Consider the following 144,179-nt stretch of genomic DNA (forward strand, 5'->3'; position numbering starts at 1 on the left):
ACAAATCTCTTACAGGCTGCTTGTGTGGGTGACGACGACTATCAGTGTGCTAGGAAAAATATGAAAAATGCAAACGTTTTAAGTACCGAGATCTATTTTGGGTCGTTCAATTTCTGCCCAGAAGAACAGTGAAACTATTTTGCTACGTTCAGCACTTCACACCATGCACAAAGACCTCTCTGCTCCTGGGCAGACTTGTTTTCAAAAGGAGTATGGCTACCCTGGGAACAGAGGCCACGGCTAATATCTTCCATGACAACATCTACTTTGACTGAATAAGCTTTATAGTTCTTAAGCCAAATCAAGTCTTTGGATGAGAATCTCTTCCTAGAGCGCAATGTACCCTTGATCACTATTTTTGGTACATGACAGACCTTCTTGCTCCAAATTTGGGGAATGGATCAGAAGTTCCAAGATTCATTATTTAGAGAATACTTTATTAGTTTCTGTAATCAAACCCATGTAGATAAGACCTTACACATTTAATACAGTGCGTTACCCCTGTACAAATGGAAAAAATTGTGTTTAACATTTCTAGACCAATATGGCTGTTAATTTCTGTACAATGCCAACCCAACACGGTACGACTGGGGTAGTTTTTCCAAAGTTGACAGCACAGCTAAGGTTTCCAAAAATTCAAATTATTTATATATATATATGTATATGTATGTATATATATATATATATTTATTTATTTATTTATATAAAAAGACCAATAGCAGTATGTTATGCATCAATAGCAGCAACAGCCTTTCCAGGTTCTGCGGTCATCTGCACAAGATTATAGACACATCCAGCACGCTCCATTAATAAAAAAGAAAAAAAAAAACAGGTAAAAAAACAAACCCCCAGAAAACAGCAAAGTTCTGTTACTGTTGTGGTACCTGGCACCATTTTTTTTTTTTTTATTAGCTTCTCAATCATCATCTGGAAAGAAAACATTCTAGAATAACGTCATTAAAAACAGCTCTGAGAAAGCACGGTCACTGTTACGTATCATAAAGCAGGTACAAGGTATTTTACATTCACAGAGGTATGATACAGTACTGTCCTACATCTAGAATACTAGAGGATACAATTTAAAAAGGCATTATTTGAGACTTGATTCTACTTTTCCAGCAGAGGGCCCAAAGGGTGGTACAACACAGCTCTGGTAAAGAAATGCACCTTCTCAGACAGGATTTCCTGTCATTAAGGGCACGGTTCTAGGTATTCACTGCTCTTGATGAACATGAGCTAAAAAACCGTTAAAAAAAAAAAAAACAACACACCAAAACCCAACAAACCCCATTGGATTCATACAAAGATGATGGAGTGGAGGCAAGCCAGACTCAATCTAACTAGTATTTTACCCAATCTGTCGTGTTTGAACGGTAAGAACTCCGTGGGAGAAAGGAGACGCCAAGTAGCACTTCAAAGCTTCGGGCCACAACCAAAACAGCATCATTTCAAACAGAAGCGGTTAGCCAAACCCTGCCCTCTTGGGGACGTCCAAGGGTGTGGACGTCAACATTTCATCATCTACTCACTCATCCAGGAAGAAGGGGAGATCAGTTACTGTACTTTGATTGTGTTCAACTCAATCACAAGGTTACAAAAATAGCAAGCTGCCATAATAAAAAATAAGGCTCCTCTATCCAGCACCAGTTACCTTCAGTTCTTGACCACCAAGCCCACAAATGCTACAACCATACCCAAAGCACACAGGGAGCAAAGAGACCACACCTGACACATTAGCTGGAATCACTGTTGTTCGGCATCAGCTGTTCCTCTGCAGGGTTATTTTCCTCTACTTCTGGTGTTTCATCTAACCGTAAGGATTGCAGTTCTAAATTCTGTGCACTCACGGGATGCGTACGCATATCTGTACATAGATTCTGACCGAAGATGCACGGCCGTCAACCGAGTGTGCATCACATAGCAGGTGCGAGCCGGCAAAGCCTCACTTTACTGGTGCAGCAGCTGTGTGTCAGTGTAAATTGCTCCTGTGTCCCCTGTGCACCTGCAAGCTCTGGACAGGATAATGTCATAGACCATTTTACCCCTTTGGCTGCTGGCATTATCCGACTCAGTTCTCCCTCTTTCCCCGCTCCCCTCCCCCGGCCCCGGCAATAAACCACAGCCTTTAAGATTTTGTTTCTTCTGTTTTGATCGCCTGAGGCTTGATTGGTCCAGTTCTAACAGGTTTGGTGGCTATGGTGGGTGCAGGGGGTGGCTTTTCTTCTACTTTTTCCTGACAGACACCAGGTGGGTCGGCCAGTGTTTCAGGAGGTTTACTGGAATCACTGTCCACTTTCTGGGCTTTGCCTCCTATCTGTTTGCTCTGTTGTTGTTCAGAGAAGAACCGTTGCGTGGACTGAAGAACCTCTGCTCTCTGCTTTGCCTTAAAAAATAAGAAACAACAACTGAAAATGCTGCAGCGCCACCAAAGCCCATCCATCAGTCTCAGTTCACACTCTCGTACCGACCACAAATCAGTCTTCCCCTCGCTGGTCTGGCCCAAAACCAAAAGCACCTCAATGATCTTTCAGCTTTTAACTGATAGATTTCTTCCTATCTTTGCAATCATTCCATGTGATTTTTTTTTTTTTTTTTTTTTTTTTTTTAAGCATTTGGAAACAGGACCACCTCCCACCACCTTTTCAAAGTTTGCCCTCTTATAAGATAAGAAGACAGAAATTGCTGTTGCTCTGTATCTTTTCCGGAACAAAACTTATTGATATCAAATTCTGTTTAGGGAAGCTGCTTGCAAATTTGAAAACATATATATGTAACACTTAAAACTTCTAGTTATCAATATGTGGTCTACAATAAAACGAAAAGGAAGCACTTATATTGTGGCATTACCAACACCTAGGACCAAATGTCTTGTGGCTGAGTCCTCTTCCCACAGCTCTCTTCTGCAGGGGAAGAGCGTCAGAAATTAGTAACTACAACTTCACTTGATCACTAAGTTCTGATAGCTCCTACCACATCCTGAGCTGGTAAAATAATCTCCTACTTTTAATGGCTACGTGCCCCGGAGAATATACTTACGTCAGTCACTCTGTAAATTATACCACTGTAATGTACACAAATAAAATTTAAGTTTCTGTATCTCTTGCATACAACAAAAAAGCCCTTCGTGTTCTATAGGAAACCTGTACTATCCAAAGATCTAAAGCAATTCAAGAAATTTTTACCCCCCCTCCCCGTTATAAGCTCTACTGTCATTTCCAACATGGGCATTATATGAAAATCAAGTGCCAAGGAGACAGAAGCACAAGTGGAAACCATGGCCAAATAGTTTCCAAAGATTTCTACACTTGTATTAAATATACAAGTATATTTAATAGTTATGAACAGATGGAAATCCCTAGGCACACAGCCGTAATACAAGTAGATAATATTTAACAAGAGTTTCACCGCAGAGTAGTCTTTAAATTTGATTACTCAGGATGAGAAATGAGGGATATTAATGCAGAAAGAAACCAGCCAGTCAACCAAATTTTCTAAGCGACTGATCATGAACATGTTTCTAATTCAGAGTAGAGCATTACTTTGGACACTGCCCTATTTGAAAGCAATAAACGTTTCTTTGTTCTAGTCTGACATGATAAACACACACACACACGTAGTGACAAAATAGGCAGAATTACTAAGACCTCTAAAGTCAAGTCTAAGTAAATATAGAAATCAATGGACTCCGCTGGCTGTACAGGCAGACAGGTACAGTTTACGCTAGAAAAACTGTCCCCACACAGACTCCTAAAGGCACTCTTCTGCATCAGCAAACATCACGTTATCAGTGCCTTTTATCGTGAAGGATCCCAAAGTGCTTCTCCCAGTCCTTCATCTACAGCTGCACCATCTGCTGTGGGACGTGCCAACTCAGGTGGCGGGCAAAAAAACGGGCATGGAAACAGCTTGAGAAGAAAACTGTACATGGATGATTCATGAAGGAAGAAAAATCAAGATAGGTAAAAATCTCTTACCCACTCCAGAGTTTTCACATAACCATGATTTATATCTTAAGTTTGGGGAGGGGGAAAGGATAAAAAAGAAAACCAAACGGGGGGGGAGGGGGGAAGAAAATGGGGAAGCCTATAATAATCCGTATCACTTTTTTGCTCTTCCAAAAAATGGTACCAGCTAAACTCAGATCTCCCTCAAATATGTATTTTTAAAGTAATTCATTTTGCCAGAGTTTAAAATGTCAACTTGTTTGCTAACTAAAGTTGCAAAAAAAAAAAAAACAAATAAAAAAATAAAATAATAATAAAAAAATTAAAAAAAAAAACAAAAAAAAAAACCGAAAAAGTGGGGGGAATAGGGAGGGAAAAAAAGGAAAAAAAAAAACCAGGAGTGAATAAAAGCAGTTAGCTCGGTTAAGTCTGCTAAGACAATGAATGCCTGGGTATGTGGTTATGGTCCAGAGGCATCTTAAGACATGGTTCAGAGACAGATTCTTGCTCTGTTGGCTGTTAACACTGTACTAACCTTCATGTCTTGTTCAGCCTTCAACGCAGCCTGGGCCTGATTACCTCTGACTCCAGATAGTGATCCACAAGGACCCCTGGCTACATGTGGCAAACGAGCATGGCTCATGAGGCCTGTGGTCAGCGGAGGAGGCATCTGACTGGCCAGTGCCATTGGTGGCCTCTGAACAGGCGCTGGGAAGGTGTTAGTATGTGGGGCTCTTACCAATGGAGGGACCAGGTTAGGCTGAGAGAGAATCTGAGTGAAAAAAACAAAACATACAACATTGAACTGTTAAAAAAAAAAATTCTGCCAACTAGACCAAGGTTGGCTTATCTCAGAGTAAATCTGTGCCCATTCTGCCAGTGAAAGGAAGTGTATGGATTTGTGCCATTCTATTACAGGACCAAGAACAAACAGGCCATGCTTGGAGAATCTACAGAAAAATTAGGCAAAGCATGCTATGGCACTTCAGTGGACTCTAGCATTTCATTCAGCTACAAATTCTGAAGGGGAGATAGAAAAGCTATTAATTAGGATATTTTTTTAAAAAGATATAATTGCAGAAAAGGCACACACTTATACCAAACATAATCTGAAGATAAATAAAAATGATACCAATTCAACAAATAAAGTGTTTTTTCAGGAACAAATGCTAGTTTGTAAGAGTTACTATTAATTTTAGTCTTTCCATACGATTAGCAAAGGGAAGAGAAGCCAACGTTTTTACACATATATTAGAACATCTTTTGGAAATTTTACCTCAACTACACATAGTTATCTTAAAAAACAACAACAACACAACAACAAAAAATCTTTAAACCTAGAAAACTTTAAGCACTGGGACCCTTCTCTGAAAAGTCAACTTCTTCAAAAAAAGATAAAAGAAACAGGACTAAAATAAGTGATCAGAGCTGTGTGGGGAATCTTTTGACTACTTCTCTTGTCTGCTTTAGAACTCTACGGATACTACCTGTATCTAGCTAAAAATTGCAGAGAACACAGGTCACAAATTTACTGTTAAACAAGAAGCTGTTTCTCATTAAAAACTCTGTTTCTAAACTAGTTACAATATGGCAAGATTATGAAATCAGAGAATTAGCCAGATTAGCACTCATTTGCAAGGAAATAATACTCATTTCTCACTCGTATCTGCCCACCTGGGGTGCAAACTGTGTAGGAAATGGTTGTGTCATTCTCACAGTGGCAGGGGCTGACTGGAACTGCTTCTGATAGACAATGCTGTTCATTTTGCCGGACTGGCTGTTCGGACTTGTGGAAGTAGCCCTTGGAAAAAAGCCATCACTGGTCAGTACAGTAGTGCCAAATAAACAATGCTGTCAGACTTTTAGAGACGTTGCTCTTGGTAGATTCTTCCTGTGTGGTAGCTGATGAAAATTTACCACGGTGAGTTACCAAATATTATGGCAGTGGAGAGACACTGGAGGGGGCAGAGGTGAGAAAGAAAACTAGCTAGATATGCCCTGTATTTTAAAAAAAAAAACTTAAAAATACAGTATAGCAAACACATTCTTAAGAATTTAATAGCTTAACATCTCAGATACAACTATCGGAATGTCTTGTGCTTACCACAGACCTGGTGACATAGTAAGTAAGATCTAACAAACAAATCGTGCTTAAGTATCTGAAAATCCAAATGCCCATTTTACCGGAAGGGACTAGATGTTGGTGTGGTGCTTCTACCGCTGATCGGAGGTGTGCCTGGTTTTATATCAATGCCACTTCCAAAGGCTTTCAGTTCCATTTCAGACATCTGAAAAAAAAGCATACGATAAACTCAGCATTTCTGGAATCCCATAAGCTGAATGCTGTGTTTAGTGTTCTATATACGAAGACTTAATCCAGGAATGGTCAAAAACCTTTAGTACACAAATCCTATAATTAAGTTGCAAATACCATGGAATGATCCAGGCCAAATTTATGGATGGAAAGTCTTAAGGGATTGTGTAAACCCAATTCTTCCACAAAATTTGTGAATTGTTATTAGGCAAAAACCAGAGGAAGCCAAACACATTAAAAGTAAATAGATCTTTAAAAGTATATTGGGGTTTGAGGGGCACCTGTGTGGCTCAGTCGGTTAAGCATCCGGCCTCAGCTCAGGTCACGATCTCAGTTTGTGGGATTGAGCCTCGTGTTGGGCTCTGCACTGACAGCACAGAGCCTGCTTGGGATTCTCTTTCCTTTTTCCTCTCCCCCTGCACCTCCCCTGCTCATGCTCTCTCCTGATCTCTCAAAATAAATAAATAAACGTTAAAAAAGTATCCTGGGGTTTGAGACTTCCTGGAAGGTGGTAAAAACCGATGCATTTTGTTTATTTTTATAAACTACACAGATGCATACATCTAAACACATGGCCTTAAATTCTTAAAGAAACTGTCGGTTTCTCTTCACTTACTTTTCCCGTGGTTGCGATCATGCTATGCTGTGTTCCAGCAGGGATTAGTCCTCTAAAAGGCTGGCTTACTTGTGCAGGACGACTCAGGCTCTGGGCCTGGGCTTGCGGGGTGGTATGCTGTAATGGGGGCTGAAGAGTCTGAGGCAGAGCAATTAAAGGCTGCCCCGTAGATCCAAAATTAGGCAACGAAAGCTGAGATGCTGGTAAAGGTACTGTAACCTAGAAAATAAGCAAACAGTAACTGCAGCAATTTACTTATACCTACTGTATGTACATCCCTACAACTACATATACAACCCTTCATAAACTTTTGAATAACATTTTAAACAGACTACGTCAATCTGTTAATGTGTCTCACATATAATCTTTTGCTTAGTGCTATCTCCATTCTTTTATTAAAGGAGCAACACTAAGACAGATTAGTAGTACAGACGATATAACCAAAATAATTAGGACTATCTTTGAATTAATCCATGGTACATGTCTAACAACGACATAATACAATAAAATCATGGGGTATAACCTAAGAAAGCAGCGTTATTACCACTTCCCAAATAGACATTTCTATATTGTTTTCAGGTCTGGTCAAAATGACCTTTGACAATAAGAAACATAACCTTTCAGTTTTCATATAAATGGTATTTAATTTGAATGTCAATAAGGTAATAAATATATTTATGAATTTCTACCCTCCAAAGAGCCACCAAAATTAGTAATAAGAAAATGACTAATGGTCTGCCTCTCTCCTTCAGTCCGCTACGAACTTTTAAAGATTAGATTTGTGACACTGCTAAGAGACAGTACATGTCTGTCATTTACACTGTCATACTCTGCCACACTGTTCTAAGTATGACATTAACCAGGGTGATGTTCTTTAGAGCCTTCCTTCGCCTCTAGCATAAATGGTTAAAGCACCTCTCACGCTTTTATGTAACTGTATATCCTGAAAATGGTTTTCAAACTTTTATATTCATGGTATCCTTTGTTACAATAAATGAGTACATGGAAACTCTTTTAAAACAAACAGGCAAACAGCTGAACTGACTTTCATGTGGCCAAGGAAAGGGTGTTGTGGGACCGAGCAGGGTCTACTTCCAGTGACCCCATGGAATTCTAGGAAACCTCAGAGAAAAGTCTGACAACTATCGTACCATCTCCCCCATCCTGGTTCTATTTAAAAACTGCCAAGCAACAACAAAAGCAGTAAAAGTAATAAAATAATGAAGAAAATTGAGGAAATTTACCATGCCATAGTTTACCTGCTGGAGAGCACTTGGTGACTGGGCAGTGTTATAAAAATTTGTCTGACCAGGCGGTTGTACTTGTCCAGAATAAAGATTTGAAGCCTGGGTAAGATTTGCTCTAGCCTAGGAGAAATTTTGTAGGAAAACAGCAGTAAGATTGAAAAATTTCCAATTCAGACATCAAGTGTGTAACTTGAAAGCAATTTCTAAGAATTTTAGTATTAGGTAAAAAGAGCTTTCCCCTGCCATTAAGTCTTTTAACCTTTTTTCTTTAAAAACAGTTTCTTTAAGTAACCTGTTGCACAGGAATACAATGACAATGTAGGATCCTAGTTCATCTTACCTGGAGAAGATGTGTATCAATCAGCTGGGAACCTCCTAGTCCTGATGCCTGACCCAGCTGATGTTCATACAAGATAGGAATAGGTTGCGTATTTGAGGTCTGTTGAAAGGCAAGACCTGATTGTGCCTTTGCAAGTTCCTGGTGTTGCACAGCTGGAAAGTTATGGATGGCAGTACCAGAAAGGACCACAGACGGTTGTGACAGACTGCTTTGCATAAAGGCTGGCTGAGACCTACATAGGTATTGAAGAGAAAAGACTTGTGTTAGCGAGTGAATTCTATTTTGGAATCTGGGGGTCTTAAGAATGGGTATCCCAAATGACCAAGCACTCTCATTAGCACAATTAAGAAAAGAGAGAATGCAGATTGTGCCTAAGGCACTTGTGTCATGATTTAGAGCCCTGAACACAACAAAGTTCTAGGAAAAGGCTTGCTCTTCCTGAGAAACTAGTAAGATTTTTCTCCTCTTGAACAATGAGAATGATTCTCTTGTCATGTGTTCAATAGCAAGCTCATAACCAGATCTGGTTTTCTCTTTGGTATGGACATCCTTTTCAGATTGATAGCACTAATAGCTGACTTTTATTATTTATATTTCACTACTTCCTCTTATGTATATATTTCTTATAAAAGATCTCAACACTTCTATGGGATGAAGCAGAGTAGTTGTTCAGGATTACCCACAAAGTTTTGGTTTATTTTTATTGCGGTATAGTGGTCATATAACATTGTATTAGTTTCAGGTGTATTACATTATGATTCAGTATCTGGATTATGAAATGATCACCACAACAAGTCTATTTAACATCTGTCACCATACATGCACATAGTTACAAAAACACTTTTTTCTTCTGACGAGAACTTTTAAGATCTACTGTCTCAGCAGCTTTAGTGTTTAATGTTTGAGAGAGCATGTGTGTGCATGAGCAGGGGAAGGGCAAGAGAGACAGGGAAGGAGAATCCCAAGCAGGCTCCGCGCTCAGTGCAGAGCCCAAATAGGGGCTTGATCCCACAAACCGTGAGATCAAGACCTGAGCTGACATCAAGAGTCGGGCGCTTAACCGACTGAGCCACTCAGGCACCCCTCTCAGCAACTTTAAAATGCCCAACACAGTATTATGGCCAAAGGCTGCAAACTGCTACTTGTAAAGTAAGTCATGGCAGGAGAGGGGTGTGTCTGGGCGGCTCAGTCAGACATCCCATTTTGGTTCAGGTCATGATCTTGTGGTTTCTGAGTTCGAGTCCTGCACTGGACTCTGTGTTGATGGTTCAGGGCCTGGAGCCTGCTTCCAATTTTGTGTAACTATAGTTAATAATACTGTATTGTATATTCGAATGGTTAAAAAAAAAAATACAATGCTGAAATCTAACTTCAGACTACCCTCTTAACTCTGGGATAGGGGCCTTCAAGCTATATTTTTAAAAATGCTAAGATAAAAAGTAACTAGATCAAAGTAGTGGGTTAAAGACAATATTACCCATAAATAATATTACGCTTTGTTAAAGCTGACATATGTGGCAGAAACAAAAGCCATTAAGCAGGAATGCTAGCCTGGAGTCACGACCAATCTTTAGAAGGTCTATGTTTCAAATACAAAATGGGAAAACATAAGCATACTGTTATAAACTGCCCTGTCATGGCAGAAGTTAATTCAGGGATTCCATATTAATAAACATTATGCTGATTAGGTTGAGAGCAAGAAGTAGCAGAATGATGTAGGAATACAAACAGCTGCTTTCAAAGGCTAACCTGTGCCTTCTAATATGGCTGTCATTAGCCACAATCACATACACAGCATACATCATATTTCTATTGAACAGTCCTGGTCTTAAGAAGTACATCTTCCAAGACAGTCGTTAAGATGGGGATCAAGACACAGACCGTCAGTGCACAGCTACTCCAACTCCCACGGCTAAGGACAACATCGCTCATCACCGAACTCTTTTTTGCACAGCTGGAAAGTAGCCGCAAACTTTTCAACAATGTTTCGAGCAACTCATACCAATCAAAAGATTTCCTTGATCAAAAAAAGTTTCTTCTATATTTGTCACCATTCTCACCACCGCTTCTGTTCTTTGACACTCTGCTCTTCTCTTTAATCACACCCCATCCTAAACCCTGACCCCTTACATACTCCTGTCACCTGCCAGGTCTCGGCTCACACCCCACAGCAGGCGTAGATTTCTAGTTGTTGCAGCAAGATGGAAGGGAGCCTTTTTAGGTCCGTTAGCAGCTATTTTCTGTGATTTCTAATTGTTCTGGGATTGTTGTTATCCTCATCTTCAAGAAGGTTTGAGGTCTCATTTTGTTAGGTAAAGTCTTGACTGAAATTACCAGAGGCTGAGTCTCATGACATATAATCATTTAACGTACTTTGATAACAGGGTCATCCTAGCTTGGGCGGGGGGAGAAGGGGGGAGGAAGGAGCAGTAGGGATATGGCAAGAAGGCCCAGCGGTCACAAAAGCAGGTACCTGTACGGCTGAAGTGAGGAAGTGAACAGCTCCTGAGTCTGGGAAACGGCAGGTCCAGCACCGAGACCCAGCTGGGCCTGATGCTGCCCTTGCAGTGGCGCGTAAATAGGGATCGGAATCTGCTGAACTGAGGCTGGCTGCAATGCAATAAAAAACAATACGTGAGCACCATATACACAAATCACATCACTTGGGAAAATAAAAATTTGAGATATGAAAAGAATAAAAGAACAATGCCATGCATATCAGCTCCCTTTTCAAAGGGAACCAAATGTAAACATCTAAATTTTCCTTTCAATACATTACTTTTTCTACACTGCTAATCACTAAGGTTTGGCAAATTTGGGAAAAGTGTGAAAATTTGGCCAGTACGTATCAAAGTAATCGTGGATTGTCCCATGTTGTCAACAGAAGATTTTAACTTCAAAGAGGCTGTTATTTGTAGCCCAAGGTAACCATTACACCATTAGCATGCCAAGAAACAAACGTCTGTGGTATTTACCTGAGAAAGACCTGGCTGGAAGCCTTGTTGCTGAGCCAAGGATGGTGGGGCCAAGCGTGCATGTTGGGTGTTGAATAAATGACTCGTGTCCATATAGAAAGCAGGGATTTGAGCTACAGACCATCAGGAAAAACAAGCAGCAGTCAGTGTCTGAACTTCAGAATTTTCCAAATAGTAACTAAAAACCAAATCTTGAAGCAGATTTCAAATTAAATGAGCCTTCTGAAAATTACTACAGCCAAGGAAAAACTAGATATGTGGAAAGATGCAAAACTTCTGGCAGACAGGTATATGCAAATTAAAACAACAAAACTCTAGTACGGTTGACCCTTGAAAAACATGGGTTTGAACCATGCAGATTTTTTTCGAATAATTCCATATAGTACTGTAAATGCATTTTTCCTCTCCGTACAATTTTCTTAGTAACGCTTTTTCTCTAGTTTACTTTATTGTAAGAATACAGCATATAATACATATGACATACAAAAATATGTGTTAATCAACTGTTTATCAGTAAGGCTTCTGATCAATAGTAGGCTATTTGTAGTTACATGTGGGGGGGGAGGGGCTAAAACTTGTATGCGGATTTCTGACTGTGTAGGGCGTCAGCATCCCAACCCTTGCATCGTTCAAGGGGTCAACTGTACCTGTGATGATACAGGAAAACAGATATTCATATACTGCCAATGGGGTATAAACTAGTAAAATTTGACCTGATCTACTAACAGTGAAAATGAACCTACCTGCTTACTGGCAAACCTACTCTAATTTTATATCTAATTAAGGAATTTAATAGTTCAAAGAAAGTGATGTTTAATAACTGAAAGAATTTGGTATAGATTCTTAACAAATTTCTATATATTATATAAACTATTTTGTGATTTGCTGTTTTTATATAATAGTATGTTTTGGAGAAGTTCCCATATTGTTTTTAATTTGTCATCATTATAAACAATATTGCAATCAATAAAAACTCTCATACATGTATCTCTTATTAATAGAGAAATTTATTTATATAAGATTCCTAAGTGTGAAAACTCTCACTACAGTTAAGTACATACACATAGAATATTCTGAGATACTTTTCTAAAAGAATTAGGTTCAATTTATACACTCACCAGCAATGAATTAAGAAACTATTAATAATACCTGTGACCCTTAAAGAAATCAATCTTTATATCTTCCACATAGAAAATGCCTTTCTTTGAATAGAAAGAGAAGGAATAGACTGTGTTCATTTATTTTTTTCTTCTTTGCTAATCTTAGTTTACTCTTCCCCAGAAATTTCATTATCAATTTGTCAAGTTTCAGATAACAAACTTTTATAACTTGACTGGAATAACATCTAATGCAGAAGTTATTTTGCCAATTATTAGACACTAATTTGTCTAATAGATTTGTAACATATGTATAAGGAACTGCTAAGAGTCCCAGAATACTTACCAAGGAGAGATAACATTAAATTCAACGAGGAAACAAATTTGCAAAGCAGATCAAAAAAATATTTAAACTTGAGGGGTGCCTCGGTGGCTCAGCTGGCTAAGAGTTCGACTCTTGATTTCAGCTCAGGTCATGATCTCGTGTTTTGTGAGACTGAGCTCTGTGTCGGGCACTGACAGCGTGGAGCCTGCCTGGGATTCTGTCTCTCCCTGCCTTTCTGCCCCTCCCCACCCTGCTGACGTTCTCTCAAAATAAATAAAGCTCAAAAAAATTTTTTTAATTTGAAAAAGAGAAAATATAAGCATTTTAAAAAGTCTTCATTTTCTAAATTCCCTATACCCAAGCCCAAAAATCTTACCTGCTGCAGACTGAGACACATAGACTTGTGGACTCTGCTGTTGCTGGGCAATAAGGGAAGGCATACAGCTTAACTGTGAAAAGTGACTTGCAGAAGGTAGGCTGCTTGTCTGTAACTGCTGGGGTTTCACTTTACAAATATTAGGAGGGTCTGATGTGGTTGTAGATTTTGTACTCAAAGAAGAGGTAGTGTATGTACCAGCTCCTATACATGGGAGAGGGGGGAAAGTAGCATATTTTCAAGTGTCACTGTTGTTCACTGTAAAATAACTCAAGCACCAGCTGGAAACTGGCAAATTCATGTTTATGTTCCCCACATACTTAAGTAACAATCACCAAATGTAAACAAGACTATAAAATTTGGGGAAATATATACAATAAAAAAATACAAAGAGAAGACAATTTCAAAATAGTACTCATAAAATAAGGTGGCCAAGGGCCTACAGGGTTGTTACAGTTTGGTCTCCAACTAATAGTGTTTAATCATCATAAAGAAAAGGAAGGTCAAGAGCTTCATTCATTTATGGCTAGGCTAAATGTAACAAGACAGAAGGATGAAATGCTGCACCTTATGAATAATTAAGGATGTAAATGCATCTCAAGAGATCACAACTGCTCCTAAAAAGTCACGTAAACAAAGGTTAGAGTTTTTCTTCTTTCCAGCAAAATACCTTAAGGGTAATCTTAAGAGCCACATTCATTTATGAATATTTACAAACATCTACTAAGGTCAAGCATAGACATTAAGAATATAGAAGAACAAAGTGCTGCACCTTAAAAATCATTAATGTAAAAGGAGCCTTTAGAGATCACAAGTGCTCTTAAAAGTCATATAAACTTAAGGTTATAGTCAGTCCCCTCCCTCCTGGTATATATACCAGCAAAATACAGGTATGTGATGATACCTTAAAAACAAAGACAAATTATTAGTAAATAAGTAGAGTTATAAAACTTAAGATCTTGAAGGATCAATTAGTTCTGCAGATCAGTGAGCTTTAATGACTGTAACACTGGAGGAATGACAATACTGGCATTTGATTAAAAAGTGAGATGTAATCATCATTCTTTTCAGACTTCAAAAGATGTTCTAAGAGAGGACCAAGATCAAGGTACGTTTGTTCTTCCTTCCACTTGAGTTTCTAGCAGTAGATAATTGGGCAGGAAGTATAAAAATTTATCTTAATCGAGGAGAGTGTGGGGGAACCAGACCTGGAAGAAAGAAGTACACTTGACCCTTGAACAATACAGGTTTGAACAGTGTGGGGCGGTCCCTCCACTTAGACATAGACTTCCCCCCGCCCGCCCCGCAATTAAATACAGTACGGTACTGTAAATGTATTTTCTCTTATGATTTTTTTTTAAGTAACATTCTCTTTTCTCTTACTTTATTGCCAAGAATACAGTATATAACACATGTAACAAAGTATGTATTAATCGGCTACTTAGGGTATCAGTAAGGTTTCTGGTCAATAGTAGGCTATTAGTAGTTCATTTGGGTGGGGAGGGGAGGAGTCAAAAGTTATACCTAGGGAAAAGGTTATCCTGGGGTTTTGTTTTGTCTGTTTTTGTTTGTTTTTTGACTACGTGGGGGAGGGGAGGGTCAATGCCCCTAGCCCCTGCGTTGTTCAAGCTGGGTCCAAAGAAAGATGTAGGAACCTTCCCAGTCCCTTTATTTCCTAATCTCCCCACCACACTCCCCTCCTGGTTGCTTTACAGTCCCAACTCCTATCCACCCAAATGACTGGGTACAATGCTAAGTATAATGAAGATGTCTTACAAATTCATGGTAGGGAATGCTTGAAAGGGTCTTAAAGAGGGAAGAGAAATAGAATACTCTATGATTTGAATCTCTATGCTTGTCTTGATACATACTTTTGATTCATACTTTTGATAACACCAAAATAACTGCAGTATATTCTAAAGACCAATTCTTTTGGTATAGAATGCCAGAATATTGAATGGCAGTAGTGCAATCACTAAATGAGAACCAAAGAAAGTAAATTATGTGCTGGATTATTTTATATCTTTTGGAAAGCAGCTTCTGTTGCTTTGGAAAACATTACAGAATAGTGGGAAAGCTTGAAATGAAATTTGTTTTCAATATAAGAAACGTGGTTATACATATGGTAAAAGGGTGTACTTTCCTAGAGTCGAGCATTTTAGAAATGTAATTACTTAAGAAATGTAAAGTCCCCAAATGAGATATAGTTTAATGAAAGGATTACATACTAGCAAAAAATTTAAGGAAGAAAAACACTTTCTAACCTGGGGTGTTCATGGACTCTCCTTAAAAACAGATGAAACAAAAAACAAAACCCACTAGATATCATCTCGTCAAATAACAGACCGGAAATTCTTTACCCCTAATTCTTCACCAGAAAATACACATCATCACAATAGATTTAGGCCAACAATTCCTTCAAATTAGATACAGATCACAAAAATCTACAGCTCATGTGATTCTTTGTTATTTCTGAATTGGACTATTAGCTATATATATATAGGTTAAAAACTAAAAATCCAATTGTGTTGGGGCGCCTGGGTGGCTTGGTCGGTCGGGCGTCCGACTTCGGCTCAGGTCATGATCTCACGGTCCGTGAGTTCGAGCCCCACGTCGGGCTCTGTGCTGACAGCTCAGAGCCTGGAGCCTGCTTCCGATTCTGTGTCTCCCTCTCTCTCTGACCCTCCCCCATTCATGCTCTGTCTCTCTCTGTCTCAAAAATAAATAAACGTTAAAAAAAAAAATTAAAAAAAAAAAATCCAATTGTGAATTTTATAGAAAAATTTAGAGGAAAAAGATAAACATCTTTTCGCCAATTACTTATTAGTACCTATGGGGGGGTTGTTGCAAGCACACAGGAGGGCATGGGGGTGGGCAAGAAGAGTTTACAAAACAGCTAATGATCAGACCTTGTGCAGTCTTAAATATTTTAAAAATAGTAGGTTTTGGGGATAGTAAACAGGAAAAGATCATAGGAAATGTTAAATAATTAAGACATTTAAAGGAAAGGTATAAAACCTTCTACCTGATAGTGATGTTGTGGGAGTGACTGAAGCAACAGGAATCTGAGGCATTGATGCACTTGAGAATGAATTGTAATTAGCAGGGCTGGGCCCACTGGCACTACTGCTGACTCCACTTGCAATTGGAGGTGCTGTGGAAGTTACTGGAGACCCCTTTTCCCGTACATTTGGAGAATTCTCCCATGCCTTCCGTGCTGACTCCATCTGTAATAAAATGGACATTTTTTTTTAAAGGGGGAAAAAAAAGCGAATGCAGAATACACATACCAACATACACATGTATGCGTATATTTAAATTCCAAATATAAAAAATAAATAAATAAATAAATAAATAAATAAATTCCAAATATAATCCTTCAAAAAAAACTGCAAAAATTTAAAAGATTAAAATCCTAAGGTTTTCAAACCTTTCACTTTCCCCTTTATCTTTGTTCCCTTGCTCTAACTGGGAGGCAGTAGGCTGTAATTGTGTATCTAAAGAGAGCTTGTTGACAGCTTTGGCAAAGAAGTCAGTGAAATATAAAGTCAAAGCTCCTGTATCATGTCCATAGGAGTCCCCACCCCTCCAGATGAATAAAGAAACAGAAATGTCCTGCCCCTTAGGACTGACCTAAGGCTCTGACTCCAGTTGGAAAGGCACTGAAGGCCCTCCATAAATACCTATTCCTTCTGTATAAGGCAGTTGTCAAATGGCAGATGACAGGCACCTTTTGTTTGGCTGTTTTATGTTCAGCGTTTTAAAAGGCAAAGTAACCAGATAGGTTTTAGGCTTGGGTGCAGTAGAAATAGGTCTTGTTTTACACCCAGACCTCAACAAGCATTTCAGATACTGACTGCTGCCATTTGAATTTGTGACTACGGGCTTTACCTGTAGTCTCCTAGTTTCTTAAAATGTAAAAACAGGTTGCATTTTCATCTACCTAGACCAGTGCTACTGAACAGAAATGTAAATGCAAGCCATATATATAATCTTAAATTTTCTAACGTGTATTTATTTTTGATACAGGGAGAGACAGACCATGAACAGGGGAGGGTCAGAGAGAGGAAGACACAGAATCTGAAGCAGGCTCCAGGCTCTGAGTTGTCAGCACAGAGCCCGACACAGGGCTAGAACTCACGGACCGCAAGATCATGACCTGAGCTGAAGTCAGCCGCTTAACCGACTGAGCCACCCAGGCGACCCATAATCTTAAATTTTCTAATAGCCACATTTTGAAAAACTAAAGAGGTAATACTAATATCGATAACATCTTTTATTCAACCCAATGTATCCACAATGTAAATTAAAAACTACACATCAACACAAAAATTGACATGTTTTAATTTTTAAAAATATTAACATTTCAGATCCGGTGTCTATTTTACACTTACAGCACACACCTCAACTTGGACCAGCCCATTTAAGTGCTAACTAACTACATGTGGTGAGTGGATCCTGAACTGGATGGCACAGATGTAGATCTTCAATAGGAAGGAACAGATACACAGATTGTGGTGTTTTTAGACCTACTGGTCAAAATACTGGGCCAAGAAAAAATGCTGAAAGTAATCTATAAAATTTGGCTGTAAAAAATCAAGTAACAATTTTTAATGGCATAGTTAAGATGTTGTAGGTCTTTGAAATACCAACTTAAAAATACTAATTTTTCCCCTTGACAAAAACTATCAACAAAATCCATGTAATAGAACTTTTCTATACTCATATATTACCCAACTAAAGAGAGATGTCAGAAGAAGTAAAAGTAAAGAAACTAGAGATGTTTTAAGCTAATGACATTTAATTTAAATTCATTTGAATTTTAAATGTATATTTCTTCTTGGAATGTCAAAAACATTAAGTGAAAAGCAGTGTTGAATAGGTTCTCTGAAGAATTAACTGGCCTAAAGAATTTATGATGATATATTTGCCTATGTGAAATTAGACTAGCCTTGAATAGCATACAGTCAAAACCACACATTAAGACACAGTATAAAACACAGACTGAGATAGTCCTTCAAGTGGCAAAACAACGGCTGAGTAGGAACTGGTAATAAAGAGGAAGGACTGGGGAAAGATGGGGGCTAACACAAAGCAGAATGGTTACCCCATAAAATTTTAGTCTCAAACTTCCAGAAATGAACATTGGCCAACAGGTCTCCCCCTCTCCTGAAGACCACCAAAGATTCGCTGTCAACCAATGCAGCATTAGGAGGCCCCGCTATAGAGGTTATACTTGCCCAAATTACAAAACTGAACAAACAGCACCAATGGAATAAACATACACACTTTAAAAAACCTCCACTTTATTTCATGTCTGTGCTTTTTAAAAAAACCTGACTAATCTGGAGGTGAGTGGAAATTGATTTAAAATTCTCAACTCAACTGTAAAAAAGCGTCAGTGACACAGCTCAAAGTTATAAACACAAAAGAGTTTTAAAAACAACCCTAAATTTCTTGATATAAAAAAAGCGTGTTGTCTATTATCTTTTTTGCCCTCTCATTCAAAATTATCCAACAAAAATCAAATCAAAATCACTTGTAATTACCTCATCATAAAACATTCTACTTATTACAGTGCATTCATTCAATTCACATGATTTACAGGAAAGATAGAAAATTAACAGTCTTACCATTACTGGTACTTAGGATAAAACACCAAGCTAGTTGGTTTGTTTTGTACACAACTGATGTATCCAAAAACTATGGTCCCTGAGAGGGACTCAGTACAAACACGGAATATAAGTGCTCTCCTGTATTTTTAACACAAAATTCGTAACCGTAACAAGCCTCACTTTAAAGTGGATTTAGAAATTAATAAAATTTTAGGGTATAATTTGACATAACTATTTCCTCAGCTTAGTAGTGTTGCTTACCACACAAAACAAGTAAAAATACCAAAAGAGTATTTTTAACATATGTCCCCTTGCATGCACTCATCAAGGACCTTTAGAGAAGGACGTTGTACATACCTTGAAGGTGAGGCTGAAAGTAGTGGGAGGAGCTGAAGTGAGGCTGGAGCTCTGTTGGATAGTCTCCCTCTTAGGGAGGGGGAGGGTGTTGGGCAGGGGCACCTGAAAAGGTAGGCAACATATATCATCATCAAAGTTGCTGCAAAAACCCCATTACGGAGAATGCTAAAGTACTCTTTAAGGGTGTTTATTTTTCATCAGAGCCAACAGGAATATTTCATTACTTAGAGTTCCATTGTGTCTGCAGTAATTGATATTTTTGGACATCTTAGAGAAATGCAATCTGCTTTTTTAATGCATATTATTAAAGAAAAAGATCTGTCCCAAATATAAGGTATACACTCAAAGGCAGTTAAAATTTTTTAAAATTTATTTAGAGAGAGAGAATCCCAAGCAGGCTCCACACTGGCAGCACGTGGCCTGATGCAGGGCTTGATCCCATGACCAAGAAATCATGGCCTGAGCCGAAATCAAGAGTTGGATGCTTAACCAACTGAGCCACCCAGGTGTCCTGCCTCGCATATTCTAATGTGTATACTAATCACCAGGGGATGTTATTAAAATGCAGATTCTAGTCAGCTGGAGTGAGGTAAGGCCTAAAATCCTGCATCTCAAACAGGTACCCAAGTGGTGATGCTTCCTAGACCATACATTATTACATTACGTAGCAGAGCTCTAAGGAATATAATTTCCATTAAAATTTTCAGGGACCCATGGGTTCTATCAGAAGCATTTAACATGATAATGAAAATATTAAGAAATTAATCTCCTTCCTGCAATTTAGTCAATACTCTTATAACTGGATTCAAAAACAAAAGTCAAATTGGGAGGAAAGTACAGAATATTGCTACCACCCTGTTACACTGAGCAAGCTGGCTCGCTCTAGTTATAACATGATTATGGCAAATATTGTCAGAAACGTGAATATATTACAAACTCTCTACACATATCTTTTCCCCTCTTAAGTCTCTAGACCTTGAGATTTTATTAGGTACTACAGTATGATTGATTTTGATGGTTCACTTATTCAGATAAAATGAGATGCTTAGCGAGCATTTTAAGGTAATCATTTTAAGATCATCACTTTGTGTGTGGTAGTATGGAGTACTAACAAATTGAGAATACCATGGACTACTTAACAGAGATTACTTTATACATTTTTTAAATAGCTGTGCTAGGAATATTAATTAAAAAAAAAAAAACAACAAAACAGGGGCGCCTGGGTGGCTCAGTCGGTTGAGCGTCTGACTTCAGCTCAGGTCATGATCTCGCAGTCTGTGAGTTCGAGCCCCGTGTCGGGCTCTGTGCTGACAGTTTGGAGCCTGGAGCCTGCTTTGGATTCTGTGTCTCCCTCTCTCTCTGCCCCTCCCCCGCTCATGCTCTGTCTCTCTCTCTCTGTCAAAAAAATAAAATAAAAACATTAAAAAATAATAAAATAAAAACATTAAAAAAATAAAAAAAAAAACCCAACACCTGCATTTAAATCTTCAAGACATTCAAAGATTTCAAGATTCAAAATGATTGTAACATTAAGTAATACTATCCAATAAACACCAGCTAAATATCTTAAATAAGTAGATTAACCCTTATCAAGAATAATTTTTTCAAAACACAAAAGCTCTATGCATAAAACCCTCAAACACACTAATGAGTGAAAAAGGAACATTTCAAAAGGTCCTAACATTTTTCCCATGTAGGACATTTTTTTTTAAAGTATTTATTTTGAGAGAGTGCGTGAGCAGGGGAGGGGCAGAGAGAGAAGGAGAGAATCCCAAACAGGCCCTGCACCGTCAGTCAGCGCAGAGCCCAACGCGGGGCTCGAACCCAGGAACAGTGAGATTATGACCCGAGCCGAAACTAAGAGCGGGACACTCAACCGACTAAGCGCCCCAGGACCCCCTAGGACATTTGTTTTTAACGCTACGTTAGTTAAGTTCAGAATCACCGCTATACTTGGCACAAATAAGCACCACTGTGAAATGACTCCAAACTGATGACCACCTGTAATTCTCCCTGACCCAAGATGATCTTCCTGTTTTCACACATGCTGTGGATACACAGCTAAAAGGCAAATGTAGACGACTTGCTCAGACACAGGCTGGGTCTCCCTCTTTTAGTTACCCTGCATGCACAAGGCACTACACTTTGATCAGCACTGCAGATCACACGGAAACCATGAAAACACTCTCATGAATATTTTCAGTGACTTTTAAGGGTTCTGAGAACTTATTCATATTTCATGAACCATATTTTTAGAGGGTGGTCTGGGAGAAAGCATCATATACTTTCTTGAAAAAGTGTCATCTAAAAAATTTTTTTTAATGAGAGAAGACAAAGTATGATTCAACTTTATGTTGAGGCTCACTGATTCAGTATTTGATAATCAACATAGTGGTATCCACACTTACCTGACAGAAAGACAAGGAGTCTTTCTGTCCTTTCCAAATTTCCCATTACTTCTTACAGGAAATTAAAGAAATTTAAGACTATCTCCAAAAAGGTAAGGGAAAAGGGATTTGGTATATCAAGAGAGGCTCTATTACACGGAAAAGCTGGAGACATTACATTAATCAGCTCCTGAGGAGCTCTCCTATCACTAACAGAAAACATGCAACATACTCCTTTCTCTCTCTTTTCCTCAGTCCTATGGCCTGACCACTAAAGTTGGATTAAATGGTCCCTAATGCACTTTATGTCTCTAAAATTCTATATACTTGATGCCAGATGGAAAACTAGAAAGCACAGGGAAAAACATCTGTAAGACCTAAGATTTTTATTCTCAGAATGATAGAGTTAAAGCCCTTTGTGTGAAAGGTTTAAATATATCTGTGAAGGAGATTTTTGAAAAGAATGAGCCTTATTGTATATTTTAAAAAGAGAGCAACTGACCAAATTTCCACCACACCTGCCCTCCAGAACAAGGGCCGCATGTGTAACTCTAAAATGCTCTTCCACCGCAGAGGGTTACCTAACTTGTCTGGGCTTATAATTTTTCACCTGTCAATGAACTAGCCAAAATGAGGGACTGTAACGACTTAACATAATCTTGAATTATAACACGGCTGTTCTGGAAAACTACAGCCAAATTTACGTCACTTACTATCACTTAAAAAAAATGTTGTTTAATGTTTATTTTTTCAGAGACAGAGACAGACAGACCACAAACTGGAAGGGACAGAGAGAGAGAGAGAGAGAGAGAGAGAGAGAGGGAGACACAGAATTGGAAGCAGGCTCCAGGCTCTGAGCTGTCAGCACAGAGCCTGACGTGAGACTTGAACTCACGAACTGCGAGATCATGACCTGAGCCGAAGCCGGATGCTCAACCAGCTAAGTCACCCAGGTGCCCCAACTTACTATCACTTGTTAACAGAGCATTTGAGAGTTTCTGAAGTACAATACTTACACATATGTTACAGCTCAATCTTTACAACAGGAATGTTGCTAAGATACAATGTAATTTTTTTTAAGCTCAAAAAGAAACACAAGGAATCTTTGGCAACACTCTTTGTTTTAATTGAGTGAGCTTTCACTGCATTATGAAAGGTTTCATTTAAGAACAAAATTATCAACCAAATAAATTATTGAATCTGTAGAATGTGAAAGGAAAGAACAAAATTCTTAACCAAAACCAGGTTAACAGGATTGGTACTTACGAAACTAAGCCTAAGCTTTGACTATTTTTGGTACTTATTGTTATGAGTGCCCCAAAACACAAATTGACTAGGACCTTTCCCAGAGAGGAATTAAGTATCGGTCACACGGTATGTATCAGGTAACAACAGCAGGTCCCTGACCAAACCTGAGCGTCCGAAGTTGATTACTCACATCGTTAACCAAAGTGTCCTCCATCTTTGCATTATTAGTAGCCACAGTGTTAGGCAGAGAAGAAGAAGGTGTAGTATAGTCTGTCACAGACTCCTGTGGAGCAGTAATAGAAAAAAATACGCTGTAAACTAAATTAGTGACTCACCTTCTAATGACAGCCTAACAGATGTAAAGTTGTTTTGGAGAAAGCAGAAGAGATCTTAAGACTCAAATTACTCAGATCTTTAAAAGCAATAGTGTGATAAAACAAATGTGGACTCACCACTGAAGGGGTGACGTTTCAACTACTGCTGGGGTCCTGTACAGTTTTTTTTTTAATGCGTTGCTATACTGTACGTCAATTACACTCCAATTACAACTTAAAAAATTTACATGCATTGCACAGTAGGAGGCTGCCAACAGTACCATTTATTTCTGTGGATTACTAAAAGAACTCTATGTGGTTCTCATACTTAATCTATAGCTTACTTTCAACTACTGTTTTTTTTATTCTCTTCAAAATACAACACAGATAAGTGAGTGTCAAGATCTTAGTTGTTGCACTTAGGTTTTAGGATAAACCTGTTTATCTTCATGAATCTGTTCTTTAAATATGGTAGAGTTGGATCATCAGAGTTTTTTGTTTACATGTATTGACTTGTATAGCAATTAAAAGGAACGAAATATTCAAACATGAAAGTTTCCACCTACCTTTCTTCTCACTGAGTATATGAACCAGAGTGAACACAAAAGGGCAGGCATAAATTTTGCCATTCCCACAAGCATTGGTCCATATAAGTCACTCAGTGTATCTTGCCATAATGAGTATTTTTAAAGATCTGCACCTTTCATTCAATGAGGTCCCTAAACACTAGTCAATGATTTCCTCTGGTGCTCAAGCAATGGAAGTGATCTACTGCAACCCTGGAAGAAAACTGGCTATCCTGGAGTCACTAAAAATTTGATATGACCTACTTCCCAATTTCAGAATCTTACTAGTGGGCAAGGTAAGGCTCCACTGTAACCCCATTAACAAAAACATACAACAATCCTTTCAAAGCCTGTCAAAGCCCAATGAAAAGCATTCGAATCTTGTGTGCACATTTTTCACTTCAACTACTCAGTCCAGAATTAAGAATAAATTTCCACAGAAAGAAATAATTTATTATAAGGAATTTCTTTAGATCACAAATGCATACCATGCAATAAGAGTCTCTGCAGAATAACCCATTCGTTTATAGAATTATATGCCTCAAGCCAAAGAAGAGGAGGAGGAGGAGGAGGAGGAGGAGGAGGAGGAGGAGGAGGAAGAGGAGGAGGAGGAGGAAGAGGAGGAGGAGGAGGAGGAGGAGGAGGAGGAAGAGGAGGAGGAGGAGGAGGAGGAGGAGGAGGAGGAGGAGGAGGAGGAAGAGGAGGAGGAGGAGGAGGAGGAGGAGGAAGAGGAGGAGGAGGAGGAGGAGGAGGAGGAGGAAGAGGAAGAGGAGGAGGAAGAGGAGGAGGAGGAGGAGGAGGAGGAGGAAGAGGAAGAGGAAGAAGAAAGAAGAAGAAAGAAGAAAGAAGAAGCAGAAAGATGAAGGAAGAGAGAAGAGGAAGAGTATTATCGCTGTTTTCCCCACTCATTCAGACATGGTTTGCATCAACCGAGCCAGTCACCACTGCATGTTGCCTACCTTCACGTTAGTGCCATATTCTGTGGATGAGACTGAAATCATTGTTCCTATTTCAGTAGACATTTCAGAAACTGCTTTGGTTTCTTTTGTTGTTACAGGATCTGTATTTCTGACTGTAGCAGCGCTTGGTTTCTCTTGTCCTTCTGGCTCCACCTGTTGGGCATCTTTCACCTTTCTATTTTTTAACGATCGTTCTTTTCCAATAGGACCTGGTTTGTGTTCTTTGTTTTCTACTGGACTCAAATCTGGAAGCTAAAAATTCAATGTTTATGACAAAAAGGCATCACGACCAAAGACAATTCATTGAAAATTAATTCAACTTTAAAACTGTTAACCGTTCTCCTTTAAATGTTAGTGGCTTTCATATGAATTATATTTACCTTCTGGGCTTTGATAGGGCCTGCCCGAGGCTGCTTCTGCCGTTGTTCTTTCGGTTCAGGTATCTTGTCCGTGTTTTTTTCCGAAAGCACAGGCACAATTTCATTTTCATTCCCATTTGAAGCTGGAGCACCAAACTGAATTGTGTCAATGCCAATTTCAACTCCACTTTCTTGACCATTCTTTGTTCCCTAGGAAGAAAATATTTTAAAACTTGATTATTATCAAAGCAAACGGAGTTCAAAGATGACTTAATGATGTATGTAGCACATATTTCATAACAGGAGGTTTGAAGCGATCTATGCATTAACTGACACTGATCATGTTTTAAGAGAACTTTCCTTTAGCCACTACTGATCTGTATTAAAAAACGACTCATAAAATGAAAACCAGGACAAGACTTAACGTTTTCTAAAGTCCTGGCTTTAAGAGTTAGAAGTTTGAGTGTGGGCAAATCATAGCCTCAAGTTACTCACTCATTTATAACAAATGTAAAAGCGACAGACACACAAAGACAGCATCAGCAACAAATAAACGGATGAGGGAGAGAAGAAAGATAGGAACACGTGTCACATACTTAAGTTTCCTTTAAAAGAAAATGAAATAATGTCCATGAAAATACTCTGTGTTTGGTAATAGAGTGCACACAATTTAGGAATCAAATTAAACTGCTAACTTATGTGGCATCTTTGTGCAAGGCACTAATCCAGACACCAGGAATCTAACTTAGTCTAACTTGCAGAATTCGCATTACAGCATATGGAGAAAATGAACAACTTGAAAGGGATATGCAAAAATCAATACATGGTTAAGCCACTTCAGATTGGTGGACAAAAAAGGCCCTGAGGAGGTCACACCGAAACTTAATCTAAAAGACCAAATCAGGGGGAAGTGTTTCTAGCAGAGAAAACACCCGGTGTAAAGGTTAAGAATTAAAAAAAGGGTAGTGGAGGCTGGAACATAGCAGGTGTTAGCAGCTGTGGTAGAAGATGAACAAGTGGAAAGCTAGACAAAATAGGGTTTTCTAACCTAGAGAACATTTGTAACAATTACTTAATCTTTTCAGGAAGAACGAACAAACAAACAAAACTTGGGACAAGGTTCAACTTCAGGCCTTGGTCTTACAATCAAATCATTATGTCCTATCAGCGTAGGTATCCCTGAACTTAGCGTATCAGTCAATTTCTGTGTAAGGTTACTGTTACATTTATCACTGTAACAGTATCAACGGTATGAAAAGAACATGCCATTCAGATTTTATTTTATTTTGTTTACTGGGGAGAGGGGGCTGGAGGAGAATCTTAAGCAGGCCCCAAGCTCAGCGTGGAGCCTGACACGGAGCTAGATCCCACGACCCCTGGATCATGACCTGAGCCGAAATTAAGAGTCGGATGCTCAAGTGACGGAGCTACCCAGGTGCCGTCAGATTTACTTTTAATATGTGAATATTCTCTTTCAAATACAGGCAAACATTATTGATGTAACTTAGAATAAAAATCTCTATTTGCTTTAGTCAATGATGAAATTCTATAATCCAGTGTAAATGTACAATTAACATTAGAAAAGCAAAATAGTGCAGAAACTAATCACTGAAAGCTATTGATTTTATGTACAGAAACAATTAAGAACTTATACATAGTTTAATGAAATGCAAAAACAGATTGACAGTTAATAGCACTATTACAAAATGTGAGTTTTAGGAAGAATATCATATCCTTTGAAACAAAAAATATTTATAATGAAACTGAGATCATATTATATCACCAATCTTGATGGGTCTATTTGGTGTATCTAACATTCATAGCACTGAATGAAACTATCGTAAAGAACTGTACTTCGGGGTGCCTGGGTGGCTCAAACCGACGCCCAGGCTCCGTACTGACAGCGTACAACCTGCTTGGGATTCTTCTTCTCTCTCTCAAAACAAACAAACAAACAAACAAACAAACAAACAAACAAACAAACATTTAAAGGGAAAAAAGGAACTGTATTTCACTAGAGTCATTCAAGAAATCCCATCAAGGAACACCTTCCAACCACGAAATGAATTAAAAGTGAACTGTAACTTTGCTAGCTCAAAGTTCACCATGAGGCAATATTCCAAAATCATGTGCAATGAACATCAACCAAAAAATCACGTTCTATCCAGAAAACATAAAAAGGATAAAGAAAGACGTGAAAAAAATGAAATACCACCAAAGTATCTTCCTCTGCTACCTGTCTGAAGGCAGATGTGAGCATTCTTTCAAGTATGCTTTCTACTGCAGTACTGGAAACCCATAGGAGAACGTCTACAAGAAAAATCTTGCAGCTAAGAGTGCTGAAAAATCATTCCAGTACTTCAATGTCAATTTAAAAACTGGTAACAAACAGTTTAATAAACTCATTAAATCCAGTGTACCCATCCAAAACACAAGAAACACTTTCCACCCCGTCTTTCGTTATCAGTAGGAAATAGCTTGAACTTCCTATATAAAAAATGCTACGATTAATCCTAATGCCTATATCAACAGGAAAAAGAAAAATGATTAAACTGAGGATCTTAAATACTGAATGCAGTGACTCCAAATTATACTTTTCTCTACAGGCATTTTTTCCCTCCCACTTTCTCTTAAATTCACTCTAACCAGGCTTTCATGCCTACTGCTCCACTGACACTACCCTTGTCAAAGTCACCAGTGACCACCACATTATTTCATTAGTTTCGATTCTCAGGCCTATCTTACTTGACCTTTCAGCAGAATCTGATACATTCAATTTATCCCTCCTCTTTTCAACTCGTTGTTCACTTAGATCCTCCAGGGCACTTTTCCAATCACAGCTTTTTATGAGTTGGAAAGCCTGAGGACTCAGCTTCTGATTCTCTTCTCTTTTCTAACCACTCTTAGAATTCATTCTCCTCTGGTGGCCTCATCCAACCACATCACTTTAAGTGCCTACTAATGACTGAAATTCATGTCTCCAAACCAGATAATCTCCCGTGGACTACAGACTCTTCCATCCAACAACCTACCCAACGGCTCCACTTAGATGTGTAACAACCTAAATCTAACGTGCCCCAAACCAAATTCCCTCATCTTTTCCCCCAATGCTGATCCATTTTATAGCTTCCCAGTCAAAACCGATGGAAACTCTATTCCTCTCGTTCAAGTCAAAAACTTTGGAGATAAATCTCATTCTTTTTCACATACGATATTTAATCCATCAGCATGTCAGCTTTCTTTATCTTCAAATACCTAAAAACCAACCATTTCTCATCATCTTGAATGCCACTCCTTGGTTTAAGTTACCATAGTTTGGTTATTATGATAGCATCTTAACTTCTACTCTTTGCCCGCCCCCCCCCCCCCCCCCAGACTAGTCTTAACAAACTACTCAGAATAACCTTTTAAAAGTCAGGTGCTGTCATTCTCTTGCTTAAAACTATCTATTATCTTCCTGAGTCTCCCAAAGGCCCTGTAGGGGCTGTCTTCTGTTATGCTTCTAGCTTCATCTGTTCTCTCTCCATCCCTTAAGTTCACTACAGCCACAGAGACCTCCCTGATCTTCCTCAAACACATCAGCCATATCCCTCTCCCCCGGCTTTTGTATTTGCTGTTCTCTGAATCAGGAATTCACTTTTCCTCACAAATCTTAATAGCTTGCTCTTACCTCTTCTAAGTCTTTAACTCAAATGCTCACCTAAGGAGCATTTCTTAGCCAACCAATTTTAAATGATCTCCATATCTCTTGGGAAATTACTTACATACCTTCCCTACTTGGCTTTTCTCCTCAGCACTGATCACCATTTAACATACTATATGGTATATGTTAGTGGTCCCCTCCCAACCACAACGGAAGCCCCATGAATACAGGGCTTTTTGTCCATTTTTAATCACACTCTCTCCCTGTTTTGTAAACCCATGAGTTAGAACACAGCCTGGTATACCACAAGTGCTCAAGAAATGTTTGTTCAATGAATAAGTGAAAACCTGCTAACCTAAATAGTCATTTACCAATACTGCACATTTGAGAAATTATGGCAAAACTTCTGTAAACACTGCTTCTAAGTAATTATACTAATTAGTCGAGCAAAAACATGGTAGAAAAGTAAAAAAAACTAGTAACTGCACTTATATTCTTTGTATCACAAGCACTTTTATTAAGACTTGAATTAAAAAATGTTAACCTCAGGGCACCTGGGTGGCTCAGTGGGTCGAGCATCCACTCTTGATTTTGGCTCAGGTCATGATCTCGAGGTTTGTGGGCTGGAGCTCAAGTCGGGCTCCACACTGACTGCACAGAGCCTGCTTGGGATTCTCTCTCCCTCTCTCTCTGCCCCTCCCCACCTCACAGTCTCTGTCTTTCTCTCTCAAAATAAATATTTTTAACAAACCTAACTAAAAAAAAAAATGTTAACCTTATTAGGTCTAAAGATGAGAAATAGCTTATAAATGTAGAGATCCAGCAGCAATATTATCACTTAGGAACTTGTTAGAAACGTATCCAGGCCTGGGTGACTGGGTGCCTCAACTGGTTGAGGATCTGACTCTTGATTTTGGCTCAGGTCATAATCTCAGTCTCGGGATCAAGCCCATGTCGGGCTCCATGATGAGTGTGAAGCCTGCTTGAGATTCTCTCTCTCTGCCTCTCTCCCCTGCTTGAGGGGAAGGAAGGAGAGGGAGGGAGGGAGGGAGGGAGGGAGGGAGGGAGGGAGAGAGAGAGAGAGAGAGAGAGAGACACAGACAGACAGAGAGAAGGAGGGAGGGAGGAAGGAAGGAATGTATGTAGGTCTCAACCGACTTAATGAAGTGGAAAACTCTGGGCAGTGGTCTCAGCAATCTCTTTTAATAAGTTGTCCAGGTGACTGTGATGCACGCTCAAGTCTGAAAACTATTTTAAGGGAACTCCGGTACACTAACCCCAACTAAGGCCATTATTAAGTCTACTCCTACCTCTGATGAAGTAGCTGATCCAAACGATGTTAGGGGCTTATTCCACGCACTGACTGAAGGTGGCTGTGGTGGACTAATGGGACCTACTAAAAAGAAGAAGTCACGGGAAATGAGACCATTAAAATTTAGAGCTCAATAATCCCTAACCTATTTTACCTTTTCTTTCAACAGTAGCCTGACAATAAAACAGTGACTTTCACGATACACTTAAGAGAATTTTGTAGACCAAAATAAATAGATGTCCCCCCCAAACAGTGTACTTTTTTAATCAACACAAAATTGTGTCCATAAAATATGGCTGTTAAAAGTATAACACATTTGTTTTAGAAACAAAGCCTTCAAGAAAGGAAGCGAAGAAAAAATTACTATTACTGCTTCTTACTAAGAAAAAAATAAGGTGGCTAGGAAAATATACCAAGTGTATAAATGAAATTGAAAACAAACCTAATATTCTCATGCCATACCCCACCCGTCACTTCTCTGTTGAACTTACATTTCTTTGAGATGTCATTCAGCACAGCTGGTGGGGCCACCTTGTTATCCCATAATTCAGTTGTAAGTGTGCCATGTGACTGTGAGGTCTGGATGGATTTTCCCGTGGCTACGTAATCTGTGCCATTAGGTGTCTGAGCTGAAGGTAGTCTGATTGAAGGTGGTGGCTGTTTCGAAGACTGTGTCGTAGTTTGAAGTGGACTCTGGACTGGTTTATGAGTCTGGCCCTGAGTCTGGGCTGGTGCGGTGGGGGCTGGAGCAGAGATGGGGACGAGGGCTGGAGCTGAAGGTGGGGCGGTGACTAGGGTCGGGGCTGGGGCCGGGGTCGGGGTCGGGGTTGGAATCGGGGTTGGGCCGGCTGGGGCTGAGGCAGCTGGGGTTGAGGTTGAAGCCGGGGCTAGGGCAGAAGCAAGTATGGGAATGGAGGCTGAGGCGAGGATGGGCGCTGAGGCTGGGGCTGTGGCGAGGATGGGGACAGAGGCTGGGGCTGTGGAAGAGACGGTAGCTGCAGCTGAGGTGGAGGGTGGGACAGGAGCGGAGGCCGAGGCTGGGAGTGGAGACGAGACTGCAGTTAGGCCTGGGGCTGGGCCTGGGCCTGGGCCTGGGCCTGGGCCTGGGGCTGGGCCTGGGCCTGGGGCCGAGGCTGTAGCTGGAGCTGTAGCTGTAGCTGGAGACTGGGCCTGCTGGGGTCCTGTAGCTTGTTTTTTGGCAAATCTTGGAGGAAGCTTAGAAGTCTGACTTCTTCCCTTCTCATTTGCATTCTTTTTGTTCCAGACCTTAAAAAATTGTTAAGAAACATTTTTGTCAATAATGTAGCTGAAAGTTAATGGTCTATGAATATCTCTAACAAGATCTACTAATTTAGTCCCTTTAGTTTTCAAAATAGGTACTTGATAGAGCAAAAATATCAAAGCTGCAATGAGATTTTAAATTATGAAAAGCCAAGATGTTACTAGGGACAAAAGACAAATATGTATTATACATTCTTGATATATAGTTTCATAATCTCTTTCACAATTCTAAAAGTCAAAAAATTAAGGAATTTTTCAGTGAATTCAACTGGCAGCAAAGTCTGCCCTGATCTGGGGCACCTGGGTGGCTCAGTCGGTTAAGCGTCCAACTTTAGCTCAGGTCATGGTCTCGAGGTCAAGAGTTTGAGCCCCGCATCGGGCTCTGTGCTGACAGCTCAGAGCCTGGAGCCTGCTTCGGATTCTGTATTTTCCCCTCTTTCTATGCTCCTCCCGGGCTTGTGTGTTCTCTCATTCTCTCTCAAATTAAAAAAAAAAAAAAAAAAAAAAAATCTGACCTGATCTGACAAAAAACTACTTACTGGCTTCGCTCAACTTACATCTGCCACAGAAATATTAATCTGTGGGTGTGGCCGAGGTCTTATGCCATATAGGATACCATTTTTATCTTAAAAATTAATGAATGAATAGATAAATAGACAAATGAATGAATGACTTCTGAAAATACCTAGTCCCAAGGGCAATATTCAACTGAACTCAATATTACCATTCACATAGAATTTTTACAGTGTTTCTTGTTTTTGGGCCTTCTCATTTGTCAGAGCTTATTATCACTAAGATCTATATGTTTTATTTATTTTTATCCTGTGTCAGCATTTAGCAAAATGGGTGTCTGGGTTGATTTAAATGGGGTAACTTACCGTGATGCATACTGTGTGTTTAAATGAACTAGTTTAGATTATAATCAAAACTTTTACAGGTCAAGAATCTGCAATTTATTGTATCATGGCAGGTGTCTTCAAGAGATTCCTAAGATAATTTAAAATTAACTAGCTCTGCCATGAAGTAAGATGGGACAAATAAGATGACCAGTACTGAAACATGAAACATTCCTGAATGAAAGATGGTCTTCTCTACGGCAAACAGTGAGCTACGGTGATTACATTCTATTTAACATTTGCCTCAATTCTGGTTAAAAACAATTTAAAGTTGTGACAATCAAAGCCATTTAGAACACATGAATAAATGCAGCCTTGATATTATAGGTAGATAGAAACCTTTTGATTATTTGCTAATATATTTTGGGCAACAATCTAAGTATCTAGTAACAAACTGAAACACTAAACCTGTATGATTTGTTCTTCCTTCTTTCGACGTTCCTCATCCTGTAAACGTTTTTGTTGTTTTTTGGAAACCACTTCCGTAAAACCATCATCATTCAAATTTGACTGGGGGTCTTCAACTACTGTCACTTCAGGATGGTCGTCAATTATAACAACACCTATGGGTACGGAAAAAGATTTAAAATGATATTTTCTGTTTTTCAAATGAAAAGATAAACACATGTTTAATCCAATAGTGAAGAAAGAAAGAAAGAAAGAAAGAAAGAAAGAGAATAAAAGAAAGGCAAAGCAAAAATCTTGTTCTGATAATCCACAGTATAACCCAATTCCCAAACCATAAAGTAGCCATTTGTTACTAAGATTTGAAGAGACTTAATAGATACATGATTTCGTAAATAAGGTTAAATTTTTTTTTTTGACCTTTTGAAGTCCCTGAATGATATGCATCTTTTTTTTCCCCAGCAATACAGTGGTGTTATCTTTTAAAACACTCTACTATCTTAGTCAAATCATGTAACCTCTAATTCTCCCAGGATCCAATCTGTATCGCGCTATACGCATCTACATAGCACTTTACTTGTATCTAACCATTCTAAGAGGTGGATATTACTATTGTTTCTCCTTTTCAAAACACGAATAAACTCTCGACAAGCTGACATGCTAAAGGTGAGCTGGTGAATAGCCAAGCTGGTCTTATGACTCTTAATGCCTGTTTTATGCAGACCATTGTCTACAACATGTAGTTGGTTAAAAACAAACAAAATGTATGTGAAAGTTCTACGTGAATGTAAAGTAGCACAGATGTACGCCAAGTCATAATAACCTTGCAGATTAGTAATTCAAGATGTATCTTCAACTCATTGTCCAACTAACAATTATTTGGGCTATCTTCCTAAAACTATACATCCTAGAAAGTGTAAGAAATCTAGATCTCTTAAGTTTATTTACTTATTATTTGAGAGGGAAAGAGCACGAGTGGGGGAGAGGGGCAGAGAAAGAGAGAGGAAGAGAATCTCAAGCAGGCTCCAACATGGGGCTCAAGTAACCTTGAAATCACAACCTGAGGCGAAATCAAGAGTCGGATGCTCGACTGACTGAGCCAGCCAGGCGCCCCAAGATCCCTTAAATTTAATATTTAAAAGAAAACTTAAAATAGGTCAGGCAATGCAAACTGTGGTTGCAGGTATGTTTCCAAAATAAATATAAGAAAATGGTGAGGCTGGGAAGCCTGGGTGGCTCAGTCGGTTAAGCATTCGACTTCGGCTTAGGTCATGATCTCATGATTCAGGAGTTCAAGCCCCACATCAGGCTGACTGCTGTAAGCCCTGAACCCGCTTTTGGAGCCTCTGTCCCCATCCCCATCCCCGCTCTTCCCCCACTCATGTTCTCTCTCTCACAAAAATAAACATTTAAAAAAGGGGGAGGGTAAGGCAATTCAAGTAAGTTATGTTAATTTGTAAAACATATACATCTTAATTGGGGAACACAAAACAAAAATACGAATTTGCTTGGGAATGATACATATACAACTGTGAGGGATGGCAAGAGGGTATCATCCGGGAGTGGTTTGTAGGGAATCCACTTGCAAACAATTCTCTTTACATAGCTAAAAATTTCCACTTATGTGAATAGTGACAGGAAAACAAAAATACTAAGACCGGCTCCTACTTTTTAAAACCTATTACTGTTCTTGTTTTTCTGTTTTACAAAATTTTAAGTAATCTCAGGGACGCCTGGGTGGCTTAGTTAAGTGTGTGACTGACTCTTGATTTCGGCTCAGGTCATGATCTCATGGTTTGTGAGTTTGAGTCCTGTGTCGGGCTGTGTGCTGACAGTTCAGAGACTGGAGTGTGCTTTGAATTCTGTCTTTCCCTCTCTGTCTGCCCCTCCCCTGCACATGCTCACTTGCTCTCTCTCTCAAAAATAAACATTAAAAAAATAATAATACAATAATGTAAGTAATCTCTACATCCAACGAACGTGAGGTTTGAACCCACAACACCAAGGTCAAGAGTTGCACGCTCCACTGACTGAGCCAAACTGGCACCCCATGTTATTTTGCTTTTCTAATAAAACCTTGATTGGCTCTGATTTATCTATGATACTTCTACTATGTGGGGTTTTAAGTCCTTTACAAGATTAACTCTAAAATGGAACAGCACTCATTTCAATGAAAGGTCTTAGACAAGTCACTGGATGTCGTGCCGTCCATTACATCACAGCGGTAAAGAGACCTTCAATTGTAAGTTCATCTCAGTCTCCCACTTAGACTACATCGTGTGTGTGTAAAGCTTTTCTTCATAGCCATGCCATCACTCATTACTTTAATTTTCTTGCCAAAGACCTTTTTTAGAATCCTCTGAAGAGCTCGTTTGCCCAACTACAGGCAACCTCTATAGAAATCTGAATAATACTTTGTTTTCAACACCCTGTTCTTACCTGGTGCTTTGTAACATTTTGGGCTAAAGAGAAATTACTTAAATGTTATTAGGAAAACAACCTAAGGATGAGTGTATCTTAATGAGTTTTAAAGATGAACAGCCTGGGTGCCTGCGTGGCTTAGTCAGTTAAGCAGCCAACTCTTAACTTCAGCTCAAGTCATGATCTCACAATCGTGAGACAGAGTCTCACACTGGACTCTGTGTTGGGAGTGGAGGCTGCCTAAGAGTCTCTTCCTCTCCCCTCGATCATGTGTGCACTCTCTCTCGAAAAATAAAAATGAATAGCTCAATTTCCAACCACCAATTCAGAAATGCAATGGAGTTCTCACCTTTTTAAGTCTTAAGCCAATAATATAATAGTTCTCTGGAAGACGGAAAACTGGTAAACAAGTATTTGGGAAGATAAGTCTGCCATGTTTTGTGGACTTTTTATAATCTTCATTTGTCATTTTGCAAATACGGTGTTTAGGCTCTCCTCTCTCTTATGGACCACCACAAGGCTGGCATCCAAACTTCCTGCGGGTCTACTTTGTTCTCTCTGTATCAGTGCTTTTTAACTTGAGTGCTATCAGCATTTTGAGCTGCCCGTCCTGTGCACTCTGGGAAGTTTAGCAGCACCCTGGACCTATACCTACTAAGATGTCAGTAGCATGCAGCCCCCCTGCTATGACAAAACGTTCTCCAGAGATTGCCAGACATCCCCCGGGGTACAAAAATCACTGCTGTTGAGAACCACTGCTTTACATAATCTAACTAAAAAAAAATTTTTTAAATATAACTTATTGTCAAATTGGTTACCGTAATCTAACTAAAAATTCTTAAACACACGACTAAACCAAGTTTCTTTCTTTCCTACGTGAATCCTAAAATGGTACTCTAGAACAGTAATTCTCAAATATCTGCTTACATCAGAATCACCTGGAGAACTTGTTAAAACACAGACTGCTCCAAGAATTTCTGATTCAGTACATCTGAGGTAGATTTTGTATTTGTCACAAATTTCTAGGTGATGCTGGGACCACATGTGGAGAGCTATTGATTTAGAAACGATAATGCCAAGGGCCTGGGCCCAAAGAGTTTCACAGTTTAAATGACCATTAAATAGAAGAAAAGTCTAGTCTTTATTTTTAATACTGGAATAATAGTACCTAACTTTCCCATTATTACTATGTGGTCTTAGCAGATCTCAATTTTACACAATACTCCCTGCTTAAGTCTCATCTGAATGAATGGCAAATATGGTAAAAATACAGGCATATTCCTTGTTAACTTCCTCACCAAATATTTTCCTATTACTAGTGTTATTCTTCGCACTTGATATCCTTTTACTTTGTGGCTTTCTGAAAGTATTTACCCAGAGCAACACTGCCTCCCATCCTATTATTTATTCTGTATTCACCATATCTTAGAAACCAAATTTATAAAGCATACGGAACAGAATTAAGATCTTTGTTTTCTATGTTTTCCTATACCTGTTTGGCAAGGTAGAGTGGTTAATTTTCCCATTAACCTTTTTTATGAAGAATAGTGAAACCCTATGGATTATCTTTAACAAGAACTTTGTTAAGTATTCAAGGCTGTGCTAAAACCTGGTGTTACGTTAGTTCATTTTATCAATTAGTGATTCATAATCACCCTCTGTCTCCACCTTGTAGGCCCAATTCTGGCCTCCTTTAATTACAGTGTCCACTTAAACATAGCAGATGATATATAAATAAAAGGAACCTAAGACATACTTGCATAATTGTTGAGATCAAACTGTGACAGTGCATCTGCTTTCTCTTTGGGTTTTTTGGGGCCTGATTTGGGGTCTTCTCTTTTTTTCCCTGTCGAATCTTTGGAGTTCTTCTGTCCTGTACCATTTGGTGCTCCTTCCTGGTGGTGTGCAGAGCTGCCATTGACGGGATCAACAACAGTTGTGCCCGCAGACTGGTCATCAAATGGCCTATAAAACAGTAATTTGAGTTATTACCACCTCCACATAACCGAACAAATGAAAAACGATTACTGGCCGTTTATAAGTTTAACGTAAGAAGAAACAGTGGGACAGAAGACTCTAACTCTAAAACCAGCAAGACTTAGTGACTTTTCTTGAGTACAATGTCACTAAAACTGAGCTTCCCAATAAAGGAGATGGACTAGCTCCCATGAGTTCCTTCCAGGAATTAAACTCTAGAATCCCAATTGTGCCCTGAAGGTTCTTATTGTGTCTATCATGGTATAAATAAGCTAATCAATATTGTTTATAGCAGAAAATTTAAGATACAAACTAGTCCAAAGGATTCACTACTGGATCTTCTCCACAAGAGGGCAGCATATGAAAATTTTAAAAAGCGCTGCTTACGTGTATTTTTTTAAAAGTTCAATCAGACTTATACATTAATGTAAGTACATAAAAAAACCACTTTTAATTCGGAAATATTTCACAATCCAATGCATTTCTATAGTTTTTGTTTCCTATCAAATTTTATTCTTGGATTTGTTTAAATTTATGAAAATACACCACAGAAAATGGGTTCACTAATTCATCTTAGCCATTGGTATCACTTGAGATAAAAGCTTACCAAGTGCTTGGCACAAAGCATGACCTCAAATATTAGAAGAAAATCGTTTCTTATAAACAGGACTTGTTGAAAATATTGCCTTTAACTACAACCAACCAGTAACTGCTATATCGGCACATTCAAAGTTGTTACTATCTACACGGCACGAAAGTCTTAAGTTGTTGAGATCTGCATTACACAAAAACCAGATCAAGATTTCCCTTGAGTATTATTACTCAAAACTCTTAATAGTTTGGTTATAGTCAGTAACTTAACTGCAGCTACATATGTTATCCTAATTCTTTTGACCTTTTAAATAAAGGGAGGTTCAAATTCTGTGTTAAGAAAGTACTCAGGAAACACAGTTGGTCATACTATTTCCCTAAAATATTTCTAAGTTATCAGAAAGCAAAAATATTTTCATTGACGGATGCAGTAATCTGAAATGCTAAGCATATTGTAACTAACCAATGCAGATGACTATAGTAATTATCTGAATAAATTTCTTATCAGCTCAGGCTCCAAACCTAGGAATTTGGTCAAAAACCAGGACATACTATAATAATAGTTGGTTACTATATACCAGGTATGTTATGCAATTCACAAATGTCATGTCTGTAATGTTTACCAATGCTTGTAAGTACTATTACTTTCTCTCCATTTTAGTGGAGAGGAAGGAGAGTTTTATACAGAAAGTATCAAAACCTACATTTAAAACTAGGCAAATAAATGAAATCAATCACTCGATCAATAAAGGTAGGCATGCTGCTACTGTAATTTTTCCTAATATTAAATAAACTGATAATTTATTATAAACATTTTAATATTTAAAAGAACAGAAAAAGCTTAACACAGTTTAGGAAAACTGTTTTAAAATAAATCCAAAGATATTTATGTTACTGGTGGCCTTGGTGATTGGGCAGGACTTTGCTTTCTGGGCCTTTATCCAGCTGGATTATTTATTGTAGGTTTGCAACTCAAGAGGAAAATATAATTTATTCTTAAGGTTCGACATTCACTTCCTAGCAACCAGTACAGAGCGATAAAACACATGGTTAAAACGTATTCATTTAAATCGCAGAGGACACCTACAAGCACCAGAGTTTTGCAAAGAAAACCCCAAAAAGAAAGGAGGGCTGCTTGTCATCTAGAGGATGACTTACCAACAGGAAGACAATGTGCAGGCCCTTCTCTAAGTGTGAAGACTCTCCTCCTAAAGCTACAAAGTCCTAAGAGGACTCTTCTGGAAAATAACAACTTAGGAGGCAAAGACTCCGGAGACCATTTAACCTCTTTTGCTCAAGCACCCTTACGCTCTGAGAACAGACCAAAAAACTGGGGGAGAACAATGTCTGGGTCCTCTGTCTAGACTGGCTCCTTTGTTCAGTTCAACTTTCAGCTTCTTTAAAGGAACACAAGTTGATTACACTGAAGCCAAAGTACTCACCCTCGCTTCCCACTTTTTGATGGCGGCCCACTTCTCCTTTCATTTCTAGGACCTGAGAAATTCCTTCCAGATTTGGGTGGACCGCTGTTGCCGCGCCTATTCTGGCGATCTACGCCAGGTCTCTGGCTAGAAAAACTTCTCTTTGCTATTTCCCTTTTTGGAGGTAAAGCATTCTCTCCGCTCTTTACAACTGCTTGTGCATTCAAATCAGCATTTTTTTTTTCATCTCTTTCACGCCTCTCATTGAAATCACTGCTTTCAGAAGCTGTTTCCCATTCCTCATTTGCCTGATCTGAAGAGTTCTGATTAGATAAGTCTGGTGTCTTGTTTCCAGAAATCTCCCCAGCAGGATTAACTGGTTCTTGAACGACATTATTAACTGGGCCATTTGTGGGCACTGCCACCTCGTTGGTTTTTGAAGCAGCCTCCCTCTCTCTGAGACGTCTGAATCTAGGTGGCTTGTCTTGTCTCGGTGGCCGGGTAGGACGCTGTCTTCGGGGCCTCTCTCTAGCTGGGTCAAATTTTCGTTCAAATTTTGGAGGTCGTTTATCTGCTGGTATAGGAAGAAACTGCTCATGCCTTCTTGGTGGCTCTTCATCGTCTGGCTTAGGAGCTTCTACCTGCCTTGGGTTCCACTGATTGTCCCGATAAGCAGGTCTTCGGATGGTGGAAGGGCGTGATGGCCGACCTGCAGGATCCCTTCCACCGCGTCGGAATGTTCCCCCTCTGCCTCGCCGTGTAGGCTCTCCCTTAGGAAGGAAGCCTGGTTTCGATTTATCATCATCCCTCACATAAGGTTTTTCTAGAGGTCTATTATCTATTCGGATGTGATTTTCAGGTTTGAAAGAAGACTGAGGCTTCATGGGCTTTTTGTTTTCAGAACGCTCCTCTCTTTTGGGAAGTTTACCTTTGCTTAAACTATCCTTGTCACTTGCACTTTCATGAATTTCACTGTCTGTGTCAGTCTCTGAACCTCGCTGTCGTCTCCTTTTGGGAACGACTTCAAAATCGGAGCTCTCACTTCGTGTTTCACTTTCTTCTCGCTGTCTGAGAGGTCCTGAGGGCACATGCTCTGTCCGTGGCTTACTGTCTCTATACTGAGGATAATCTCGAGTGTGCCCTCTCCCACCACGGCCACGCCCTCCATAAGAACCTCTATAGCTCCGGCCCCTGGAATAGTATTCGCCTCGGCCTCGACCTCTGTACCCTTGATCTGGAAACCAATCTCTATCTCTCGCTTCTTTCCAATAGGTCCTAGGGGGTAAAGTGGATTCTTTTTTAACTGCTGGTCTTGAATCTGGTCGAGGCCTCTCTACAAGGTCTTTGCTACCAACTTTCTCAGGTTGTTTTTCTTCTTTGACTGTTGGTGCTGTGACAATCTGTGGGTTTACAGTTTTAGCCACAGGCTCTACCTCAACACTACTTACAGGTTCTGAGGGCTTCTCAGCATCTTGAGGTGGCTTTTGAACCAAAGTTGAAGTTTCTGTTGAAGGGAATTTCTCTGGTTCTGGTTGAGGTGGTGGTAGAGCTGACTGTGGCTGAGTTGGCGCAGCAGGCGGTGGGACTGGAGGGACAGGCTCTTTCTTTTCCGTCTTCTCAGGTTTTACAAGTTTCTCAGGGACCTTTTCTCCCTTTTCCCCTTCTTTCTCCTTCCGTTGCTCTCGTTCCTCTTTCATATCTCTAAGTATTGGTTTTTTAATGGGACCCGATCTTCTCACAGGCCTATCACTACCCTCTTCTCTTCTGTTGGAACTTGGCCTTGGGCCCCAACGAGTTTCCGATTTGGATTTATATAGTTTTTCAGGTTTTGGTCCTTCAGAAGATCGTGTAAAGCCATCCTTCTTTGGTTTTTCCTCAGTCCTTTCTGTTGGTTCCTTTGGATCAGTGCATCTGCTGGTTACTTTAGGAATGCTTACGGATGGCTCACTTCTTTGCTCCTCTGACTTTTGAGTATGGTTAGAGCCATGGGAAACACTTCTTTTCCGGGCAGGCTGACTTTCCGCTCCAGCTGAAATCCGCTCTTCTGGAGGAGTGGATACAGGTTTTTGATCAGGAACATCAAAACAAGCAGACTGATTATTTGTGTCAGTATGGCGAGGTCTAATGTCTTCCACAGATCTGCTTAAAAACTTTTGTACTTCTGTCTCATTTGATTCTCTGACAAAGTCTGCTTTGGGATGAGCCTCTAATTGACTGTGTTCTACAGGATAAGCAGCAGTAATCGGTTCCGGATCCAGTGAGGCTTCAGGCCTAAAATAATGAGAATTCAGAGGCATCGCTATCAACGCAAAAACTCTTTTGCATAAGTGTATAGCAAAACAACCTCTCTAATTATACATGTAAATGAGGGGCGCCTCGGTGGCTCAGTCTGTTAAGCATCCAACTCTTGGTTGTGGTACAGGTCATGATCTCACACGGTTCATGAGATTGAGCCCAAAGCCGGGCTCCCCTCTGACAGCATAGAGCCTGGTGGAATTCTGTCTCTCCCTTTCTCTCTACCTCTCCCTGGCTTGCGCACACATGAGCTCTGTCTCAAAATAAATAAACCTTAAAAAAAAAAAAAAAAAAAAAAAAAGTAAATGGATCCTAATCATAAAAAACATTTAAAAAGGATCCTAATCTTTGTCTCCTTTCCAAGTTTAGTGCAGCATTATTCATAATCGCCAAGAGGTGGAAACAACCTTAAATGTCCACTGACAGACAAATGCATTAAGAAAATGTGGTGTCAGCGTGCCTGGTGTCTTAGTCAGCTGAGCATCCAACTCTTGATCTCAGCTCAGGTCTTGATTTCAGAGTCGTGAGTTCAAGCCCCGTGAAAAGAAAATGTAGTATATACATATATATACATACATGGAATATATATACATACAATGGAATATTCTGTGCTACCAAATGGATAAGAATGTTATGTTAAGTGAAATAAATCAATCGCAGGGCAAACACTGCAGGATTCCACTTATATGAGAATATAATATAATCAAACTCATCCAATCATAAAACAGAATGGTGATTGCCAGGGCGTAGGAGGCAGTAAGATGCAAAAGTTCCTATAAGATGCAAAAGTTCTACAAATGTGCTGTAAAACACTGCACAATATTGTTAACACTGTACTTAGAGTTAACAATGATGTACAAACGCTTAAAAATTTTGTTGAGGGTAGATACAGTATGTTTTTTCCCTCTCATTTGAAAACACATGAACTTCATAAGAAAAAAGAAGTTTAGGCTATGCTGATATGAAGTATTTATTTATTTAAATGATTATTCAATTTTAGAGAGAGAGAGCAAGAGAGAGAGCACGAGCGAGCAGGGGAGAGGCAGTGGGGTGGGGTGGGGGGCGGGGGAGCAGGGAGAGAGAGGATTCAGAACAGGCTCTGTACTGACAGCAGAGAGCCTAAGGCAGGGCTCGAACTCACAAACCCTGAGATCATGATTTGAGCCAAAGTTGGATGCTTAACTGACTGAGCCATGCATGTGTCCCATGCTGACGTGAATTCCAAGACTAAGAATTTCCACCTATAATTATAATCGAAGACTATCTATCCCACAGTAGGTCTATCTTCCCTGATTAATCAGAATGATAAAGCATCACAAAACACACTCCCTTAAAAAGGCAGAAGTTCTAACTTCATAGCTATCAATTATTATAGATCACCAACTGTCTGCTACTTCAAAGTATCTTAGTGTTTATTTTTTAGGTAGGCTCCACGCCCAGCATGGAGCACAGCACAGGGCTTGAACTCATGACCCTGAGATCAAAACCTGAGGTGAGATCATGAGTTGGCCATCTAACCAAGTGTGTTACCCAGGCGTCCCCAGGTTCCCCTAAAAGATCTTTGTAAATTATTATTTATCCTTCTCTCGGCATTAGAAAACTTCCACAAGATACTGATAATCAAATGTCTACCATTTCTCATCAGTGGAAAAACTATATCAACACTTTAGCTAGACTACGTATCAAGTATCTAATCAACAGTAGAAACTTGCCAATTTTAACATTCAACACTGAATTTCAGTATTTAATTCAGTGTACAGAACTAGGTGACAAAATGCTCTAATACAGAAATGACAGAAAAACAATGCATGTCCAAAAATGAAATGACATACACTACATGGGAGGAAATCAGATTTGTGGCTCAGTCCTAAACCAGGATGATTTTCAGGGACACTACCTACTTTTCATTTTACCACAATATTCAGTTTAGTCTGTTAATTTCTACCATTACCTTGCATCCTCAGGTTCTTCTGTTGCCTTGGGAGCAGTGGCCTGTTGAGGCTCCGTATGAGGATAGGGATCCGACCCCCACATCACACGAGGTTCAGAGAGGGACACTGCATGATCTCTTGCAGATCGTGCTATATGGTCAAATGACTCAGAACTGTTTGGTGATCCTTCCATTTGCTCTCTTCTCATTAATGGCTTGGGAGGAATCATTCCTTTACAAAAGATCAGAAAAAGATGGGGAAAACAATCACTATACACACAGAATCTGGGTTATTAATTACTATTGGGACTCTCTATACTTGAGCTACAGAAATACTTTTTGCCAAGTTTAAGTGATGAACTCAAGAAACGATCAGTGAAAATTACACAAGTTTTTCTGTGAATGAGATTCTTATTGTTGCTATTAAATAGATTTAAGAATTGAGGAAGTGAAACAAAACCACAATAGCAGCTTATTTTTACTTTAAAGGAAGAAAAAAAAGCCTATAAAAATCAGGTAACACATGATGCCTCTATGCATGTAAATAAAAAACATAAAGGATTACACCAACAGTGACAGACTTCCAGAGCAAATATATCCTATAGAAAATTCCATTAATACAGTTTACTCAGTTGATCAATAATGCTATCAATTATTAAATTTTAAAATTGCAGTATATATTTTAAAATTAAGGCATGACTCTCGATATTTTATATTATGATCATACCCATAATCTTCCTCGGTATCATTTTGGTAATGTACTATCTGGATTTATTCTGATAGATTCCACACAAGACTGCTAATTCACTGGTTTTCAGCTAACTTATGTGAAAAGTCCAGTGTTAGGTGGAGAAAATGGAAAAGCTGGAATACAGAATATATGACAAAATTCAAATGCTTAAGCACTCAAAAGAATGAAAACAATTTAGCAAATAACAGAAAGCATGATTTAAGACTCAAAAAATGTTTAAAAAATATTTACAAAACTGAAAATAACTAGTGTCTTGGCCTTATCACACCGTTGATACAGCGTCTGCCTTTAACTCATCTGTGTGCAAAGTTACAGAAATTTTGATTAAAAATCTAGGCACCCTATTTTAAACTCTTACTCTATTATACCTCTTAAAGGAATTAAGGGTACAAATGGGAGGAAGATGAAAACCTCTGGTCTCGCAGAGCTACAAGTGAGCCATGAGACAACCTCAATTTCAACTTACCAGGATGAATGGGCGGAATATCCATAGCAGGTCTACCTGATATCATTCGAGGATCCATGTATGACTGCATCATGAGCCACCTTGGATCAAAACCCATAGAAGCCAAATGCTGAGGGTGAGGCTGCATGGGCTGGTAGAGAGGTCTGTGTGGTGGGGGAGGGACCGCACCGCTAGATGGCTGTGAAGGGACTGCCTGTGGAAGGACACCTTGCTGCTGCTGCTGCTGCTGCTGCCACTGCTGCTGTTTCATCTGTTCCTGAAAACGCAGGATCACAAATCAAGATTTTAGGTCCATGTGATAAGTATAATCAATCATATCAGAAAATAATGGGCTTTTTTGAATTCTTCAGGGAAAAGAATTCGAAAGACATTTAACAAAGAGAGGTGGTGACACAAAAGAACCAAAGATAAGTTAGGACATGTTGCCTTAAACTTAAGAAATTAATCAGCAAGGAAGAAATCACTCATTAATTAGACTGCAGAAATTGTTACCTAGAAAGGAAGATGGGGTCTATAAATGAAGTAGAGGGGGGAAAATGACACAGAAGTTTTCGGTAATACCCGTTAGCAACAAACTTTTATTAAAAAGGGAAAGAATTTCAGGGAAAATTTGTGTCCTTTTTGTATTTTAGGTTTCATGTTATACTCAGAGTATTGAACAATAAACCTTTTCAATCACACATACATGATACAATGTTTTTGTTGTTACCTGCTGTCGCTGGAATCGAGGCGGTAAAGACTTCTGAAACTGTTTAAAATAACCAGATAATACAGCAGGTCGAGGCTGAGACCCTGATTCTGGCTCTGTTTCGTGTGCCACTTGTGTGGTCTCTTTTTCACTGCGATTGCTGTCTTGTCTAATGAAAACTGGGTCATCCTCTGTCCAAAGAAAAGGTGAAAAATAACTATACTCATCTATGAGACTTAACAAACACATGATGTGTGCGCTGGAGTGAAATTACTAGATTGATATATTAAAAGGGTTAAGAACAAAGAATCCTCAACAGTCCAGAAAACTATCCTATACTCTCATACTGGTAGCCATCAATGAGATTTACGTTAAGTTAACAAAACCTTACATTTCCTCAAAGCTAGATAAGCAAGAAAGAGATTCTTAAGAAAGAAAACAGGCCCAAATGCTTTACCAAGCAAAAATTTGTATTTGATATTTTGTGATAATAAAATATTTCAAATATGACGTATTTCCCATTGTTTCCATAAATATCAATCCTGTCAGTATTTACCTGTGGCTCACTAGGACTTACGTGAAAACACAAATGGCCTAAACTTAAATAACAACACAATAATTTTTTGATCAACAGACTACTAGGAAAAAGGAAGCCAATCAAAGTCTGACAACAGAGTGATCACCAGCTATCTTCAAACATATAAATTATTATTCTATGTACAGTATATATCACGAATGATACCAAAAAGAACTATACACATACTTACTAAATAAATAACAATTCTGCATTCTAAAGAAAACCAGAGCTATATTTGTTCCAGAGAATGCCATTTGTCACAATTACAAAGCCAAGTTCATTATGAATTCTTTTCTCACAGAACTAGGGATGAATTTTAAAACAAAGTTTATTTTGCCAGTGTAAAAATCATGCTCTAAAGAATCACAAATCACATTTTATTGTTGGCATACATTTGACATTAAGTGTTGTAAAAGGGAAAATAAAATATTGGAGAGAAAAAAAGAGCCAAGTAGATGCAATGCTTAAAACCAAAAGGGTACATCACGCTGAAAAACCTAGCAAAAATTAAATTGCCATCAGAGAATATATATGAATAAAAATAAAAACGCCATTAAATAATGATTAAAAAGAAAAGTATAAATAATTTGTGTCGGTATAGTCCTCACTGACAGTTAAATCAATCGGGTGAATACATGTATTCACTGGCGGAACAAGGACTAAAATATGAATTTCCTTATTTCAAATCTATACTCCTTTCTCATCATCTGTTAATGAGATTCTCTGAGGTTGTTCTCTTTTAGCATCCATTAATATTAAAGTATGCCAATGATGGGGTGCCTGGGTGGCTCAGTTGGTTAAGTGTCTGACTTCAGCTCAGGTCACAATCTCACAATTCTAGAGTTCATGCCCCGCACTGGGCACTCTGCTGTTAGGAAAGCCTGCTTCAGATCCTCTATCTCCCTCTCTCTCTGCCCCTCCCCTGAGCATATGTGTGCACATGTGCATGCACGCTCGCTCTCTCTCTCTCAAAAATAAATATTTAAAAATAAACGAAATGTTTCAATACAATATAACCAACTAAACACAAAAGACATGAAATGACAGAAAAGGAGGGGCAAAAATGGAAAGGCGGCATATAAAAAGCCAATAATACCAAAAGATCAGAAATAAGTCCCCTCTAAGCAATATTTACTTTAAATGGACTGAATTGGACTCCAATCAAAAGACTGAGATTGTCAAAAAAGGATAAGCATACATGATCTAACTATATGTTATCTGTAAGAAACTCACTTAAGATCCAAGGACAAAAAGGGATTGAAAATGAAAGTATGAACAAAGATATTCCATAGAAATAGTAACCAAAAGAGCAAGGTGGCTATACTAGTATCAGACAAGACTGGCTTTGAAATAAGTTTTACAAGACAAAGGATATTACATACAAAGGTTCAATGCAGCAAGATATAGCAATTACAAATATTTACACATATTTAATACATGTGTGTGTCTCTAACAACAGGCCATGAAAATATATGAAGTAAAATACTGAAATAGTTGAAGGGATAAACAGACTGCTCTACATTTACATTTGGACACTCAATAATGAATAGAATAACCAGACAGAAGGCAAGTTAGGAAACCAAGAAACCAACCAGATCTACCAGATCTACAGAACACTCTAACAAACAGTCAACACATTCTTTTCAAGTGCACGTAAAACATTTTCCAAGATAGACCCTATGTTAGGCCACAAATCAATCAACTGTTGAAAGATTTAAAATGATAAATCTCATATGAAGTATTTTCTCTGACTACAATGAGATGAAGTTAGAAATCAAAAAGAGAAGTGAAACAGGAAAAGTCACAAACCTGTGGAAATTAGACAACACACTTTTTTTTAAGTAGGTTCCACGCCCAATATGTGGCTCGAATTCATGACCCTGAGACCAAGAAACAGTTGCATGTTCTACTAACTGAGCCAGCCAAGTGCCCCTAAACAACACACTCTTAATCAACTAAGACATCGAAGAATAAATGACAATGGAAATTAGAAAATACTTAAGATATGAATGAAAACAAAACCACAACATACCAAAGCACACAGGACATGGCAAAAGTGGTGCAAAGGGGGGATATTGATTGGTATAAATGCTTACATTAAAAAAAAGATCTTCAATCCAAAACCTAGTATTACAACGTAAGGGAAGAGAATAAGAATAAAGTAAACCCAAGGTTACTAGAAGAAAGGAAATAAAGGATCAACACAGACATCCACAACAATGAGAATAGAAAAATTGAGAAAATTAATGCAGCTAAATAGTGGGTTCTTTGAAAAGGTCAACAAAATTGATAAACCTTTAACTAGGAAGATTCAACTTATTAAAATCAGAAATAGAAATTGGGACATTACTACCGATTCTACAGAAACAAAAAGGATTATGAGAGTATTATGGACAGCTTTATACCAAAATAGGATAACCAAGATGAAATGAACAAATTCCTAAAAACATAAACTTTGTAGTCCCTAGTATACTAATAACGTATGACCTAAAAAAGAAATTACGAAAACAATTCCATTTATAATAGCATCAAAAAATATAAAATGCTTAAGAATGAAGCATGGAGGTGAAAGATTTGCACAATGAAAACTACAAAATATTGCTTAAAGAAATTAAAGAAGACATAAATGGAAACACATCCCATGTTCACAGATTGGAAGACTTAACATTGTTAACATTATCAATACCACCCAAAGCAACCTACTCTCAAAATCTTAATGGCATTCTTTACAGAAGTAGAAACACCCATCCTAAAATTCACATAGAACCTCAGGGAACCCAGAATAGCCAAAACCATCATGAAAAAAAAGGTAACAAAGATGGAAGACTCACATACCTGGATCTAAAAGTATACTAGAAATAAATAAATAAATAAATAAATAAATAAATAAATAAATAAATAAATAAATAAACAAATAAATAAAAGTATACTAGAGGGGTGCCTGGGTGGCTTAGGTAAGTGTCGGACTGCTTTTTTATATGTTTGTTTGTTTATTTTAAGAGAGAAAAGAGAGAGCACTCCCATGTGAGCATGAGCAGGGGAGAGGAAGGCAGAGGGAGGGACAGAATCCCAAGCAGGCTCTGTGCTGTCAGCATGACATGGGGCTCAACCCCACAAATCGTGAGATCATGACCTGAGCTAACAAGTGTCATATGCTTAACCAACTAAGCCACCCAGGGGCCCCAAGTGTCTTAACTCTTGATTTTGGCTCAGGTCAAGATCCCAGGGTCATGGGTTTGATGGACTCCATCCTGAGCATGAAGCCTGCTTAAGATTTTCTCTTTCCTCCCTCTGCCCCTCTCTCCCACTCACATGTTCTCTCTCTTTGAAATAAAATAAAAATAAAAGCATACAGTAGTAAAAACAGTATGATACTAGCATAAAGTCAGGCAGAAAGGCCAATGGGAAAGAACTGAGACCCCAAAATAAACCATCGCATACATGGTTGAACGATTTTAGAAAAGGCTGCCAAGACCATTCAATGGGGGGAAAGAACAGTCTTTTCAGCAAATGGTACTGGGAAAACTGAATATCCACATGCAAATGAATAAAGCTGTACCCTTACCTAACAAAATGTACAAAACTGAACTCAAAATAGGTCAAAGATGTAAATTTAAGACAAAGCTATAAAACCCTTAGAAGAAAACACAGCAAAAGCTTCATATTAGATTTGGCCATGACTTTTTAGACTTCATGCCAAAGGCAGAGACAACAAAAAAATAGACGGATTTCATGAAAATTTTAAAGGTTTTTGCGTGAAAAGAATATCCAGAGTGAAAAGGCAACCTATGTAAAGGGAGATGATATTGCCATATCACATATCTGATAAGGGATTAACATCTAGAATGTATAGCCAACTCCTAAAACTTAACAATCTGATTCAAAAATGGACAAATGACTTGAACATTTCTCCAAAGATATACAACTGGCCAACACACACACGAAAAGATAATAATATGTGGCATCACTAACTGGGAAAAGGCACGGCGAAACTACAATGAGATACCACCTCATACTCATTAGAAGGCTACTATCAAAAAAATCCCAGAAAGTAACAGATGTTGGCAAGGACATGGAGAAACTGGAACCCTTGTAAACTGTTGGTGGGAATATAAAATGGTGCATTTGATGTGAAAAACAGTATAGTAGTTCCTCCAAAAATTAAAAATAGAATTCCCAGATAATACAGCAATTCCACTTGAGTATATAATCAAAAGAAATGAAAGCAGGGTCTCAACAAGGTATTTGTATACTCACATTCACAGGAGTATTCAAAATAGGTAAAATATGGGATCAACCAAAGTGTCCATCAACGGATAAACAGAGAAACAAAATGTGGTATACATAGGTAATAGATTATAGCCTTAAAGAGGAAGAAAATTCTGCAATAACTTTAATATGGAAGAACCTTGAAGACATTATGCTACGTGAAATAAGCCCATCACAAAAAAGACAAATACTGTAGGGTTTTGTGCATCTGAGGCACTGAGAACAGTCAACATCAGAGACAGAAATCAGAATAGGGGTTGCCAGGGGCTGAAGAGAAAGGTGAATAGGGACCTGCTGTTTAATAGTACAGAGTTTCAGTTTTACAAGATGCAAAGAATTCGGGAGATGGATGGATGGTGGTGATGGCTGCACAACACTATGAATGTATTTAATACCACTAAACTGTACAGCTAAAAATTGTTAAGATGGTAAATTTTATGTTACATATATTTTACCATAATAAAACAAACTGAGGAAAAAAGGATAATAAAGTATCCAATAAAATTCAACTTCTATTAAAAAAAAAAACTCAATCACTCTCATCTGGATTACAGACCTGTATTAAAAATACACAGGGGTGTCTGGGTGGCTCAGGTGGTTAAACATCTGACTCTTAGTTGCGGACCATGTTTATAAGTTCAAGCCCCATGCCAGGCTCTGAGCTGACAGTGTGGAGTCTGCTTGGGATTCTGTCTCCAAAATAAATAAACTTAAAAAAAATACACAAACATCCACACCAGAGGTAATATGAAGCCTCGTAAGTTTCTATAAGAACAAACAAGACTAGCATACCTTTACTACAGGTGTTTTCACTTTCTGGTTTCTCTACCACAGGTTCTAAAGTAGGTTCTTTGTGTTCGATTTTCTCCTCCACTTTCTCCCTTTCTTTCTTCTCCGACTCACATTCTTTGTCCTGTTCCTTGATCTTTTGCAGTTCTTTTTCCTTTTCCTGCTGCCGTTCCAGTTCTTTCTCTTTTTCTTGCTTTCTTTCCTTTTCCATTTCTCTCTGTTTTTCCTGCTCTCTCTCCAGTTCTTTCTCCTTCTCCTGTTGCCTCTCCCTTTCTTTTTCCCTCTCCTTCTCTCGCTCCCGTTCCTGTTCTTTTTCAAGTTCTTTCTCGCGCTCTCTTTCTTTTTCTCGCTCCCTTTCTCTAATCTCCTCTGGAGATGGCTGTTTGTCCACTATGCCAAGCTTTTCATCCAACCGTTTCAGTTTCTCTGCACACGCTGCCTTCCTTTGCTCTTCCATTCTTCGCTCTTCCTCTTCGCGCCGTTTCCGAGCACGTTCCACTGCGGCAGAAAGTTCTGACTGCTGTCTTCTTCTTTGCTTCCATATTTCATCTTCATCCGGTACTTGCTGCTTGGGGGGGAAAGGGCCTGGTCTTCCAGGTACTGCCTGTCGGTCTGGAGGAGGATGCTGCAACATTATGATAAATTATCAGGTGAATATGACAAATCTATTTCCGACCAACACTGGACTTCTGACATGAAGGGGGCAGGAAAAACTCCACAAAATGTCACAACTATTCCTGATAAAACACGCACAGTAAAATGCAAACAAGAAGCAACATGGGAAAAATATTAAATTCAGAAAATTCCCCAAACTAAGACCAGAATAATTAATCTAGCCATCTAACATTTATTGCGCATGCACCTATTTCTTGTGGCAGACATTACTGCTCACTCAGAATTTGTTGAATAAAATTAGAAGCTGTCACAACATGAATTTCAAAATCTAAATTTAGACACAAAGGAAATTTAGAATGTGAGCACTTTTCAGAGCACCAACTGTCAGAGATGGAATGCCTAAGGAGGGAGAAAAGTCCATAAAGATGCAAAACTGTGTCACATGAGCCCTGAGAATATAAAGGTACCATTACAGGGAAAAAACACACCCAGAGACGCTAGGTGAAGAAGAGGAGACCCCCCTACTGCTGACATGTCAAAGGAGGGAAGATTCCTAGAAATCAGCCTGCACAGATAGAATTTTCTACCTTTAAACTGAAAGATCTAGAAACGCATACCTAGAACCCATAGTGAAATGTGGGAGATCCCGTGAGAGATTTTTATGTTTTAATGATTTACGTTTCAATCGATGTGTTCTAAAACCACTACAGTCACTGCCAGCAACTATGCAGAAATAAGCAAAATAAAAAGAGCACCTGAAAGTCTGAAATATTAAGGAGCTAAAAAAAAAACTGTCTTAAAAATACTGATTTTAGTACCTAGTAGGGTAAAGAAACCCTAAAAACCATGTAACCAGTCAGAATCCTCACAAACGAGAAAATAATGGTACAACAAAAACACTGGGCTATATAAAAAAAATACGATCCGGACTCTATCATTTGCTAACAGTGCTGACTTAGGCAAACCACTTTATCTTTCTGGTGTTTAGTTACTTCATCTCCAGCTCAGAGATGAGCTTCAAACATAAAATTATACAAAAGTACCTACTTCACGCAGTAAACTTAAAGAACAATCATTTTTTAAAAAGCAACTTCATTGAAATAGAATTCACATAAAATGTGAGGCACATATTTTAAATGCAGGTCGGAGGAGTAGGGACAAATGATACACTTGTGTAACTACTGTCCCGATCAAGACACACAGCATTTCTGGGGTGCATGGGTGGTTCAGTTGGTTAAGTGTCCGACTTCAGCTCAGGTCATGATCTCACAGTTTAAGTGTTCGAGTCTCACACTGACTGGGCTCTCTTTGCTGTCAGCATAGAGCCCGCTTCGGATCCTCTGTCCCTCTCTCTCTGCCCCTCCCCTACTTGTACACACACACTCTAAAAAATAAACACTGGGGCGCCTCGGGGGGCTCACTGGGTTGAGCGTCCAACTTCGGCTCAGGTCATGATCTCACAGTTCGTGAGTTCGAACCCCGCGTCAGGCTCTGTGCTGACAACTCACAGCCTGGAGCCTGCTTCGGATTCTGCGTCTCCCTCTCTCTCTGCCCCTCCCCTGCTTGTGCTCTCTCAAAAATAAACAAACATTAAAAAATTAAAATAAATAAATAAAATAAAACAAACACTTAAAAAAAAAAAAAGAGAACATTTCTTCACTCCTCTGTCAGGACAGTGCCCCTGACCCCAAAAAACCACTGGTCTACTTCTTGCAGCATAGAGCAGTTTTACCTTTCCTAGAGTTTCATATATATGGATATATCAAGTTATATTTTCTTTTGTGCCTGGCTTCTTGTGCTCAGGATGATAGTTCTGAGGTGTCCATCAGTAATGTGGTCCATTCTATTGCTGGACAATATTCCATCATAGGCACATCACTTCATGTGGGACGGACACATGGACTGCTTCTAGCTTTTTAACTATGAATAAACAGCTATGGACATTCATGCCTAAGTCTTTGTGTAAATGTATGTGCTTTCATTTCTCTTGGATAAATACCAAGGAGTGAAACTGCCAGAGTCATGTGTTATGTATGTGTTTCACTACATAAGACACTGTCAAAATGTTTTTCAAAGTGATTACAAGATTTTACAGCCCCGCCAGCAACATACGAGGGTGCTAGCTGCTTTACACCCTCACTGACATTTCATGTCACCAGCCTTTTAAATTTTGGATCCATAATAAAATCTCACTGGGGTTTTTTTTTATTTAAAAAAAAAATTTTTTTTTAACGTTTATTTATTTTTGAGACAGAGACAGAGCATGAACAGAGGAGGGTCAGAGGGAGGGAGACACAGAATCTGAAAGAGGCTCCAGGCTCTGAGCTGTCAGCACAGAGCCCGACGCGGGGCTCGAACTCACGGACCGCGAGATCATGACCTGAGCCGAAGTCAGCTGCTTAACCGACTGAGCCACCCAGGCGCCCCTCACTGGGGTTTTAATTTGCATTTCCCTGGTGGTAAAAGATACTGAACATCTTGAGGCGCCTGGGTGGCTCAGGTGGTTAGGCATCCTACTCTTGATTTCAGCTCAGGTCATGATCTCACGATTGTAAGATTGAGCCCTGCGTTGGGCGTGGAGACTTCTTACTTAAGACGGTCTCTCTTTCTGCTCCTTTGCCCCTCTCCTGCTTGCACACTCGCTCTCAAAAAGAAAAACAAAAAAACAAAAAACTGAACATCTTTTCATGTGGTTATTGGCCATCTGTAGATCTCGTTTTGTGAAGTGAACGTTCGAATCATCTTGTTGGGCTATTTGTCTTATTATTAGTTATAAAGGGTTTTGTTTTGTTTTAAATATATCCCAGTACACGTTCTTGGTCAAATGTATTATTAATATTTTGTAGGACATATTTTTTCATTGTCTTAGAGATGTTTTTCAAAGTCTAACTGACATTATTTTTTTCTTTCTAATTCATGCATCCTGCGTCTTATCTAAGACCATCTTTGTTGGTCCAAGTTTAAAGACTTTCTTCTACATTTTCCTCTAGAGGTTAGTTTTAGCTTGTGTGTATATAAAAATACTATAAAGAGCATTCAGTGGTTCAAAGGAAAATGGTGAAGATGATGGTGACGGTTGTGGTAGATACACCTATCACATAGGGTGATCACGGAAGGCCTCTGAAGTGGTCACACCTGAGCAAAGATTTTGGTCAGAAGAAGAACCTCTGGAAAACATTCCTCTAGTTAGAGGGAACAGCAAATAAAATGTATGTTTTCGGTGCTTCAATAAACCGTGTGCGGCAAGAACAGAGAGAAAAGTAAGTAAGATCAGGAGAGTAGACAGAGACCTTAAAGACCACTGGAAGGACCTAAGCAAGAAATCACTGATCTAACATATATAGTTTTCAAGGATTATATCTACTATAGAATTTAGGATGGGGGTGGCAGGTAAGCAGGCAACAGGAGTGGAAAATAAGACCTATTAGGAACCTACTGTGGTAGTTCAAATGAAATATAACAGACGGTAGTGAGTACTCAGTGTAGGAATATATTCCAAAGATAGGGATGCCATAATTTGCTGATACATATAGGCTAGATGTATGATAAAAAAGACGATTTGTGAGTGACTTCTAGGTTTCAACCTGAGCAAATGGGTAAATGATAATGCCATTGCCTAAGATGGGAGGCCCAGGGAAGAAGCAGGGCCGTACGTGTATATGGGGGTGGGAGGTGTTATTACTGTTGTTACAGTTTGGACATACCTATCAGAAATCCAAGTGGTGATGCTGAATTGATCACTAAATACATGATTCTTAAAGTTAGGGTAGAGCTTTAAGGGCTATAGATACATGTATCTGAGTACCACCAGCACATAGATGAGATCCCCCAGGGAAAGGATATGGCTAGAGAAAGGAATGACAACACAGCCCTTAACCCTCCAACACCCAAAGGTACTAAAGGCCCAGAAGAAATACAAATTGAAGAGAACAAAATAGTCTGATGGCTCAAAAGTTAAAAAAAAAAAAAAAAAAAAAAGTCTTTCAAGAAGGACGGAGAGGTTAACCTTGCCAAGAGCTACGGAGATTAAGTAAAATGAAGACAAGAGAAGTGGATTCAGCAAGATGGAAATCATTACCGACCTTCATAATAATAGTTTCAAAGGTACAGCGATAGATGAAAAAGCTTGACTGTTAAGGGTTAATGAGAAAGTGAAGATATTAAGTGTAAATTACTCACTAAGACAGTTTTGCCATGAAGGAAAACAGGGAAATGGGGTAGAAACTACAAGGAGATGGAGGGCAGTGAGAGTCAAAGGATGGGTTATTTTCTTAACAGTTTTTTTAAGATGAGAGACAATATCACCAGTAAGTGACAGAAGAGGGGATCAAGGGAACAAGTAGAAGGGCTGTGCTTAGTAGTGAGGACAGGAAGGGCACTGAAAAGGGAAAATGGTTGCTTCTCGTTTCTTAGTGAAATTAGGAGCATGCTTATTAGTTGAGAATGAAGAGTAGCGGAAAAAAGAGGAAGAAGATACGTGAGAGCTAACAAGGTAAAATCTGTAACTGTTTCATGAAATTTATACATAAGAAACAAACACTGAAATCTTACCATTAAAATAAGTAAAATCAAATAATTCATACAGACCATTAAGAAGAGTTTAAGATTTACCTGTTGTGCAAGCAATTTTGGAGGTGGCGGCAGGTGTGAAGACGGTCCACGTTCCTATTATAAAGATGAGGACAATTACAAACTAATCAGATAAAAGAGATCTACTGGAAATATTTCTGAACATACTCAATTTTTTCAGGACTACAAGATTGCAAAAAGTAAGCCATTTTCATCCTTTTCTCTTTTTCAATAAAAATACACTACTCACTGCAAAATAACTTTATATTCTATAAAATCACTTTGCTACTTTAACATGATTAGAACCTCAAATGAACTTTGCAGAAAGAAGAATTTTAGTGTATAAATTCTAAAATTCTACCACAAGTGATGTGGCTATGAAGTATGCCTCCAATTTTATCACTTTATTTATGTTAGCCCTTTTCTTTTTCTGAATTTTTTTCCTAATGACAAACTAAATGTATGCGATTTACCTAAAGAAAAGAAACATCTAAAACATATCAGAACTAAATATGATACACAGACTATTCACTTGCTAATACATGCATCAGTGTCACAAACACACACAAAACATCAAGACATCAAGATATGGTATATGACATTCCTCTATTCTTACAACTATCACTCTCCATGTTAAGCCAGTAAGTTAAAAATCACACAAAACACGAATTTTATTAGAAACAGAACAAAAAAAAACTTGAAAAATCCTTTTTAAGAATTCACAAATTTACTCCCCAATGGCTAACCACTGCCTTAAGAATCAAATTCAGGAGGATGGGCTAAATGGGTAAGGGGCATTAAGAAAGACACCTGTTGGGATGAGCACTGGTTATACACAGGGGATGAATCACTGGAATCTACTCCTAAAATCACTGTTGCACTATATGCTAAGTTGGATGTACATTAAAATTGTAACTAATTAATTTAAAGCAGAATAAAATTCAAGCTTCCTTGTATAGCATACACTTATCAACTGTTACACAGCTCTCCAACTCCTCTCCTGTATCAAATTACTGGGGACTTCTAGAATGTGCCAAGCTTTCTCATGCTCCTTTACTCTGAACATGTTACCATTGCTTGAAATGTCTCTCTTCCCTTTGTTTACTGGCTAATTCTCACTTCAAGTACCAAGTCTTCTGCAAAATCTTTTCCAGAGAATTCTCTAAGAGCTCATTATGTACGCTGTCATGCCACTTATCACACTGTATTGCAACCAATGTCTGCTGTCTTTTCTCTTTGTTTTACAGAGACTGTTAACTACCTACTTCTACCTCCTTGAAGGGACCAGATCCTCCATAGGTTGCATATGAATTCAACAAATACATGCTGAGTACATTATGAGTTAAGTGACTCTCTGGATGACAGCCCTTTATTATTCCCAGCTTACAATGCATTTTTTGCTATGTCTCGAAGTAGGATCAAGTGTATCTGTTTACCCACATATTTCCTTGAACAATGTTCTTTAAAATGACTCACACTTAATAGAATTCTCTACTCCTTATGTGTTATTTCCCTATTCCGCATACTATTTCACATGAATACTGACTAGGATTTACCAAGTATTTAGTAAAGCATAAAGCACTTAGCAATGTTAGTTTGGAAAAACAGTTTATCCCTCCATTTTGATACGGCCAAGCTGTTATAAGGGAAAAAAAGTTAAACTTTAGTTTCTACTTGATAATTTTAGCTACTATATTGACAATTCCTGTTAAGATGCAAAAAAATTATGGTTTAGATCTAAACTATTCAAGACAAAATATAGTTTCCTTTTCCTAATTCTTCTTTCAACTTCATAATTACAAGATTAATTCAACCAAAGCATATGCAGTGACAAGGATCCTGAGTTCAACACACCTGATTAAATGAGGGTCCCTTCCCGTAGGGACCTTTTGATATTGACGGCTGGGCAGGTACCTGAGAAGACGATTTAGTGTTGCAAGCTTCATCTGCTTCTTTTCGGTTTTCAGTGTTTTCAGAGGCTTTTGAACCTTGATCCTCACTGAGGAATCAAAAATCCAGATGAAATAAAAAAGTTAAGTGGATAGACTATACCATAAGTAAAAGCATTTTATCTATATAAAAAAGACTGTTTCCTATGGTTTTAGTGTGAGACAGGGGGAGTATATCAAAGAATGAGATCATTTTGTGACCTGGTGGTGCTAATCCATTCAATCCGTAAACATACACCGTGTATCTTTAATAGATCTCTAATGTGTTAGTAACTGGGCTTGCCCAGTTTATCACCACAAGGTATAAAGTACAGTAGAGTAGTTGTCAAATACGGACATACAACTTGAAATATAACCTGGCAAATGAATTATAATCCCACCATTTTCTATCACCTCCACCCCAAAAGCCTCTCTCATCTAAATGCAACCAAACAGGGGTGACTGGGTGGCTCAGTTGGTTAAGGGTCCGACTTTGGCTCAGGTCATGATCTCTCAGTCTGTGAGTCTGGGCCTTGTGTCCAGCTCTATGCTGACAGCTCAGAGCCTGGAGCCTGCTTCAGATTCTGTGTCTCCATGTCTCTCTCTCTCTCTCTCAAAATAAACATTTTTTTTTAAATTAAAAAAAAAATAAATAAATGTAACCAAAAAATATTATAATTAATTAATACCTGTATTCTAGTTTACTCTGATTTAATGAAAGAGATAAGTCAAACTATGGCATTTTTTAAAATCACAAGTTCCAGGCAGCTCACAACTGATCATGAAACAGGAGTGTATCATAATGCCATGGCTAAAAAACTATACCAATATGTGCATGCAAGCTCCTTATATTTTAAGAGCCTGATTTTTATGTTACATAACCCATATACTTCTGACTGTGATGCCCCTATGTTAGAGAAGAGAGTAAAAGCTCTCATTGTCTTAACTGAAATGCTGCTTGAAATTAAAAACAAAAAAATCAAAGACTTGATTAAAGCAGCTGTAGTAATCCAAGTTATTTTTCTCCAATTTTGGAAATATGAATCAGTTCGAGCAAGTAACAAGTTGGAAATGGTCCCTGATGCTGTCTTTCTAAGTACCTCGGACTAAACATCTTTTTTTCTAAATATGTATTTTATTTAGAAACATCAAAGTTTAATTCCTTCATTAGCTGTACTTTAAAAAAATTTTTTGGCTTGTTAGTCACCTTCCCAGTCAGTATATTCTTGGAGTAGAATGTAGAAAACTTATACAAAAAGAATAAATACCTATTAATGAAGCCTCTCTGCGTGAATGGATGTTGTATCAACGAATTCATACTGTTGCTTGCGGAAGGTATCACAACAGCTTACCTGCTATTTTCTTTAGGGCTACTACTTCCTTGCTCATCGTCATCGCTGAAATTCAGCTGTTCTGTATAATCTACTTCCATCTGAGCACCTATTAAATTAAAGAAAACTTAGACTGACTTGTTTAAAAACATCTAAAAACTAAAAATGCTTAATTAATTTTGCCTCTTACCTGCCCAACCTTCATCAGCTTCAGCATCAAGGTTATCAAATTTATCAAGCTCCTTTAGTTCTGATGCGCTAAGGATGGAGGGGCGTTCAGGCTCAGAGGCCCATGAAGGAGGCGGGCCCCTTCCTCGAAGGCCTCTAATGAACAAAAGGTGATGAGGGGAAAGGATACAAAGTTTTAATGCTTCTAAATTAGGCAAATATGAAAAGACTGGAATTTCATTTTAATTCAACATTAATGTTTTCCACACCATGATATACACAAAATATTTTGCACTGGGCATGTGTATGAGAAATTTCTAATGTATGTATGTATGTAAATTTAGGACAATATTTGATACAGTTTTTTTGTAAGTATTTAATATTAGACAGTGGGCTTTTTATCACCAAAAATATTTAAAACACAGTAAATATGTTAAAGAATAATATGTCTAAGACACACTAATATCAAAATGAAGAATTTTAAGAAAAATCATCAATAAGAAAAATGCTCAAGTCTTACGCTTGGCAAAAAAAGGGGGTGGAGAAAATGGGAGGTCATTAATATCATGGAAAGAAAAAGGGATAAATGTAAGTGTCACATCTTTGTGATGATTTCCAGTTTTCAGAATCTTATGTCAATTAACGTTTTAGAAGAATAAAGCATTTGTGTTCTGTCTTATAAAGGTCAATTATTTGTTCCTGGAAATTGTACTGTGAGATCAAAATAATGAATCAATAATCATCACGACTCACTCAAACTACAGAAAATCTTAATGAGCGTATGTGCCTTGGCAACTTTAATCATTTAATAGCCTTACTTGTTCGTTTCAGATAAAGAAGGCGGAAACCTCAGAGGACCATGAAGAGGAGGATAAGCCATCCTCGGATACTGCTGAAACATCTGTATGAAGGAAACAAAATTGATAAATTTTTTAACCAAGTTATATATATATGTGTGTGTACATAAAGATATGTATATATACATAAAGATCACTCTACCTAAACCAGAGATTATAATTTATAGAAAGAAAGGTTAAAATAAACTATACTGTGAAAAATCAGTTTTATTGGCTAGTATATAAATCATCATTCACTCTTAACAATAAGCCATCTGTAAGACTACTGCTTGCACCAAGGCTTTACAAATAAAGGTAGTAACTAGGGACATATCCTACAAAGAGCTTCTGTTATCCCATTAACAAAATTACATAAATAATTATATACGGACACAAAAAACCTAAAAAGACAACATGCACGCACCCCAGAGAATTGCAAAGCCTTAACCAAGTAGAAATATTTGAAAGGAAACAATGTGAGACTTCACTGCAATGGAGGAGTAGACTTATTGAAGGCCGATTTCTTGGTAAAGGGAAACTCCGTTCAGATAAAAATATCATCCACAACCCAAGAGAGTGAGGAAGGAGGTGGGTAGGGAGCTACTTGGGAGATTTTCTATGGGTAGGACATAGGTGAATTTTGATTCAAGTTATTATATAGTCATCACAAACTGAGGCCCAAAGATGATGCTCTCTATGGGAACTTGGATTTGAAAGCTAAGTTTAGGAAAAGTTGTAAGATAGATTATGAAGACACATCATGAGGGATTTATCTTATGATATGAAAAGGAAGATAAGATGTCAAGGGGTGCTTATAACCAGGTCAAAATATTTATAAGAAAGAAAAGAGGAAGAAAGAGAGATAAAGAGAGAGGCAGGCAAACAGACTGTATTACCTTAAAATATATAATCTATATTCTGAGACATATTAGCTTTTCTTAAAAAAAAAAAAAGTTAGGTGCAGAAATTACTTTGTACTTGAAGAAAGGCTATGTTTATATGATCATGTTGTCCAAAGAAGAAATTTCTAAGTAGGGTTAGAACAAAGTTAATTAAGTTAAGCACAGCAGCTGAAGCTCAAATGGAAAGCTTTTTGTCTGGGGAATACTCTGGAGAATTTTCAGTTACATCATCCTGTATTGAAGTTAGTGAAAACACTGCTGGAGGCAAATGTTCATAGGTAAAGTTTTATTAGATCTCTCTTCTGCTAATTAGTCAGGCATAGAGATTAATTTCATGTGGTATTAAATGTTTAAAATTTAGGTACTTGCCACAAAATTAATTGTATAAACAATCTTTAAATTCTCAATATATAGTAATTATTTTTAATGTTTATTTATTTTTGAGAGAGAGAGAGAGGGATGGAGCGAGCATGCGCACGCACAAGCAAGGAGGGGCAGAGAGAGAGAGAGAGAGAGAGAGAGAGAGAGAGAACTCAAATCACGCTCCAAGCTGTAAGCACAGAGCCTGATGTGGGGCTTGAACTCACGAACTGCGAGATGATGACCTGATTTGAAGTTGGGACACAAACAACTGAGCCACCCAGGCACCCCTAAAGTTATGGTTTTAAAAGCTTTTTGTTTTTGTTAATTAGTGGAAGACATTATTCAAACAAAATGGTTGATGAAACTGGGCACAAAGGCCACATGCTCTCCCCTTTTACTTTCCCTTCTCCCATTCTACCCCCACGCCGGAAAATTCAGGGGTCTCTGGAAGCAGAATTTACAAACTACAGGAGACAAGTAGCCTGGTGTAAATAATTTTTCAAGGCCAGGTTAGCGTATGAGACTCATTTTTATCATGCATGCAAATTAAAAACTAATTTAACAAGCAATTGTATTTAGACATTCCTAGAATGGTTACATAATACAAAGAATCAGAAAATACGAACAAATATGGATATTTAGCACAGGAATACTTAGAAATTAAGTCATAATAAAAATAAGTATAGGGCGCCTAGGTGGCTCAGTTGGTTAAGTGTCCGACTTCGGCTCTGGTCATGATCTCGTAGTTTGTGAGTTCAAGCCCTGCATCGGGCTCTATGCTGACAGCTCAGAGCCTGGAGCCTGTTTCAGATTTTGTGTCTCCCTCTCTCTCCGCCCCTCCCCTGCTTGCGCTGTCTCTCTCAAAAATAAACAAACATTATATATATATATATATATATACATACATACATATACATACATACATATATATATACACATACATATATATATGTATACATACATACATATATATACACATACATATATATATGTATACATACATACATATATATATACACATACATATATATATGTATGTATATATATATATATAAAATAATAAATGTAAGAACCAGACTATTATTCTTTTTGAGACTAATGGTCCCCTGAAAAATGTTAGTTTATTTACTTGGGCACATGTAAACTGCCATAACATTTCATAGGAAGCTGAGAACAAACAAATGTGTAAAGGCACCAAATCTAAATTTTAATTTATAGGAATATATGGATCAGAAGTATATATTAAATAAAACTACAAAAATAGAATTGGCAGAATCCAGGCTATAAAAACTCCACAGGATAACAAATAAATAGTAACAAATAAGCTCCAAAAAAAAATCTTAAGAGAGGGAGGATAAGAAGTAACCAAAGATAATAAGATTCCTAAGAAAAATATCAACCAATTTCAAAGAACAGATATTATCTAGATCGTAATTATAAGATAATCAGGGAAATTAGAACACTGACTCGATGTTTTTAGAAACTTTCTTTTTAGGTGTGATAGTGCCATTGTGGATTTTCCTCCTGGTCTTTCTGTTTTAAAATCCAACATAATACACATAGATGAAATGAAGTATCTGGAATTTGCTTCAGTAATCTGAGGTGGTGGGAAATAGGTGAAACAGACCACAAGTTGATAAATACTTAAGATGGACAGGAGGTATGGAATAAGGGGGAGGGTAACTGTACTATTATTTGTTTTTGCATATGTTCAAAATATTCTATAATAAAAAGTTAAAAAATAATAAAGTATGTTTACCAATAAAAACTTTAGAACAAAGCACATATTAACTTTTTTGTGCCATGGACAAACCCCGTAGGCAGTCTGATAAATCCTATGAACTTCTTCTCATAGAAATGTTTGAAAAGTATTATCTAAAACAGAGTACTATGAAAGAAAACAATTATACTAAAATGTTACTACAATGTTTAAAAAACCAATCTGAGATATGGTAATGTATGCGATTCATTACATAACCAGTGAGTCTACCCATGTGGTCTAATAACTTATTTTTTTTTTTAAGTTTATTTATTTATTTTGAGTGGAGAGGGAGAGAAAGAGAATCCCAAACAGGCTCCACAGCATCAAGGCACAGCTGGATGCGGGGCTCGATCTCCCTAACCATGAGATCATGACCTGAGCTGAAGCCAGAGGCTTAACCGACTGAGCCACCCAGGTGCCCCTACTAACTACCTTTAAGTGTGGCTGAGTATAATTATTTTGCTATATCCAAAACAATATGATGTGACATGAAAATACCTATGATCCCTATTAACGAGAAAAACTAAGGTACTCCTGATACCTCTGTGATTTATTTCCTGCATTCATAAATCAAGGAAAACGCTAAATTTTAGTTAGATGTTAATGCAAATAAAAACCAAAACTTTCCCCCATTTTAATTCTCTCCTTGGAACCCAGATCAAAAGCCTCTAATTTAATGGCCTGCTTCTTCGACGATACTTACGTAAGGAGGCATCATAGCCCTGTACTGGGAAGCCAGAGCAGGCTGCTGCCCGTTCAGTTTAGCCTGTGGAGGGCCACAAGCTATCCTCTTTTCCACCACTTTGAGGATGTCACTTTGTTCTGATGTTCCAGCTGTGCTTTCATCCTGCCCAGAGGGCTTTTCATCTTGGTCAGATGTTAAAGGTGAGCCAGCAGACTTCCCACCATCTCTCCAACAAGCAACATCTGGTATGGAGAGAGATAAGAAATTCAATTAGAACAAAGAAACAAACAACACTTTGGAATTCAGCACCGAAATTAAAAGGAAAAAAAAAAAAGGAATAAGAAAAAAACCTGAAAATGGAACACAGCGAAATCAAAATAAGCACACTTCTAAATTTAGTAAAGTAACAAGACACACGAAAAGAGCAGTGAAAATCTAATCTAGGCCCTAATGCTTTCAAGGTGTTTAGTATTCAAAAACAGTAGCTTCCAAAGCAGAGCAGATGTACCTCAGAAGGTGCCATCAAAAGCAAATACTGGGGATGGGGAAGAAAATATTAGAACTTCTCTATTAAGCTTTACAGATATGTGAGATAGAGATTAAAATCACTGTTGGATCTGAGGTGCCCTGAGGGAAGGGGAGTTCTATAGTTACAGTAATGCTCAAATTTGTTTTTAGTCTACTATGGCTAGTTACATGTGCCCAAGGAACAAACTCAGTGACTACAGTGTTTGGTAGGTAGCCTCCAAGATGCCCAAAATGCATTTCTATCTCCTGGTATTCACACCCTGTGTAGTCCTCCCTGACAGTGTACCAGGACTGATCTGTGTCACCTACAGAATAAAGCAAAAGTGATGATGTGTCTCTTATGAGATTAAGTTATTAAAAACTGGGCTTCCATCCTGAGTGGGAATAGTCACATCTGTCTTTATCCGGGGAAGCAACACTCTTAGCAGCCCACATACAAAAGAGGCATCGTGAGCGAGCTTGGGACAGTAGCCACGTCAAGTCAGCATCAGATGATAGCTTCACTGCAACTTTCTTGACAGAGGTCCTGAGCTAGAACTCCTGGCTAAGCAGCTCCCAGATTCCTGACCCTCAGATAGTGTGTGAAGTTAAGTCCAGTTCAGTTTCTGGTTTCAAGCTGCCAGATTTATTATTCAGCAACAGATAACTGGTGAAAATCAACTGAACAAGAAAACAGTAAAGCTAACACATCTATTTCTAATAGAAATGCATCAATTACATAACAGCAATTAAAAATAAAAATAAGATGATTTACCCAACCAGACAAGAAATGAGCCATAAGAAATATGAAATATATCAGGTTATCAGAAATATAGATTTGTAACCATCACTGAAAAGAAAAACCTCCCCATGTATACAGAATTCTTTGATACATTTGGTAATGACAATCGGAAACTAATACAATTCATTTAAAAATCTCAAGGATTTTATATTTTTATTTTTAGCTTTTGCTTTATAATGTACACAACTATTTCTCACTATCCAAATTTATTTGGTTCTCTGGTTTGAGTTCAGAAAACAAGGGATCCTTGAATGTTAATAGAATAGTAAATAAATGGATATAATTTATAAATAAATATGTGCATATTAGGGAGGTTGGTCCAAAATTTTTACTACTGTAAAAATGACCATTATTAATGTGCAAAGAACTCATCCAGGCATCTTGTTAAAATGCGGATTTTTGATTTAGTGGGTTGGGTGTGAGGCCCAAGATGTACATCTCCAAACTTAAGTTCTGTCCCCACCCCCACCCCCAAACTTGAGGTCTTAAGTTCTACGAATGCTGTGTATGTGAAAACCACACCGGAATGACAGCAGTTACTGTCTGTCTTTCAAAATAGGCAAGTCACATGTAACAATAATATTGGGCAGGAAATTAGATCATTAAATAAAACACAAATATAATCTCATTCACCATTTTTATTAAATAGAAAGTATTCTTACTTGGTGGACGTAAACTGGGTCCAGGTCCATAGTTGTCATCATTCGTTTCTTTTTCTTTTTTTTCCTGATCTCCAGCTGCCTGTAGGCTGGGAAATTCTTGCTGAAAATGACTATTCACCTGGATTCCTACAGATTTTTTTAAAACATTAAGTGTAACACTTATACTCAAGATAATGGAAACACCCTCCCAGGGTACAGTTCTCTGCTTTTCTCTGATAAATTATTCCACTTTTCAATGATGACTGTTTATATCCATAAAACGTTAAAGTTTATTTAGAATTAGAATCCCTTGGAAAGTTAATGAACAGCCATGAGGAGATAAAAATTTAAGAAAAGATTCTGCCAGACACTGTTCAGAACTCATTAAAGACGACGAGGCGAGTAAGCAGTGTCACTCCTGTTTCTCTTTCATTATGACTCCTCACATTTTCAAAAAGTCAAATTCCTTTACTAGTAACTCTAAGAATCAGTTCAAATAATATTACTGAAATAGAATATATAAACAAACACTGCAACTATTCACTGTGAGCCTAAAATGCCTTCACTGAATTTACAACTGAGATACTGGTTGCAACCTTCCTAGTCACCCATTCACCCATCCATCCATCCATCTATCTACCTGCCTGCTTGCCTATTTATACACTTCTATAAATTAAAAGATCTGATTGTATTAGTTTAAGGGCCTGGGTAGGTTTTTCCATACAATGCTTTATAGATGTTTCCTGGTTTGCAAGTGGAAAATTTAAATTTTTCCGGGGAGTCCATCATTCCTAAGTGGGGGGAATATTACTGTTACTGTGCTTTATGGAAACTGTCTAGCTCTTCTCTACCATGGAATCGGGAGCAGCATGTTTGAAACAGAAGAGGTAATGGGGCACACGTGGTGATGAATATGGTTTATAGCAATCTACACAGTGTCTGGGTCCTTTTATGCCTTAAAGAGCTAAAGGTACTAGGGCAACGATAAAACAATGTGGGACAGAGGGGATTTTAAAGACTCCCTTTTAAATTCCTATCATTGGCTCACACATGGGTTTTGGCACTGAAACTTAACTACCCCAAGAGCTGAAAAAAAGACCCTTTTTAGGGCCAGAGTATATCCTTCAACAATGTTCTCCACCCCTGCCAAAACATAATAATCCACCCCGTATCTCCTGCATGGCTGTTCAGTAACCATCAAACCTAGCCAGTTTCCTCAGCTAATGTCCACTTACCATCTCCTTGCCCACCTTGCTTGTTACTGGCCCAAGATTTGGGAGCAGGTGCTACTTCTGGGGGAGCTGCAACCCCAGGTTTTGGCTGTGCTGGTGGAACTTCTGGTGTTCTTAAAAAAAAAATGAATCCATTATTTCAGATATTGTATGTTCAAATAAAATAAATATTGTATTTATAGTAAATCTGTGTATAGATGGTTTTGTCTACATATTTACTCATAGGTGCATTTCCCACAAATGCTTTTCCTCTGCAGCATTCTTTTAAATAAAGTATAGCTATTTTCATCCCCTTTCATTTCTATCTTTTAATAACCCAAGAAGACAGCTTAATTGTTTTTAATTTTGCAAAAAAAAAAAAAAAAAAAAAAAGGAAATACTCATTATTGAGCATAGCTACCAAAAGTCTGTCTTGAAAAAGTCTACATTTATATATAATTAGAAATAACATTATAGCATACATGCTGTCTGGACTGGTGGACTTGACCAGTGCTAAGTCTAAGCAAACTCTCCATCTGGCAGTCAACAGGTTCACCACTGTACTTATTAATGTTACCGGAAGCGGTAACAGCAACCTGCCTGGTACCTCCCCTTGAGTAAAAGGTATCTTTAAACAATCTACAGTTTTATTCAATAATTATAATGAGTTAATGCTTGAAAATAAAAAAGATAGTAGTTAAGAAACTTAACAGATGCAATATATTTCTGGTATACTGAGACCCGTAATTAACTTGCTACTACAAAATAATTCTACAACTAAGAAACAGAGAACAATGTCTTTGACAAGCTTTATCCAAGTAAAGTCAAATTTACTATATAAAGTTCCCCAAACAGGAATACAAAAATTTGATAACAGATACAGACAAAAAAGCACCAAGTACCCAATTGCTTGTATTATTTTTCCAAATTACCACTACTTCACTTGGTCATTCAACAAACTTAAGAGCCCTGCATAATCCCTGAAACACAGGATGCTAAACATGCATTGAATAAGGTCATTATTAATTCTATCATAGCCTTCTTGCTAATTCTTTATTCGTTCAAATAACATTACTTGAGCACTTAAAAATGTGCATCAGGTATAGTTTCAGTGAACCAGGCAGACAGGAATTCTTAGTATCATGGAAATTATTTAACAGAATCAACTCCTAATTATATTCAGAGAATGCCAGATATGGTGGGGGTTTGAGGGCACCTGACATGGTACATAAGAAGAGTTGTGATTAGCAATTCTGTCATCTGTTGTTCTACACTGACACATGGAAACACTGCCCCTAAATATTCTCACAAAAACAAATTCATCATGGGAGCCTGGGTGGTTGAGTCGGTTAAGCATCCAACTCTTGATCTTGGCTCAGGTCATGATCTCACAGTGACAGAGCCCTACATCGGGCTCTGGGCTGACAGCTCGGAGCCCGCTGGGAATTCTCTCTCTCCCCTTTCTCTGCCCCTTCCTCACCTGTGCACACACACTCTCGCTCTCTCTCTCAAAATAAATAAACTTTAAAAAATGAATAAAACTTTCTTTAAAAAACAAATTCATCAAAAGTTGGCTATGTAAAAGATTTTAGATGGCATGAGATATCTAATACATGTAGCATAACGTCTAGCACGTAGAACGAACGCAAATAGAAGCTCTCTCCAGGGCACCTGGCTGGCTGGAGTCGGTGGAGTATTCGACTCTTGATCCAGGGCTGTGGGTCTGAGACCCACGCTGGGTGTGGAGATCACTTAGAAATAAAATCTTAGAAGACAAAACAAGACAAGACAAGACAAGACAAGAGAAGTCCTCTAAAGAAAGGGGAATAGTTTCATTCCTTTGACTTTGACTCACTTTTCTTCTTCATGCTGTTCTTGTTTTGATGCCCATCCTGTGCCATCTTTAGGTACAATGTTCACATTAGGGTCATTGCCTTTGTTTTCTGCTTTGAGACTTGGGAGGTTAGCAGGTGGAGGCATACGCCGTGAAATACCAACTTTTCCGAGACTCTGTAATCCATGTCGAGCTGCAACTAAAGATCAATAACATCAACTTTCTTAGAACATCTATTTTATCGCTCAATTTATTCTTAAAACTATATAGAAAGACAACAGGAATTAATGAAATCTTGAACTATTATTTCCTAATATTTTAAAATATGAACTTTATTTATTCATTCATTCATTCTCAAGTTAGTTAACATACCATGTACTCTTGGCTTCAGGAGTAGAATCCAGTGATTCGTCACTTACATATGACACCCAGTGCTCATCCCAAAAGTGCCTTCCTTAATGCCCATCACCCATTTTCCCCACTCTCATCAATCCTGAGTTTGTTCTCTGTATTTGAGTCCCTTATAGTTTGGAGGTGCCTGGGTGGCTCAGTTGGTTAAACATAGTATCTGCCTTCAGCTCAGGTCATGATCTCACAGGTTTTGAGTTCGGACTGCAACGGACTATCTGCTCTCAGCCCAGAGCCTGCTTTGAATCCTCTGCACCCGCCCCCGCCCCCAACCCTCCTCCTGCTCCTCTCACACTGGTGCTCTCTCTCAAAATAAATAAATTTTAAAAACAAAACAAAACCTTTAAAAATGAGTCTCCTATGGTTTGCCTCTCTCTGTTTACATCTTATTTTTCCTTCCCTTCCTCTATGATCATCTGTTAAGTTCCTCAAATTCCACATATGAGTGAAATCATGTGATATCTGTCTTTCTCTAAGAATTTTAAAACTAAGCCACATGCCAGCAACATAACCCACGGTAGAAATATTAAACTATCGAGTTACTGAAAAGATGATTTAAACAGCTTAACAACCCTATTTACTATGAAAAGGAAAAACATGGGTGAAAACAGGTTTTGTAATCTTTTCAGGGAATCTATTTTAAACCCCAAATTTAGTACATATTTAGAATATGCTAACTTCTCATTCATAATGAATACTGCTAACGTACCATACATACGTAACGTCCAGTTTTCACCTTTCACTGTAAACACTGGGTTCAAGTTATCAAGAAACAAACAAAACACCCCAGGACTGTCTTCATTCCGTAACTAAAAGTGGTGGTAAATACCCACTAATTCTATGCCTACCAATCTCATTGAATGAGATTCCCCTTTGGAACCACACAGTTCTACTTATTGTCTGCTGACAACAAACAAGAAAATAAAAAACATATTTTAAAACACTTATAAATTTTCAGCTGTAAGATTTTTAAATTTTTCCCCTGAAAAATGAACACATACACAAAAAGTCTAATGTACAGAGAGCTGCATAAACATGGGGTCTGTCCTAGCTCCTAACAGGAACAGCTCCAGAATACCAATCACGGTAATAAAACAAAACCATGAAAATGATAAAAATATGCCACTTGATTTTACTCACCTGTGGTTTTCTGAGTTTCTAAAGATTTACCCTTGTAAGTATTAAATAAACTGAGTGTTGCATACTTTTTCCCATCCTTTGCTTTTGTGCTCTGGCCTGACTTCTCCGACATTTCGGTGGAAACTCATCGAGTCCAAAACCTCCTGCCACACCCCTTCAAACCTTTAAGACACACATAAAAATGAAAAGTGAGGAAAATTTTAGAATTTATTAGCTAGCTTACTTTAAGAAACTCTCAGTAAATTCAAATGTTCCCAGAAATTCTGAAAAATAAAAACACTGAGAAATGAAATCAATCTTCAATAACTCATATCAACAATAATTTCAGGACACCTAGTTGGCTCAATTGGTTAGGCACCCAGCTCAGTTGGCTCAGTTGGTTAGGCACCCAGCTTGGTTTCGGCTCAGGTCATGATCTCACGATTCATGAGATCAAGCCCTGCACTGGGCTCTGCACTGATAGTAAGTAGCCTGCTTGGGATTCTCTCTCTTTCACTCTGTCTCCCCCTCCTGTGTGCTCATGCTCTCTCAAAATAAACAAACTTAATAATAATAATTTCATACACTCCTTCAATACTGTCAAATTCCAAGAACACACAACCGTATCAATCAAGTAAACTGTCCTGCCTTCAGTAACACATTAGTGGTTTATAACCACTTAACTATATCAGAATAAGAGTTTTAATCCAGAGGCTCCCGGCTAGCTCAGTTGACAGCACATGCTACTCGATCTCAGGATCATGAGTTCGAGCCCCATGTTGGGTATGGAGCCTACTTTAAAAAAAAAAAAAGAAGAAGAAGAAAAAGAAAAATTTTAATCCATACTGAAATGAATAGTTTAACTACAGTAAATCTATGGAGACTTTCTATTTAATAAACGAAAACTATTCAATTTAATAGGCTTGAGACGACAGGCATCAGTTCATACATATGGAATGTAAATATGATACGAGGATTACCATCATTCCTCTAAATTGCATGCCTCTGTTTTCAGGCAGTATGTGTCTTAAAAAACTACAGTAATTTAACAATTTAGAATAAAAGAAACATTCTATTTTCTCTGCAAACATTTCCTCATAAACCTAAGGTACATAAAAACAGTATTCTATTTCATGGCTATGGATTTAATGTTCAAGAAGTGGTGTGAACTTGTCAAAACAAGTCTCTCTATATAAAAGAAGTTATTAGAAGAAAACAGTATTTTTATGAACACTCATATACAAACAAAAAGAATTTCATCTTTGGGGCTAATATAACCTAATCTTGTGTGTGCCTTAACTAAAAACCAGTCTATTAATAAACATGAAAAATACACAAATTAGCTTATACTATTTTCCTTCCATTTCATGGAGTTCACACATATCAACCTTATGGTTTTGTTTTATATTTAAATATGTCTTTAAGTGGTTAGGGTGGAAGTAGGGCATAAGATGGCCAATTCTACTCCCAAACCCTACACCCATCAATAGCTAAAAGCATTGAGAACTGAAGCACAGAGAATAGATACATACATCATGCAAAAAGTATTCCAAATCAAGGAATGCCTATGCAGACCCTAACATCATAAAAATCATTTTGCCTACTGGTTTTACATTTGTCAACTGTAGAATCAGCATCACATGCAGAGGTGTGGTGTTACAGGTATATCAACCACCACATTCAATATGTGTATAGTTCTACAGAATTTACCAAAAATTTTCACATTATCTCATTTCAGGCTAACAACTAACTGTATACTATAGTTAGTATCCTGATTTTACAGATGAAGAAACTGATGTTCACAGGTAAATGGGATTGGATTTGAAATCAAGGCTTCTAGGTCAGTCCATTTTATCATGCCACCTCCTCCCCATGTAACTGTAGATAACCAGTTAGCTCTCCAGGTATACATTTAGCAAACAAGCTCTCCTTGATATAAATTGTGAAAAGGACTCACCAGCAACCAAAAGAACTACATGATATATAAATAGCTTGCTATCTGCTACCATATATGTAAGAATGCATACAATTCATTCCATTCCTAAGGTGCTAATGATGATGATGGTGTAAAGAGCTGTACTCCCAGAACCTATCGTGTTGACATATTTTCATCAATACCATGAACAAAGATGTAGGGAAAACATACATTCATCTACAATGACAAAAACAAAAAAAGGGGCAGTGCATATTTACTAGATGATGAAATTAAGATTCAAAGAGATCTCTCTTCAGGTAAGAAAAAGTAACTGATATATCAAGAAAAAAAGTCAGTGGCGACTGGGTGGTTCAGTGGGTTGAGCGTCTGACTCTTGATTTCAGCTCAGTGTGTCCCTTCCTTTGCCCCTCCCCTGTGCTTGCTCGCTCTCTCTCTCTCTCTCTCAAAAAAAAATAAAATAAAATAAATAATAGTAATAATAAATTTAAAAAGGAAAAAAAGAAACAGTCAACTTGTTCTTTCACTCTCATTTAATGGCAGTTTAACACCTTAAACCTCTCAACCACTCCCTGCCACACTCTGTTAGTGGAGACCCTCACATGCCTACATCATAGACAAAACAACGTTTTAAGGAACTCCTCAAACACAGGGGCAAACCTACAAGCCCACCTGCATCTACATCCATCTTTCTCAACAGCGTCCCCGTCTCCAACTACTGGCACAGGGGTTCTCAACCATCATGTACAACTTACCAGAAATGCAAATTCTCAGGCCCCAACCCAGACCTGCCAAATCCAACCCTGAGGATGGGGCCCAGCATTCAGTTTTACCCAGTCCTCAGGCGATGCTGAGACACACACAAGTTTAGGATTTGCTGATTTATTAAAAGCAGATATATTCTAAGCCATGGTTCTTAATCCTTGCTGCACACTGGAATCACCTGGCATTTAAAATATGTCAGAATCTGTGGTTTCAAGGTGGGGCCTGGGCATCAATCCTTTGTTTGAAAAAATTCCTCAGCTGATTCTAATATGCAAGCAGTCTTCAAAATCACTGCAGTAAAGGGGATGTATCTTTCTTCCTATTCCTTAAAAAGAAAGAAGTGAAATAAAATATGCCCTTCAGTACATACTTTTCTCAAAAGAGGTTATTAAAATACACACTGGGTGTACTGTGCAGTGAGAAATATGGACAAAGAATCAACTTATTAGGCCACAAGAATACAGAGTAAACATGTGCTTTCATATGCTTATGACCTGCTCTTGTTTTTATGTTTTACAGTACCTACTACACCGAAAAAAATATACATCAGATACACAAGATGGCATGTAAATGAATTGAATGATAATTCCATCAAAAGGACAAACTATCACTTAATGTACCTAACTGGTATAAAAGAATATGCAGCTTAACAGGGTTTTTTTTTTTGAAGTTTTTATGTATTTATTTTGTGAGAGAAAAAGAGGGATGGGGGGGGGGATGGGAGCAGAGAGAGAATCCTAAGCAGTCTCCATACTGTCAGCACAGGGCCCGACAAAGGGCTGGATCCCACGAACCATGAGATCACGATCTGAGCCAAAATTAAGAGTTGGACACTCAACCAAGCCACCCAAGCACTCCACAATATGCATTTTTAAAACCAAAGAATTGGACAGGGTGCCTAGTAAGCTGTCGGTTAAGCATCTCACAGCTTGTGAATTTGAGCCCCATGTCAGGCTCTGTGCTGACAGCTCAGAGCCTGGAGCCTGCTTCACATTCTGTGTCTCCCTCTCTCTGCACCTTCCCCCACTCATACTCTGTCTCTCAAAAATGAATAAACGTTAAAAAAATTTTTTTAAAAACCAAAGAATTGGAGCCATAAGCAATAAAACTGTATAAATCAGAAAGGTCGATTCCACTACAGTGGTTTGCCAGTTGGTATGAGAACTTTTAGTTTAAGGCCAAAGTTTAATTTAGCCTACTTGCTTTTTGGGGTCTTTCTTCTGAAAGACTTAAGAAGATATACCCTGAAAAAGCCCCAAGTAGACTGAATCTTAGCTAACATATATCTGAAAGAAAAGCCAGTGACTTGTTCAAAATTTAAGATTACTTTTAGGACAAAGTATCAAAAGAATCCAACCAATCTAGCCTAAGCATGATCAAGATTTACCTTCACTTTGTATAATGTACTTAAAAAATATTTTTTAAGTGGAATTCCTGTTTGGGTGCCTAAAATAAATCAAAGAATCATAGCTACACAAGAATTTTCTAAGAAAGTAATAATCGGGCCTGACAGGTGTACACTTTCAGCTAAAATGAAGTAATAGGGATCAGATTTACATTCCCCTACTGAAACAATTCAATTCAAAAACTGGACAAAACACATTTTTATATATACCACCCAGTATATATGGACGTGTATCTGTATATACACATGTGTATATGTATAATTTTTATATGTAAGTAACACCAGAGCCTAAGATACTGCACATCAGGCAAGAAAGTACAGTGATCCCCAAAAGACAGAAAAAGTGAATTGAGACCTACGGTTTCCTGAATTTAGTGCCTAGAGAGTCCCCAGGTCATGGCACTCAAGTGGAGGCTGGCAGACTGCCTGAGCAGAAAACTATGAAGCTGAGCTCAGGGTGCTAGGACAGAATATTTGAAAGAGAGTTATACAGAGAAAATGCTACAGACCTGAAGAGGATCCCCCTTGAATATTCAGCACAGTACCAGTGTGCAGATGTGTGTTAGGAAGCTACCAAAGCCAGGAAAGAAACTACTTCTTTTTTTTTTTTTTAATATTCATTTATTTTTGAAAGAGAGAGAACACATGGGGAAGGGGCGGGGGGGGGGGGGGGTGGGGGGAGGAGACAAGAGGGTCCAAGCTGGCTCTGCACTGACAGCAGAGAGCCCGAACTCAGGAACCACAAGATCATGACCTGAGCCAGTCAGAAGCTTAACCCATTGAGCCACCCAACTGCCCCAGGAAAGAACCATTTTAATCAGAGGAACAGTACATGTTATTCACAAAGGGCGGGGAATACGGTCTGTTCTCACCAGCTAGACTTAAAAAACAACAACAACGAAACTCTTAAATCACTGGGTATTGGATAGAGTATTAACAAACACCTCATCTCAGCAGTGGTTAAAAAAAAAAAAAGTACCCAAAGTAAAAGTAAACACTGATCTGGAAATCTTAAAGCAACACTCAAAAGGATCAAACGGTTGTTCCCCAGTAACCAAGTCTGAAAGAAATTTAAAGAATATATATAAAAAAGAAGGAAAATCCAACACCCAAGAGAGTAAAATCTACACTGTTGCATGCAAATAAAAATTACGCAAACAGACACGAAAAGATGAACCACATTAAAGAATCAACTGAAACCAACCCAGGTGACCCAGTGGCCATAAACCATTGTTAAACCAGTTTTTTAAAAGTATAACTGCATTCTATATATTCAACAAGAAGGTTGACTACAAATAGAGACATGAAAGATATTTAAAAATCAAAATTTATAGAAATGAAAAACACACTGGATGGGACTAGCAGCATTTTAGGCATTTTGATAAAAAAAAAAAAATAGCGAACTTGAAGTCATCAGTAGATGAAAAGACAATGCGAAAAAAAGAACTTAAGAAAAAAAAGTATCAGTATGCCTTGAGACGACTTCAAGCAGCCTAATCTTTGTGTAACAGCAGTCACTTAAGCAGGGTGAGAGACAGAAAAAATAATGACCAAATGTTACAAATTTGACGAAAACTACAAACCCAGATCCAAAGGACTCAACAAATCCAAGCATAAAAAATATGAGGAAAATCACACCAAAAGCACATCATAATCAAATTGTTCAAACTAAAAATAAAGAAGGGAGCCTGGCTGGCTCAGGCAATAAAATATACAACTCTTGATTTTAGGGTTGTGAGTTTGAGCCCCATGTTGGGTGTAGAGATTACTTAAAAATAAAAAAGTCTTTTACAAAAATCTGTAACAATAAAGAGAAAATCTTTTTTTCCCAAATTTTATTTTTGAGAGAGAGCGAGCACAGGTGGGGAAGGGGAGAGAGAGAGAGAGAGAGAGAGAGAGAGAAGAGACAGGAATCCGAAGCAGGCTCCAGGTTCTGAGCTGTCAGCACAAAGCCTGACACAGGGATCAAACCCACGATTATGACCTGACCAGAAATCAAGAGTCAGACACTTAACTGACTGAGCCACCCAGGCGCCCCCTAAGGAGAAAATTTTAAAAGCAACAAAAGAGGGGCACCTGGGTGGCTCAGTCAGTTGAGTGTCGTCATGATCTCACAGGTTCGAGCCCTGCATCAGGCTCTCTCCTGACAGCTCAGAGCCTGGAGCCTGTTTCGGATTCCGGGTCTCCTTCTCTCTCTGCCCCTCCCCCCACTTGTCTCTGTCTCCCTGTCTCTCAAAAATAAATAAATGTAAAAAATTAAAAAAAAAAATTTTTTAAAGCAACAAGAGAAACAAACATAAAAATAACAACAGCAGGGGCACCTGGGTCAGCTCAGGTTATGATCTCACGGTATGCGAGTTCAAGCGTCACACTGGGCTTTGTGCTGTCAGCGCAGAGTCCCCCTCAGATCCTCTGTCTCCCTCTCTCTGCACCTCCCCTGTTGGCGATCTCCCTCTCTCAAAAATAAGTAAAGGTTAAAAAAATTTTGTTAAGGATACTTAAAAAAACAACAATTCTTGTTGGAAATGATGCAAGTGAGAAATGTTGCAGCCTCATGCCTAAAAGTATTGAAAGAAAAAGACCCTGATGAACTTAGAATTCTCTACTCAATAAAAATATCTTTCAAAACTGAACAAAAAAGGGGTTAGGGGCTTTCTCAGACACAAGAAACCTGAAAGAATTCATCACTAGCAGGACCTACACTACAAGAAATATTAAATATTAAAGTTCTTCAACTAGGAAAAAAAAAATGGCAACAGATCAGAATCTAGATCTACAAAAAAGAATGAACCACACCAGAAAGAGAACTAAAGGAATAATATATGAGATTTTTTTATTATTTAAATATCTTTATCCCAGGAATGCAAGGTTGGTTTCACAATCAAAAATCAATGCATTTCACCATAGATTAGCACAATATCAAAAGGCACATGACAAAGCCAATACCTATCCCTGATAACAATTCTAAGTAAACTAGGGCTCATCTTGATAAAGGGCATGTATGAAAACCAACAAAAAAATAAAGTCTACTAGTAAAATCCAAAAACCTATAGCAACATCATACTTAATGGTAAAAGACTGAATGCTTACTCCTGTCCTCCCAAAGATCAGGAATAAGGCAAAGATATCAATTCTCTCCTTCTGTCCAACACTGTACTAGAAGTTCTAGCCAGTGCAATAAGAAGAAAAAGAAACAAAAGGAACTCAGAATGGGAGGGATGAAATAAAACTCTTGACTTTGCTGAACTGATCATATTTGCAGAAAATCTAACAGGTTCTAGAAAAAGCTATTAGAACTAAAAAAGAGTCTACCAAGGTTGCACACAAGACACAAGATCAATATATAAAAATCTGTTGTAGGGCCCCCTGGTTGTCTCACAGGTTCGGGTTCCTGTGATCAAGTCCTCTGTGTTGACAGTGCGTAGCCCGGTTGGGATTCTTTCTCTACCTCTCTCTCTGCCCCCCCTCCCTCCTCGCACTCTGTCTCTGTCTCTCTCAAAAAAAATCAACATTAAAAAAAATCTTTTTTTAAAAAGATAAAACTACAAATCATCGAAGAAGACCTAGATACATGATGCTATGCCCTGTGCATGGATCAGAAGACGCAATATATAAGATGCGATTCCTTGCCAAATTGATCTACAGATTCAAAGAAATCCCAAACAAAATCAAAGAAGGAATTTCAGGGGGAGAGAGTGGTAGAATTTGTCAAGCTGGTTCTAAAACTCATAAAGAAATAAACAGGACCTAGAATAATCAAAAGAGCTTTAAAAAGAAAGTCGGAAGACCAAGACATTGGTCACCTGATTTCAGTACTTATCAAACAGTCACGAACACAGTGTGGTATTGGCCTAAAAAAGACTGATCAATGAAACAGTACAGAGTGCAGAAATATAAATATACACAGGCATCTGATTTTTTACAAATGTGAAGAAAATGCAGTGGGTAAAGTACAATCTTCTCAACGAGTGGTGGTGGAGCAATTAGGTATACATAATATACAAAAAATGAATTCTAATCCATACCTCCTACCATATACAAACAACTCAAAATGGACCATAGCACAGAGTACAAACTGAAGTTAGAAGACATGAGCATTCTGGAGATCTAACGCACAGCATTATGGTTACAGTCAAAATGATACATTATATACACCAAAGTTGGTAAGAGAGAAGAATTTAAATGTTCTCTCTACACAAAAAAATAACTATGTGATGAAAAGACCATCAACTGATGTTACAGTAATAATCATCTGGCAGTACAGAAATGCATGAAATCAAGTCAACACACACACCTCAAACTTCTACAACGTGATATGTTAATTGTATCTCAATTTTTAAAAAAGGGGGCATAGACAAAATGTAAAAACTTAAAACAAGGGAGAAAGTCTTCGCAACCCTGGGTTAAAGAATTATTTGACAGCACACTAGAATCTGCTCTCAGGGGTCTTTGTGGTGACTGAAAGGATAGATAAATATGAACATTTCAGACAATAACAAATGCTACAAATGAAACCACACAGGATAATATGAGAAAGTAAGACAGAGTGGAACTACTAGTTGATCGCCAAAGGCCTCCCTGAGGGAAACGCTTCTGATTTGGATCTAATGGGGAAGGAGCCTGCTTCAAGGATGAAGAAAAAGCAAATACAAAGGCCCTAAGGTCCTGACATGCTTATCGTTTGAAAACATAAAAGCTGAATCAGTAGAAACTAGTGAGAAAGAGAGTTGAAAGGGAAAGAGAAGTTTGCATGAGAAAGTCTATTAGAATTTTAAATGTTATCTTTAAAGTAATGTGAAACCATTTGATTCCGAACAGAGACGTGTCTTTGGTTTTAAAAATATCCTGGCTACAGGGGCGCCTGGGTGGCGCAGTCGGTTAAGCGTCCGACTTCAGCCAGGTCACGATCTCGCGGTCCGTGAGTTCGAGCCCCGCGTCGGGCTCTGGGCTGATGGCTCGGAGCCTGGAGCCTGTTTCCGATTCTGTGTCTCCCTCTCTCTCTGCCCCTCCCCCGTTCATGCTCTGTCTCTCTCTCTGTCCCAAAAATAAATAAAAAAAAAACGTTGAAAAAAAAAAATATCCTGGCTACAATGTGGTGAATGGATTGCGGAGAGCCAAAGGTACAAGGTGGAAACATCATAGACTGCAACAGCCTAGGCACAATATGCAGCTGTGGCTAAAAATTGGAGACTGGATACATGAGGTCACACATAATATCAACACTAAAAGGAGTTTGGAAGAAGTTGATTCCAACCCCTGTGGATGACCTGGAGGGGCTGAAGACTTGAGCGGGGGAAGTAACTGCATAACTGCAGATGTGGTGGAAACAGCAAGAGAACTGAATGAGAAGCGGAGCCCGAAGATGGAACTAAACTGCTGCAATCTCCGCATCAAACTTAAATGGATGAGGAGTTGCTTCTTAGGGATGAGCAAAGAAAGTGTTTCTTGAGATGGATTCTACTCCTGGTGAAGATGCTGAAACGACAATAAAGGATTCAGAATATTACATCAACTTAGTTGATAAAACAGTGGCAGGGTTTGAGAAGAATGACTCTAATTTTTTTTTTTAAGTTTATTTATTTATTTTGGGAGAGAGAGAACATGATCCGGGGATGGGCAGAGAGAGAGAGAGAGAGAGAATACCAATTCAATTGATGTGGCAAACTTCACTGCTGTCTTATTCTAAGAAACTGCAACAGCCCCCCCCCCCCCCAACCTTCAGCTACTACCACCCTCATCAGTCAGTAACATCAAAGCAAGATCCTCCATGAGCAAAAAGATTACGACTCACTGAAAGCTAAGATGATGGTTAGCATTTTTTTTATCAATAAAGTAATTTTCCTTAAAGTATATACACTGTTTTTATAAAACATACTGCTATTGCACACTTAATAGACTACAATATAGTATAAACATAATTTTCACATGCACTGGGAAACCAAAACATTTTTCATTTGATTTGCTTTATTGAGGTATTTACCTTATTACACTGGTCTGGAACTGAACCCACAATATCCCCAAGGTATGCAAGTATAGCCACAGTTGAGAACCACTGGGGGGATAAAACTAATTTTGATCTGGGATAAGTGGGTTCATGTTTGAGGGAGAGAGGCAGGAGAAGAAGTCAGAGTAGGCAGCAGAAGTCAGGTTTTGCAGAGCCTAGTAGACTAGGATAGGACTATTGTACAATTTAATCTAAATGTCATGAAGAGCCACTGGAGGAAAATTAATAAAAAAATCTCAAGTGCTGAGTAAACGCAGGGCTGCATTCAGCAGATCCACACCTTCAGTAACAGAACAATACCATTTACACAATTAGTAATTTAAAAACTCTTGAAACAGTAAGCTCAACAGGTGCATTTCTTTTCAATCTGCCAGATTCTGACTTCAAAAACTATATTGTCACAGTTACAAAGGAACGATAGCCTCTATAAGGGAACTATATATAGCCTCTATAAGGGAACTATATAGTCTTTTTAGTTTTAAAAAACTTTTTGTTATTTGCATGCCATTAAGAATGTATTTTTTTTTAACATTACTGTCTTGCTTACGATGTACCTATAAAAGTGAATCATTAAGGCCTGTGGGTCAGTCAACACATCATCCTTGCAAGGGGCCAGGCTAATCTCTGTTATGGGTCCAATTTTAGTATATGTGCTGCCCAAGCGATCACTCAGGGTCAGTCTACGAAAACAAAGCCTACGAGGGGCGCCTGGGTGGCTCAGTTGGTTGAGTATCCAACTTCGGCTCATGCCATGATCTCGCAGTTCCTGAGTTCGAGTTCCACGTCGGGCTCTGTGCTGACAGCTCAGAGCCTGGAGCCTGCTTCGGATTCTGTGTCTCCCTCTCTCTTCCCCTCCACAGCTCGCTTGTGCTCTTTCTCAATAATAAATATAAAAAAAAAAAAAAAAAAAAAGCCTACTGAATAATAGTACACCCCTCTTTAAGGGAAGAGAAAGTAATCTTATTTTTTTTTAAGTTTATGTTTTTAGTTTGAGAGAGAGTGAGAGGGAGAGAACATGCACGTGCGTGGGGAAGGGGCAGAGAGTGAGTGAGAGAAAGAATCCCAAGCAGGCCCTGCACCAAAGGAAAGTGCAGGGCTCAAAGTCACGAATCGTGAGATCATGACCTGAGCCAGTACCAAGAGTTGGACACTTAACCAACTGAGCCACCCAGGCGCCCCAGTGATCATATTTCTAAATTCAAGGTTCTAGGACTCTGAGCAATGATGGTCAGAAACTAATATTTTTCACCAAAATTAGATACACCAAAACACGTGCATTTACATTTTCAAGATTTAAACAATGAATATACATATCACCTTGTAAACAATTTTTTTTTTTTTTTGCAAAAAAGTGTTAAGATGAAATAAGTGAAGAAGGAAAAAAAAGTTAGTATTTCAAAAGCAAATAGACTGTGGGGCACCTGGCTGTTTCAGTCAGTAGAGCATGCTACTTTTTCAAAAAATTATTTTAATTTTATTTTTTAAAGTTTACTTATGAGAGAGAGCAAGGGTGCTCAAGTGAAGGAGGAGCAGAGAGAGGGAGACAGATTCTCAAGCAGGCTACATGGTCAGCACAGAGCCCTACACAGGACTTGAAACTTTGAGCCATGAGATCATGATCTGAGCCAAAATCAAGAGTTGGACACTTAATCAACTGAGCCATCCAGGTACCCTTTGTTTTAATGTGAGACAGAGACAGACAGAGACAGACAGAGACAGACAGAGAGAGAGAGAGAGAATGAATTCCAAGAAGGCTCCACACACAGCATGAGCCCTATGCAGGGACTCAGGGCTGGATCCCACCACCCTGGGATCAAGACCTGAAAGCCAAGGAAAGCCACCCAGGCACCCCAGAGTGTGCAGTTCTTTTTTTTTTTTAATTTTTTTTTTAACATTTATTTATTTTTGAGACAGAGAGAGACAGAGCATGAACGGGGGGGGGGGGGGGGGGGGGTGGTCAGAGAGAGAGGGAGACACAGAATCGGAAGCCAGAGTGTGCAGTTCTTGATATTGGGGTCATGAGTTCAAGCCTCACGCTGAGCATGGAGCCTACAAATATACATATATAATAAAAGCAAACAGACTGTTTCCAAATGGTCTAAGGGAAATTTGGAAGGCAGTAGTTTATCACAATATAAACACCAACCTTTCCTTTTTTTTTTTTTTTTTTTAACGTTTATTTATTTTTGAGACAGAGAGAGACAGAGCATGAACAGGGGAGGGGCAGAGAGAGAGGGAGACACAGAATCTGAAAGAGCTGTCAGCACAGAGCCCGACGCGGGGCTCGAACTCATGGACCGCGAGATCATGACCTGAGCCGAAGTCGGCCGCTTAACCGACTGAGCCACCCAGGCGCCCCTAAACACCAACCTTTCAAAATGAAAGGATGACACTCAACACTGGTAACAAAAAGATGGTTTTTATGAAGGACAACCATCATAGGTTGAAAATTATTTGAAAAAAATCTGCGAAAGGTTTCCACATCAAGGCAAGATTAGCTATGATCCCTAAGATTCCTTCAGTCTCAAAAAGTGTAAGATTCTAAGGCTACTCACCATTACATAAGGATTTACAAGTATTCAATACAAAAAAACATTATTTTTAGTGACATTTAAAATCTAGCATATTTCAGTGGTGCCTGAGTGGCTCAGCGGGTTAAGGGTCCAACTTCGGCCCAAGTCATGATCTCATGGTTCGTGAGTTCGAGCCCTGCATCAGGTTCTCTGTCAGCACAGAGCCTGCTTCAGATCCTCTGTCCCCTTCTCTCTCTGCCCTCACCCCCCCATCTCAAAATAAATAAATAATGATTTTTAAAAATCTAGTATATTTGAAAAAACCCATACTTTCACAAATTGCCAATTTGTTAAATTCAACTAAATGCCAATCATCTTTCTGACCACCATGGGCTTCTAAGTATCCAAGCTCTGTTTACCTCTCTTTCCTCATTAATCTTATGGTGAGAATTTAGTTCCTCTGGAAAATGAAGTACAATGTCCCACTGATTTAAATAGTTAACATTAAAAAGAACCTGCAGCCACTTCCAAATAAGCATACTATATACACACAACATATGTTTTATTAAAAAAATAAAGGAAGAATCTCTACTAAGTAATAAGTAATAGTCAGGTATCACATACAAATATAAAAAGTAAACAGATTCTATATAAACTAATTTCTTTGGTCTCTATGACTGACAGTTTTGTCTCTCTTTTTCCTATTTCCCTACATAAATGGTAACATGCTTTTGCCATCTCTCTTTACCAGCTCTCTCTATGCGCTTTCCCGCTGGCCATCTCATCTACTGTTCACTGCTTCGGTAAGGATAATTACCAAAACTCTCCTTCAAACTACAATCTTTAGTGGGAGCCTGGCTGGCTCAGTTGGTGGATGGAGTGTGGCAACTCTTGATCTTGGGCTTCTAAGTTTGATCACCACACTGAGTGTAGAGATTACTTAAAAATTACAAAACAGGGGCGCCTGGGCGGCTCAGTCGTTTGGGCGACCGACTTCGGCCCAGGTCATGATCTCACGGTTCATGAGTTCGAGCCCCGCGTCGGGCTCTGTGCGGACAGCGCAGAGCCTGGAGCCTGCTTCCGATTCTGTGTCTCCCTCTCTCTGCACCTCCCCTGCTCGTGCTCGGTCTCTCTCTGTCTCTCAAAAAATAAATAAGTGTTAAAAAAAATTATTTTTAAAAATTACAAAACAAACTACAATCTGCACGCACACATTTTTAATTGTAGAACAAATGTCTTTACTTAAGTTTCTTGACAGAACTACAACTCAAAATGCTTGATTCCCCTGTTCAGTAATACAAATATTTACCCAGCGCCTACTGTACCACTATTAGGCACTACTAGGAACAAATGAAAAAGGCATGGTGTCCTCATCAACTGAGTGGAGATAACAGGAAACGTAAGAGGGTTGGAAAAGGCTTCCAAAGAACTGGGAGCGAAGAAAGACAACCAGGCAAACAATGCAGTGACAATCAGTGCTGACACCCCAGGAGAAGCTGGCAACTGGGGCTATAGAATGGTCTTCCCAAGCCTGAGCAGTTTGAAGACTCTCATTATTAATGTCCAGCAGCACATCCAGGAGTGGGAAGTGGAGGGAAACACACAGCAGCTGGAATGAAAAGGAACTAGAGCTGTGCCAGACACGTGTAAAGAAAAGCAAGGGAAAGGAAGACGCTGCCAGGAAAATGGTTAGAGTAACATTTCACGGCAGTCTAAGCCAGAGAGTGAAGTAGAAGGTGGAAGAGGATAAGGAGGAAAGCAGAAGGAAATGCCAATTTTAACGACTGATTAAAAGCCCCCCAAAGAGTAATTATTAAGTGCTGAATCAAGCTTACAAGCATTGCTTTGTTCATTTAATAAAAACAAGAGGAGAAAATGTACTACCTGAGTGAGAAAGCATAAGAGCTTGTGATTGGAATTTAAGGTTTCAGGTGATGACAGGATTTAGAACAGCAAATAATCAGGGAATAGGAATGAAGGAATACAGAATTCTTCATGCTACTTTTACAACTTTTCTGTGAGATTAAAATTATTCCAAAAGAAAAAAGGGAAAACAAAAAAGCTCATCTGCTCTCCCAAATACGTTCTTCTCCCCAACTTCACATAACCACTTTCCCTGACCTCTAGATTTAAAACCTTGAGTAATCGGGGCACCTGGGTGGCTCAGCGGGTTAAGCATCCGACTTCAGCTCAGATCATGATCTCGAAGTTCGTGAATTCGAGCTCCAAGTTGAGCTCTATGCTAACAGCTTGGAGCCTGGAGCCCGCTTCAATTCCTCTGTCTCTCTGCCCCTCCCCCTCACGCTCTGTCAGTCTGTCTCTCAAAAATAAATAAACATTAAAAAAAAAAACCTGAGCAATCTTTCATATTTACATCTCCCACTTCTAACACGAAGAGGGATGTTAAGTTCTAGATGTTCTAATGTAGCAATGTCTCTTGAAGCCTTTTTTTTTTTTTTTAATCTGAGCTCTAGAGATGTAAAAACACCAAATTGGGAGTAAGAGCTCAGAGCTCAAGTTACCAAAATTTATCAATGAAGAAACAACTTTAAACAAGTAAAAATAACCTACCCAAAACTCCTAGATGGGGAGAGATAGGGCCAAGATTAAGTCGAAGCTTGACGCCAAAAGCCAATGCCCAAGATAACCTCACCACGTGAGAATCATAATTCAATTTTCATTATAACAGAGATAAACATCAAACCTTTAAAATATAATGATAAATGTTATTTTAGGCTAAGAGATTCTAAAGACTCAAGTTTTTATTTTCAAATTTACTCCATTACAGTACAGAATAAAATATCAAGGACAAAAAATTATAGTAACAAAATACAGTAATAACTATCAACAAACACATTCCATCTGTTATAAAAATGTCATTTTGAAGTATAATAACATAACGTAAAAAGTCTAAGAATCAGTGTACAAAAGATCGTAAATAAGGGGGGGGCACTCTGTACAGAATTGTTTCCCCTCTCAGAATTCTTACACTGAAGCCCTAACTCCCAACTTGACAGATGGTATGTGGAGATACAGGGCCTGTGGGAGATAATCAGGGTTAGCTGAGGTGATGAGGGTGGGGCCTCGTAACGGAATTAAGCTCTTCCAGGAGGAGACACCAAGGCACTCGCCCAGCCACATGGAGACACAGCTAGAAGGCGGCTGTGTGTGGGGCAGGAAGGGAGACCTCGTCAGAGCCTGATTATGCTTGGTCTTCAGCCTCCAGAACTGTGATAAATTCCTGTTAAGCCATCTAGTCTATGGTATTTTCTCATGGCAGCTGGAGCTGACAAAGACGGGATGTATTAACTCCAGAAGACAGCATTCTGTCTATAAAATTTTAAACTAGATTTTCCACTTAAAATAAAAGGGTCTTGCTCTGGGTAAGAGGTTGAACTAGTCAACCTCTAAGTTCACTTCCATCTCCAATGGTTATAACCACTTAGTGATCCTAAAGTTAGAGTGACATCAAATATTTTTAAGATCACATTTGCAGCTATCATAGAAAAGCTAAGAATACTACCATATGTTGAGTGCCTCTACTACAAATAGCACTACAGCATTAAAAATTGTCATTTTTAAAACAAAGTGTAATATAAATAAATCTGTTGGGAGTTCTAATCAGAATGGTAGAAGGGCTGAGGCTGTTCTTAGAAACTGAAACACGTGAATTAAGTTTCTAGGGCAGAATACCCTAAGAATTAGAAAAGATACGCAGCTATTGAATCTTCTGTACCACAAATTACTGTTCTAGCAAAGTTATATATCTGCACATCTACCATTTACTCAATGAAGTGATTCCCAGATCACTCTTTCTGACAACTTATAATATTTTTAAAGTGCTCATATCACAAAACTACTTCTCTTAAAACTGATTTGGTTAAAAAACAAAACTGATTTGGTTTAAATCCCAACTCCAACATTTGGTAGCTAGGTGTTTTCATAGCATAACTGTGGCATATGCATATTATTGGATAAGCATTTCCCTAGTCATTAAATATAATTCTGAACTTTATTTCCTCATCTGTGGGCTATATCCTCTATAGTCTACGTGAGATTTAATTACCAAAGTGTGTATAAAGCTCTGAAAATGGTGTCTGGCACTTAATAAATGGGTAACAGTGTTTGCAAAACTTACACATTACAAATAAAAACCAAAGCATAAAAGCTTCTTAATTAACTTTTTTGCAAGCAAGTCTGTTGGATGTTAAGGAGAAAAAGAGAAGCATTCTCTTAAAGATGTTCATTTGACATCATGAACTATCCTAAACTTCAACGAAATGGCACCATAAGGGTTGAAATTTCAAGTTTAAATTTGTAAGTGTAGAGAACCAGTTAGCATCCCTCCCTGCCAAGCACTGGCTCCACTCCTCCACCATTAAAACATGTATCTTGAGACATGGAAGCCTACACATCTCTCTTTCTCCTACTAACTTTATTCTTCCCATGTTTCCAATCTGTCATAAATATAACTACACAATAAAAAAATTTTCTGGTCAAGAAACCAAGCAATCAGCACTTGTAGGCCATTACTGACTTTTCTGTTCCTCTTCTTCTCTTTCTCCCTTCCTTCCTCCCTCTCTTCCTTTCTTTAAAATCTCTACACCTATCGTGGGGCTCCGATTCATAACCCCATGTATTAAGAGTCACATGCTCTTCCAACTGAGGCAGCTGGAGGTGCCTAATTCTTAATCCTTATTCAACAGCTCTTTCTTCAGCAGGAGAGATACTTTCTCTCCCCCCAATATCCAAAGAGTCCAAAGACTCTGGATCTAGGGTTGGGAGATATTTCATCTTTCTACATTCTGTATCCTAATTCTTGATGCAAGCTACATGGCTCCACACATATTTAAACTCACAGAGTGGTACACCAAAAGATCCAATTTTTATCTGAATTTCAAAAACTCATACAACAATATAACCAACCTCTACTCTGCCAAAAGCCTCATTTCAATAACACCTCTTTCCTTTGAAAACAAAATTTCTCAGGGCACTTGGGTGGCTCAGTTGGTTAAGCGTCTGACTTCTGCTCAGGTCATGATCTCAAGGTTCATGAGTTCAAGCCTTGTGTCGGGCTCTGCACTGACAGCTCAGAGCCTGGAGCCTGTTTCTGATTCTGTGTCTCCCTCTCTCTCTGTCCTTCTCCTACTCGTGCTCATGCTTGGTCTAAATAAATAAATAAATAAATAAGCAAACATTAATAAAATTTTAAAATTTTAAAGTAAATGGACTCTTTCATCTTCCTAACCTTCAGAAGTTAATTTTATACCTCCTACATTGTGGCTTCTTCAGTTAAAATCCACATATATAGTCTGTTTCCCAGTTAATGGAAACATTTAATAAGCTACAATACTCACCTTTAAAATACACTGGATAAAGTGGATGAGTACTTGCCCAACTACTTAACCCATCTTAAAAAGTTCTAAGCTTTTTGTTCCTTGGTGACCATTTCTCCAGTCTCCCGATTGTTTTTTATTCTGTTCCAAATGTATCCTGAATAGATCTCCCTAGGAACTTTTCAGAGCATCCACTGGCCTCCACTGGGCCTTTGTGCAAATAGAAAAACATATGCTTCTGGGGAGAAACAGGTACTCCTCTGGGTGAGGTGGTGATGCACGGGGAGAGAGGGGAGAAGTGAAAGCACGATTACCCCAGGGAGGCCTAGCCAGAACACAGGACTCTGAAAGCAGAGCCTGGAGCAGATTTCAGTCCTTGTTGTCTCCTTCAGCCCAGCACATTTGTGCAGTGCACAAACGGCACAACCACATAAAGCAGCCCTACACTTTCAGATCATTCACTAGGAAAGAGGGAAGGAAAATCAATTATTAACTTCTCTAGCCACCCATTCTCCAGCTACATATGCATCCATCCTTTACCGTGCACACTCAAATATTTGGAGGGGATCTCTCAACATCAGAAAACCTATCCTCCCTTTACCTTTTTTAACTTTCCATTTTTCGTGGTTCTCTTTTCTGTTTAAGTATGGTGAATGCTCATGAAATATCAAAGAATATTAAATTCAAAAGACACGTGGAAACACATTTAATGTGATCTTTGCAACAATCCTCTGAGATAGGTGAAATGGAGATTTTCTTTATTTCACAGATGAATAGACAGGTTTCCCCTGCTATCAGAGAGCAAAGCTTTCCTCTGAAACCTTGCGTAAGCTGAAATGGCTACAGCAAAGAAACAATTACCATTAACTCATATGGAAAAATTTTTGTAGCATTCCCAGACCCAACAAATAACCTCTCTTAGGCTTTTCTGATCCCTTAGGAGCCATCTTGCTAACAAATTCACACACACACACAAAAATAAAGTACAGATGTTCACAAACACAGTTCAAAGCCATGTCCCGATGCTATGTAGTTCCCGAAGGACATTGGTGGCATCACTCTCACTGCCTCTATAATGGCTCACCACTGAATGCTATTGTCACTTTTTGCTTTCTGTAAAAGTGAAAATCTTCTTCAGAATTCTTTCAGGGTGCCTGGGTGGCCCAGTCGGTTAAGCGTCCAACCTCGGCTCAGGTCATGATCTCACAGCTCATAGTGAGTTTGAGCCCCGCGACAGGCTCTGTGCTGACAGCTCAGAGCCTGGAGCATGCTTTAGATTCTGTGTCCCCCTCTCTCTCTGACCCCACCCCCCCCACCCCCCCGCTTCTGCTCTGTCTCTCTCAAAAATAAAAAAAATTTAAAAAAAGTTCTTCCGGTTAGCAAAAGCGGGTACTAATGTATGTCTTTCATAAAAGCAAAGTGGGATAGTACAAACTTCCAAAAAGCGGGGAATACCTGTAACCTAAAATTTGAAGAAGCCACGTTACTTGCCTCTCAAGTTAACAGCAGGCACAAAGGACAAAACATAGGTGACAAAAGGACTAAAACTAGGTGTTTTAACTCACAGTACAGAGCTCATATTGAGCATTCAAGTCACCTAAAAATCAAGAAGTCTCACTACTTATTCCTCCCTGCTTAACCTTTCACCCTCATTACTCGATCTAAAATTCTTTTAGGGTCACCAAAGATCTCTCAGCCAAATCCAAAGGCCACTTATATTTTTCTGAACTCTGCTCCATTTGGCTGTAATAATCCCCTTTTTTAGATTATTCTAAATCCACCCTGATTTCTGTGGTGACTTCCTCACTTATTCATTCTTGCCTTCCTTCTTTTCCCACAGATTGTCTTCCGTATCTTGCTACATTTCAGTCTTAAGCAAATACCTCCACTTTGCAGTTTATAATGGAAATGGCTGCCCCAAGTACATAGTCAAGGCTCTAATTTAGATCTCTTCTCCTGTAATGCTGCCATTCCCTGTGATGAATCCATTCCATCCTAGACTTTCACCACTTCTCGCCTTCATTAATTCTAATTGTTGCCTAATCCTATCCAGCATTCATTTCTTGTTGGGTTTTTTTTTTTTTTTTTAAGATTTTTAAGTATTCTCTACACCCAACATGGGGCTCAAACTCACAACCCCGATCAAGAACTGCAAGCTCTACCAACTGAGCCAGCCAGGCTCAGTTTTGTGGTTATGTCCTAAACAGTGGAATACAAGACTACTAATGGTGTATTAGATGATTTTAAATGGTCCGTAGAGGAATATTTAAAATTATGTTTATTTGGGGGCACCCGGGTGGCTCAGTCAGTTAGGCATCTGCCTCTTGATTTCAGCTCATGTCATGATCTCACAGTTCATGAAATCAACCCGAGTTGGGCTCCGTGCTCAATGTGGGGCCTGCTTGGGGTTCTCTCTCTCCACCCCTCCCCTGCTCCCCACTTGTTCTCGTTCTCAAAATAAATAAATAAACATTAAAAATAAATAAAAATAAACTTTAAAAAATGTTTATTTTGAAACATGTTGAAGGGGGGAAAAACTAACACCAAGTAATCATGTATATTCTTTTAAATTCACTTATTTAGGGGTGCCTGGGTGGCTCAGCTGGATGAGCATCCAACTTCGGCTCAGGTCATGATCTCAGTTTGTGAGTCTGAGCCCCACATTGGGCTCTCTGCTGTCAGCACAGAGCCTGCTTGGGATCCTGTCCCCTTCTCTTTCAGCCCCTCCCCTGCTCACTCTCTGTTTCTCTCAAAATAAGTGCACCTAAAAAAATAAATTCACTTATTTAAAAGACAGTAACTTGAATTAAAGAAAATATTAAAATAGAAGGTTTGAAGATCTTAAAAGACATGAGTGTCTTAAGGTTGGGAAATACTGGCCACTGGGGAATCCATGTTGTATGGAAGTTACACGTTGTATGGAAGCTCTGGGTCAATGATTCGAATCCCATATACTAACTAAGTAACTTTGAAAGAATTACTTAAACTTCTTTAAATCCCAGTTTACTAGTTGTGTAACAAGGACAAAATAATCTACCTCCTAGGCTTACTGTATAGATTGAAAAAGATAATCTACAAAATTACCTTAGCTCAGTGCTTGGCATGGAAAGTGCTCAACAAATATCAATAATTGCAATTATTCTTTTTTTTTTAATTTCTTTTTTAGTATTTTGTTTTTTGTTTTTTTTTTTTTAGAGAGACAGAGTGCAAGTGGAGGAGGAGCAAAGAGAGAGGTAGACACAGAATCTGAAGCAGGCTCCATCCAGGCTCTGAGCTGTCTGCACAGGGCCCAACATGGGGCTCAAACTCACGAACAGTGAGATCATGACCTGAGCTGAAGTTGGACACTCAACAGACTGAGCCACCCAGGCGCCCCAGTAATTGCAATTATTCTTCATCTCTCTTGGCCATCATGCCTTCACTTGTAATCAACTAGGCACCTGATCTATATTATAGACAATGTTCATATATGGATTTTCTGCCCCAAATTTTCCTTTTCTGCTTGTATGTCTTTATTTTTATCTTCTGGTATAAATCCAAAGATCACATGTCAACTTTTAACATTAATCCTTAAAACTGTGAGCATCTTGGCAGTAAGAACCAAAAGCCATATTCCTCTGACTCACTATGCCTTACAAAATTAAAAGAATCTTTAACGTTTGTTGAATCAATCTAAATTTTAGAAAGGAAAATCGGATGCAAACAAATCTCACAACGCACAGTACATAAACATAAGCTATGTGAAAGCATCTTATGCTATTCTCATGGAGAGGTGGGCAGGGTGGGGGGAGGGTATGACAGGGTATTATTTTGCTCTACTAAGATATCTGTCAGTTGAATCTTAGTTGGTGGGTCTAGTCTTCTATTTTCTAATCTCATTCACTCAATAATAAAACCTAGGTATATGCCAACCACCATACAAGGTGTGGAAGATATGGAAACAGTCTAGTAAAGGAAAACACACTAATATTGGAACACAGGTAAAAAGAAAATGACTACATAATATGCTATGTAAATAATACCCAAGTGGTTTTTTTTATACTAGATGTGCTCCACAAATGTTAACTACATCCCATCCTCCCTTAAGGCAGAGCACCTAGGGGTGAGAACATTACATCACATTGACGGTAATAATTTTATTGCTATCTTGTGTTGACTCTACGTATACTAACCATATAAAAGTTTTTGTCTGCCAACTAGACAACTGTTGAAATTCAGTAATTGTTTGATCTGATTTGCCAGCAAACATGTACACACACAGGCCCTAAAACATGACTGGCATTCTGTTAATCTAGAGCAAAATGACGACTAATGTAACTGGTGAAAAGATCAGTTTATATTTAACCTTTCTGGGACTGGGAAAAAACACTATAGAAAATACACTGAAGTTACCCTCTCGAGAATATTTTCACCCACAAAGATGTCCTGACTGACGCATCAAAGGCTTTATTGAGAAATTTAAAATGTTATGACTCAGAAAACTAACATTAATTCTCAAGCTTCTAAACAACAGTTAACAGTTAACATAGACGGAGATAAGCTATCATTGCGTTACCCTATTCATAAACTGATTCTCACTTTGCTGAAAGTGTGTTAGTCATAACTCAGTGAGACACAACTTCTGGATCTCCTTCACTGTTAAGAACAGGCTTTTGTACCAATTTGTGTAACATTTTATCAATCATCAATCCTTGTCTTACACAAATTTGGCATAAACAGCATCTGAAACAGAAGTTACTCAACTGGCTTACAAATTGAAGTGGGGGGGGGGGGCAAAAGGAAACCACTTGGAGGGAGAGGGGGATATAATATAATCTTCAAAGACATTTTACCAATACGGGTGGTGGGGTGGCATTAAGGGTAAGGGAGGGAATGAGTCAGAACTTCTGTATTTTCAGCTGTGCTCAACATACTGAACCCAGGGTTACTGACTGTAGAGCATGAAGAAATCTTTAAGAACAAAATCTAGCACGGAAGTGTAAAAAGAAAGAAAAACTATTTAAATATGCAAAGAATATATACTCCATTCTAAGAATATACAGCTTACTTACTGTTTATGGCAATATTCTGCCAGTCTACTATTAGTTGGCCTTTTACTGTATCCTGAGCACAGTAACAAGCCCTTTACACACATGATCTTTGTTAATCCTGCAGCAAACCTTAGAGGGAAGTACTATTATCATCACCTCCATTTTACAGATGAGGAAATATTCTACCAACAGTATAGGCCAGATCTCAAAATTTAAAGATTATGTCATACTACCTAGTCAAGGGTTTTAACCAACTGGCCTCTACTAGAAAAGGGGAGAAAAATTAGCTTCTATCCCATCCCCAAAGTAGTTACAACCATTTTTTTTAACCTTGCAACACTTTCACCATTGTGTGCAACAATGTTTCTATACTGAAATCAAGCAAAAGAAAAAACTAGGTTAACAATGCTACATCTTCAGTTACCACAGTTCCTAAAATTACAAGAAACAGGGAGGCAGTTTGATGGCCTTACAGCATCCCCTTTCGATTTAGACAGTCTGGGTTTGAATCTCTACCGCAACACGGTAACTGCCTGTGACCTTGGTCACATTAATATCTCTGATTTTATCTCATCTGTAAAATGGGGATGATAATAAGAGCACCTCCCTCAAGTACCGGCTGTAAGATGAGAAAAGATAATGTACGTAAAGAGCTCGTTACTGTGCTCAGTACACAGTAAAAGGTCAACTAATGGTGGAGGGAAAACAGCCACATATGTAAGCTCACCAAACCAAAATATACAAGTAAAAAGCCTGCATTCTGACAAGCCCACTATAAAAAATCAAATTATTATTTGACCACACGCCAAAGACAAAATTCAAAGTCATTCCATTCCTAATTTTCTTAGAGGATCAATGCATTTGAGGTGGGCCAGAAACGATGCTGCAGTGCATCTGACACACACCTAAAAATGGCTCCAGTCGGAGTAGCATCTTAATCACCACCAGAGGAGGTTAAATCTACTTTTTAACAAATGCTGGAGTTAGGCTCGGTGGGCGCTTAAGTATCACGCCATCGTGTTTATTTGCAGGAGGAAGCTATCAAGCACAGGATGAAGAATCCTGATTTTTCTGGTGCATTCCAAAGGAAAACCTTCCAGCACAGCCGCCTACCGTACAATTCCAAGGGCCCTAGCGAGGTATGAATCTACGAGCCTACGCTGAAGAGCAGCCAATGCAGAAATCCGGGCGGCTTCGGGAGCCAGCAAACATCAGGCATGTTGGAAATCTCAAACAAATCTCAAATCAAGTCAAAACAAATATGCATCCCTTTAAAGGAACTAGACGCATTCCTCTCGGGCAAAGGAACAATTTATCAGTGTTCCCATTGGTCCCCATGCCCTTTTCTGCAAGTCCTGAAGTGGGGCCTTTACCGTAACACCAATAACAGTAACGCTATCTCAAAGAGAGAGAGCTGCAGAGTGGGATTCACTACGCAGGTCAGGGGATGGCGAGGCCTGGGGAACGAAATGACTACCAAACCGTCGTCTGGAGTTGGGGCTGCACGTCCCTAGCGGAAGTAGGGTTGGTCCAGATTCCCCCAAGCGCCTCTCACCGAGTCAGGTCTTTAGCCCGGTCTCTCTCACACAGTGCTCGCTGCAAATTCCACCCTAACTACACACGGAAAAGAAGTAGGCAGTAAAGGCCCCAGATGAGCCCTTGAGCTGTCTGGGGGACGCTTCCCACACATTAGGAAAAAAGCCATTATCCCAAGGACGGGAACCCCCTTCGTTTAGCCGGCTACGCGACTAATCCCCCCGCGGGGCCTGAGCGGGGACCGGGTGGGAGAGAGACCGACGGCTCCGGAACTCCCGCTGCAGACCACATGGGGCGGGTCTGACTCCGGTTTCCCGCTCCCCGACCAGGAGGCCGAGACTTCCCCCAGACACAGACATGATGAGAACCAAAGAGAAAGCGGGGGATGGCTCGACCCAAGGCCGTCTCCCAGCGGCTCCCCAGTCTCTGCCCGCCAGGGCCGGGGTGCGCTCCCACGCCCCAGGCGGCCCCCCGCCAGCCCACCCCGATGGGGCCCGCTTTGATCACAGCTCCTACGCCCTCGCTTTCCTTACCGGCCAGGGCGAGTGTCAAGCGGAGTGTGTCTGCGCACTTCGAGAGTCTCTGCCGCGCTCTGATCGAGGGAAGGGGAAGGGGAGGCGAGGGGTGGGGGGGATGGAAGGACCACCCGACCGGGGAAGCCGAAGCTGCGGATGGACAAACCGCCAAAGCACTTTCGCTGCTTCCCGAGAGGGAGAGAGCGAGCGAGAAAAAGAAGCAAGATGGCGGCTAGCCAGCCCCTACGTACTACGTCATGCCGCGGCGTACGTAAGGCACATCTCCGCAAGGCCGCCCTCCGGCGCAGAGACGGCCCGATCACGTGAGGCCTCCGTGGCGGCCCAACCCCGGCGGAAGGCGACGGCGCCTCCTGCTGGAAGGAGGGAGTTCCTGCAATCGGGGTTCCCGCCGCGGGGTAAGGATTTGCAGGAGCTCTCTCCAGGAATTCTGGAAGAGGCCACGATTGTGCACTGATAGGCCTCAGGGAAGGCAGCACTCTTGTAAGTGGTGGATGGGTGTGTGAATTGGTTCAACCGACAGTCTGGCGCTACGTATCAACAGTACGTTATGCATAATCTTTAACCTTGGTGTTCGACAGTATCTTGATATTTTCCAGAAATATGAGTACACAGTATTCATAATACCAAAAGCTGTCCGTTGACAAGAGATAAATAAATGCATTATGATACATCCATATAATGGACTATTCTGAAGCCATTAAATTCAGATTAATACTTAATGATCAGGGAAATGCTTATGCCCTAATATATTTATGCCGTAACTATGCTAGAAACACACACACATACACATATTCATTGAAAAGAATAAAAAATGTACTCTGGATGTTAATAATGGTAATGTGAACAATAGTTTTCTTAGGGCATTCAGATTTTTAAAAAAGATTTTATGTATGCCTTTCTATAATTTCCATATTTTATCATCACAAATCAGTTTTAATGTGTAATGAAAACTTTGTGAGTCATAATATTGTTATGAGACACAAATGATAAATATGTGCACACATATAGTGTATATAGTGTGTGTGTAACTGTATATGGTATTGTGTTAATTTAAGTTTCATAAAGCATTACATATTTTTTTAGGTTTTAGAATAAAACAAAAACATGTTTTGCTAAGTGCTATGTCATATGGGTAAGTTACTTAATATCTCTTTGATTCAGTTTTCTCATGTGTAAAATGGAGGTAATACCTACTTCTATCTATGTCAACTATACTTCAATTAAAAAACACAATAAAATGTTTTAAAAATTAAAAAAAAATTTCTTCCACAAAAAATAAAAATACCTGCTTCTCAAGTTTGTGTTATTTACTCACCAAATATGTATTGAGCACCTACTGTCTATGCTAGGTACTGGGATATAAAGGTATAGAACAATTAAGACATTGGCCCTGGGGCACCTGGGTGGCTTGGTGGGTTAAGCGACCGATTCTTGATCTCAGCTCAGGTCTTGATCTCAGTGTGGTGAGTTCAAGCCCTGTGTGGGCTCCTTGCTGGACATGAAGCCTACTTAAAAAAAATAAAAAATAAAAATAAAAAGACCTTGGTCCTAGGCAACAGTCTAGTGATACAGATCAAATCAAATAATAGGTTTGGATATGTACAACAAAAGAAACAAACAAGATATCAAGATAAAGAATAACCAGGAAGAAGGGCAGGGGGAATTTATTTTAGAAAGTGTGGTTCCTGAGTACTTTTCTGAAAAGGGGCCACTGAAACTGGGACCTGAATGACAAGAAGAAGCAGTAATGCAAAGAGTAGATGGAAAAGTGCTCTGGACCAAGTGAACTGCAATTGCAAATGCCCTGATCTGGGAAAGAGTTTGGAATGTTCTAGAAACTAGGAGAGGTGTGTGTCTGGAACTTAGTTAAGACAGTGACACAAACAAGATGAGACTGGAAGGAGAGTCGAAAGCCAGATTCAGAGGAAGCTAGGTTAGGGAGTTCAGAAAGAATGTCACCTAGGAGCAGTGAAAAGCCATTTGAAGGTTTTAAGAAAAGGAGCCGCAGGATCTGATTTTACATTTTAAGGAGATCACCAGTAACTGCTGAATGAAGAGTGTGAAAAACAGATTGTGGGGAGGCAAGAAGGGAAGCAAGGAGCTCTACTAGGTAGTAATGAAGTAATTACAGTGGCGAAGAATGACAGTGGTCTGGACTAAGATGGAGGCTGTGAACTTGGAGAGAAGTAGACAGATTTGGCACGTATTTTGGAGCAAAAATATACTCGCTTGTGGGAAACGATCACTTCTCCATGTAGGGAAAGAAGAAAAGAATCAATGACAACAGATTGATGGCTTGAGCAACTGGGTGAATGACAGCAGCATTTATAGAGATTATGGTGTTGGAAGAGGGGAGGAAAACCATTTGGCTGGTAGAGAATATTAAAAAGAAAAACTGGGGCTGAGCCCAGGTAGCTCAGTCAGTTAAGTGTTCGACTCTTAATTTCAGTTCAGGTCAGGATCTCACGGTTTGTGGGTTGGAGCCCCAAATCAGGCTCCAGGTGGAGCTTGATCCCAGAGATTGTCTCCCTCTCTCTCTGCCCCTCCCCTGCTCGCATGTATGAGTGCATGCACATGCACATATGCACACACATGCTCTCTCTCTCTCTCGTTCAAAATAAATAAATAAACAAACAAATAAATAAATTTTTTAAAATTTAAAAAGAAAAATTGGAAAGGGGCACCTGAGTGGCTCAATCGGTTAAGCGTCCAACTTCAGCTCAGGTCATGATCTCACAGTTCATGAGTTCAGGCCCCGCATTGGGATCTGTGCTGACAGCTTGGAGCTCGGAGCCTGCTTTGGATTCTGTGTATCCCTCTCTCTCTGCCCCTCTGTCACTCTCACTCTCTCACACTCAAACATGAATAAACATTAAAGAAAGAAAGAAAGAAAGAAAGAAAGAAAGAAAGAAAGAAAGAAAGAAAAAGAAAGAAAGAAAAAGAAAGAAAGAAAAGGAAAGAAAGAAAAGGAAAGAAAGAAAGAGAAAGAAAGAAAGATTGGGAAAGATTAAATTTTGGACATATTAAATTTGAGGTGTCCATGTAATGTCCAACTGTGGATCAAATATACAGTTGACACGCATATCTAGAGAGCTCAGGGGGGAAGTCAGCATCAGAGAGAGAGAGTTGAGTCTCACAGACGTGGGTTTCATACGTGTACACATGTATTTCATAGACATGTGTTTAAAGTGGTGGAAGCAAGCCAGATCCCCTAGGCAGAGAGTAGGGAAAGAAGGAAAAATGACCAGCTCTAAGGAACAGCAATATGTAAAGGTCAGGCGGAGGCGGAGAACTTAGAAAAGAAAACTGGGGAGAAGCCAGAGAACTGGAAAACCTGAAGATGATGATGTCACAGAAGCCAAGAGAGGAGAGGATTACAAGATGGCGTGAGCACTCACATATGTTAAATGCTGCTGAGAAGTCAACTCATAGGAAGAAGGAGCCAGAAGTATCCACTGGGTTTGGCAACATGGAGGTTACTGGTATCTTTTACAAGAAGTTTTGGTGGAGTTAATGAGGCCAGAAAGTCCTAAGATAGTGAGCTGGAAAGGACACAGATGCTGAGAGAGTGGAGACTACGGATAAACAATTATTTCCAGAACTTGAACTTCGCCATAACAGAAAAACAACTACTACTGGAGGGAATGTGGAGTAAAAAGAGACATTAAGAAAAAAAGTTTTTAAGTTTATTTACCCATTCTGAGACAGAGAAAGCGAGCGGGGGAGGGGCAGAGAGACAGGAAGAGAGAGAATCAGAATTCTCTGTTCCGCTCTTTGGTATAGCTACTGAGAAAATAGATTCGCCAATGCTGGGTTTGACTAGGCAAGTATGATGTAGAGAAGTGATCATATTGAATATGAACATATAGTGGGTGTGTGGCAAATGGAAACTTGTGTCCACTTTATGAATTACATACGGTATATTTTAAATTCAAAAATTCCCTGCCACTTCTCCTGGTCTGAGCTGTCTTCCCCACCAATATGGTCAAGGAATTGTCACTGTAGCAATGTTAGAATAAAATAATAAACAGAGGTAAATCACAAGCACACCCACCTGTCCATTGATATCAACGGTCCTTTGAAATGGAAAAGTTTGGCTGATAATGTGCTCATTGCTGGGGGAAGGCCTACTGACTGTCCCCAAGAGGACAGGGAAGCCTTACCTCGGTGAATTTTTCCCAACCCTCCAGGATCCGGCCTAGAGTACTTTAGTCTCAGAAATACGTTTCTTCAGCAACATAAAACAGCTTCAGCCATCAGATGAATTTACATTAACCAAGGTCATGAGAATGATACCTAGATCCAGAATATTAATTTACTAATTTTCAATGTATATACCTGAAGACTCAAGACTGCAAAGCCAGTGAATTTTCTATGTAGACAAACCTACTCAGGAAACCTAAGGCGTTATCAATCAGAAGGCTGCTTGATGGGCACAGATTCAGAACAAGTAGGGTTATGCGTATAGATTATTCTTGATTCACCTATCTGCATGACAGGATGATTTTGTCCCAAAGATGGAAATACTTAATTTCCAATGGTTGCAACTTTCTACATTGATCTCCAATACAGTAGGGACATCCTGGCATGCTATTGATTTGAGCTGCTTCTCTCCTTGACAGCACTTGGATGGGCACTGGCCCTGAAGTGCCTTGGATGCTTCTTTCTCTGTTTCAATGGCTACTCAAACCTCTTAGCAATATTCTTTCAATAAAAATCAAGTTACAGTCAGGTCAGGCCAGTTTGTGTTTTAAAGGTGACTTTGCTTACTTCTGGTCTTCTCCATTGTGTGTCATCTTAAAGTTTAGCTCTCAGTCTCTTCTGTCTCTCCCGTCTTCTGTTTCTTACTTCCAATATCTTGGGGAAGAGTCTTCTGTCTTCTGTCTCTTACTTCCAATATCTTGGGGAAAATCTGACTGAAATCTCTAGGTATTGGTACAATGTCCAAAGCCAAATAATATTCTTTTAAAATGTGTTTTGTTTTGGGAGCGCCTGGGTGGCTCAGTTGGTTAAGTGTCCGACTTTGGTTCAGGTCATGATCTCACAGTTCATGAGTTCGAGCCCCACATTGGGCTCTGTGCTGAAGGCTCAGAGCCTGGAGCCTTCTTCAGATTCTGGGTCGCCCTCTCTCTGCCCCTTCCCCTGCTCACGTTCTGTCTCTCTCTCTCTCTCTCTCTCAAAAATAAACATCAAAAAAATTTTTAATGTACTTTGTTTTGAATTATTCGCATCTCTCCTAATGCCCCTTCAGCATAGGTAAATTTGTCATAATGGAAATGTTCTCATGACAGACTGAATGAAAACTTGTCATTTAATTTCCAGTTTTGATTTGTAAAAATTAATTTGGGGGCTACATGATCAAATTGCCAATTGATGGTATGCAACCAAGCAAACTGTTTCTTACTGAAAACAAATTGTCCAAACAATGTGACCTATTTCCTTTGTGATTGCCCAAGTCTTATTTGCTAATGTTTTTATTGAGTTTCTACCCTTGTCACTGAGATTGATTCTATAAACCTAGAGGCACTGAAGATTTATGAGATGTTTGGTAAAAAATAAAAGAATCAATGACCATATCATGCTTTATTAGTAGTAGTGTTTCCTAAAGTTTTGCGTGCACATGACAATTTTGGTTTCTTTTCACCAATGGTCCAGCATATCATCTAGTAAAACTGTGAAACATTATAATCCTGATGTAATGAAAGCTATAGTAACGTAATCTCATTTTTTTAACTTCAATAGATATTGAACTTTGTTAGTAAAGAAAAATATTGCCAGTGCCTCAAAAAATTACCTTTTGTCAACTTGTAAAAGGTTATATGCTAAATATAGTATATATGTCATATATAAAATATTGCATTAAATGTAAAGTGGAATAAATATATTTGTTTTGTTATCAGTCTATTTTTTGAGGGGAGTGGGGCAAAGGGAGAGGGAAAAAAGAGAGAGAGAAAGAGAGAGAAAGAGAGAGAGAGAGAGAGAGAGAGAGAGAGAATCTTAATCAGGCTCCATGCTCATTGTGGAGCCTGACACAAGGCTCGATCTCATAACACTCAGACCACAACCTGAGCCTAAATCAAGTCAGATGCTCAACCAACTGAACTAACCAAGCACCCCAGTCTATTTTTTTTTTAATTTACTTTTTTTTTTTTTTTTAGTAATCTCTACACCCAACATGGGGCTCAAACTCATGATCCCAAGATCAAGAGTTGCATGCTCTAAAGACTGAGCCAGACGGGCGCCCCTATCAGTCTTTTATTATTATTATTTTTTTAATTTTTTTTTCAACGTTTTTTATTTATTTTTGGGACAGAGAGAGACAGAGCATGAACGGGGGAGGGGCAGAGAGAGAGAGAGACACAGAATCGGAAACAGGCTCCAGGCTCCGAGCCATCAGCCCAGAGCCCGACGCGGGGCTCGAACTCACAGACCGCGAGATCGTGACCTGGCTGAAGTTGGACGCTTAACCGACTGCGCCACCCAGGCGCCCCTTTTATTATTATTAATTGGCTCAACCAACCCTTCTTATAATGGAATAAAAGTACAATCTGGTTAAAAGTGTTATTCATTTATCACAAGTCCTTTGTTAATGAAATTTGAATTAACTGGAACATGCTGTCCACCTGAAATTTCCCCAGATTTTTCTTAGCTAAGAGAAGAAACTAAATTCTTGGAGCAGTGGACCCGTCAGGAAGGTATAGTGTTGTTAACGAACACAGAACAATATTTGGGAGCACAGGGAAGAAGGGAGGGAAAGTGAAAGGAGATGGAGAGAACAGACCTGCCTGGCTCACAGTTTTGCCTGAGGCTGGAATTTCACCCAAGTCAGGAAGTGAGTAATGATAAGGGACAAGAATCTAGAGACAAACGGGAAAGAGGGTGGGTCTAGGGAATGTAGAGCAGAAAAGGTTAAAAAGGAAAGTAGCCAGGGGGCAACTGAAGATAGAGAATAGGGGATGTCTTGACTTGTTAGCCCAGAAAATAGAAACTTGACATCTTGCTGATGGATATACAGTGCTCAATAATTACCTCTAAAATTGTAACACTGGCAGCTGCTTGTAGCATTTCTCAAAGTATAAGTCACTTTTTTCCCCTGCCCAACCAATTGTATACACAGTGTATAAATGAGGGGCTCCCAGGGGCACCTGGGTGGCTCGGTTGGTTAAGCGTCCGACTTCGGCTCAGGTCATGATCTCGCGGTCCGTGAGTTCTAGCCCGCGTCGGGCTCTGTGCTGACCACTCAGAGCCTGGAGCCTGTTTCAGATTCTGTGTCTCCTTCTCTCTCTGCCCCTCCCCTGTTCATGCTCTGTCTCTCTCTGTCTCAAAAATAAATAAATGTTAAAAAAAAAAATTAAAAAAAAAAAATGAGGGGCTCCTGGGTGGCTCAGTCGGTTAAGCGTCCCACTTGGTTCAGACCATGATCTTGTGGTTTGTGAGTTAAAGCCCCGCACCGGGTTCTGTGCTGACAGCTCAGAGCCTGGAGCCTGCTTGGAATTGTGTGTCCCTCTCTGCCCCTCCTCTGCTCACACTCTGTGTCTCTCTCTCTCTCTCTCAAAAATAAATAGACATTAAACAAAGTTTATAATGTATAAATGAAACCACACAGTTTCAAATGTTTTATTGCTCCATAGTAATTAAGAGAAGTGATATGGATAGCACATTTCTTTGTTAGCACTGGGACGAAGTATTTGTTTGCTTTATTTTTAATCGACGCATAGTTTCACACACAATATTATATTAGTTTCAGGTGTATTCAACATTCGTATATATTATGAAATGCTCACCTTGATAAATGGAGTTGCTACCTGTCACCATACACAAGTATTACAATATTATTTATTCTATTCCTAATGCTGTACTTTTCATCACAGTGATTTACTTATTTTATTTGTATTTATTAAAAAAAATTTTTTTTTAACGTTTATTTATTTTTGAGACAGAAAGAGACAGAGCATGAACAGGGGAGGGGCAGAGAGAGAGGGAGACACAGAATCCGAAACAGGCTCCAGGCTCTGAGCTGTCAGCACAGAGCCTGACGCGGGGCTCGAACTCACGGACCGTGAGATCATGACCTGAGCCGAAGTCGGACGCCTATCCGACCAAGCCACCCAGGTGCCCCTGATTTACTTATTTTATAACTGGAAGTTTATACCTCTTAATCCCCTTCATCTATTTTGCCCATCCCCCTACCCTGCCTCCCCTCTGGCAACCACCACTTTGTTCTCTCTATTTATGAGTCTGTTTCTGGTTGTTTGTTAGTTTTGTGGATTCCATGCGTAAGTTAAATCACATGGTATTTGTCTTTCTGTGTCTGACTCATTTCATTCAACATTGATGCCCTCTAGGTCTATCCGTGTCATGGATGGCAAGATTTCATTCTTTTTATATGGCCGAGTAGTATTCCATTATATGTATGTATGTATGTATGTATGTATGTATGTATACACACACGCAGACCCCTCCCCCCCACATCTTTTCCATTCATCTATCGATGGACACTTAGATTGCTTTCATATCTTGACTATTGTAATTCTTCACTTTTAGGCTTCTTACAGAAAAGAGACTTCCGTGTGTTACAAAGTATCTGCCACCCATGCCTTGGTCAGGGTTTGTTTCTTTGTATTCTCCGTTCTTATTTCTGCTGGGTTTAATTAAACGGTGATTTCAGAATTATTTGAGTTGCTGAGTCTCAGTGAGATGATTGCTTCAAGTGGGAATTCATAGTACAATACTCCAGGGATTGGAGCTAACCTTAAGGGAACAGTCATAATAGGAAGAAGAAAGAAGAGGAACAGTGATTGAAAGAATTGAGAAAAAGCTTCCCAAATTACTTAACAGGCTGGGTATATTGCAGTGAAATGAACCTCTCTTCATTTCAGTCAGTATTGCCCATGTGAAACGTTTAATTCAAAAGTCTTAATCATTGTAATGATTAATAAAATTGTGCTACCTTTTAGGCTACGTGTAACCAGGACACTTGTCCAACTTAGAGAAGACAGGGTAGGCGATCGATCATTCCGGTTTACATGAAACTGTCATGGTTTTATTTACTTATTTCTAAATTTTTTATTTATTTTGAGAGAGACAGAGAACACAAGCTAGGGAGAGGCAGAGAGAAAGGGAGAAAGAGAATCCCAAGCAGGCTCCACACTGTCAGCACAGAATTTGACGTGGGGCTTGATCTCCCGCGAACAGTGAGATCATGACCTGAGCCGAAAATCAAGAGTCGGATGCTCAACCAACTGACCACCCATGTGCCCCAAGACTGTCATGGTTTTAGTCCTGAAGATCCCATGACCCAGTACACTTCTCAGCCTGGGGCAAACAGGACAGTTGGTCACCTTCTGCTAGCTACAAGGAAGTGGACGCAAGGATCTTAATTCCAAGCTTCTTCCACATTGAAATCTCCATTGGGTCCCTCTTATCTGCCTGAGAAGATATCCTTACTGGAGACCACTAACAGGAATGGAGCCTTGTCTGAGACCAGAGAAGATTCTTTTAATCCTGGGGGTTCGTGAAGCGGCAGAAAACTCAGTAGTTAGTCCTGAAGAGCCCCCTGACAACAAGTGGACACATCATCGTTGTGGCGCTCACCTGGTTGTCATGGGTACATTAACCCTTTCTATCCTGTTCCAGCTGCCAGTTATCTAATGCTTACGGGGGCCAGCTGCATGCTAAGTCCTTTCCATTGCACACATCATGTAACCTGGCAAACTGCAATACAGATTATAAACCTGAAGTTCCAAGAGGTGAAATGGCTTGCTTTGAGCTCACGGTGCCCATCAGTGCAGAGCTGGTGTTTGTACTGAGGTCTAACTTCGAACAAAGCTGATGCCCTCATCCACTCTGCCGTCTCCCACGTTGCCTGAAAACTGCATGTTCTCTCTGACCTTTCATTTAAGGTCTCTATCTCTTCATCACTTGCTCTATGACCCGGAGGTTTGGTGACTGATGCTGTTGACTAGACCAGGCTCTTTCACATGGAGCACCGTACTCCGTGACCGGTGCTGGTGGAATCTGTACTCGGGCAGAGGGTGATTTCAAGTGATTCTTTAAAAACCACAAAAAGAACAAGCATGAACCAATACTACGCGTTGGTACAAGATCAATAACAATGGCAAGACACCCTGTTGCTAGAGTACTGATTTAGAAAGTGAGCTAAGTCACTGTTCTTAAAATTCCAGTTGAATTGACAATTCAGCAAGGCATTAATTATTTATCTAATTTTATCAGTGCTATGAAATGAGGACATAATGGGAAAGCACTGAAGCTTACATAGTACCATGCAAACATAAATTCTAGTTATTAGCTTGGCATTTTGAGCTTTATCCAAGGTCAAAGGATAAGAGAAAATTTGGTCTCAGCATCATGATTTTTTTCAGCACCCCAAGTTGCAAAAGGTAAGCTTTTCCCAGAAGCAGGGGAAAAAGATATCTTTAGTGAGCTGCAGCCTGCTACGTCTTCTCTAGCAGTGTGACCTCTGAGCCAATCAGCCAGACCCCGGTACTAGTTGAGGTTTTCAGAGCTTAGTAGGAAGAAAGGCATTGTTAACAAATCATAACTATTATCATCTTATACTAGAAAATAATTTTCTCAAGTCACCCTAGAAGGAATTTGGCTTTAAAGGATTGGCATCAATGGGGCACCTGGGTGCCAACTTCAGCTGGGGTCATGATCTCAAGGTTGGTGGGTTCCAGCCCCACGTCGGGTTCTGTGCTGAGAGCTCAGAGCCTGGAGCCTGCTTTGGGTGCTGTGTCTCATTCTCTCTCTGCCCCTACCCCACTTGTGCTCTGTCTCTCTCTGTCTCTCAAAAATAAATGTAAAAAATTTTTTAAAGAATTGGCATCAAGGGCACCTGGGTGGCTCAGTCGGTTGAGTTCAGCTCAGGTTGTGATCTCACAGTCTGTGAGTTCAAGCCCTGCCTCAGGCTCTGTGCTGACAGCTCAGAGCCTGGAGCCTGCTTTCAGATTCTGTGTCTCCCTCTCTCTCTGCCCCTCCTACCACTGCCCCCCTCCCCCACGCTCTGTCTCTCTCTGTCTCTGAAAAATGAATAAACCTTAAAAAAAAAAAAAAAAGAATTGGCATCAATCTTAGAAGTAAGCATTGCATAGAAGTTTATTAGGTCACAGAAGTGACCTAGTGACAGGGAAGAGTTCACCTTTTTCTAAGTGGATCACAGAAAATAAATGGAATAGGAATTTTTTTCTTTTTTGGAATAAAAATTCTTTTTCAAAGCTTTTTTTAGTTTTTGAGAGAGAGAGGGAGTGTGAGTGAGGAAGGGGCAGAGGGAGAGGAAGAGAGAGAATCCTAAACAGACTCCACACCCAGCAAGGAGTCCCACGTGGGGCTCAGATCTCACAACTGTGAGATCATGACCTGAGCTGAAGTCAAGAGTCTGACACTTAACCTACTGAGCTGCTCAGGCACCCCTGGAATAGCAATTCTTTTTAAATATTTTTTTAATGTTTATTTATTTTTGAGAGAGAGAGAGAGAGAGCTCAAGCAGGGTAGGGGAAGAGAGAGAGGGAGACACAGAATCCAAAGCAGGCTCCAGGCTCTGAGCTCTCAGCACAGAGTCTTACACAGGGCTTGAACCCACAAACTGCGAGATCATGACCTGAGCCGAATTTGGACCCTCAACTGACTGAGTCCCCCAGGCACCCCTGGAATAGCAATTCTTTTTTTATAATTTTTTTTTAACGTTTATTTATTTTTGAGACAGAGAGAGACAGAGCATGAACAGGGGAGGGGCAGAGAGAGAGGGAGACACAGAATCGGAAGCAGGCTCCAGGCTCTGAGCCATCAGCCCAGAGCCCGACGTGGGGCTCGAACTCACGGACCGCGAGATCGTGACCTGAGGCGAAGTCGGACGCTCAACCGACTGAGCCACCCAGGCGCCCCTGGAATAGCAATACTTAATGCATTACTCAAATCGTGTATTTGCTATTTGTAAACATCATGTCATATATCATAAGTCTGCATTATTTTATTTTATTTTATTTTATTTTATTTTATTTTATGTTTTTTGATTGTTTATTTGTTTTTGAGAGAGAGAGAGAGAGGAGGAGGAGGAGGAGGGGCAGAGAGAGAGGGAGGCAGAGAATCTAAAGCAGGTTCCTTGCTGTCAGCACAGAGCCCGACCCGAAGCTCCATCTCACGAACCAAGAGATCATGACCTGGGCTGAAATCAAGAGTAGGACGCTTAACCGACTGAGCCATCCAGGTGCCCCAACTGCCTTTGAATAAAGACAAAAATCTTTCTCTGAAGGCTTGGTTTGATCCCCCACTCACCTTTCCAGCTTCCTCTGGCTGGCCTCTATTTCTAGCCAGGGAGGATTGGATTTTCACCAAGTTTTGTGTTGCCTTGCCCCTCTTCTTCAGGGCCTTTGCCCATGCTTTGTCCTTTCCTTCTACTACTCTTTTCTCTGTTTTTACCCCTGCTTTTACATATTCTTCACTGTGAATGAATATTTTATTTATTTTTTAATTAAAAAAATTTTTAAATGCATATTTATTTTTGAGAGAGAGAGAGACAGAGACAGAGACACAGGGCACGAGCAGGGCAGGGACAGAGAGACGGAGATGCAGAATTTGAAGCAGGCTCCAGGCTCTTAGCTGTCAGCACAGAGCCCAACGCAGGTGGGGCTCAAACTCACGAACTGCGAGATCATGATCTGAGCTGAACTCAGATGTTCAACCGACTGAGCCACCAAGGCGCCCCTGTGAATGAATATTTTAAATAATTACTAATAAATGGTTATTCTTACTTTTTGTCAGGTTCTATGCCTTGTATACATTGTATCTCTTCACCCTTACAAAACCTATAATTGGTATTATTGTCCTCATTTTGCAGGTAAGGAACTATGACTCACCCAAAATCAAGCAGGTATGAAGTGAAGTTGTTCAGTTTAGGATTCATTTGCTGCTGAATCCGTAGACCAAGATAAATTCCCGGTTCCAGCCTCCTGTGAAACAGCCTCCAGTTTTCCTATAGAACATACATTGCATTCACTATTAAAGTCTGTTTTCCCAATTAAACCGGAAGCTGTGTGAAGACAGAGACCATGTGTGGCATGCATCTATGCCGGTGCATAGTAGATGTTTATTACCTACTTTTTTTTTTCTTATTACATACCTCTTGAGTGGGTATTGAATGGCTAGAAATCTCCACTTGCACTTTGTGTAGTAGTTTAGCAGCGAAAGATTGGATTCCGGTGTCAAAAGGGAAGTTCAAGTCTAAACACAGCCAATATACGACCACGAGCTGGTATTTAACCTCTGTGAACCTCAATTTCTTCACCTGTGAAACAAAGATAATACTTTCCCCTCTTACAGAATTGTTCTCAGGAATGAATAAGATGATGTTGAGAAGTTCCCACCACAGGGTGTGACACGTTCTTTTGTCTTTCCAACTTTGAATGCGAAGTATTCAAGTGCAGGTATCAAACCTTGTCATCATTTTGTGTGTGTGGCATAAGTAAAGTATATAGTAGATAGCCGATAAGTAGTTACATTGAATGCCAGGAGGTATTTCTGGGAGCTAGCTGGGGTTTAAGATTTTAGTTTACTTACTTCACAAGTCAAGGGGTAAATAAAGCAAAGTTTTCTCATCACTGTCACTGTTTCAAAGTTGAGTGAGATTGTTGCTGTGTTCACAGGGTGGAATTGGATTGAGATCAGAGTGACTCTCCATCTATCTAGGCCAGACAATGCAAGATACTTACAAGGTACATGGAAGATACAGAGACCTGTAGACGGTGGAAGGGGTCAGAATTCATGGAGTTGCCAATTTCCACAGTTTGGACCTTAGAAGGTACATGAAAGATACAGAGATCTACAGACGGTGGGTGGGGTCAGAATTCACAGAGTTGCCAATTTCCAGTTTGGTCTCATTTACTCATTCATTCATTCATCAAACAATTATATGAAACTACTGTATGTGGACTGCCCCTCTAGGTACTCTGGGCAATGATTCTTACACACTTGCTGGCCACAGAATAAACTCCTGAGGGATTGTTAAGATTATAGGTTCTTGGGACACCTGGCTGGCTCAGTTAATAGAGCATGTGATTCTTTTTTTTTTTTTTTAATTTTTTTTTTTCAACGTTTTTTATTTTTATTTTTGGGACAGAGAGAGACAGAGCATGAACGGGGGAGGGGCAGAGAGAGAGGGAGACACAGAATCAGAGACAGGCTCCAGGCTCCGAGCCATCAGCCCAGAGCCTGACGCGGGGCTCGAACTCACGGACCGCGAGATCGTGACCTGGCTGAAGTCGGACGCTTAACCGACTGCGCCACCCAGGCGCCCTAGAGCATGTGATTCTTGATCTCAGGGTCATGAGTTCAAGCTCCATGTTGGGCATGCAGCCTACTTTAAAAAAAAAAAAAAAAAATACACACACACACACACACACACACACACACAGATTCTTGGGTCTCACTTGGGGTTTCTTTTTTTTTTTTATTTTGAGAGAGACAGAGACAGTGTGAGTGGGGGAAGGGCAGGGAGAGAGAGAATCTCAAGCAGGCTTTGCACCATCAGTGTAGAGCCTGACAAAGGGTTTGAGCCCATGAAGCCTTGAGATCATGACCTGAGCTCAAACAAGAGTCAGATGCTTAACGGACTGAGTCATGCAGACGCCCCTCATTTGGAGTTCTTTTTTTTTTTTTTTTTCACTTGGAGTTTCTGAGAAAGGTCTGGGATTGTCCTGGGGACCTGTGTTTAAAAAAAAAAAAAAACTCTTGGGGGTGCCTGGGTGGCTCAGTCAGTTGAGCATCTGACTTTGGCTCAGGTCATGATCTCATGGTTCGTGGGTTCAAGCCCTGCATCAGGATCTGTGCACAGAGCCTGCTTCAGATCCTCAATCTCTCTTTCTCTCTCTGCCCTTCCCCCCTTAAACAAACAAACCAACAAAAAACTCTTGATGTGATACCCACGCACTGTTCTGGGAAAGCAAACATAGTGAGGGCACTGTTTCTTCTTCTTCTTCTTCTTCTTCTTCTTCTTCTTCTTCTTCTTCTTCTTCTTCTTTAACTTAACTTATTTAAGAGAGAGCATGAGCACCAGTGGGGAGGGGCAGGGAGAGAGAAGGAGTGAGAGAGAATCCCAAGCAGGCTCCACGCTGTCAGCACAGAGCCGGTCGCGGGGCTCGAACTCATCACGGACCCTCGAGATCATGACCTCAGCCCAAGTGGAACTTAACGACTGAGCCACCCAAGCGCCCCCTGAAGGCACTGTTTCTATTCGCAAAGAAGACTGGGGGAGGGACATAGTTAATGAGGAAAACTTAATCCGGTCACATTGTTACCAAACAATCCATCTTGGCAGCTAACTCAGGAAACGCGTGAACCCCGCGGGCGCTTCGGGGGGCCGACGGCTCCATCCCGGAGAATCCCGACGGGGCTGGACGAATCGAAAGCACAGCTCCTGGCTGGGTTCGCCAACACTTGCTGAACAAACTTGTCACAAAGAGAAGCCAGTAACTCAAGAGATGAGGGTTTGGGAAAGAGAATGGGAGAAATTTATTTCGGGGGCCAGCAGCAGGGGGAGTCTGCAGGCTCAAGGCTTAACGGGCAAGATGGACATCTGAGGGTTTGACAGAGAAGTTCAAGGGGGTACGTGCGAGAGAGCAGGCAGAGAGCATGAGCTCACCGGTGGGGGTTGGGATGTGTTCAGGGAATGGGAGGGAATGGTGGGGTGTGGTCTTCTAGGCCTCCTGTGGCTATCAGGGCTTTTCTAGTCTGGCAGCTGGAATGTTCTGTGCCTTGCAAAACATCTCCGTCAATGCCTCAAGAAAAGTGCGATAAGAAATAAGCACAAAGGGTTTTAGTTAGTTAAGCATGAGTTAAGCAGTCTAGTCTATTTCTGGTTTTAACTGTTGGGGTCTATGGTGGAGCAAGAGGGCGCACTGACAACATCCGGGTTTTTTTTTTTGTTTTGTTTTGTTGTTGGTGGTGGTGGTGGTTTGATTCTGGTTCTGGGTAATATGAATTTATTTGCCCATATCATCCCTCTTGCAATCTAGCCTAAGGCTTCACAGAAAGGGTCCAGCGACATTGTTTTATTCATGTTACCATTGTTGGGGTTGAAGATGTACTGGAACGTGTGGGCTGATAGAATGAGCCAGCATACAAGTTGGTAGGAATTTAGAAGCATACATGATAAAATAAACTCTACTTAGGTCTCGTAAATTCCAGGCCAGGAAAAGATGAAATAGAATTATCTGAAGAGGGAGGACCTCCTTACCAAGCAGGCTAACTATCTAGAAGAGTCAGCACTTTGCTGTGTAAACATATTGATCAGTGTCTTTCTATCAATATCTAGAAAATGCCCCCATTACCAGAAATGTTCCCATTCTCACCCACCCTGTAGCCTGTCCTCCGGCTCCCCAAAAGTTGGTAATGGGAGCAAAGGAGGGGTGCTGGATGTCTTCACCCACACAAACACAAATTCAGCATGAACCCTGAATAGGAGTGTATAGATTTGGTACAGCAGAAAATGCACTGAGTGCAGAAGGAAGGTACGTGTAAGAAAAAGCATTTCTCCTACTCAGTTCCAGGATGTGGAAGAATACGTATCCCTTGCATTTTCCATAATCAGGAATTTCATGGTTGCTATGTTGGAAAAGTTTGGTTCCAACATTAAAACCAATCAAATATTACTGAGTACCTGCTGTGTATGGCAGGGTCTTCATGCCAATAGAAGAAAAACACTGTTGCTTTGACTGTGTTTACTTAGAGCCCAACATTTTACAAGCTATGTCAAAATCCCTGTGATTAGTGTCTGCTTTGACATGGAGGTATTAAGAAGAGAACTGCGGCCCAAGGTGAAGTCACTTGCCCTCAGGACAGCAAACCAAGACTTAATTGCAGTTTCAAGCTCTCCAGGGGTGGAGTTTTAAGACCATCAGTCTGGAATTTTTCTGGTCAGAACCAATGAGGTAATCTATCACGTGTGCTCTCTCCCCGCCCCGCCCCTACCAAAGGAAGATGAAGTAATCTGCATGATAAGACCCCTGCCCTTCTCCTTGAGGGAAGTTGCACGGGCCTGAACTCTCAGAACTCTGCCCCACCTTCCTTCCTATAAAAACCTTCTTCAGATACAACTCTCTGCTACTTGCTAGGTGAGAAGCTCCCCACACTGGAGCTGCTTAGCAAAACCCATTAAGTCTTGGAATTTAGTTGGTTGAATTTTATTTTTTTTAAAAGGGAGTAATTGTGGCCTGTCACCCAATTGCTGTTTATGTGTGTGTGTGTGTGTGTGTGTGTGTGTGTGTGTGTGTGATATTTGAATTTCTAGCCGTGAGTCTTTGGGGGCTGTTTTGTACTACCTCTGTGTGGCAGATAGTTGAGTCATAGGATACACTTTTTATTAGAGAGGGACAGAGTGTGCGCTCAAGCTGAGGAGAGGGACCGAGGGAGAGAGAGAATCCTAAACAGGTTCCACACTCAATGTGGAGCCCGATGTGGGGCCCCATCCCATGACCCTAAGATCGTGACCTGAGCTGAAATCAAGAGTAGGACGCTCAACCCGCTGAGCCACCCAGGCAACCCCATAGGATACACTATTAACATAGGGCTTTTGAAGTAACTAAGTAAGCCTCTCATGGCTTGTCGTGGATGCAGGGTCTGACAATCACCCTACTTTAGCTTTAAATTTATCTTTTGTAAAATTTTCCATAATTGCCCTAAAAATGCTTTTTTTTCCCTGAAAAAAATATGATTAAATATATTAAGCTCATGTTGAATTAAAATATCAGGAAGAAATGGATAACTAAAAATAACAGGATATGATTAATGGTTTTGATTCATAGCCTATTTTTATCCTTTTCTGGAATCTGAGTGTCCAGATTTGTATTTGCAGAGCAGTACAGGAAACACTGAGATTGGAACATTTGGTTTTGAAATTCTCTTCTTTTGCATTCTCAACTTTGGGGAAAGGCTATCACTTGAGAATTTGATCCATTAGTGAATACTAATAGAGTGGTTTTTCCTGGACTAGATGTTAGCCTATATAAGAATTCATTGTTAATTTTACAGGGTGTGATGATGTTGTTGTGGTTATGTTGTTTAAAAACCCTCATCTCTTAGAGATATACATAGAAATATTTATAGATAAAATGATATACACCTTGGTTTCACTTTAAAAATATTCCAACCGAGGGGCTCCTGGCTGGCTCTTGATCTTGGGTCCTGAGCTCAAGTCCCATGTTGGGTGTGGAGCTTACTTAAAAATTTAAAAAAAAATATTCTGGCCAAACAAAACAAAGCAAGAAGAAAATGGAGAAGTATATGTAATAAGAACGGCAGAATGTTCTTCATACCTGTCAGAGTGGCTAAAATCAACAACACAAGAAACAGGTATTGGCAAGGATGTGGAGAAAAAGGAAACCTCGCGCATCGTTGGTGGGAATGCAAACTGGTGCAGCCACTGTGGAAAACAGGATGGAGTTTCCTGAGAAAGGTAAAAACAGAACTACCCTACCATCCAGCAATTGCACTATTGGGTATTTACCCAAAGAATACACAAGCTCTAATTCAAAGAGATACATGCGTCCCTATGTTTATAACAGTATTGCTTACAATAGCCAAGATATGGAAGCAGCCCAAGTGTCCATCCATAGATGAATGGATAAAGAAGATGTGGTACATATGTACAATGGATTATTACTCAGCCATACAGAGAATGAAATCTTACTATTTGCAATGACACGGTTGGAACTAGAGAGTATAATGCTAAACAAAATGAGGCAGTCAGAGAAAGACAAATGCCATATGATCTCACTCATGTGGAATTTAAGAAACAAAACAAATAAATGAGGGGAAAAAAAAGAGAGATAAACCAAGAAACAGACTGAACTATGGAGAACAAACTGATGGTTAGTGAGGGTGGGGGACTGGGGAAATAAGTGATGGGGATTAAGCAGGGCACTTGTGATGAGCACTGGGTGTTGTACAGAATTGTTGAAACTCTATATTGTACACCTGAGACTAACATAGCACTGTATGTTACCTAACTGGAGTTAAAATAAAAACTTAAAAAAAAAAACAATGAATTTCAGAATGTTGATAATTGTTTAAGGCAGGTGATAGACAGTTGGGGGCTCATTAGGTTCTCTTTCCATGCATTAAAAAAAAAATCCACAATAAAAAGTTTTGAAAAAGGTTTTTCTCGGTAACACAGTGTATATATATATATATATATATATATATATATATATATATAATTTTTTTTTTTTAGAAATCTTTTTAGTTTTTAAATTTTTTTGGCAAAACTCTACATCTAGAATGTGAACACAGTGAGACTGGCCCTTCCCATTCTTTGTTCATAAACACAATTTAGCACCCATTTAATGAATAACCTATGTTTGATGCAGTTGCTGCTGAGGCAAAAGGATTCAAAAGGAGCACATCATCTGGTCACCAAAAACAAGTCACATTTCTGACCTTCAGTTTCCTTATTGGAAAATGAGCAAACAAAACTGGATGGCCTCAGTAATCCCCTCCCAGTTCTATGCCTCTTTGAGTCTGGCTTCTTGAGAATAAGAACCATAATGACCTTTTGGTTAAGACAGCATAAAACGATTAGACTTTAAATACATGTGTACTTAATAATAGGTGACTTTCAACCAGAGGCCTGTTCCTTCATGTGATAACAGGACATTCTTCATGGCTTTTGCTTCCCTGTCAACTCCCCTTTACTTTCTCTTCTGGTGCTAGTTTGTTTCCAAGAATAATCTGGGATTTTCAGCCAAATAGTTGCATTGCAGAACTTACCCTTCCAAAATTTATGGTATTTTACAATAACATACTCATAAAAATTTTTGGTAACTCTGCTGAGTTTTTTTTTTTTTTTACATTTTATTTATTTTTGAGAGACAGAGAGAGAGAAAGAGAGCACAAGTGGGGGAGGGGCAGAGAGAGAGAGAGAGAGAGAGAGAGAGACAGAATCTGAAGCAGGCTCCAGGCTCTGACCTGTCAGCACAGAGCCTGACGCGGGGCTCCAACTCACAAACTGAGAGATCATGACCTGAGCTGAAGTCTGATGCTTAACTGACTGAGCCACCCAGACCCCCCACCCTTTTTTTTTTTTTTTAATGTGAGTTAATGTATTTGCAAATTGAATATGGTCATTTTCCTTAGCTATGAAGAGTAAGTGAAATCAGAAACACATTTGACAGGACAAGCCAAGTGCCATCTGGTACTCAGTTATTAGGAAATTGGAAGACTTAAAACTTCAATTTTGACATCCTGTGAAAAGAGCAAATACCAGGTTGTTCTAAAGAAATGAATTTAAAGTAAGTGTAGCTATTTTAAAAATGTGTTTAGCAGAAGCAGGAGAAAAATGTGTTTACAGAGTTGAATGTTGCCCTGGAGAATTCAGAAGTTAATTACATATATATATATATATATATATATATATATATATGTTTTATGACAGAAAAAGATAGACTCCCACAAAACCATCTTTTCTTGAAAGCTTTTTACATTCAAAAATGTTATATCTTTGGATTCTTTTGTAGATTTTGTTGGATTATTAATTACATATAACAAGTCACATATAACAAATACTTCTTTAAAAAAATTTTTTTTAATGTTTATTTATTCTTAGAGAGAGAGAGAGAGCATGAGCAGGGAAGAGGCAGAGAGAGGGAGACACAGAATCCAAAGCAGGCTCCAGGCTCCAAGGTGTCAGCACAGAACCTGGCATAGGGCTCGAACCCACGGACTTTGAGATCGTGACCTGAGCCGAAGTCACATGCTCAACCGACTGAGCCACCCAGGCGCCCCACAAATACTTCTATTAAATACTGTCCAAATAGTATTTTGCTCAGGGAGGCTTAGAGATGTATTTTGCCAACATGAGTGTGTGTTTTCTTGCAATCTTTTCTTGGGAACCGGGAGTACGCACTGCAACTGTATGCCTTAAACTTTTTTATTGGCAAGAAGGCAGGGCGAGGTTTGCAGTTACCTACAAACTTAGGTAAGTTGGTAACTTGCCTTTTTCTTCTGTCTTACAAATGAAAGAAAATGCCCGTTTTTTACCTCCATCTCCTTCAGTCATTCTTCCTCCCTTCCTTCCACAAAAATTCATTGAGGTTTTTGTATGTGTGAACTTTTAGGGATTTAGAGAAGCAGGGATTGGGATGTGGAAGAGAAGAGGTTCTGACATTCCAACCAACCATCAAGAAAGTCCTGAATTCTAGGACAGAACTATACCCCACTTTCTTGCCAAGTCATGGCAGAGCTCTGATTCTTTCCTCAGCTCTGGAATTGTATTTCCAATTTTTTCTTTAATGTTATTAATTTGAGAAAGAGAGAGAGAGAGGCAGAGAGGGAGACACAGAATCCAAAGCAGGCTCCAGGCTCCAAGCTGTCAGCACAGAGCCCGACAGAGGGCTCCAGAAACAGCACAGACCCTGACACGGGGCAGAGAGAGAGGGGGACAGAAGATCAGAAGCTGACAGCAGCGAGCCCGATGAGGGGCTTGAACTCACAAACCGCAAGATCATGACCTGAGTCGGAGGTTCATCTGACTGAGCCACCCAGGGACCCCTCCAATTAAAAAAAAAAAAGTTTATGTATTTATTTTGATAGAGAGAGAACATGTGGGGAGGGGCAGAGAGAGGGAGAGAGAGAGAGAATCCTAAGCAGGCTCTGCACTGTCAGATGATCATGGGATCATGACCTGAGCGGAAATCAAGAGTCCGCGGCTCAACTGATTGAGCCACCCAGGCCCCCCTATATTCAGCTGCTTTCTAAAGATCACAACTCCTGGCTTCACCTAGTGGAGCCAATCACCAGTTCCCAACACTTCAGATAGCACAAGTTTCTGGGAGCCCTGCTGTCTACACTGGCCCCTCAGTTCTATAGACATTTGGGATTGCGATCCTGGTACTATAGAGTGATGAGGTAGTAAAAACGCAAGCTGTTTGCCATGGAACAGACTTGATTTGAATCCTGGCTCGGCCACTTAACTATTCTGACCTGTATCTCCTTATTGCAAAGTGGGCAGAGTATCTGTCTTACAAGAGTTTCTTAAGAGAGTTTAAAGAGAAAATGCGTGTAAAGCTCCACGGTAATTGTTAGCAAATGATAGCTAGAAAAAATATAATTAAAAATTGGAAATAGAGGGGCGCCAGGGTGGCCCAGTCGGTTAAGTCCAACTCTTGATTTCAGCTCAGGTCATGATCTCACAGTTTGTGAAATCAAGCCACATGTCAGGCTCTGTGCTGAGTGTGGAGCCTGCTTGAGATTCTCCCCCTCTGTCCCTCTCCCCTGCTTGTGCTGTCTCTCTAAAATTAAAAAAGAAAACCATTTGCAACAATGTGGATGGAACTAGGGGGTATTATGCTAGGCGAAATTAGAGAAAGACAAATATCATATGACTTCACTCATATGAGGAATTTAAAATACAAAACAGATGAACAAAAGAGAAGGGAAGAAAAAAATAATACAAAAAGAGGGAGAGGGACAGAACATAAGAGACTCAAATATAGAACAAACTGAGGGTTGCTGGAGGTGTTGTGAGTGAGTGGGATGGGCTAAATGGGCAAGTGGGATGGGCTAAATGGGTAAGCGGCATTAAGGACACTTGTTGGGATGAGCACTGGGTGTTATACGTAGGGGATGAATCACTGGATTCTACTGCTGAAATCATCATTGCATTATATGCTAACTAACTTGGATGTAAATTAAAAAAATAATGAAAACATTAAAAAAGAAGAAAGTAAATAGCTGAATATAGATTTTTATTTTTTATTATTCATTCACTTTTTTAAGAGAGACTGAGCAGGGGAGAGGGGCAGAAAGAGAGAGAAATCTTAAGAAGGTTCCACGGAGCCTGAAGCAGGGTTCAATCCCACGACCCTGGGATCATGACCTGAGCTGAAATCAAGAGTCACGCCCTCGACCTACTGAGCCACCCAGGCACCTATGAATTCAGATTTTAAATGAAATCCCTCAGTTATCAAATGACGTTATTTAATCATACACACGTTTTTTCAAATGTCAGGGCCAAACAAAGTGTGTCTACAGGCACCTCAACCTTAACGCCTCTGTAACTGTGTTCATCTTTTCCCTTCAAACCTGTTCATTCCTGCTCATATGGCAGTAGGGGTATCTCTAGCCACAGAATGTGTGGTGCTCAAAACTGAAGTCGTTTCTCCTTTCTCCTCCTCATCCCACATTTCCAACTTCAGAAATATCTCCCAAATCTGATATTCCTCTCCGCCCTCCCTCCTCCTCGCTCCCCCCACCCCAACTATTGTCTTTGGTCAAATTCTTATTTCTATCTGCCCGATAGCAATACCTCTTACCTGGTATTCCTACTTCCAAGCTTTCTCCTCTGCAGAACTATGGGTTAAATTAAAAAAAAAAAAAATTGCCCCCAAATCAGTGGAGAGAAAGGACACACTGTTAAAAAGGTAATTTGGGGAAAATTGGCTCACTATATAGAGAAAATAGAAATTGGATCCCCACCTAACACCACACGGGAGAGTGGATTCTGGATGGCTTGAGGATCTAAATGCAGAAGGTAAAATGACAAAGTTAATAGAAGAACATGTAGGAGAATAACTTTGTGATTTGGGGTCAGAGAGGACTTAAAAAAAATAAAGCAAAAGCCTCAACTATAAGGGAAAAAAATTGACAAATGGGATTATATCAAAACTGAGTATTTCTGTAAAAGATGTTAACAGAGGAAACAATAAGGAAAAGGCATTTGTAATATCTAAACCTACCTAAGGATTAATATATAGAATACTTAAAGATACTTCTGTAAAAGGCAGCAACCCTAATGGGGGGAAAAAAAGGACTGAGGATTAAAAAGTAGGCCACAGAAGTTTCCAGAAGAGGAAACCCGAATAACTAATAAGCATATGAAGAGAAGCTCCTCATCGGTGATCAGTGAGGTGCAGATAAAAACAGCAACGAAGGGGCGCATTCTGTCAGCGCAGAACCTGCTTGGGATTCTCTCCCTCTGTCTCTGCCCCTCCCCTGCTCGCCCTCTCCCCCCACCCCTCTCAAAATGAATACACTTAACAGCAATGAAATGTCAGTTTACAGTGATGGGACCAGCAGGTATTAGAAAGCGTAGGTGGGGTGAGGGAGTTCAGTTACTCTCCTGCATTACTGGTGAAAGTGCGAAGTGGTGTGGCTGTTTTGGAGGGCAACCTGGCACTAGGTAGTCAAATTAAGTATAAGCAGGCCCTGTGACCATAATTCTGCTCCTGAGTATATATACCAAAGGAATTGTTATACAGATGTGTAACGGGACACATAAGAGATGTTCTGTGAAGCTTTTTTTCCCCCCATGTATTAGTGAGGAGTTGGGTGTTCATCACTGGGAGAATGGATAGTAAAATGTGATGGATGTACACCCCCTTTTAAAAAAATGTTTATTTATTTTTGAGAGAGAGAGAGAGAGAGAGAAAGCAGGGGAGGGGCAGAGAGAGAGGGGGACAGAGGATCCAAAGCAGGCTCTGTGCTGATGGCACATGACCTGAGCCAAAGAAGAAGCTAAACCAACTGAGCCACCCAGGTGCCCCGATGGATGTATACCCTTAAGTACGGTATAGCAATTACAATAAACAGATTGGCTATACACACTGCCATATGGATACATTTTAAAATCATAATGTTTAGAAAAAAACAAGTAAAAGAGAATGAGTTACGTGACACCCTACCATTTACATTAATTAAAGATACATGCACGTTTCTATTCGATATAGGGTTTCTACCCAGAATATATAAAGGATTTATGCAACTCAGCACCAAAAACCCCACAAATAATCTAAAAATGGGCAGAAGACAAAAGAAAAAATGGGCAGAAGGTACGAACAGACATTTCTCTAAAGAAGACATACAGATGGCCAAAGGCACATGAACAAAATGCTCAATATCACCAATCATCAAGGAAATGCAAATGAAAAGCACAACGAGATATCATCTCACACCAGACAGAATGGCCCAGCTCAAAAACATAAGAAATGAGTGCTGGCAAGATATAGAGAAAAAGGAACTCTTGTGCACTAATGGTGGGAATGCAAGCTGCTGCAACCACTGTGGAAAACAGTATGAAGTTTCCTCAAATATTAAAAATAGAATTACCATATGATCTGGTAATTCCACTACTGGGTATTTACCCAAAGAATACAAAAACACTGAAGTTGAAAAGATATATGCACCCTTGTGTTTACTGCAGCATTATTTACAGTAGTCAAATTATGGCAGCAGCCCAAGTGTCCATCCGTAGATGGATGGATAAAAAAGATGTGGTATATGCAAACAATGGAATGTTACTTGGCCATAAAAGAATGAAATCTTGCCATTTGCAACAACGTGGATGGACCTAGAGAGTATAATGCTAAGTGAAATAAGTTAGTCGGAGGAAAACAAATACTATATGATTTCACTCATATGTGTAATTTAAACAGAACAGAAACAGAAACAGAACAAAAAAACAAAGAAAAAAAGTGACAAACCAAGAAACAGATTCTTAACTATACCGAACAAACTGACGGTTACCAGAGAGAAGGAGAGTGAGGAGAATGAAATAGGAGAAACAGGTGATGGGGGTTAAGAGAACATTTATCACAATGAGCATTGAGAAGTGTATATAATTGTCAAAGCACTATATTGTACACCTGAAACTAATATAACACTGTATTTTAACTATATTGAAATTAAAATAAGAAATAAAGGATGAGCACATTTAAAAAAAAGTTTATTTGGGGCGCCTGGGTGGTTCGGTCAGTTGAGCGTCCGACTTCGGCTCAGGTCATGATCTCGCAGTTCGAGCCCGACGTCGAGCTCTGTGCTGACAGCTCAGAGCCTGGAGCCTGCTTCCGATTCTGTGTCTCCCTCTCTCTCTGCCCCTCCCCTGCTCGTGCTCTGTCCCTCTCTCTGAAAAATAAATAAACATAAAAATATTAAAAAGTTTATTTATTTTGAGAGAGAGAGAAAGAGTGAGAAAGTGAGCACACGTGAGTGGGGGAGGAGCAGAGAGAGGAGGAGAGAGAGAATCCCAAGCAGGCTCTTGCGCTGCCAGCACAGTACAGACCTGTGAGATCGTGACCTGAGCCAAAATCAAGAGTCCGACGCTTAACCCACTGAGCCACCCAGGCACCCAAGACATGCACATTTTGTAAGAACACACACAAAGAAGAACACAAACACACATAAACGAAAATATCATTGCATGTTATATGATTGCGTATAGTAGGAGTTAAGGGGCATGAAAGAGATGGAATATGAGGGTACAAAGAGAATAAATTAGAAAGTTTTGTCTGGACAAAAAAATAATAGGCCATGCACGACCTGTTAAGTATGATTAACTCATCCTTGTGCATCTGAGGTCCAGTAAGAATCATATTCCCCCTCCCACCCCGTACACACAGACAATGCACACAGACACTCTCTCCTTAGTACTTCCAAAGCTAACTTTCCTCCATTGACTTTCTGTCACCTACAATTAAGTCAGATTTCATAATAAACTGTCCCAAGGTCTTCCACCTCTCCCTGAAATTCTTGCCATTCCTGAACATACCTTTCCTATTGTTTCCATCTTGAGTTTTGACTCTTATCATATTGTATCGTGATAATTTGTTTACATGTTTGGGGGTGGCTGGAGTTGAGGGTCCGACTCTTGGTTTTGGCTCAGGTCGTGATCCCAGGGTAGTAGGATTGAGCCCTGTGTTGGGCTCTGAGCTGAGTGTGAAGCCTGCTTGGGATTCTCTCTCTTTCTCTCTCTCTCTCTCTCTCCCTCTGCCCCACTTCCCCACACTCTCTAAAATTAAAAAAAAAAAAATTTTTTTAAAGAGCATTTCTTTAAAAAAAATGGGAGGTAAAGGAAGTGGTGAAGGAAAAAAAATGTTTGTTGAATTAAGTAATTACTCAGTGAGTTATCCAATCCAGTCAGCACCCTAAGGACTGAAATTTGGATCCAGTCAAATTCCCAATGTCTTCTGGAAATGAATGTTGATAGGGAGAAATATGAGGCCTCCTGACTTTCTCCTGTGTGAATGATTTAACTTTTTCAGTCCAATAACTTTATTAGGATATGCCTTTTTGGATGAGTTTTCCCTGGTACTTAGTAAGTCCTTCTAGTAAGTACACTCACATCCTCATTTGTTTCAGGAACATTTTCTTGAATCTTTTGGAACTATTTGTTATTGCATTATTTTGGTTTTCTTCTTCAAGGATTTAAATTGTGCAAATGTTGACACTCCTTGTGTTCTAGATAATGCTGTCTCCATTATAATCTTTATTTTAAAAAAGTAAGATCTTTATTTGATCTTTATTTCGCTTTTCTTATTTTTTAAAAAAAATTTAGGGGCGCCTGGGTGGCTCAGTCGGTTGAGCGGCCGACTTTGGCTCAGGTCACGATCTCGCGGTCCGTGAGTTCGAGCCCCGCGTCGGGCTCTGTGCTGACAGCTTGGAGCCTGGAGCCTGTTTCCGATTCTGTGTCTCCCTCTCTCTGACCCTCCCCCGTTCATGCTCTGTCTGTCTCTCTCTGTCTCAAAAATAAATAAACGTTAAAAAAAATTTTTTTTTAAAAATAAAAAAAATTTAGAGAGGGAGAGAGAGAGAGAGAGAGAGAGGGAGAGAGCGCGCGCAATCAGGGAAAGGAGAGAATCTTAAGCAGGCTCCACACTCAGCATGGAGCCCAACATAAGGCTCGATTCCACAACCCTGGGATCATGACCTGAGCTGAAATCAAGAGTCAGATGCTCTGCCAACTGAGCCACCCAGGTGCTCCACTTTTCTTATTTTTTATACTTTAGGGCACTTACTATATTTTTCTTCCGTGTCTGTTCTCCCTGTGTTTCTGCTGTCTCATCCTTACATTTGTTGGCCTTACTTTTTCTGTGTCCTTCTTTCAGTTTACATTTTATCTCCTAGGATTGTCTTATCAAGTCTTTCCAAAATTCTTGTATTTCTGCTTTGCGTACGTCTTCCAGGTATGCAATGACTTCATTTATATTTCTTAACTTCCTGGTGAAAATTTTGGTTATATCTCTTTTTTTTTTTTTTTTTTTTTTTTTATTTATTTTTGGGACAGAGAGAGACAGAGCATGAACGGGGGAGGGGCAGAGAGAGAGGGAGACACAGAATCGGAAACAGGCTCCAGGCTCTGAGCCATCAGCCCAGAGCCTGATGCGGGGCTCGAACTCACGGACCGCGAGATCGTGACCCGGCTGAAGTCAGACGCCTAGCCGACTGCGCCACCCAGGCGCCCCAGGTTATATCTCTTTTTTAAAAACAATTTCGTTCTTAAATTTGAGTATGTTTGACACACAATGTTATGGTAGTTTCAGGTGAACAACATAGTGATTCAACATGTCTATAGGTTATGCTATGCTTACCACTTTCACCTATTTCTTTTTTTTTTAGGTTTTTATTTATTTATTTGAGTCATCTCTGCACCCAGTGTGGGGCTCGAACTCACGACCCCAAGTTCAAGAGTTGTGTGCTCTTCAGACTGAGGCAGCCCGGCACCCCTCACCTGTATCTTGGTAGCTAGTTTTCCCCCTGGTTCATAAGTTTGGAATTATCTTCACATTTTGAAAAAGTACATTTGTATCTGTGCTGTGATAGAACCTTTTTTTTTTTTTTTTTACTGCCTAACAACGAATGTGTTAGATTTTCACAAGCCATCGTTTGCAGATTATTGCACAGCAAGACAGGCAGGTTAGGGTAGTGTTTGCGGGCTTATAACCCAAAGGCTCTCTCCTTCTCCCTTGCTACAAGAATGTACTGCCCCCACATATTAGGATTATTTTTGTGACTCTTTGGAGAGTCCCACCCTGCCCCCGAGCCCCTGGTATCCCCTGTTCTGCTTTCTCTCTTTATGAATTTGGCTACTCTAGCTATATCATATAAGTGGAATCATACAGTATTTGTCCTCTCGTGTCTGGCTTATTTCACTTAGCATGTTGTCAAGAATCATCCATGTTGTAACATGTATCAGAATTGCTTTCCTTTTTAAGGCCAAATAATATTCCATTGTACGTATATGCCACATTTGGTTCATCCATTCACCTTTCAGTGGTGAATTGTTTCTACCTGCCATTGTTTCTACCTTTTGGCTATTGTGGATAATGCTGCTATAAACATTGGCATATCCTAATTGTGTATTTGTTTCTGTGTTTCATCGTTGCTTTTCTAGTTGCTTTGTGTGCTTTCCAGGAGGTTTAAGATGCTGATCTGCACAGCTGTGATTATTCTGGACATTCCTTGGAAGCTGCATTTTAAAATAAATATTCCAGAGATTCTTAGGGTCAGCCAAGTTTGGAAAACAATTTGACCCGTTTCCATTTGAGTCAAATCCAGTGAAAATAGCATCCTATAGTCCCTGAGAAGAGGAGAAGCACCCAGAAACCTGGGTAAGGTTGGTCCGAGGAGAAGCATTGATAGGAAGTGGGAGGATTGGCATGTATAAACAGGTTAGATACATAAGAACCAATTGTTCTATTAACCACCCTCTGGCAGAGCTGGTCCTGCTTCCATGGGTCTCTATGCGGGCAGAGAGAGGGTGGCATGGATGGGTTAAAATTGCCTAATTCCATTTCTGGGCTGACAGCACCTACGGAAAATCCCTATTTGGCTCCGCTTTCAAGAATGCCAAGCTTAGCTCAGCACTTCCACCGTGCATCTGCTGATGCCCATATTTTGAACGGGGGGTAACCCAAATCATGTCACAGTAACTGTTAGTTCCTGTTTTAACATCATAATTTTAAAGCTTGTAGGGGCGCCTGGGTGGCTCAGTCAGTTGAACGTCTGATTCTTGATTTTGGCTCAGGTCGTGATCCCAGGGTCGTGGGATCAAGCCCTGCGTTGGGCTCTGCGCTGAGCATGGAGACTGCTTGAGATTCTCTCTCTCTGCCTCTGCCTCTCTCTCCCACTTGTGCATGTACTCTCTCCCTCTCCGAAATAAAATAAAAAATTAAAAAAAAAATCTTGTAAAGATTTCCAAGAGTTATTGGCTGGTCTAAACTCACCTCTTGTGCATGTCTTAGATTTGCATCAAGGGAGTTATGTGAGTACCCCAAGGAATAACCTCGGTGACATAAGCAAACTGTAGTCATGGGAATATCTTTGAGGCTGTTTGTTAGTGCACTGTTGTTCAAACTCCATAAAGCAATGGCATAGCGACTCGGGTAAAACAGTTTGGTATTTTATGGCCAGCAAAGAGACACTCGGGTAGCTTTCTAGAGCGAGAAAAACATTTTGCAGGGCATCTGGCTGGCTAAGTCAGAAGAGCAAGCAACTCTTGATCTGGGAACTGCGAGTTTGAGCCCCATGTTGGATACAGAGATGACTTAAGTAAATAAATAAGCTTAAAAGAATTCTGCTAGCGGCTGCCACATTTTTATTCATTCAGTAAATATTTATTGAGCTCCTATTGTGTTCTAGGTGTAGCAGATAAGGCAGAGGAAAAGATTAAAAAAAAAAAGAGTCCCTAAAGTTACTGAGCTTTCATTCTGGTGTGGGAAACAGAAAATAAACAAGCGACCAAATACCAAGTTCTTTCCAGAATACACAGTACCAAGTTGACCTAATTAAGTACTTCATAGTGATTGATTAAATGCATTGCAAGAATGCTTTAGATTTTGAGGCCCAGTGGCTGATTTCAATTCGGCTTTGTCTCTAAAAATACAACTTACAAACAAATCTTCCTGACATGAAATTATTTTGCAAAGGTCTTCCTCTTTCTTAAGGACTGAGAAAACATGGAGACTCGTGGGTAAAGAGAACCAACAGTATCAGTTAACAATATGGTTACGCGAAGGGGCACCTGGGTGTCCCCCTCTTGACTTTGGCTCAGGTCGTGATCTCTCGGTCACGGGATGGGGCCCCACGTGGGCTCCTCGCTGGTGAGCCGGGCACAGAGCCTGCTTCAACCGCTCGCCCTCCCGCTCACGCGCATGCGTCACCACTCACACGCGTGCGTCATGGCTGGTGTGTGCCTGACTGCGCATGAGCGCGGACAGTCTCTCCCTGAGATAAAATAAAATAAAAAAAAATACATGGTGAAGGGCAGACTGGCAGTATAGATTCAGAGTGCCACGGCATTTCGCATAGGAACCGAGGGTTTCCATGGTTTTGGGGTCTGAGTGTGGAAGTTTTGCGTCTTCAGACAGATTTCAGACTTCACCCACAATTTCTTAAATTGGCTTATCCACTTGTTCACTTTCTTTGGTGTTCCGTCCCTTAGCGGAGGGAGTGGGAGGTGAGAGGAGGCGGAGGTTATTATGTGCTGTTCCCTGTGGGCTGCCGGTATATAAAAATGGCACCGGGAGATGGTTGGGAGCGGTGCTTGTTGTTTCTAACCAGGATGGCAGGGGTTGAGGGTTTGGTGGTTGTAGCTGTTAAGGAAAATGTGGAAAGATCCCAGGTGTTAGAGTGCCTGACTGATTGTCCACAGCGACTAAGTGGAAAACGGTGCCTTTGGTCTGGGATTTGAAAATCCCCATCAGAAACGAAACAGTGGTCACTCTGGCTCCATTTGAGCGGGCTAGGGCCTGAATGTGTTTCATTTGCTTTTGATAATACCACACAAATATCTTTCCTGAAATATTTAGGTTGAAAGAATGACCAACGACGGAAAAAAGGAATGCTGTCTAAATGTCACACAAGAGTGAAACTGTAAGGAGTTAGAAGCATAGGAGATTAAATCGGTATTGAGCAGAGTATTTGGTGGGAGTAAAATCGTTAATTTAAGTGACATGCCACCATTGAATGTAAATTTTTCTTATACAGGTGATTTTTTTTTCTCTAGATGACATGTAAATATGCATGGAATCCTCCTTTAATCATGCCTGCACTAAAATTTTTGAAATTTATTTTATTTTATTTTTTTAATGTTTATTTATTTTTGAGAGAGAGAGACAGAGCACGAGCAGGGGAGGGCCAGAGAAGACAGGGAGACGCAGAATCCGAAGCAGACTCCAGGCTCCGAGCTGTCAGCACAGAGTCCAATGCGGGGCTCGAACTCAGGAGCCAAGATCATGACCTGAGCCGAAGTCAGGCTCCCAACCAACGGAGCCACCCAGGCGCCCCTAGAATTTTATTTTTTATTTTATTTTATTTTATTTTATTTTAGTTCATTTAAGACACAGAGAGAATGAGGGGCACCTGGGTAGCTCAGTTGGTTGAGCGTTTAACTTCGGCTGGGGTCATGATCTCACAGTTTGGGAGTTCAAGCTCCATGTGAGGCTCTCTGTTGTCAGTACAGAGCCCACATCAGATCCTTTGTCCCCTTCTCTTTCTGCCCCTCCCCCACTCATGCTTGCTATCTCTCTCTTTCTCTCAAAAATAAACATTAAAAAAAAGAGAGAGGCAGAGAGAGTGTGGCAGAGGGAGGGAGAGAGAGAGAGAGCAAGAGACAGCGAATCTCAAGCAGGTTCCGTGTCCAGTGCAGAGTCCGATGCAGGGCTCGATCTCACAAGCTTGGGATCATGACCTGAGCTGAAATCAAGAATTGGACGCTCGACTGACTGAGCCACCCAGGAGCCCTAAATTTTTAGAATTAAAAAAAATTTTCTTTTGCTACGCGTGCCACTTGTAAGCTTACTCCCTTTCTAATCATATTGGGGCAAATAAGTTTGTCTGCCAAACATTAATTAACTTGAAGAAGTATGAGGAAACATTTAGGAAATAGGAACCTATATCCAAAGTTTACAAAATTAGCAAACGGACTTGATTTGATCTCATTCCAATTTATGTCAGGCAAAAAGAATTGCATTTTGCTTACAAACGAATTTACAAATGAGAAAAGACACATGTAGCATTCAGTCAAGTGTTCTCCGGGGAGTGTGTCATTATCTGTTTATATAATGAACTCCCAAATGAAGGTGAGAAATGACTGCACACAAATGTTCTATCCCTGCTCTACTGAAGCAATGAACCTGGAGAGGTGGGGTTTTTTTGTTGTTATGTTTGGTTAGTTTTGAGAGAGAGAGAGAGCTCGCCCAGGTGTGCATGAGAGCAGCGGATGGGCAGGGAGAGGGAGACAGAGGATCCAAAGTGGGCTCCACGCTGAGAGCAGAGAGTCTCCATGTGGGGTCGAACTCCTGAGCCCAAGTCGGATGCTTGGAACTGACTGAGGCATCCTGGCGCCCCGCCCCCCCCCCCCCCCCCAAGACTTTTGTTAAAAGAAGGATTGGCTTTGAAATGTCAGTGTGTCACAGACCTGTTTGTAAAGGCTCCCCCCACCCCATCGTAGGGAGCTGGGAAAAGGCTGGTAACAGCAGAGACAATTTAAGTCTCCGTAGAATGTTTAAAAATCAAAAGAGAAAAAAAAAAAAAACCTTCTTTACATTAAAGCCTGATGATTAATTATGGTGATAGTTGAAAACCAAGCTTAAAAAATTTCACTTTCCACATTGCTTTTAAAATATGTTTGGAAACAGAAACCCATGGGGGGAGGGGAAGAAGAAGAAGAAGAAAAAAAGAGGTTAGAGAGGGAGAGAGCCAAAGCATAAGAGACTCTGAAGAACTGAGAACAAACTGAGGGTTGATGGGGGGTGGGAGGGAGGGGAGGCTGGGTGATGGGTACTGAAGAGGGCATCTTTTGGGATGAGCACTGGGTGTTGTATGGAAACCAATTTGACAATAAATTTCAAAAAAAAAATGATTGAAAACAAAATGCTTCACAGAGTTTTCCTTTTCACTGGCTTGTGTTGATGGACACCGAACCAATTGGAATTGATTTTTGCTTGTCTAGTTGATAATGTTAAAATTAAAAACAAAATTTTTTAAAAAAAATTAACATTTATTTATTTTTTGGGAGTCAGAGAGAGACTGAGCATGAGCAGGGGAGGTGCAGAGAGAGGGAGACACAGAATCAGAAGCAGGCTCCAGGCTCTGAGTTGTCAGCACAGAGCCGGATGCGGGGCTCGAACCCACAAACCGTGAGACCATGACCCGAGGTGAAGTCAGTCGCCCAACCGACTGAGCCACCCAGGCGCCCCGATAATGTTAAAATTTTTTATGATAATATTTTCATGTCCTTCTTTCCTTTCCTTAGCACATTGCTTGAATATGTGACCATTTTTCCTTTCACACTGCTTGCTTTATAATTGCAAGGGACTATTAACCAAATTAGAGATATCTGGAGGTAAATAGTAAATTATATTTACCTACGACACACATTGCCACTGAGGCATACCATAATAAAAATTGATAATCTATGAAACAGGCCTCTGAGGCTCCTTTCACAGAAGATTTTCTTCTGAAAGAGTTGAAAAAGCTTTTAAGAATGAGGATCATCTTTTTTTTTTTTTTTAATGTTTATTTTTAAGAGACTGCAAGTGGAGGAGGGGCAGAGAGAGGAGACAGAGGATCCGAAGCAGGATTTGCGCTGGCGGCAGTGAGCCCAATGTGGGGCTCATGAACCAGGAGATCATGGCCTGAGCTGAAGTCAGATGACCAACCAACTGAGCCACCCAGGGGCCCCCAAAATGAGGATCATCTTAAAATGAGTTATCATTGAGGTCAAGTCTATATCATTAACACATTAGAAGATAAGTTTATGCTGGCAGGAGGATGATGGCTCTGGATAGAAATGTCCTGGAGATCTCCTGAATAATATTTATGAACCTAAAATGTACATACTGATAATTTATTCTACAGGCTTACGACTTTCTCCTCCTCCTTCTTCTTTTTCTTCTTCCTCCCCTTTGTCTTTTCAGCTCCGCAGACTTGAAGTCATTTAGTCATTGACTCAACGTGTTCTTTTTCAGTGCCTATATCAGGCACTACTCTAGGCTCTAGGAATATGGCAGTGAACCAAATATACAAAATTCCCCTTTGGGAGAAATCTGATGGATGTGGGCATCCAAGGTCATATCACCCGCACTGAGACAGACCAACGTCTTATATCTCCTGATATGATGCTCTGAGGGCACACCACTTCTGTAAGATTCCTGCCCAAAATGCATAATCTGAATCTGACCATGAGGAAAGAGACAAACACAAGTTGAGGGATATCTGTGAAAGAACTGGCCTCAACTCTTAAAAAATGTCAGGGTAAAGAAAGACCACCACGACCACCAACAAAAGACTGAGGACCTCTTCCAGATTACTAAATGCAGTGGACCAGTTCCTGAATTAGGAAAAAAAAGCTATAAAAGACATGATTAGGACAATTGATGTTATTTGACTATGGACTGTGTGAGTTAGATAATAGTGTATAATTGTTACGTTTTGAGATTTGGGTAATTACAATTAGATATGTATCTATTTGTAATTTGTATCTATTTGTAATATCTATTACAATTAGATATGCTGTATTACATAGAAAATATAGGGGCACCTGGGTGGCTCAGTTGGTTGAACATCCAACTCTTGATTTCGGCTAGGGTCATGATCTCATGGTTTGTGGGATTGAGCCCTTTGGGCTCTGGGCTGGGTGTGGAGTCTACTTAAGATTCTTTCTCTCTCTCTCTCTCTCCCTGCCTCCCCCCTTCCCTGCTTACTCTCTGTCTCTTTCTCTCTTTCATAAAAATAAAATATATATATAACACAGGATATACACCTAAATATATAGTATATATTCGTCATGTCTTTTCTGCATATTGTGCCTATATTTTTGGGTTTACTGAACAACTGAGCATAAAGTACAGAGTTCCCATATGTCCTTCAAATGATTTCTCTTTTATTAACATCTTTCATTAATGTGATACATTTGCCACAATTGATGAGCCAGTAGTAACACATTATTATTATTATTTTAATCTAATAATTTATTTATTTTTTATGATTTACATCCAAGTTAGTTGGCACAGGAGTAACACATGATTATTAACTGAAGTCCATAATGTACATTTTAGGGTTTGCTCTTTGTATTGTACAGTTTTAGGGGTTTTGCCAAATGCATAATGTCATGTATCTACCATTACTGTATTACATAGAATAGTTATATTGCCTTAAAAATTCCCTGTTCTCCACTTGTTCAGCTCTCCATTCCCTTTAATCCTTGCCAATCACAGATCCTTCTATCTCTGCATTTTTGCCTTTTCCAGAATGTGAGGTTTGGAATTAATTATACCACATGTAGCCTTTTCAAATAGCATCTTTCACTTTCAAAATATGCATTTAGGGGAGCCTGGGTGGCTCAGCTGGTTGAACATCTGACTCTTGATTTTGGCTTAGGTCATGATCCCAGGGTCATGGGATCGAGCCCTGTGTCAGGCTCTCAAGCCTTGTGTTGGGCTCTGTGCTTAGTGTGGAGCCTGCTTGAGGTTCTCTCTCTCTCTCTCTCTCTCTCTCTCTCTCTCTCTCTCTCTCTCCCTCTGCTGCTCTCCCCTGCTCACTCTTTCTAAAATTAAAAAAAAAAAAAAAAGAAATATGCCTTTAAGTTTTCTATGTATCTCCTTGTGGCTTGATTGCTCCTTTCTTTTTATCCCTGAATACTGTTCCATTGTACAGATGTACCACAGTTTGTTTATCCATTCACTTATTGAAGAATATCTTGGCTGCTTCCAATTTTCGACAACTGTGAAGAAAGCTGCTATAAATATCCACGTGCAGATTTTTGTGTGGACAAAAGTTTTCAACTCATTTGAGTAAATAACTAGGAGTGCAATTGCTGGCATGCTAAGTCTATGCTTAGCTTTGTAAGAAACTGCCAAACTGCCTTCCCAAGCGGCTGTACCGGTTTAATGAGCATGGGAGTTTTGACCTCCTGCATTTCTGACCTGGGCTAGCTCAGCCCTCCTTAAGCAACTTGATGGTCCCCTAGCTCCTGGGAGGTCGCTGTGTTAAAGCCCAACATGGTGCAGATACCGGATTGGCACAGTGTGCTATACCGCCCAAAACTCCTAGGCTCGAGTGAAATTCCTGTCTCCAAAGCAGCTGGGACTACAGGTGTGGGCCATCGCCTCCAGTGCTCCTGGCTGTACCATGTGGCATTCCCACCAGCAATGAATGAGGGTTCCTATTGCTTCCCATCCTCACCAGCATTTGATGCTGTCAGTTCTTATCATAATTTTTGAAATTTTAGCCCCTTCTAGTCGATGTGTAGTGGGATCTCATCTTTCCTTCAATTTGCATTTTCTTAATGACATATGATGCTGAGCACCTTCTCTTGTGCGTATTTCCCATCGGTGTACCTCCTTTGGAAAGTTGTCCGTTTAGATCTTTTGCCTGTTTGGTTCAGCTCTTTTGTCTGAGGGGTTGCAGTTTTAAATAGTGTGTTCAGAGAAGGTCTCATTGAGACTTCTGAATGAAGATCTGACAGGGTAAGGGAGGAAGCTGTTTGGAACTCTAGGGAAAGAATGCTCCAGGAAGAATTATAAACCCCTGCAAGGGCCATGAATGAAGGGTGTACTTGGTATGTTCTAGGCTGGCAAGAGGCCAGTGTGGCGTGAGTGAGTGGCCAGGGGAGAGATGAGCAGGTAAGAACAGAGGGACTAGGGGGTATGGCTGTTGTGGCTGGTGGACGCCAAGATTTTGCTTTCATGCTGAGTGAGACAGGAGCTGGAAGATCTAAAGCAGAAATTGATGTAATCTGACTTCTGTTTAATAGGCTCCTTTTATGTGCTGTGTTGAAAGCAGACCATGGGCATTTACTTTTGAACGTCGCCTCTGCAGAGAGCTTTCATACTATTCTTATTTTCTAGTCTCATACTCTCATAAAATTTTGCCTGCTGCTCATTTTGTGTCCACCTCTTCATTCTTCGAAGCTGCGAGACAACCAGCCTCGGTTGAGCAGTCTCCACGCTGGGCATTGAGCCCAGTGCAGGGCTTCAACTCACGACCTTGAGACCAAGACCTGAACTGAGACCAAGAGTTCAGGCTACACGGGCTCAGCCACCCAGGTACCCCATCACCATGCTCGCTTCTAATTGACTGTCTTAAATGCATTTATCCTTCAAGTTATAATTGCTATCCAATCTCTGTTCTCCAATGGTTTCTTCGTGGAAACCAAAATGCCAATATTTTGTCATAATATTTTAACTCTTTTAGATATTTTATATTCTTTTATTTTTTTTATTAAAAATTTTTTTAATGTTTATTTTTGAGAGAGAGAGAGAGAGAGAGGGAGTATGAGCAGGGAGGGGCAGAGAGAGAGGGAGACACAGAATCTGAAGCAGGCTCTAGGCTCCGAGCTGTCAGCACAGAGCCTGATGCGGGGCTCGAACTCACGAGCCATGGGATCGTGACCTGAGCTGAAGTCAGACACTCAACTGACTGAGCCACCCAGGCGCCCCTATTTTATGCTCTTTTACTATTTGTATTCTCATTTCAAACTTCAAAATATTTTTCTCTTCTGCCAATTCCCCAAATAAAGTGTCAAATTTAATTTACATTTCTGGTAAGTCTGTCGTAATTTTGATCCAATAATATTTTAAATATAAATTTATTTCAAAAACATTCAGAAACCGTTATAATGAACAGAAGTAGCAGAAAAGTCTTCACATGATAATCAGGATGCAAACTAGGTGAAATACTCCAAAGGCAAGAAAAACACTGAAGAAATTCAAGTACAGATTTGCACTACTTTTAAGGTCTTTGGGGATGACATATTTTTGTTCTAAAGTCTATGGCAAGCCACAAAATGTTTGTTGGTGAGAGAATGACATAATTTGTCCACATAAGAGTTCTCACGTTTCATAGCCTGTACCTGTGTATTTTACTTATATAAATAAATCAATAAATGAACCCTGAGGACTAAAAAAAAAAAAAAAGAAAAGAAAAGAAAAGAAAGAAAGAAAAAGAAGCAAGCAGACCAAAGGCAGGAAGACACAAAAGCAGACTGGCTGGAAGACTGTTGCCAAAACAGCCAAGAGGTGAAGGTGACCAAGCCCTGGGGTGGTATTGGTAGGAAAGATGAGAAATGATTGAATTCTGCATATATTTGGAAGATAAGGGATTTACTACTGGACTGGAATGGAGGTATGAGTGGAAGGAATGGAGGATAAAGAGAGTCTGCCGCTAGTGAAGCCAACTGTGCTCTTTCCCCACAGGGGCCTGGTGGGCCGTGGCCGAAAACAGTAGCCTCCTGGGTAGTGTATGCAGCCTGTTGCGTGTTGGGGTTGCCCTAAGGGACCTTGGAGACAGCCCTTTGCAGTGGACATTCATGTCTGACCTCATGCTATCTCCAATCTGGGCTCTAGACAGGTAAGCGAGGTGACTTTGGAAAGCCCCAGGGCACAGTGGCCTGGGTCCACATTGGCAGTCGTCATGTCCATCCATGCCAAGCTGCAGAAAAGGGAGCATGTAACTGAGGCCGGTCCTATGCAGGGCCAAGTTCAGGTTCCCTGGCTGCCGGAAGATCCACATCTCCAAGAAGTGAGGAGAAATTAGAAAACGTGGTGGCGGAGAAGCGGCTCATCCCAGATGGCTATGGGTTCAAAGACATCCCTAATTGTGGCCCCCAGGACAAATGGTGGGTGCTGCACTCATGACAACCTCGGTGCTGCCCCCTCCTTATTCATGCCCGTTGATGGATCCTACTTTCTGTCAACAACAGCAACAAGAACAAAAATAAACGGAGGTATATCAAAATGTTAAGGGTTTATTTGAGCTAACATTGATTTGAATCAGGCAGTCCCAGACTGGAAGCAGTTAGAAGCACCCTACTGGTGGGAAGGAGGGGAAAGGTTTTCAGAGAGAAGCAAAACAAGGAAATGATTTCATTGGCTATAACTTAAGGAGTGCGTTACTTGGGAAAGTCTAGTTGGCGGTTTGTGATTGGTTGTTCCTCTTAACCTCAAGGCATCTGCAGGATTGACTCTGGTTTAGGTTTCAGTTTGTTTATGTAGGCCTACCATCAGAGCCACCCTCAGTCTGGTGACCTTCTCGTGTGACTGCCGTAACAGTTCTGAGTTTGTTTTGTTTGTTTTTTTCCCCTAAGCAAGTGGAGAATAGCATTGATCATCCTGTCACCCTAGGCCTGCACAAGGCCCTCTTTTTCCTCTTTATTTCTGATCCCGTATTCCTCATAGGCATCCGCCAGTAGGCTTGAGACATATATTATTTAGAGTGTTTTAAATTTACATGGGCTCCGTGCTACCGATTTTATTTTGTGTATCACACCTTTTCCACTTGACACGATGTCTTCAGAGCTGACCACATAGCTGAATGTATATCTGCTTTATTAATTCTGGCTGCTGCTTAGTTATGCCCTGACTGCATTCATTCCACTTGATAGAGTTATTTCCCTGACCACCAGCCCCCAGCTTACTCCCTGCCACTGCAAATGGCACTGAGAGGCACACCCTCATACAGGTTCCAATAAAGACTCACATGCAAGTTTTTGCGGAGTGTATTCCCAGGAGTGTGATTGCTGGGACATATTTAGTTGCATAATTACTGGTTGCATCGTTCACTGTCGCAAACCAAGAGCCTTTGAGGTAACCCTTCCCCCGCATTCTTACCAGTTCTTGGTATTAAACTTTAAAATTTTTATAAAGTAGTATCTCATTGTTATTTTAACCGCACTATCTGCTTCCTAGGGAGTTCAAGCATCTTTTCATAGATTTGTTAGGCATTCTTCCTTCTGTGATTTGTCTATTCTAATTTTTTGTCCACTTTTCTATTGGATTTCCTATCAATCTATTGGATTTCCAATCAACTCTTGTTGATACATAGAAGTTCTCTCTATATTGTACGTATGAATTCCTTGAGTTTTAGAGGAGGCAAATATATTCTTCCAGGTTGTCACTTGTCTGTTAATTTTGTGTATCATGTCCTTCTTTCATAAGAAGCCCAATTTTTGTACACTCAATCTACATATTTCTCCTCTGATGGTTGCGGTTTTGAGGATTTCCTTACTAATTCCTCCAATTCATGGTCACAGAGATATTCTTCTATATTTTCCTTATCTTTATTGGTTTCCATTTCAGATTAAAGTATCCGATCTCTGGCACAAAAACAGACACTCAGATCAATGAAACAGAATAGAGAACCCAGAAATGGATCCGCAAATGTAGGGCCAACTAATCTGGGACAAAGCAGGAAAGAATATCCAATGGAATAAAGACAGTCTCTTCGGCAAGTGGTGCTGGGAAAACTGGACAGCGACATGCAGAAGAATGAACCTGGACCACTTTCTTACACCAGACACAAAAATAAACTCAAAATGGATGAAAGGCCTAAATGTAAGATAGGAAGGAGGAGAAAACAGGCAAAAACCTCTCTGATCTTGGCCACAGCAACTTCTTACTCAACACGTCTCCGGAGGCAAGGGAAACAAAAGCAAAAATGAACTACTGGGACCTCATCAAAATAAAAAGCTTGTGCACAGCGAAGGAAACAATCAGTAAAACTAAAAGGCAACTGACGGAATGGGAGAAGATATTTGCAAACGACGTATCAGATAAAAGGTTAGTATACAAAATCTATAAAGAACTTATGAAACTCAACACCCAAAAAACAAATAATCCAGTGAAGAAATGGGCAAAAGACATGAATAGACACTTCTCCAAAGAAGACATCCAGATGGCCAACAAACACATGAAAAATGCTCAATATCACTCATCATCAGGGAAATACAAGTCAAAACCACAAAGAGATATCACCTCACACCTGTCAGAATGGCTAACATTAACAACTCAGTCAACAACAGATGTTGGTGAGGATGCAGAGAAAGAGGATCTCTTTGGCACTGCTGGTGGGAATGCAAACTGGTGCAGCCACTCTGGAAAACAGTATGGAGGTTCCTCAAAGAATTAAAAATAGAACTACCCTATGACCCAGCAATTGCACTACTAGGTATTTATCCAAGGGATACAGGTGTGCTATTTTGAAGGGGCACACACGCCCCAATGTTTATAGCAGCACTATCAACAATAGCCAAAGTATGAAAAGAGCCCAAATGTCCACTGATGGATGAATGGGTAAAGAAGATGTGGTATATATACACAACGGAGTATTCCTTGGCAATCAAAAAGAATGAAATCTTGCCATTCGCAACTACGTGGATGGAACTAGAGGGTATTATGCTAAGTGAAATTAGTCAGAGAAAGACAAATATCATATGACTTCACTTATATGAGGACTTTAAGACACAGAACAGATGAACACAAGAGAAGGGAAGCAAAAATAATATAAAAACAGGGAGGGGGACAAAACATAAGAGACTCTTAAATATGGAGAACAAACAGAGGGTTACTGGAGGGGTTGTGGGAGGGGGGATGGGCTAAATGGGTAAGGGGCATTAAGGAATCTACTTCTGAAATTATTGTTGCACTATATGCTAACTAACTTGGATGTAAATAAAAAAAAAGTAATCTAGGGGCACATGGGGTGGCTCAGTCGGTTAACCATACGATTCTTGATTTTGGCTTAGGTCCTGATCTCATGGTTCTTGAGTTTGAGCCCCACATTGGGCTATGTGCTGAAAGTATGGAATCTGTTTGAAATTCTCTCTCTCTCCCTCTCTCTCTCTCTCTGTCCCTCCCCCGCTCACATTTCCTCTGTCTCAAAATAAATAAATAAATAAATAAACATTAAGGTATCTAATCTATTACAGTCAACATTTCTATACGGTATCATGTAGAACTCTAACTGACTTTTTCCCCATGGAGAAGACAGTGCTTCTGGCATCAATGGGTAAATGGTCTATCTTTTCTTCATTTTTAGAGATGCTATTGTATATGAAATTTCCATGTACGTGTGGGTGTGCTTCTGGATCCCTATTTTATTCCATTGATGTGCTATTCCTGGGCCAGTAGTAAATTACTTTCATTGCTGTGGCTTTGTGACATATCTTAATATCTGGTAAGAAAGGTCTTCCATCTTTGTTCTTCTTTTTCAAAATTGCGTTAGGTACTTGTGTCTTAGTTATTCTTTTATTTTAAAATTTTCTAATGTTTATTTTTAGAGAGAGAGAGACAAGACAAGAGAGTGAGCAGGGGAGGGGCAGAGAGAGAGAGGAAGACACAGACTCTGAAACAGGCTCCAGGCTCTGAGCTGTCAGCACAGAGCCTGAAGTGGGACCCAAACCCATGAGCCATGAGATCATGACCTGAATCGAAGTTGGCCACTTAACCAACTGAGCCACCCAGGCACCCCTGTGTCTCAGCTATTCTTTATAATTTTTAGAATCAAGTTTGTCACACTCCTCTCAAAATTGTGTTGGAATTTGAACGAAAAATGTATAGTAAGCATGTTATTTTTAGAAGAATCTATAGGTTTCTTGTTTTTGTTAACTGTTTATTTATTTTGAAAGAGAGAGAGTGAGAGTGCACATGAGCGGGAAAGGGGCAGAGAGAGAGGGAGAGAGAGGATCCCAAGTAGGCTTTACATTGTCAGTGCAGAGCCTGATGTGGGGCTCAATGTCACGAGCCTGTGAGATCATGACCTGAGTCAGTTGCTTAACCGACTGAGCTACCCAGATGCCCAGAATTATAGATTTCTACTGGTAAGCTATTCCATGTGAATATGGTATTCTATATTTTCTGGCCCTCTTTCATGCTTTAATAGGGTTTGCAAGATGATTTTTAAGACTCGAATATAGAAATCACTACAGATATATTTAAAGAGACATTTATATGAGTGTAGTGAATGTTTGGAAACTGTTCAATAATAAAGGAACGATTTAAAAAATAGCCAATAGTTTGATTATGCATTAATAAAACATTGCATCAATAAAAAACATACCTTAGGGGCTCCTGGGTGGCTCAGTCAGTTAAGCGTCCGATTTCGGCTCAGGTCATGATGTCACAGTTTGTGAGTTCAAGCTCTGCATCGGGCTCTGTGCTGAAGGCTCAGAGTCTGGAGCCTGCTTCGGATTCTGTCTCTCTCTCTCTCTGTTCCTCCCCCACTCGCACTCTGTCTCTCTCTCTCAAAAATAAATAAAGATGAAACAAATTAAAAAAATAAAAAAACATACTTTAAATGAATCTTCAATGACATGAGAAAATATTCTTGCTATAATATTGCATTATTAATTACCGAGATTACATAGACTTCAATTGTCTTTATTACATACTTTTGGGTTCCAAATTCTCTAAAATGAACATGCTTTATTTTTGTGAAAACTGTTTTTTTCTTTTCTTTTCTTTATTATTTTTAAATGTTTATTTATTTTGAAAGAGAGAGAGAGAGAAAGAGTGAGTGAAAGAGAGCATGTAGGGGAGGGGCCGAGAGTGAGGGAGAAAGAGAATCCGCTTTTGAGCTGTGGGGCTCAATCTCCTGAGATCATGACCTGGGCAGAAATCAAGAGTCAGATGCTCAACAAACTGAGCCACCCAGGTGCCTTTGTTTTTTTTTGTTTTTTTTTTTTTTTTAAAGTTGTTGGAAGCAAGTAAGATTTGCATTTGCCATCTGACTGTACAGGAACATTGGGAAAATGGTTTTTGACTCATCTGATGAGCTCATCCAGCAAGAAACGATAAGTCATGTGAAAACTTCCCAGTTTGACCCCCTTCCTGCTCCATCTGCTGGCCAGTTTGTCAGGCCTCCTGACTCAGCTAAGCCTGCATAAATGTAATTTCACACATTTGCTTTTTCATGCAACAAATATTTAATAGTCTGCTGCTGTATGCAAAGCACTCTATTAGGGCCGTTAAAGACAAAGGGATGAGTTAAATAGCCTCAGCCCCGAAGGGGCTCAGCATGGCATATACACGCCTAGGGTCTGCCTGGCTGTCAGGCCCACCTTCTGTGCCAAGTCTCCAGTCTTCTATGCTCTAGGCAAGCCAGACTTTTTTCACTGTCTTCATGCCGTTCAGTCATTTGGAATTTCTTCCCTTCCTATAACCTATTAAAATGCTACTTACTCCTTACACATCTGTGAGGACTTCTTGGACCCTCCCACTTTTTCTGACATTCTTCCAGCACTTCTAGTGTGGCTCACACTTGGCACGTTTTTTGGTGCATTCTTATCTTTTTAGTCATTTTTCCCAAAGCAAAGCTGGAGGCATGATTGTTGTCTGCATTAACTACTGCATGTTTGGTTGTAATGGACAGGAAAAATGGAAATTCAGCATGCATATTTTAGAACAACACACCCCACAACACTTTTCTCTTGTGATATTGTCAGCAGATAAGGAATTAAGGAAAAGAACGTATAGGACCACACTGGTGATAGATCGTCAGTGTCTCCTCGAAAGTTTTAATCAAAGAGATTGTCTGATAGATTCCACTAAAGCTGAGGGGCTATTTATTAGGGAATTAACAGACCTTGGTAACTCAGAGGCCAAAAAAGAATGGTTCCATCAAGGGGTGAGAAAACAGGGCTCAACAATGTCCCTGTGGCCCCTGCCCTGGGCTCCATCCACTTGGAGAAGGTGTGTCTAATTCTGATTTGCACAGGGCACCTTCCAAGTCCTGAGCTTTGCTCCCTAGAGCTGTGTTCCCCTGTGCAAGTGTCTCTCTTGACTTTGTGGAAAGGAGCTACAGAGGCCCAGCTGTCCACAGGAGAAGGGAAGGCTCTGTTCCGTCTCCCAGACTCACCCATCGGCTCATTCTCTTCTTCTACGTGGAGGAGTGAGGTGAGTGTGGGGACGCAGACAACGTTCCTTCCACACGTCTCCCTCCTGGGATGCGGAGTTGAAATCCTCCCCGCCTTCCCCACCCTTGGCTGTGTGGAATGCCCCTTACCAATCATCCTGTATACTTACAACTCCCCGTGGTGTTCTTATTCTCCTTTTATAAATGTGTGGCAGGAAAATGGAGACAGCAACGGCTGACAGATCACTTGGAAGTTTTGGAAGAAAGAGAAGGAAAGAATTTGAGCTGCAAAAAGCACACTTCTGTTTTGTGAAAGGGGAATGTGTTTACTTAACAAGGAGAGCTCTGTTTGGAGGCCAGTAGTTCTCAAACTTGAGTATCAGAATCACCTGGAAGGCTTGTTAGAACACAGATTGTAGGTTGCACTCTCAAAGTTTCCGAATTAGAAGGTCTGGGGTGGGGCAGGAAAACTTGTATTTTTAACAAGTTCCCACATGGTGCTGATACTGTTGGGCCCATACTCTGAGAATCTCTGTTAAAGGCTAAGTAAGGCAGGGGTTGGCAAACACCCACTGATTTTGTGTGTGTGTGTGTGTGTGTGTGTGTGTGTGTGTGTGTGTTTTATCACTCATGAGTTAAGAATGGGTTTTATATTTTTATTTTTATTAAAGATTTTTTAATGCTTTATTTTATTTTTGAGAGAGAGAGAGAGAGAGAGAGAGAAACGTGAATGGGGGAGGGGCAGAGAGAGAGAGGGAGACCCAGAATCCAAAGTAGGCTGCAGGCTCTGAGCTGTTAGCACAGAGCCCGATGTGGGGTTCCAACCCACGAACCACAATATCATGACCTGAGCCAAAGATGGCCGCTTAACCGACTGAGCCACCCAGGTGCCCCAAGAATGGGTTTTACATTTTTAAATGGTTGAAAAAAATCTGAAAGAGAATCATATTTTGTTGCATGCAAAATAAGAAATTCAAATTTCATTGCCCAAAAAAAAGGTTTTATTGGAATACAGCCATGCTTATTTCATTTTGTATTGTCTATGGCTGCCTTAATGCTACCACAGCCGAGTTGAGTAGTTGTGACAGAGACTGTATGGCCGGAAAATCTAGAATATTTACTACCTGGTCCTTTACAGAAGAAGTTTGCTGCGCCCCGCCCTCCCCCCCACCCCCAGCAAGGATGGAGAGGTTAGTCATATGGGAGAAGGGTAGCTGATTGAAGGGCAGTGTTGTGCATGGGGCAAGATGGAACACAGTTAAGAGAGAAGGATATCTCATCCTCTGAAACAGGAGGGAGGTTGGTGAGAATTAGGGTGAATCTCCGTAAAATTGCAGATGGCCATTTGGTTAGAATTTGATAAAGATCAATTACTAGAAGTGAGGCGGGGAGGGGAATTGATACAATATGCTAAATTTAAAATACTTAAGGGGAAATAGGGAAAACAAAAAAAGGCACAGCTGAATCTGAAGAGCAGTAATTTTTAGTGGCTTTGTGTACATAATGTGTCATCATTCTTTAAAAAAATTTTTTTAGGTTTATTTTATTTATTTTGAGAGAGAGATAGAGAGCAAGCAGGAGAGGGGCAGAGAGAGAGGGAGACAGAATCACGAGCAGGCTCCGCACTGTCAGCACAGAGCCAGATGTGGGGCTTGAACTCATAAACTGTGAGATCATGACATGAGCCGAAATCAAGAGTCGGATGCTTAACTGAGCCAGTCAGGCACCCCTAATGTGTTATCACGCTATCCAATTTTGCTTACTGTCCCAATGTAGGAGCAGAGAAGGGAATCATAGTCTCCATATGGAACGTGAAGATAGGTGTGCCTTGGGGATGACGGTGTTCATGAAAGAAATGTGCATATGATCAACCACATGAGTATCCTGGGTTCAGAAGGGAAAAAAAGGTCAGGAAGAGGCTGATGGAGAGAAACCAAAGGTTCAAGAAGTAGAAGACTGTCCTGTAGGATTCAGAAATAGTTATGGTGCTTGCAAGGCGGGGTCCACAATCAAAAGATGAGTTATTATAGTTCCAAGTTTAGTCAATGGAACAATTCCAGATGGTAACAGAGTCCAGGTCTGATCACAAGAATGAGTAGCTGAATGAAGAGGAAATAGTGATTGCTGGGGTATCGAGAAAGTAGAAAACTACAGTGTAAGAAAGGTTACCCACATGGACGTTGAAGACTTCCAAGATAATGCCCATTTACCAAGTAGTCCGAGAATGAGAGCACGGGAAGTAAGCAGATGTCACAGATAGAATAACTCTCAAAAGCATAGTGATACTTCAAGGACAGAGAGGGCTTGGAAGTGCTACTGGGAATGAGGAAGAGCTTAAACTTGCCCACCTACCTTTAGGTACATCGGCTCCGGAAATGGCTAACCCCCACCACTAGGCTGCAGCCATCTTGGACCAGAACGAGACCTTCATTATGACTAAGGGATTGAGATAATGTTCTATGAATTAGGGATGCAGAGAAGCTATGGGTATGGGAGGAAAAGAAGCAATATGGGGATGAAGGTGTTGGGAGGGAATCTATTTTGGTTGCTGGCCAATTTAGCCCACGTGATGCCTGGCATGAGCGAATGGCTATAGTGTTTCTCCGCTCAGCTCTGCGTTGCATGGTCCCTGGGTCTCAAGCACAGAGAGGGGGTCTAGACGCTGAGTCTTGTGCATGTCAAGACCTTTGATGGTTGTGCACCTAATCTCTTAGAAATGTTAGGTTGGTGCAGACCGAAGCTTGGTAAATGAAGAATTTCACAGGGAAAAATTTCCTTGCTCATCCATTTGGCAAATTGAATGACTAGGTTCCAGGCAACGTAAGATACTTAGGACACAGAGATAAATAGGGAAGGATCATTGTCTTTGTGTCTGTGAAAAGTTTAGTGTAAGAGTGTGGTAAGCAAGCACAGTGGAGTATTGTGGAGGGTTGCATGAGCGTGCAGAGGTGCACATAACCCTGTTTGAGAAGGTCAAGGAAAGCTTCCTGACTGACGTCTTCACTGAGACTCAAGAGATGATTTGGATAGAGGCCAAGCTGGGCAGAGTGGAGGTGCTGGGAGTGGAGAAAGGAGAAGAAATGGGGGATAGGAAGCAAAACAAAAGTACACAGCCCAAGGGGCTTAGATGAAGGGGACTGCTTGCAAGGAGCTGAGGACTTGGGGGTGATAAGGTTGATGGCTGCAAGCATTTGCCAATGTCAGGTGCCCGGCAAGCCGAGCATGGTCTTTTCTGTGATGGATTTGGTGTCATCGAGGATTTTAAGCCAGGGGATGACATG

The 144,179-nt window shown here is 39.9% G+C and overlaps 1 protein-coding gene and 1 non-coding gene across 13 annotated transcripts; one reads left to right on the plus strand and one right to left on the minus strand.

Annotated features, from left to right (window-relative positions):
• Positions 1–416: 416 nt before the first annotated feature.
• On the minus strand, positions 417–95,715 carry PRRC2C (proline rich coiled-coil 2C). 12 transcript variants are annotated; one of them, XM_053909293.1, is made up of 36 exons: positions 95,488–95,715; positions 70,454–70,615; positions 68,927–69,104; positions 67,096–67,205; positions 65,882–66,007; positions 63,929–64,152; positions 60,181–60,263; positions 59,385–59,518; positions 59,216–59,303; positions 57,790–57,934; positions 55,978–56,031; positions 50,755–51,376; positions 45,138–45,307; positions 44,429–44,684; positions 43,233–43,443; positions 39,008–41,257; positions 36,754–36,962; positions 32,580–32,734; positions 30,486–31,260; positions 29,993–30,078; positions 25,061–25,249; positions 24,681–24,932; positions 23,032–23,124; positions 19,207–19,308; positions 16,260–16,461; positions 13,235–13,438; positions 11,437–11,549; positions 10,935–11,071; positions 8,462–8,693; positions 8,119–8,241; positions 6,875–7,093; positions 6,129–6,232; positions 5,619–5,745; positions 4,480–4,716; positions 2,848–2,900; positions 2,189–2,383 (listed from the first exon to the last, which is right to left on the minus strand). In XM_053909293.1, the coding sequence occupies exons 2-36, from the start codon at positions 70,563–70,565 to the stop codon at positions 2,311–2,313; spliced, it is 8,448 nt and encodes a 2,815-aa protein (XP_053765268.1). In that variant the 5' UTR covers positions 70,566–70,615; positions 95,488–95,715; the 3' UTR covers positions 2,189–2,310. The 12 variants fall into 12 exon arrangements, with proteins under 12 accessions (XP_053765264.1, XP_053765266.1, XP_053765263.1 ...); XM_053909289.1 differs by lacking the exon at positions 2,848–2,900 and having other exon boundaries at positions 417–2,383; positions 68,927–69,098; XM_053909291.1 differs by lacking the exon at positions 2,848–2,900 and having other exon boundaries at positions 417–2,383; positions 67,111–67,205.
• A 38,712-nt stretch (positions 95,716–134,427) lies between these two features.
• Positions 134,428–134,561, plus strand: LOC128778923 (small nucleolar RNA SNORA70). The gene has a single exon (XR_008424782.1). It is a non-coding gene; the product is annotated as a small nucleolar RNA SNORA70 (small nucleolar RNA).
• The last annotated feature ends 9,618 nt before the right edge of the window (positions 134,562–144,179 follow it).

The sequence above is a fragment of the Panthera pardus genome, unplaced genomic scaffold, assembly GCF_024362965.1.
Source record: "Panthera pardus isolate Hobbes unplaced genomic scaffold, ASM2436296v1 HiC_scaffold_21, whole genome shotgun sequence".
In the NCBI taxonomy this organism is placed as follows: domain Eukaryota; kingdom Metazoa; phylum Chordata; class Mammalia; order Carnivora; family Felidae; genus Panthera; species Panthera pardus.

Coding starts and splice junctions, on each gene's coding strand:
- PRRC2C (XM_053909287.1), bottom strand. CDS start 70,565: ATGTCGGAGAAGTCAGGCCAGAGCACAAAAGCAAAGGATGGGAAAAAG. Junction 69,105..70,453: donor AGAAACTCAGAAAACCACAG/GTGAGTAAAATC, acceptor ATTGATCTTTAG/TTGCAGCTCGACATGGATTA. Junction 31,261..32,579: donor AGGAAGAACAAATCATACAG/GTTTAGTGTTTC, acceptor CAATTTTTTAAG/GTCTGGAACAAAAAGAATGC.